This window comes from Bombus affinis, chromosome 18 (assembly GCF_024516045.1).
Source record: "Bombus affinis isolate iyBomAffi1 chromosome 18, iyBomAffi1.2, whole genome shotgun sequence".
Taxonomy (NCBI): Eukaryota; Metazoa; Arthropoda; class Insecta; order Hymenoptera; family Apidae; genus Bombus; species Bombus affinis.
In genome coordinates this window covers 99,435-243,613 of record NC_066361.1, presented here as the reverse complement: position 1 = coordinate 243,613, position 144,179 = coordinate 99,435, and the positions used below count along the sequence as shown (strand labels likewise).

The following is a 144,179-nucleotide window of genomic DNA, read 5'->3' as shown; positions in this document are numbered from 1 at the left end:
TTATCTTTCCTATTTACTAACCAAAAATTAGGAATGAAAAAAAACAAATCTCAGTTCTCAGATTCTGTTGCAAGTTATTACAATTAGATATGGACACGATTTAAATAATGTACCGAGTCTGATATCTACAAAATCGTCTAAAACATTCAATTTTTCTATGTTAATTCACCGGATATCTTAACTTGAATTTGTCGTGTGAAAACCAGGTAAGGACGCGAAACGGTACTCTTGTGTTTACGTTGTCATTGTTTTTCGTTTGTTACAACATAAATACAATACCACTTCGTGTCCTATGCTTATCTTTCATACGACAAATTAAACGTAAGATATAATCTAAACAAACAGTTTTTCGACATAAATAGGTTAATAGCATTTTATATGATATGAAATGTTAGGATATCGGTTACATCACTGTTGTTTACAAAGCACGAGTTTCGGCTGATTAGTTGGTTACAAAAAGGAACAATAACAACAAAGAACCGATTCGGAAGGACGAACCTTTCGTTTATATCCGAATCTCTCATCAAACAGGTCATATTATAGGATGTCGGCATACTTTCCGCGGTGAACGTATGTATATGTTGTTAATATATATTGTTTTGATATAGTTATTAACTATGTTTATTGTTATGTATATTTATATTGTAGTATAAGAATATAGCCGAAAAATCCGCCTGTTTAAAAGCCCCTGTTTTCATGTATATAATTCGCTTTTATAGATATGAACGCACAAAAGATATATGGATGCTGACATTATTTCGTTTAACGGAATCATCGAGCAACACAAACAATTCTTTTTCACGTTATTATTATTTCACATTATAAAATATGTTAATTATTTTTCGATATAATTACCGTTTGCATCAATCCATATTTGGTAACGCGTGACAAGTTCCTTCATTCCGTCAGCGAAGAATTCTGCTGGATACTTCTAGTAAACCTGTGATAAACAACTTCACTGCTCTCTTAACTTCATTTTCACACTTGAAATGAGTTGCCCATCTCGTCATTTTCCATTTATAATTTGTATAAAATGAAACTAAATCGTCACAGCGATCTCTGTATTATCGTCTGCTTATACTCTAACTCGCACCTCTTGCAGCCACATCTGCACGCTGCTTGAACGGAAAAAAAATAAAGCGCTACTGAAACCTCTCCAAACGAATTTCTTTGTGTATGCTGTTACTTTTCTATTGTATTTCAAATTTCTATTTGTATTTCAAATTCCGATTGCCGCTCATGGGTTGGATCACTTAATAACAGGAGTACAAGCCCCCTTGATACCATTCAATTTCTATATGAAACTTTCTTCCCTATTTTTTATATGTATAGAAATAATAGCGCGTATACCCTTAAAATGGACATACTATATACTTCATGAGTTATGGCTTGTGACTGTTTAGTGTAATCATAACGGTATCTACGTGTAGTCTCTATCTTAGAAAACAATGACATTTCAAAAAGGATATGAAATTGAAGTTATATTTCGATTGCGACGAACCAAGAATCTAATCCTTCTGACCATATGTTTCACCGAGGGTCAAAAGGTAATGTGAAATAATGTTTAATAGTAATTCGATGTCACTAAAAATGTCGCATAGTCACTAAAGACGGTGATGCGTATGATTTCGATATCCAATTTTGCAGAGATTTCTCGTAGTAAATCTGTTGACCAACTGAACCCGTCTAACCTTTCTTACTATCCACTTCACACCTTAGAAGTTGGGGAAAAAGTACTATTACCGAATAAGAGGAAATCGAGACGTTCGTAAGACTTTCGTTTAAAGGATTTCTGCTTCGCGTTGGACCCAAGTTCTCCACAGTCTAACTCGAGCGTACTATCCTTTAATAAATATAAATGAAAATACGTTGCGCGAACATAACATCTCCTCTTTTTGATGGGTATCGTTTGTTGGTATGTTTTCACACTCGTAGATCGGACGCGTGGCAAGAAAATATTGATGTGAACTGTTGCCCAGTAGTATGCGCGTTTCTATGTGAATATATAGAATTTATCTATTATATTTATTATATTTATTTATTTACGCGCTTCTTTCGACTTCCTGGTTCTCTTGAGTGTGACATTTGGCATCAGTCACTGATGTTTTCATCGGTAGAATTTGCGCGCAGCAGGCTATTCTCCCATTTGCACGATGGCTCCCTCTTGGTTGAATTGCCTTTTGTGTTCTCGATCTTGAACTAAGATTCAGCACCTTTTGTCCTGAGAACATGTGTTTGGCTGCCCCTTTTGCTGTTTATGCCTGAATCACGTACGAATTTCCACGTTGACCGTTTTACCAGTTCGCCTCGGCAATCGGTCACCTGTATCTCATACATATTGCCTTTTCTTTTTTTTTCGCGAGGAGGAAAATGCTATTACGCATATCCAGTGACCCGTGTAACTGGGCTGTGGAGGATGATTTGGTGGTGTGTTTTAAATGACGAGATATCTTGGTATTGAAAACCGACAAATATATTTTAAAATATTAGATACAGAGAATGTTCGCTAAGACGCTCGGTACTAACTGATTCGCTAAGACTATGTATTGATCGCTATTAAAATCGCCCCAGACTGAGACTGAAAAACTGGTGACTTCGCGATCGCGTTCGTTTATTTATACTGGTCGGAAGTATACCGGAAAATTTAAATTCGCCTTTGTTTGACGGTTGCACTTAACGGCGATATTCTTTTGCTCAGAGGTTATTTATTATTATATTATATATGTCCTATTATATTTATATTATATTATATATGTCCTAACGAAGTTGATACTCCGCGGAAAAACAACAACGTGATTCAAATTGTTCTCTAGCTCACGCGCTAGATACAATTGCGTATACGAACTTGAAAATTTGTGGAAATATAACTTTTCTTAATTTCGAAATGTATGCGAAAATCAAGCCTCAAACGTTTATCTGTTCTCGTAAAAGTTATGTAGTTGTATTTCTACAATTTTCACATCTTGCACAGCAACTGATACCAACTCAGTTCTATTTGTTCTATTGGTTCTCTACACAAGAGTTGCATTATTACTTGTAAGTCCAATAGATTTTCGATTTCAAACTATTAAAAAATAGCTCCATAAGCTAATAATAGAGTAGGAACATCCGCTATATTACTACCTCTGAAGTGTCGCGTGGATCACACTGAAGTTTGTATTCTTCAACGAATTTCACGCTTCTATATCTTTATCTTTTTATGAAATCCGGAATGAAGCTACATCGTATCACTAAATCAAGGCTCCATGAATTAAGAAATCATTTTTTGTGAACTATTCTGAACACTCATAAATAGATGCACGAAGACGAAAAGAAAATGAACTTCCACACTATTGGCCATTACAGAAGTCTTCAGACGCGTAAGATACCGTCTGGTGTCACCCAAACATCGAGCCTGCTTCCCATAAATATCGTAAGTAGATACGGCATAAAAGATACCGTAGTTTAGGAACAGTGGAGCATCCATCACGGAGACTTTCAAATCTCCTCTGCTGTCCGTCTGTATCTAAACTATACTTCTTTTTCTCGAAGCTGCTTTTTTTTGCTTTGAATGGAACATTTGACTGAAATTATTCAAACTAAGGGTCGGTGGTCGGTATTGAGTGCTTTCTCTTGGGAGGTAAAATTGTTAACAACGGAGCATATGCCGAAGATATGCTGGCTTAGCTCCTGAATAGCTGCGGCATGGTTTGAAATGCGAGTAGTAAATACCTTACGAGGATACCGCATAGAAGGTACCAGAGTTTAGGATCAGTAGAGCATCCATCATGGAGATATTCAAATCTCCACTGCTGTTCGTCTGTATCTGCAGTGGCTTTCTTTTTCGCGCAGCTGCGTTTGTTTTGCCTTGAGTGGAAACTGTGACTGAAATCATTCAAACTAAGGGTCGGTGGTCGGTATTGAGTGCTTTCTCTTGGGAGGTAAAATTGATAACAACGCAGCATATGACGAAGGTATGCTGGCTTAGTTCCTGAATAGCTGCGGCATGGTTTAAACTGCGAATAGTAAATGCCGTACGAAGATACCGCATAAAAGATACCGTAGTTTAGGAACAGTGTAGCATCCTTTATGGAGATTTTCAAATCTCCTCTGATGTCCGTCTGTATCTAAACTATCCTTCTTTTTCTCGAAGCTATTTTTTTTTTTTTTGCTTTGAGTGGAACATTTGACTGAAATTATTCAAACTAAGGGTCGGTGGTCGGTCATGGTTCACGTCTCTCTTGCGTGAGAAGGTTGTTAAAAACGGGGCATATGCCGCAGATATGCTTGCTCCATTCCTGATTAGTTTCGTCTTCGGCTATCAGTCATCAGATGTAGTTAATGATATCTAAATTAATAAATAATAGTCAATAAATTAATAGCAATAATAATTTAATATTGAAAAGAAATAATTATATATATATTAGTAATATTTTGCTCATACATCTAAAATTACAGCGATCACCTCTATAGAGCTACTTAAAGAATTCATAACAATTGTTTTCATTTTCCTTTTCGTGGTATTATGTTCCATTAAAATTTCAATGGTTTTTGGTGCAATAGCCCCTCTACTACCCAAGACCGCGGGAAAAATCTCTTTATTGTCCACACTGTATTTTGCTATTAGGTGGTTCAGGCACGGAATGTACTTGTCGACCTTCTCCTTCTCCGCTTTAAGGTGAGGTGGTGGTAGGCGATAGTGGATTCAGAAACACTTGAGTATATTTAACGATATTATTTTTGAACATATACCTTAAGTGTGCACTAGTCGTATAACACAACTTGCTGGATTGATTCGAGATTACGATGACGTATGACTCCATGACAAAAGGTTGCCTCGATTCCCTATTCGCTATATTTATAACCGCCGGGGTTAACAAAAGGCGTCGAGGTCTTCCTTTCGAAGGTGTTCTCGAATGATCCCAACGGTCGCTGAGCTCTCGACCTTTTTTACCATTTTGATTTTCCTGTAGCCGAAGCGAAGGCATATGATCACGACAAAAACGATGGATTTTAATTGACCTATGATAACCGCCGAAGGTTGTCGGATCTATGATAAACGTATCTATAGATAAACACGGTTTTTGTGTAGCGGGATCACTGGACGGAAACCGTAAAGAATTTTACCGTCGAGTGCCGCTACAAAGGAAGTAATCTCTGTTCTCGTAGCGGTCGGTGACGTCGACAACGAGAATCGGTTTGTCGTTTTTCACTCCTTTCACGAACTTCTGCTTATACTGATTATCTAACGCCGTTATACACTATGTCCGTTATTACATAACGCTAGAACATGTTCTAGGCTTTCCGGTTGGACATGGCATCTTCTGCACGTCACATCTATAGTCTTATTTGCCCATGATAATGTTCGACCCCTTGGCTCTGAATTCCTTATTCGCCCCATTCCTTGACTCTCGCTTTAATCTTTTGCTGGTCTTCTCGGTGTCCTCCAAAGTGGCCGGCTAATTAATCCTCAGTTGTTCGATATGTTTTTATGCTTCAGCTTTTTATTTTTAATGCACTCCTCAGGGTACCGAGCTTCACTATGTGTTCGAATCTCGGCAACCCTAATCTCGGTAACCCTGAGCTGGTCCATCTGGTTCGCTATGACATTGAACCAAATCGGACAGGCATAAGTCGGGATAGAATTATTGCCAGCAATTTTTACAACGGAAGACTACACTTCACCCAGAGATACTTTAAGAAGAACGAACCATTATTCGCTATAAAGACTTTTCTGATTTATTTTACGTTTTCCTTTCAATATGCTATGTAATCTGTAATTTGCAATACAAATATATACCGAGATATTTGACCATTTTATTATGCGGAACGGATAGGTGCAATTGCCGGCGACAAGACATCAGCGAGAACGTCGAGTGACATCACGGTTGAAATTAAAATGTCTGGACATGCACATGCCGAAAGGGATAGACTCGCTATTTCTAATATTTATACGGAACTTTCAATTACCACAGTAAACCCTAATTCGATCGAAAACATTTGTACTTCGAAGTAATTTTTGACAAATACATTGCCGCCGCGTAGATCAGGAAATCATCAGCAAATACCAACGCACATGTGTTAAGATCGCCATTGAGATGGAGGAGGCTCAAAGCATTACTAAAATACAAATTTAACAGGATGGAAGTGCCTAACGTACCCTGATGCAGTCTGTTATCCACCCCGAAGACGACATTATAGCTTACGATTTCCAATAAGACAGCTTCCGAAGGTTATGGACCAAATCACCTGAACTAAATGTTTAGGGAATCCGTATCGTAGCAGCTTTTACACCAAACCGCATGATCGACACATGCCAAAAGGCCGTTCTAGGTCTATGAGGAGAGCTTTTCTAGCAGCAGACATCAGACACAAATTTTGTTGTTGCGTGGACCCCTTACTGTATTTGACCCGGAAGCAAAAATGTTAAACGGAAAGAATGGGAAGCAGTGTGAGTCCCTGTATCACCCTGTCAGAGACCTTATTAATGCATACTCTGCAAACAGCAAACCTATTGACCTGTGCCTCCTGATTTGAATTGTTCTTATACTTTCCCAGCAAGGAAACCACTTTCCTCATCTTCCATACTTAGGAAAACATGCAGGTTCAAGAGATCATTGAATATCAAGGAGAAGAAGAATGTGTATCTTTGCGGGAACTATATTGGTGCTGCGTTGGAAATACCGAGGCCTGATATCCTTTCCCATTCAGAAACATAAATTGAATCGTTAATGAAACTACCGATATGAAATAATTCCCTGAGACAGCGGAGACGGAGCGGTTGCTAGCCGTTTCCACGTGTGAAGGTACAGGCTTTGTTCCAGCGATCCGAATTCAACGAAGATTTGAATTTTCAAGGTTATGAAATTTGGGGATCTGAGAAGATAATCACACACATTTCGACACACACTTTCAAAATTTGTCCCCAGTCGTCTTGTGAGATTCACGAAGCTTATCGCGCGGCAGAAAACAGACCCGGCAAAGTATGCTTCGCCTCATACAAATAACAAGTGCTTTTGTAACGAGTGATAAAAGTTTAACAAATTTAAAGTGATGAAATAGCACGCGAGCACAATAGTAATTAAGGACCTATTCAAAGAACAGTTTATAATTTGAAAGGATGTCACGGCACACAATCGTGAATAACAGAAGCACGTGTTGCGTACACGTTTATTCCTGGCGTCTCATCGCGTTACTAGTAAATTCTGGGGAACCGGCGTCAGCAGAGACGTCATGATCTCTACTTATTTGTCGGTTTATAATTTGGGAGTGCGGCGATGAAGGAGCGGAAGACGAACTATCTGACGGTCTACCGGAACGGCTGCCGTGAAGAAATGGAGTAATAAAGTTATTCAAGGAACTCGTTCCATCATGTTGTTGACGACCGGACAGTTAATGGATATGCATTTGTTTACGGATTGGACCATCGAATAGATTTCAAATCATTGTACAAAATTCGATAATTTTGAAGATGATGCCTCGGACGTAGCGCCTCTCGGTCCCGGTGGCGCTGTGGCGGATTTATCCGCTTTGGAGGGGACCACTGATGACGTCCAGGCTATGTCCCCGGTTATGAGCTTTGAAGTTATGGTGCCGCTCGTCGGCAATCAGGTTGCCTGTCCGGTTTGCGAGAAAAGGGAAATTCACCTTTTCTTCATGACTCTGTCGGACCTGGACAAGCACCTCGTTCAACATCACATGTAAGCCCCCATTGAATGAAAATGCTTAAGTTGTCGGAAAAGTTTCCCGGAGCCTGATGGGACTGGGTGCCACATACCAAAGTGTAGTGGTGTAACGATGCAGCTTTTGCTCTGTTACACTAGGCGAGGAGGACGTTCAACTGTGGAAGACGGTAAGAATCTGAAGAAAAGTGTGTTGAATCATAGTTGTCTGTATGCAACGTGTCCATGATGCGATAAAATAATATGACCGTCCCTTACTAAGGACATCGACAACAAGTTTACATTTCATTTTAACGAAAGAATCTGACCGTATGTGTTTTTTTGGTAATTTTTATATATTTCATCATTTTTAAATAAATCATTCCGAATACTCTTGAATAGATGTAAAAAATTGAGAAGAAAATAAACTTTCTGACTATACGTTATAAAAGAAGGTTTTTGAATAGAAAAAATTAGATAGTAATATTTTAGCTATCTTTTAGATTTTTAAGATATGCGGTCTACAGATACCCTGATTATAATTATATTAATCGTTGACTTACTTATAATGCCTATCGTTGCATTATGGCTGATACTTCAGTTCATATGTCATAAGTTCAGTCTTTCTTTCTTAATTCATTAAAAAATTGTGCGACTATTAATACATATTTATAATATATGTAAATAATATGATGTCCAAAATATTATTCATGACTGAAACATTTACATGTTATTGTTTTGTCGACCATTGCCGGAGAGACGCGATCTCAAGGAAGTGCGTCAACGGGAGTCGTAAATTCCCGTTACGATAATATAGTCAACGCCACGAAATTGATCGATTCCCTATTTCGTTTAAGATAATAGAGGTAATTGAATGGATCATAACGCCGAGGTAACAGGTTATAATGTACTTTTTATTCCAACAACAATTGTAGACAAGATGTTTACGCTCGTTGCATATATATATATATTTGTCGGGTTCACATTAAGAATAGGGTTAGGGGCGTTTAACGAACTCTCACTAGGATTAGCCATTGTTATTATACAATAGAGGTAATGTTTATTAGCACAATCGTAAGTATTATAAAGTTATCAAGTAACCGTGGTGATTAGACACTAATGACGGTGGCCTCAGGTTCGATAACGAATTCGCGGTCAACGGGATGGCGAATTTATTTTTCGTCAGAGTCTAAATTCGACTCTATGTTAAAACGTGGAGTAATCATTGCTCGTAAAAACATTACTTAAATCGTTGATGATATCGTACGAAAGAGTGTGTCTCCGTCACGATGACGCTGTAGAGGAAAACTATGACGGGGTGTGTCTAAGGGCACGAAATCATCGGATTTATGGAGAAAAGCCTTCGTTCGGAAAGTGAGGGAAATGGACGTTCCTGTTAATTGGTTAATTTCTATGTTGGTGGTTGGAAAAGGATGCTAGCCGCCCTTGAGGGAAAGTTGCTAGCGGGAAGCGTCGTTCGTTAAAAAATAGATTTCCGCTATCTTCTCGTAGTTGGGACAAATACATTTTGTCTGTTTGAAGGACTTTAGTTAACTAAATCTAATTTAAGATTTATAACGGGCCCTCAGGCTAGCTGAACTTGTACCGTGGAGATGCATCGACATCTGGTAATACTCTTGCCCGAAGAATAGGGTCTCTGTGTGGCGAACCACGGGACAAAAAATGTTTACTGTCGCGTGCCGCTACAACTATTTCTTTTAAGCAGAGCTATAAAATTACTTCATCCCTATATTAGGTAAAACGTTGTCACCTCGAGCCCAAGCTCACTATCGCAAATGTCGGTCAATTATAATCGAGTTAAATTATAGAGACTAAAACATTGGGTGTTTTCCGAAGAATTCCAAAAGGAAGGCCCTGGTGTCCTTTCATCTCCGACATATGTATATGTTAATTAGATGAGTTATCAAAAGTAGATATAGTTAATGAATATATGTTGACTGAGCTAAAATAGCGCAGAGATCTCCGACATATGTATATGTTAATTAGATGAGTTATCAAAAGTAGATATAGTTAATAAATATATGTTGACTGAGTTATAATAGCGCAGAGATGTAGACTGATCTGTAGATCCAGTCACTCTATCTCACGACGATGCAGCGGAGGAAAACTCTTGCTGTCTGTAGTTCGCCCCACCCTGTAAATACCGGGAAAAAATGGGAAAATCCACGCTTCCCTACTTTTTACCTGAGCAATAACCATAAGGAACATAATATGAGAATAGGAATATAACTAATAGGAATAAAATATGAGCTCTTGATTCGAAGATTTCATACCATTGAACGGTCTTAACGGCCTTGACGGTAAATCGTCATACCTATTTTTACGACGGTTCCTTCTGATTATTACGGTTCAACTAATTATATTGACGTAGCGAATGGCCACCTCGTCCTAGTTATGATTCTGATGGATGTGAAAAGTCACCGGACGGAACAGCTATTATTTTTTATTGCAGAAGAAGAAATCACAGTACAATTTCCAGGTTTACGGGGGTTTCTGATACGAAAAACAATTTTTATGTTACGTAACATTCGTTAGACGTTCGTTAAGTACAAGAAAATAACAATATCATAATTAATATGTAATATGTAAAACTTCCTAACCAGCATAATCACGCACAACGTACTAACGTAACGTCAGAACATAAAAAATTGTTAAAGTTGAAAACTAGTCGTTATATTCAGTAAAAGGGGTTAAACTTAAAAATCTTAGCCTAAATATTATTTTACCAATTATATTTAAGTGTATTACATTTTACATCTGCTGAAGTTATTCGGTATATAAAGAGAGAAAAACGCGTGGATAAAGTGTAAGGTACAAAATATATATTTGATTTAATAGTGAAATACAGGAATACAATTTGAACTGATCCAGATTCGCACGCTAGCAGTGTTACCTTATAACTGAAAACCCCGAAGCCAACGTCGCCTGTCTACTGTTTATGGTCTGCCTTCCTGCTGTTCTTTTGTCTATATGCTGTCGATGGCTTCAGCGCTTGAGAAAGCTAAAAGACCAGATGTGGAGTTTTCCCAGAAGTGGTGACCACTTCAACAGTTCTTCATGACAGTGTTAATTATTTTGAAAGCTTGAAATAATAAAAGACTGATTTCTATTAAATGCACAATTTTAACGATAGTATTCATTTCAAGAGTGAAGAGTTTACGTTTCACAAATTTTCAGTCAGATTTTTTTTTCTTTTATTACTACTAATGGTAATTACCGTAAAATGCAAAGAATAGGATTAAATGGATAGGATACTAAATATGTAGTTACTTACTTTCTTGGCTTTTAAAGCGTCGTCCCCCTTCTCCTTTAGAGATTTTAGAAATCATCCATAATATAGCTTTCACGCTGTACGGTTCGTGTATTTCGCGGGGAGACAATAGGGGTGATTCAGTTAGTATAATACTGTGATTCACAGAATTATGAATTATATATTTCCAACACTTAACTTACACTGTTGAGTAGGTATAAATAGATAACAACTTGTCGCACGAAGATAAGATACATATGCACACTAGAGCAAGGCTATTATAATTGAATTTAGTATCTTAGTGGACGTAGCATTGTAGGAGACTTAATAGAGGAGGTGAATGTTCGACAATGCCGAGAACCGACTTGGATAGTTGACTGGAATTACGTTCCTCTGGCGTTGTGCTTAGACTTAGACGTTAGGCGTTAGATTTTGCGCTGTGCTGGTCACTCGTATGTTCATACGGAAGAAAGTTCGGTGTGGGTGTGCCCCTTTGCATGAAGAACGCGGATTCGTTGTTCACACGTTTCGTTAGGAAAAGTGAGGGTAACGATCCGTGATGTCGATTGGTTACGATCTACGCTGATGCTTGAAGGGATGAGTAGGAAGCCTCCTACCATCGTGGTTGGTAGGTGACCTTGTTCATAGGAAAAACCAGCTTGTTTTGTTACATAGCTATTCGGTTTTTCCTAATAGGTGCGCGCCCGCTTTCTCCGTGTTTTTAAGTGCATCTAATAAACCCAAGGGCCTCTCTAAAAACCAGACGTGTTTCGAAAATATTTTTAGGCTTAAGAAATTCTTCAGGATAAACGGATTGACTGAAGACACATGTTGATACAATACAGTGAAAGTGAAAGACTATGGTGGGACTATGGTGGTTTTTTGAGGGTCGGAATGACGTTACACAGGCCGTTGGCTGTCCGGTCGCGAAGGCTGGAATGCAGATGTTTTATGCGACGTAACAGTTATTTACAAAAAACCAAGAATTATGCAATCATTGACTTATCTTCCGACGATGGAAATTGTTCTTTCTACATTTTTGACCTTACAAGCATGAGAATTTTTTGCCAAAACAAATGAGGTATATAGTATCGTTCAATACTGATTACATTGATATAAACTATCTTACACTTTTATTGACGATATTTTATACATAAAGATATTTCTCGCATCGTATCGTACAATTTTAAATTACTCTCAGTGTTATAAATAATTCTGTACGATAGCTATGTAATTATTTCATTCTAAACGGTTATAATTAATTGAAAATGACTCTCATATATAAAAGCACTGATACGACAGATGATGTATAGAGGTTGTGTTGCTTTAAACAAGAGGCATCCCACTTTTTTACATTGTTTACTTGTATTTTCCTTTCTTTCCAGTAATATTATCATTCGTTATAGTGCAATCTAACACTACATTTGATACAGACAACATCATGATGCATGTTAAAGACTCCAAGGGGAAATGTTAACATGCTCTACAAGGGGAAATGTTTACATGCTCTACAAGGGGAAATGTTACATACATTTTATAAATTATATGTATTATGCTAAACGTACTGGGAAAATTGCTGTCATATGTTGTAGAATATAATATGATTAATATTATATGAAATTTATGGTGGGAAGCCTAATAGAATCTTGCTATATCTCTTATTAATTGCTACTGACGTGTTTTGATGGCAGAGTAATAAAGTACAAGTCTACTCAATATTTTATTGTTTTATTCCTTAATGAATTTTGGAAATAAGTTTTCCTTCATTTGTTAGTAAAAATGGAAAGATAACAGTATAATTGCTTAGAAATTTTACAAAATATAACACAAGCAAGAGCAGAGAGCAATCGCATTGCCAAAAATTTAGTTGCTAAAATAATAGACCTTGCGATAAACCGTTCAACGTATTTTGCAGCGATATAAACATCTGCGACACTGCAAGATAGATGTTAAATATCACTCACGTGTCAACGTAAAAAATAATGTATAGAATTCATAAAGATACGTGCATAGTGTACAATGCAGGAAACATTAAAAACAATTATACTTAGCGATGAAAAAGCAATCCGTTTAGATGGACGGAATTGCAGAATATACAAGAAGTTTCTAGCCAACAATGTACTATATACTATGTTGTAATTTGTCGTATATCAACATATGTTGGAAAATCTATAACAAATCTAAAGATATCGGTATTGGTCGAGAATTTTATGCAGATTGGCCAATGACACAGCAACGTTTTGAACTTGTAATACCTACGTATACGATGAGGAATTTGAATAGTTTGAAGAACTCGTACTCAGAGTAATCAGGCAATAAAAATAAATGGTCCGGTACAAAAGGATCATTAGTAAAAAAAAATGAAGAAAACATAAAAGAGAAAGGATAGAAACGATAAACTTGCGTTTTGAAGTTTGAGACGGAAACGGGAAGAAGATGCATGTGATATTATGTGTGAAATCGGATGACCACGTGAACAGTTTCTGAAGGAAATGGATCCAATTATTGCTGTCAAATATGCAGTGCAGTACGCATCAATTTTCTAATCATGAGAAGGATATTTTCATTATTTCACAAACGAATACATTTGTATACTTCGAATGTAGAATCACGCTTTATCTGTAAAGAAACTATATCCAGAGTTTTAACATGTTTCTCTTGATACAATAATTGTGCAATGTAATATAGCAACAATAATATGAAATAATATCAAGCTTCAATTTGGATAAACGAACAAATGAAACATTTGCTTGTGTAATACTTACAAATAAAGCTGTACGCAGTCAGTTCGGAATCAATGCAAAAGTTTGTAAGATGCAAAAGCTTCTGGAATAAAGATGATGAACATCTGAAAAACAATCGAATATTGGATATCTTAAACACGTCCGCACATTTATCGAGAAGTAGGTTGTTCATGACACATTTATCATAGGCATAGTTGCATTTTGTTCCATAGAAAAATGCAATTTGCATAATTTGATCTCCAGTTGCTGAACACGAGTACAAAATTTCACCGCTGTGGTTACAAACAACACACTCACAACACACAAAAGATCATTTAAGTGAAAAAATATATAGCGTTTTCATTCAAGGATGAAATCCTTATATAAAAACGACAACTCTGTTTATAAGTGCAATTTCAGCTTGGATTTAAGGATCCTGTAAAATATCCTTTCTAACATCTGAGTCTATTGAAACAATCGCCTCATAAAAACTTCCTTATAATAAATGGAGCCTATTATTTTGAATATCGAAAAGCTTTTTGTGAAGTGTTCTACCAGTTTGTTAAACTCAACTCACTTTGTGAAACTACTTAAGCAAATGTTGCATTGCATTACGCTAGTAAATTTAGATGCCCAAAATTTTATCTATATGAACGTTTGCCGAACTCGATGTATTTATTCCCATTATGAAATATTTGCACGCTGTAATAGGAATACTCTTGAGATGACGATGCTTAAAGGAAAATGTACCAGAATTTCTTAAATCTCTTCAATAACCGAGTGGCGAATACGTATTGAAGTCGTGTACAAGTTTTTTCAAAAGTGACGACACGTTCGGACAAGATTGCTCGATGGGAATCAATGTAAAAAAATGAGGTTCTAAGTAGATGGAAAAAGAGGAGGGAATAGATAGAACACAAATGTCACAGTCATCTGTGTTGGTTGACGATTAACTATACCGTCCTTGAAGAATATAGTAACAGATTCTATTGTATTTGACCAAAGGTATTGGATTTGAGTCATGACCTCTCCATTGTTAGATTAAACGTTGTTTAATCTAAACGAAATTTATATTTGAAAACGGGGCAAGTAATAGAAAGATGAAACAAAACGCAATTCTCAGAAAAAAATGTTAATTTAAGCAGTGAATAGAATTAGTAATGATATAGTGCTATAAACAGTCATAAATATGTCAGTTTAATATATGGAAAATAAGAAAACATGTTAGTCGCATTGAACGGAGAGATTCTTTCAACGTGATAATGTTCGATACAGTTAAATTTACTGAAACTATTATCTTTCTGCAAATATTCAAACCCTGAATTGTTTCGCACATTTATCAGATCTGAGTATTACGGAAAGTGTTCGGATTGATTTAGTCAGGAGTGTTTTTACAAAAGGAAGTCAATCATTTCAAGCAGTAAGATTAAATTCAATTATGAAGTTCTGGGAAAATAATATAATTTACCAGCAAAATATTCGGAAACTGAATATATAATCGAAATATAATAAATATCTTACAGGGGAAATAAACATGAAATATTATAAATAACGAATAATATATTCGTTGTACAACATATATTGAATAATGTTTTATATAATTTTGTTACCTCCGGCTTACATTCTATTTACATCTTCCACTATAATTTTCACAATGTATTTATGAATTAAATATATTATTATTATCATCTATGTTCTACTGGCGATTTTCTATATGTTCAATGAGACGTGCAATATAGAAGATGTATAGAAAATATATATGTTTTAGTTAGCTATAGCTACAAACTGGAATATCGAGCATGTTATCTCTTTCCTACGGATTGCGACGTGATAAATTGTAATTCATTCACCAGTCTAGCACTTGTTTAAGATTTGTCAACCTTCGAACGAGCAAATGGAGACGAACTGTTACGGTAGCGAACACGCGATAATGGAATGTCCGAGCGAGAAATACCCGAGTTTTATGTTTAGTTTTATTCTGAATCCAATCGTCATCGGTTCTATTTATAAAGATTACCTGGAACATAGTGTAACGTCCATACAGGTTATTGTGTCTGTTATTGATAACGTTGGTCCCCAAAGGCTGGACATGTGTTCGAAAGTACTATGTGCAAACGTGTTCTTGAGCATTTCGGCAAACTTTTATAACCGTTGCTCGCGAATACTGGTATTTCAGTATCACGAATTTTATCGTACGAATCTAAATAATCCGACTAAAGTCATGTCATAATGATATAATAAGAAATATGAAAAAAATGATACTCTTTTAACTTGGTAATTCACTATCAGTTGAACTATGTCAAATAGTGATCATTCGGGCTTTTTATTTATTACGGAACGCCATTAAGGGATGGGAAAGAAGAGAGGCATGTATGAAAATTATAACTAAACGGCCACCATTATGTGTTTTATCTTCGGAAGAATCAGTTTTTATTACTTTAGAAATCAACGTCTTATTTTTTAATATATACATAAAATGTTTTTTGAATACATATATCCAATTTATTTGATTTAACTTATATCTTGGGAAATGACGTAAAAAGAATTCGGCTTCGTCAAAAATGTACTCCGCCTGCACCATTCAATTCTTCGTATCCATCACACAATAAATTTTATAAATTAAAGTTGAATATCTCTTAAACCCCTTTTATATAGGAATTTTTATGCATTAACTAGCGCATAAAAATTATTATATTAATATATTATATGTTATATATTACTATATAATGTGTAATATTTAATATATATCTTAATGTATACATACTTTTAGTTTTGTTACTGTTACTGAAGTTACAGTTATTGAAGTGTGCTGTTCGTCAAATATGTTCAGGTAAAGTTCGGTCATCCAGCTCACGCTGCTGAGCAGTTTACAAACAATCATTGGATATATGGAAGGAATTATGGTTTATGACCTGCAGTACCAAATTCTTATATCCTCTGTTTGGAACAAACTATATTCTATTCGCGAACAAAGATTCATAATGAAAGTATCCGTCAGAGAGATCGTTCTCTGCAACTTTATATTCTGAACAGTCCTTGAAGCTGTTTGCGAAGTACTAGCATGCAAAAGAGTTCTATTCGGAAACCAATTGGGGGACAGTTTACGAATTCCAGTGCCCGGCCAGTAATCAACACTCTCAACTCTCTTTTAACAACTCTAACAACACTATCTCAACAACGCAATCCGTACTCTCTGACTTCTCAACTTATACTGTTGTTAATTCGTTTATCGTGAGGTGTATGGTAGCGATTTATGTTAAAAAACACAAGAGTATATCTAACTATGTAGTTTATTAAAATATACCCTACGTGTACACTAGTCGTATAACACAACTGCTGCCTTGATTCGCGATTACGAATAGATCGGCGCAAAGAAGTATCGACTTAGCTGCTACTGCTCGTTTCATTCGATAACAAAGAATGCCTCGCTACCCTGTTCGCTATATTTATATGCGTCGGAGTTGACAAAAGGCGTTGGGATTTGAATTTTGAAGATGTTCTCGAAACATCCCAACTCTTTGTAGACCTGGATCCACTCCTTGTCTTGTCCTACTTTGACGAGGATGGCTTCGGGCCTGTTACGTACCCTCTTCGGTCCCTCCGGCCTCTTTGGCTTGTCCAATGCCGCCCTTCCTGCGTTCGCCTTCCTGTCCATCGTCGGGATGTCCGTTCTTTTTCCTCTTCTTCCGCGGACAGGGATCCAGTCTTCCTTTACATCGCTGTCCGTGCAGTCCGTAGTCGCTGTTGCCGAGCTGTTGCCGGCACAGGCTCCTGCGTAGGAGGCCTCCACGGTCGTTGGTCTCTTTCTCTTGGTGTCTCCTTTCCCTTCGATGGGCGATATCTCCTTCCTTTTTCCTTCCTTCTCCTTGCTCCTCCCCGGAGGGGTGGTCATCCTGGTGGCCGTGACTATCCTAGCGTTCTTCTTGAGCCTTATCTCGTCCAGCATCGAGTGGAGCTTGATCGCTTTTTTACTGATGGCGTCCCTCCTTTTCTTGATGTCGGCATCCTTTTTGCTCGTGAGGTAAAGTCTGTTACCTATTCCTTGGATTTCGCCGAAATCTTCTGTGATGATTTCCGTCATCGCCTTCCATTCGCTCATTTTGATGACGATACCGTCTTCGTCATTGCTTTTGTTCTCGGCCGTTGCTCTGTTCGCCATGGCCTTCCTCCTGAGACATTCCCTTGTTGCTGCCGCTTCGCTGACGCTGTCCGACATTTCCGCCGGTGTGTCTAGGTCCGAGGTGCTGGCTGCCTCGTCCCTCGTTGCCATCGGCTGGCTCCTGGCCAGGCTTCTCGTTGTCCTGCACGCGCTTTCCTCCACTGGTGACTTTCTCATATATCTGGTGATCTTGTCACCTTTCAAGAATTTTTCCTTGGCGATTCGGGTGGCCTTTTCGCTGGGTGGTGTCTTTTCCTTACTTGCCTGCATCGGCATCTCGACTTTCTCGATGATTCCCGCGATATCTTCGTCAAATTCAAGGTATCTTCTTGGGGTTTTTTTGCACATATTTTCCTCCGTGACAACTGCGGATGTTTCTTGGTCCCCGGTCGTGTTTACCGAACGAGGGGAGGCCCTGGGATCGACCATCCCCTCGCCGTTCGTCCAGTCGCTGGGTGACCGTCGGGTCGAGCCTGGGACGCTACTCGAATCACCGACGGAGCCTGGAAGCTCCGAAACCCCCTGAGCCGTAAGTTTATTTACCTTATAAAACTTGTCCATATTGTTTTATATATATATATATATATATATATATATATATATATATATATGTATGTATGAAAGGGAATGTCCGTTGACGTAGCCGGTCGTCGTATAATCATACTGTATCCTTCCGAGTGTATGCAATTCGTATCCTAATAAACATGCCAATGTCGTCGTAAAATCGCCAATCGTATGACTGATATCCGGATATTTCTAAAAATTCACCGTGGCCTGTGCTCTCCTTCTTTGCCTCGGTTAGTGAAAATCCAACGAATCCTGCCCGCTGACCGATGCTCAGTCCGCGGAGGGTAAACATCACCTCGTAAAGTCACTATCACTATTCGACGAGGGGAGTCTTAACTGGCACTCCACGAAGGCGCTCTCCACCATTCCTTGGTTACCCAGGTAGCCCGCACGCTGGCGCTTCGGTCGCGCGACCCAAGATGATCTCCGCTCTGTCCCTAACCTCACTTTTCACACACAGCAATTTCTATCACTTCTCTCGCTTTTATTCCAGCGAGCTCCACTATTCCTTATATTCTCACTCATTCCAGAGCACTAGAACTTCACTTTCATGCACTTTTCCGCCCGAATTCTTTAATTAACCCAGATATTTCGGTTATGCCTACGGAGCGACGTACACGTGTCCGTTCTGTTTGCCGCCATCTTGATTATTGATAGCCTGAATCTTGAAAAAGTCAGAAATATTTTGAAGAAAAAGTTTCCTTTTTGGCATGTTTTTTTGGCATTTCAGAATTATTCAAAAATAGGAAAATTAAGAATTTTCATCCCAGCTAGGTTCAGGCGATAGAGGATGTATAGGGAACATTCACACCAAACTTCAAATAAATCGGTTTATTGGAACTCGAGATATTGTGCACGCCAACTCGAAAGAAGTAGTTTAGTAACGCGTTTAAAGTTTGGAGACTGTGGAGGCTTGGCCAAGGGTAGATAGTGGGAAATAATGAGAACGAGAAGTAATCCGAAACAGATACTCGATATAATTTATCACGGAGATACCCGTTAGCCCTATAGATCTCTGTCAATACTCGCTTGATATGTACTATATTCTCTCTCGCCCTCAATCGCTTCAGTTTATTTGTACTGGTCAGGGGAGTGTCGGAATGTTCAAATTCGTCTTCATTCGACGAGTTCCATGTAGCGGCGACATTGTTTTGCCCGGAGATTATTTGTTCTTACATTACTTGTATTCGAACGGTCTTGATACTCCACGGCAAAACAACAACATGATTTGATTTGTCCTCTAAATCATGAGCCGCTACATTACCCCCTACCAGTGATAACGTTTCTATTAAGTTAAACTGAGTATTTCCCTGTCGTTGTTACTTTTAGAAATTGTCGATACATCCTGTGTCTGACAATTTACGGCTTCTTTTTTATCCGATACCTACCTGATACCAGTCAGGAAAACAGACTCTTCGTCCGGATCTCGTAACGTACCTGTTCCTGATGTTTTCTTCCGCGGTTTGATCGTTGTTGTTTGTGCCGATTTCATCGCAGGCGTTCGTTTGACCTACGGGAATCAGTATGTTACTAGATTCGGTGCTTTTTTCATCTAAATCGTCCGGTATAACAAACGCAGGTTTTAGTCGGTCGATGGAGACCGTTACGTCGCGATTGTTTATTTTGATGGTGTAATTTTTGTTATCCCTTTTTATGACTTTAAAGGGTCCGCCGAACTGAGGCTGTAAACGGTCACCTATCGTGCCATTGCGCAAGAAAACGCAAGGCGAGGATTCTAATTCTTTAAAAATGAATATTTTCTTTTCACCATGACGCGTGTCCGGTTGTGGCCTGACGTTCTTTATCCCTTCTTTAAGCCGGTACCGCATTGGCCTGCAGCTCTGTTGGCAAGAAGAATTCCGCCGATAGTCGTATGCTTGTTTCGTAAACCATTTCAGCCGCAGTTGCGCTAAGATCTTCCATTATCGCGGTTCGCTTTCCTAATAAAACGATTGGGAGAATTTCGATCCAGTTGCTCGTGTCGTGACACTTAATCGCTGCCTTTAGTTGTCTGTGTAGGCGCTCTACCAACCCATTAGACGCGAGATGATAGGCCGTTGTGCGTATATGCTTGTCGCCGAGCAACGGCATAATTCCTTGAACAGTTGCGATTTGAATTGGCGTCCTTGGTCGGTCGTTATTGTTAGAGGTGCGCCGAAACGAGCTATCCATGTATTTCAGAGGGCCGCGGCGACGGTTGCCGCTTCCATATCGGCTATGGGAATGGCTTCAGGCCAACGCGAAAAACGGTCCAAGCACGTTAGACAGTATCGGAAGCCTTGTGAATATTGCATCACGATGATGTCCACGTGTATGTGTTAGAATCAACCTGTTGATACGTGCCTGGTGTCTTTGCATCGTTGGCATGGGATACATTACCGTGTCCATGGTCTTTCCGGTAATCCTTGTTTATGGACGGCCAGACGAAACGCGTTGTCACCAGTTTTTGGGTGGCGTGTATCCCAGAATGGGAAAGTCCATGGATTAAATGTGTCACGCCGCAAGGATTTCGCTACGTACGGTCGTACAATGTTTCCTGATACATCGCAATATATTTCTACGCTGTGATCAAGGAAACGTATTTTCGTTAATCGTAAAGCGCATGTGCCGGTGTTAACGATGTCGCGTAATTCGTCGTCGCTTTCTTGCGCGCCGGTGAGAGTGTGGTGATACACGCAATTTCCTATCGCTTCGATGCGTGACAGATCGTTGGCCACGTTATTGTCGAGCCCCTTTACGTACCGGATGTCGGTGGTGATTTGTCCGATATAATCCAAGTGTCGGAATTGTCGCTGCAAGCACTTGTCGGGGTTTTGGTTGAACGCATATGTAAGAGGGTTATGATCTGTAAAGATGGTGAAATTTCTCCTCTCTATGGCGTGTCGAAATCGTTTGAACGCGGTTGATATAGCGAATAGCTCGCGGTCGTACGCGCTATACTTTTGCTGTGCGGAGTTCAAGGGTTTTGTAAGGAGACCCAACGGCTGCCAAGTTTCGATAACGCATTGCTGCGGGACCGCTGCTTGTGCGTAGACGGATGCGTCCATCGCGAGGCCAATGGGCGCGCCAGGTATCGGGGGCGCTAACATCGTGGTGATAGCGAGGGCGCGTTTCGACTCGCGAAAACTAGATTCGGATTGCTCCGACCACTCAATGGGCGCTTTGCCCTTTTTTGTACCTCTCAATTGGTCATTGAGAGGTTGAAAGATTTTGTAGAATCAAATTTATTTTTCACAGCATTTGAAAAAACTATAAATGAATTGAAGAGTGCTGGTGCAAACGTAAGTGAACGTGAAGAACTCGACCACATGCTGAACAAAACTACCAGACTCATTGAGCTGTATTGGTGATTTAATCGACTCATTGAAAGGAAGGGATCGAACTTGTGAATATTAAAAAATAAAATTACAATGTGGGAAACGCGTAGCCAGAGTGAAAGTGATAGGAAAAGGTTGAATGTTTTGAAAACCGAAAAAAGGGGCATAAAGTGCCATGGCTGTGGAAAGTACGGTCACGTGGTAAAAAAAATTATGAATCACGTACCCCAAATAAAGTACCGACGTCCTCAAGAAGGAACACTTCGCGAAATTGAACGGAAATCCGGCTTTCACAAGGGTATCTAATACATTGTTCAGTCTTTCTAAAGCTTGGTCTACAGAGTCGGCAATAATTAGGACGTCGTCTAGATAAACAACGACGTATGAATGAGCGAGGTCGCCTAAGGCATTGAGAATGGCCCTCTGAGAAACGGACGGCGCATTTTTCAATCCGAGCGGCATCGTTACATACTCATATTGTCCGTCGGGTGTAACGAACGCGGTATACTCCGTTGAATTGGGATATATGGGAATCTGATGAAACCCGCTGGCCATATCCAGGCTAATGAAGTATTTCGCGTTCTGCAATCTCGCGATTTGATCTGCGATAAGGGGTAGAGGATAGAGGAAATCCACGCACAGTCTATCTGAGCCGTCTTTTTTCTTCACGAGCAACATCGGGCTCGCAAATGGCGAATTACTAGGTCTTATGATGTTAGCTTTAATTAGTTCACCGATTCTTTCTCGTACCGTCCTACGCTCTTCCTCGCTAAGTCTGTATGGGCTTCTTTGGACGGTGACGTTGGGGTCGCTTAGCCTTATTTCTAACTGGCCTGTGTTTACGCGTGTACGCGGAAAACCCGTGATGAATGAGTTTTTAAACTTTTCTAGAATAGAAATCAATCGGCCTTTATCACTACCAATTACCTCAGTGTCTACTTCATTGAGATCGATCTCTTTTTCGACGGTCCTATCACAGATATTGACTACCTTCGTTTTGCAAATATCGAGACTAGTGCGCGTGATATGCACATCGAAGCCCTGACTTAAAATTTCGCGACCGATCATGATATCGTATTTCAAGTATTTATCAGCGAGAACGTGAAAAGCTATCTCCAACGTAAAACCGTTGATACACACAGTGGACAAAATCTGAGACGTACTCTTAACACACGTATTTCCTTTCCCTCGCATCACTACTACATCGGTGGTTCTTTTGCCAGAAAATTTCGAGGCAGTGGATTCCTTAATTAATGAGCACTCGGCTCCAGAATCGAACCAAAATGGGAACGACTCACCCAGGTGAGTTAATTTTCCGGTTGAAGCCTCCACCACGCAGGAATCGACTCGCCGTTCCTTGTTGTGACCGCTTTTCTTCTCCTCCCGTAACGGACAATTGGGTGCGATATGGCCGTCCGCACGGCACCTTAAGCAAAACACCTTGGATGATGTGGCTGGTCGGCTCCCTTCCCGACGCCTTGACTCCTTCTGCTTTTCGGTCTGCATCTTCTTGCGGCACTCCATCGCCTTATGCCCGGGGGTTCCACAGTGATAACACCTAGTCTGGGAGTTTGATGGCCTGCTCCGTTTAGCTTCAGGTTCTGTCGGTGGATCATTTGCCAAGGGTAACGGCCTCTTCCTCGAACGAGGGAGAGCTCTCAGTTCCCGAAGAAATTGGTCCTGTGTCCGGACGTCTTGCGTGAGTGCTATCCGTTCGACACGCTGATCATATGACGTCAGTCGGAGGAGGACGACAGCGTTAATTAATTCGGCGTTGGATATACCACTCCATCTCGCAGCCAGGAGGGAGCGAAGTCGACTGCCGAAATTTACCGTGGGTTCGTCCTCCTCTGGTGGTTCCTCGAACATCTTTATCAGCGTTGAGGTTGCCGTCTCCTTGCCGTCATAGTGCGAAAGGTAATATAACCGGAACTTGCCTAAGCCACTGCGATGCAGAACCCCCCATCGCACGATTTAGGACGAAAAATAACTCGCGGTCTTGTAGGGGCTCGTTGCCCATAAGCTTACTGACTGTCTCGCACCACCCCATTGGGTCGGCGCCCGCCAGTTCAGGGTTAAAAAGCGGTAGCGAAAATGTTTCGAGTTCCACCCCATCTTTCTTTGTTAGCGTATGAAATACGTCACGCATGAAATCCATTTGCTGTTTCATTGCTGTTAACAAGTCCTTGGATCCCACTTCTGATGTCGGGGCGCCACTAGGATTTGAGGTGTGGGCAGGTAACGAATCCTCACCAGTAGTAGCCATTGTCAAGGTATGATCCAGAGTTTATTGACACAAGTATGGAGATGTGAGGTTTAACAAATAAACTGCGGCGGTTAGGTACTCGCGATGCGAATAACAATAGTCTTAGGTCCGATAACGAATCCGCGGTCAACGGGACTCTTTTACTCTTTACTCGTCGGCAACGCCTAGGTGGTACTCTCAGCTAGCACGCGAAGTAAGCACTCTATCGAAATGATACCTTAGTCGATGAAATCGTACTCGAAGCTCTCACGGTGACGCTGTTTAGGAAAACTGCCCCACTCTCCAGCGGCACCAGGTCTTTTATATTCGCGGAGACAAGTCTTCGTTCGGAGAGTGAGGGAAATTGCCGTTGTTGTTAATTGGTCAGTCTTTGGAAGTGTCCTTCACGGAAAAGACTGTTTGCCTATTTTCGTTAATTAAGGTTTAAGGTTTATGACGAGTCATTAGGCTGGCTGAACATATTTTGCGAATATGTCTCGACAACCGGCAATCAACCTACCAAAAGAATAGGGTCTGCGTATGCCGGGCCACGAGACAGAAACCGTTAGTATGTTTACTGTCGAGTGCCGTTACAACTATTTCTTCCTTATGGAGGGCTATAGACTTTTTCCATAACTTTGTTCGATAAAACGTTCGTCCCTTGACCGCGGCTACGTTCGGTGACTGGTTGTCACCTCGAACCCAAACTCGTTCTCAAAGATTGCAGGCAATTACAATCGGGCTGAAGGATGGTGATTGTTTAACTACGGCTATGGTGGAATCCAAACTGCAATATTAGGGGCTTTTCCCCGGTTTCGACGGAAGGCTCCGGTGTCTCTCCATCTCCGACATATATATACGTTATTAAACCACTAAAACACAAAGAAATAAATGTATAGATTTCTACGAACCTAGAGAATTATATATGAAATCCACATTATGGAATTTTCAACCAATTAACGATATGAGAAACAATGAGAATAACCGTTATTAGTTGGCTCAGTTCGTTTCAGTCCCGATAATCAAATAATTGTTATTAGTTGGCTCAGTTCGTTTCAATTAGAATTACAATTATTCATTATTAGTTGGCTCAGTTTGTTTCAGTTAGAATTCAAACAGTAGCTGGCTCAGTTTGTTTCCAGTTAGTATTCAAAAGGGTCAGTTGACTCAGTTTGTTTCAGTTAATATTCAAAAGTTTATTTGTTTCAAGCTTCTAGCTAGTTTTTCAGTCTCAATTTTTCAAGTCTTAGTTAATTCTTGCGGAGATTCATTCATTCAGTTAACGAGATTTATTCTTTCGATTCGTTTGGTTAATTTTGTTGTTACGTGGAGTAGTTTGAGAAGATCAACAATTGTGTTCATCGTTACCTCGCGTGAAAAATCTCCGAATAATAATAATTGTATTCATCGGCGACCTGCGGGTCGAATTACGGATTGTTAAACGTGTTTGCATCGACACACTGTTACTTGCGCTTTTCAAGTTAAATAAAGATTTAAAACTCAGAAAATTATAGCAGTGTGAATCATTGTGAAAACCGGAATCACTCCAGCGTCCTGCCCGCTCATCAGACATCAATCACGGTGAAAATTGAAATCCTGACGGTATCTTGCCCGTTCATCAGCGAAGGCCAACATCAGGTTAGTCAAATTTTGATTAATATTAATAATTCGTTACCATTCTGCCAATCGGAGCGTTTATGTAATAATTCTGTCGGTTAGTCTCTCGAATAAAAATCATAAAATATCTATACCAACATTATCCAGCTGGACGAAATAAATACGCTTGCCAATAATAATTGTTTATTCCAAACAATCATCTCCGGTGCTAGTATTCCTACACACAGCAGGTTAGCCGAAACGTGGAGACTATTGGCCAGTCGCCTTGAATTCTAATTAACGCCACCCACGAGTATTTGGTTTAACGATGAAATATCTAATTGAAACAGCCTTTAGACTGTTTCTGGTGGCAGCAACTACCGTATCGGTTGAAATTTTCTATTATAGATCTCAAAAGGTATCGTTCAAGTAAAACAAATAGTTTTCAATTTCAAATTTAAATAGTGAAACGTAACAATGGATCACAATATTTTTTAACATTTATAGATGACTACAGTAAGTGCGCAATGATTTATACTTTGAAATCAAAAGGTGAAGTTCATAATTGTATCTTGATTATATGAACAAAGTTGAAAATCTTACTGGTAAGAAGATAAAGAGGCTAAGATGCAAAAATGAAAAGAATATAATAACAAAGATATGTGCAATCTAATGAGGGAAGAGGAAATTTTCGTAGAATCATGCCCACATTATGTTCACGAGTTAAATGAAACAGCTGAGCTTTACAATAGAACAATCATGAATTCCGCTGGATGTTTATGTGGCGGCACTAATCAGCAAATACCACCGGACGACAGTAACTAGTGTTGGACGACGGCTGTGTAACGTCAATTTACATCAGAGACCAGGCCACACACCGCGGGCAGGATGGCACCCAGATGTCTACACATTCTTCGCGCGTACCCTAATAGTCTTAGGGACCCATCATAAATTTTGGCATTTTCATAATTAAGATCCCTTAGGCTAATCAAGCATCTTTTATTTCAAGTGTCCTTTGCAATTATTGTTTACGACGGGAAGATACGGGAAAGTTGGTTTTCCTCACGTCTGGTATATTCCGTTAGCAATTTTCTCACGAGGGCAGCTAAAACCCTTCCTGGTCCACCAACCGTCTTATTATCCAATCGGAGACGGCGTCTACTGCCCTCTCCTCCTTAACCAAAATTATCATCAACAAATCTGATAGTCCCGTGTCCTTAGACACACCCACCACTAGCTTTCTTCAGGCACAATATCGTCAGTAAAACTTCACTTATTCTGTATCCTTAGAATAGTCAATATATCTTGACCGGTCTCTACCCTTCTAACAGTCACGTACTTAAGGTATCATTGTAACTAAGTTTTACATAACGTGGCTGGAGTGAATTGTGATGTATGTTAATTCAGTGTGTATTCCGTTGTGATTGCTGAATTCGTAATAAAGTTTAACTAAAACAAAATTAATAGTTGTGTTACGATTCATCTATTTTATTTCATTATCCAATCCTCAAGTTTACATGACAGCAGCGCAGTCATACCAGGCGTAGATCCTAACAGCGCGTTAACCTATCCAGTCATACAGTGATTAAAAAAAAGTGGAAAAGAAGTGATGAAAAGTGAAAAATAGCGCACGTGTTTTCTTCATTATAAATAAAGGAAAAATAAAAATAACGAATAAAAAAATAGCAGACAACGATAATGAAACCGATAGCGATGAGGCGGAACCCGCCATATTATTAAACGAAAAATAATAACACAAAAGACAACCAAAGTCACTAACAGCATCATAAGACTTTCCGCGCAAAAGACGCAGAAACTCAACCCGCAACCAAATCTGGTGACCAGGGCTAAAGGGTTAGAGAACAAATAGGAAAGCACAGACGAAGAAAAGCACTACACCCAGGAAGAAATGCTGAAAGAAAAGAAACCATGAAGCCTACAAAAACCGCCCCATTCACATCTATCCAATCAAAAATAGATTTGACATTCTATAATACCAAGAGACCAGCAGGTCACAGCTACAACCTGGACCAACAAAAGAGGCTACAACGCAAAATGCAATTGTGGAATTAATAAAAAAAAGAGAATGAGGTACTACGAGGCAAAACGAGAGGACACACTCAACTCGCCATCGAAGCAATCAACGCCGCAAACGCGGCCAACTCTATCGAACAACTCAAAAGGCCCACCCTAACCGGCAACGCCACAAGGAGGCCAGACACTGAACGGGAACCCTACCAGACATACCACGGAGGAGCACACGGACGCCGCAGCCAACATAAGGGGAACCAGGCCACCCCCAATCAACATAACTCTACAGGACCTAAAGGATACGGTAACGCTCATAGAAAAAACCCTAAATATCAAACACTTCCACATTAAAAGAATTCACACAGGTAAACACGTACTATATCTCCAACACCCACCCGATTACAACAAAGCCAAAGAAATATTATTCGCCGCCAACACTGCCTTTTACACATACGCACCCAAATCAGAGAAACACCATACATATTTGCTAAAAGGTTTAGGCGATAGTTATACTGAGGCAGAAATACTCGCAGACCTACAAGCTTTACAAATAGATGACGTAATTATCTCCTCCCCCTCCTCCAAAGCAACACAAATAATCTATTAAAAATCAATCGTTTTAACTACCTCAGGATAAAATGGGAAAAAGTAATTAAAAAAAAAACAACATAGCACAATGCCACAAGTGCCAGATGATAAGACACACGGCTCAAAATTGCAACGTCGACTACCGCTGCGTCAAATACATTGAGTCGCACGGACCAGGCGAGTGTAAGATAGAAAAAGAAGACGCAGTAAGCAAAGACAAAATCTATCTCGTAAATTGCAAAAAATTCGAGCATCCTGCGTTGTACAAAGGATGCCCAAAACTCGTGGAGCTACGCAAAAAGCTCAACGAAAAGATAAACAAGGCGAAAAATCCAAAAATCGAACGGATCGCCCAAATAAGCCGTAAATACGCCCCTGAACTAAAGTTCGCGGACGTAGTAAAACAAGGAACAAGCCTAAACCTGGCCATCGAGAACCCTTCGCAATTAACAAAAATATCTCCGCGCTTAAATAAAAAACCCAACAGTAAACATACCCCAACTAAACATAATAAACGTCATTGAAGATGTGGAGGATTGGTCCAAGGTAGATAGTGGGAAATAGCTAGAGGGGGATATTGCTGTCGCAACCCGTCAAATATATTTCGAATAAACCAATAAATTAATGTACAGCCGAATACGTGAGTCGTTAATACAAATTATAAATCGCGGAAAAAATACTCGTTAATGTTTGTCGCGTAACTCGATAAATACTCGGAGATACTCTGTAGATACTGTATGATACTCTACGATACTGTTCGATACTAAATCGCTCGCGATCGTTTCCGTTTATTTATACTTGCCGGGAAAGAGTCGGAAAATTCAAATTCGTCGTCATTCGACGGTTGCATGTAGCGGCGACATTGTTTTGCCCGGAGTTTATTTACCGTTATATTTCATGCGTCAAGGCTAAGTCAATGTCCCGAGGCAAAGCAACAGCACGGGTCGCTCTCGACTCGCTTCGTCTTTTGACTCCTGTGCCGTTACGAAGACTTCAAAAATATGTGAAAACGAAAGAAAAATTGATGAAATTAAAAACAAATTGTCAAACAAATTTGTGATGAAAGACTTAGATGAAGTAAAGACTTAGGGAAAAACATTGAATACGATCATAAGAAATGTGAAATGAAATTAGACCAAAGTAGTTATATAGTGTCATTAGCCAGACAATGTAACATAGAAAATAGTAAGCTATATTTTATACCAATGAAACAAAACTTAAGTTTAGAACTCGCACAATCAGCCTTAGACGTTATAAAATATAGAAATCTTATAGGAGCTTTACTATATATTAGTACTGGAACAAGATTAGACGTTAGCTATAGTGTAAACTATTTAAGTCGATTTCAAAACAGTTACGACCGGGGTCATACATATTCATTGAGAATTCTAAAATTCTTGTATTTAACTAGAGAATTAAAATTTACTTGCAAAAGAAATTTGAATACTGAAGTTAATGATTGTTTTATTGACGCCGATTCGGCTGCAGATAAAGTAGATGGAAAATCCACTACGGGATTTGTAATAAGATTTTTCGGAAACGCAATTATTTGGAAATCGAAGAAGCGAAGCAGTGTAACAAAAAGTCATCAACAGTTGCCGAGTATGTAGCTTTGTCAGAAGCAGTGAACGAATTTAAATTTGTAAGAAAAGCCGTAAGGGGAGTCGGTTGGATGGAGTGTCCCTGAAATCTCGCTCCCGAAAACTCACTAATGAATCGCCAATGAGGAAATGGCCGGGAGTGAGGACCAGAAGATCATTTGGGTCAATGAATATTGGAGCTAGCGGTCTTGAATTAAGGATGCATTCAATTTCGATGATGAGGGTGTTAAATTGTTCAAACGCAACTCGTTGCCGATGACGCGTCTGAGGTGGCGTTTGAATGACTTCATCGCGGCTTCCCACAGCCCACTGAAATGCGGGGAATGAAGGGGAATGAAGCACCACTTAATTTGCTTATCGAAGAGGAATGCGTGTACTTTTCCTTTGTGATCGTGCGATTACAGAAGATCATGAAGTTCTCGTAATTCGTTATTTGCACTAATGCAGTTTGTGCCGTTGTCGGAGTGAATGGTTGAGCAAAACCCTCGCCGAGCGATGAAGGTTTCGCTCGTGAAATGGCCAACGAGCTCAATATGCACAGCCTTAACTGCTAGGCATACAAAGATGGCTACATATACTTTGATCTGCCGGTGGTTGCGATCTCTTTTCTCCTTGATATGGAAAGGCCCACAATAATCATCGCCGACGTTTGAGAATGGACGGGATTCTGTTACTTGCGCCTCTGGCAAATTATCCATCACGTACTCCACCGGCGGTAGATGAGCGCGGCAGCAACGGACGCAGCTTTTGACCGTACGCTAAACTTGACTTCGGTTGTCGACGGGCCAGTACCATTGTCTAACTTCGTATAACGTATCCTGTGTGCATATTCCGTGTGCATGCACTTCCGGAGTGTATTTGGACCTTATGTTCGTATTCGATTATGCATGTTCTTGTCACGGAAGAATTCGACTATCTATGCGATAAGACAGCAAATTCCAAGCTCCTTGTCATGAGTGACTACCAAGGTAGTGTCTCTCTGCCCGTTCCCTCGGACATATGACAAGTGCAACCAAGGTCTTGTCCCACTCCCACGAATAAGAGAATATAAATACTACCCCCAAAGTCGTCCAAGTCAGTCTGAATCAGTCCCAGCCAGCACGACTTACTGTACAAATCGAATAAAAATAAAAGAACGTGACATTTTAATCACTTGTTCAATATTTTTTACGTGACATTTTGGAGATTCTGCCAGGATTCATTCGCTTCAGTGTAAACGAAATCACGATTTCGGCGTAGGCGCATCATTGAAGATGGAAGAATCTGCGGATCACTGCGAATCTTTGCTACTATGAAGCCATGCAGCAACTTTCAACGTTCCACTACGGTGAAACTAGACGAGACGACTACGGTCAGCGCAGAGCAAACCTACGAATAAGATTCGGAATCTAGAATCAAACAGAGGAAACACCCCAGAGACTCCTCAACGGCCATAGCTACTACGGTAAGCTGAAAACCTGGAATCCTTTGTACATTACTGCGCGAGAAAACCAAGTTTCTTAAGCGTTTCAAGCTCAAATAGCAACAATAGTTCAGACTCGATAAGCTCGATCAGAAAGATGTCCACATCACGAAAAGACAAAATCGAAACTATCAATACCGCTTCTACAACCGGAGTTATAGATAATTCGACTCGTGCCATACTCGACGCGATGCAAAAACAAAACGAGAATTTTAATAAGCAAATCGAACTTCTTATGCGACGTATAGAAGAGACACAACGGATAGCCGACAGTGAAAACAAGAGACGTGCAGCAAAAATAGAACACGACGTTGCTACACAATTAGGCTCCTTTATTACCATGGACGAATCTGTTCTCGCCAGAGACATCCGCCCCGCTTCGACCAGAGGCAGACAACCATCACTCTTATGAAGACCGTTTACCGCACTTCGCTTCTCCGAGCTTACGAGCCAAAGACGCGATAGCATGTATCCCACAGTTAAACGGCGAAGACGAAATGCGAGTCATGCGTGGCGAACAACCGCTCTTACTTAAAATGATCAAGATCGGGAAAATTACGAGTAAACCCGCAATGGACATCCGCAATATACCAATCAGCGAATATACCAATCAGCCACCCAAGCCTCCGTTAGGCAACAACAAGACCAGCTACGCGAAACAATTCAACGTAACGACGAAAATGTTCAAAGCTATATCATCAGGTTCCACAGTGGATTCAATAAGCTACAATATAGTGTAACAAACGAATACTCTGATCATATTACTAGACGAGCAATAAACGATAGAATTTTAGGAGACTCCGTAACTGGTTTCATTCGAAGCCCAAAAACCGAAATAGGTCAAGTATTACTCGCAAATCCACCATACAATATCGTCGAAGCTAAAAAGAAAGCCGCCGACATCGAGCGATACTTCGGGAAAGATCGATGTCGACGACCAAAACCAATGGAACGACCAAGACCAATGAACGATCACGATTCCCCGAACAGCAACGACCTACTACCAATAATCCTATCCCAACCATTAGAAAACCAATTCCAACACCTAATCCAAAAGAAATTATTTGTATTTTCGAATCACTTTTATATCTTTACATGTATTATAACCAAAAACAGTAAAAGAACAAAAATTCTCGATGGGACACTCGAAATTTAAGACTAACGAACACACCATTATAAAATTATTCGATAAAATTTTAGAATTCCTTGTAGTAGATGATAACTTTCCAATTATAGAGGACGGCATACTCGGTTTGCCACCCCTATCTAAATTCAAATTTAAACTCTCGAATCAACAACTGAAACTTGACAATAATATTCTTTTATTGCAACAGGAAAACGACGTAACCACAAAACAGGCAGTGTCAAAGTCTACCTGGAAGGAAAATCGACAACGATATGCTTTATCAATGGTGGTGAGTACTCAGCCAAAATTACCAACCTTATCGAAAATTCAAATACATACGATTAAGTCTCCACATTTAAAGATTTAGTCAAGTAAAACCCTCCGTGAACTAATCGAAGAGACACAGACATCAAATGTTTCTTAGGACTAGCAGGTTATTACCGTAAATTCATTGGAAACTTTTCTAAAATCGCGAAACCATTGACTGAATTTACAAAGAAAGAGACACTATCTCATTGGATAGATAAAACCCAGGAAGCATTCCAGACGTTAAAAGACAAACTCTGTTCATCACCCGTACTAAAATTCCCAGACTTTACAAACCAATTCACATTAAAGACAGACGCCAGTGACGAAGTCATAGGTGCTATCCTATCACAGGACGGACATCCATGTTCTTATATCTCACGAACTCTGAATCCATCGGAACGAAATTATTCCGCAACTGAAAAAGATCCTTTACCAATCATATGGGCCCTCCACAATATCCAAGAATCCGACAATATCTGTTAGGCCGCAAATTCAAAATTCCAATAGATCATCAAGCTCTTAAATGGCTACATAACTGCAAAGACCCCTCTAGCCGATTGATTCGATGGAGACTAAAATTAGAGGGGTACGAATATGACATAGATTACGTAAAAGGGAAGGAAAACGCGGCCGCTGACGCCCTATCCGGAGTGCACGCGTTAACACAAACTGAAGTTTTATTAAAACAATTCAAAGACTGGGAAAAATAAGAAGAAGTACAAAAATTATTAAAACTAACATCTAACAAAGACAACCGTTTCCAATTAACAAAAGCATAACTAGGCCCATATGACGAAACCGTATGGTTACAGAAAATATCAAACATACTTAAAACAAATAGAAGGATAGGAATAGGAGACAACAACTTAAACGCACAAGACAAAGCACACATAAAAAGATTTCTTTTATTTTTCAATGATCAACGCGACGACATAGAATTTGCTTACGAACCAATGCAAAGTTTATGTGAAGAAGAGATAGAACAAATACTAAAAGAAAATCATGACTTGATAGGACCCTGGTGTACAAAAGACATACGACTGCATTCGTGAACGCCACAGAGTACTAGATTTAATGAAACGCATACAACAACACGTAGAATTATGTCACATCTGCCAAACATCTAAAACTACATGCATCAGGCCGCGCGAAGAACCCTCTATCACTGACATGCACCTCGAACCAAACGATAAAATTGCTATGGACTTATTAGGCCCATTGAAAAAGACAAAGAAAGGCAATCAGTACATTTTATCCATACATGACGAACTCACAAAATACTTGATACTCGTGCCACTAAAGACTCAGCAAACGAAAATAATTTGGAACGCATTCTTGAATCATTACATTTATATCTTTTCCGCTCCAAAAAAGATACTAACCGACCGCGGACAGAATTTTATATCTAGTTTGATGCAACAGTACGAAGACGCGTTTAAAATTAAACATATCAAAACGACATCCTTCGACCCACAGAGTAACGGATCTCAAGAACGAACACACGCAGTAGTAACCGACACGTTAAAATCGATACAGCGAAATTCAGATGAAGCATGGGACGATCAACTTAACTTTGTGTGTCTTGCATATAACACGATGATACACGACTCCACTGGTTACACGCCATTTGGACACCAAGCCAATCTTCCCTCCACAATATCCAAGAATCCCCAACGCACATACGCAGACGAGGTGACGTTCCGCAAAAGACAATGGGACTCTAAACTCCAACACGCTCGCGAAACCTTGATCAAAAGCAAACAGCGATATCAGCGCGACCAAAACCGTAGAATTATAAAACCTCAATCAGTCTTCAAAGAAGGAGACTCCGTTTTAGTACATAACGATCATAATAAACATAAATTAGATGTGAAATGGTTATTCCCATACACAATTGATAAAGTATGTACTCCATACTATCTAATCCAAGACAAAAAGATACACGGAAATCGTTAAAAACCTTACATTCCTGGTCGACACTCCTCTTTGTCGGAACAGTATCTGCGCAGATAAGTATTACACCATTAGAAGGAAACTCTGAATTCGTAGAAAACGAAAGAAAAAGATATTTGTATAGCAATACTGCCAATATTATTGTAGCATTAGACACTAGCGACATATACGAGCAAATAAGCACGATAGTACTATATAAATCAACACTAGACTCACGCGCAACCAGCAAAGCATACGCTGAAGAGCTAGACGGATTATAAAATCGTATCAATAACCTGAAATACTCGCAAATCACTTGTAATCATTAACACACACCCGAGACAAACGAGGTTTATTCAATATCATAGGTTCTGTATCGAAAAGTCTGTTTGGAACTCTAGACAATGACGATCTTACACTCATAAACGAGAATATGGACAAATTATTCGATGACAATAATAATATCAAGATCATAATAGCATATCAAACAGCACTTATTAGGAAAATTGTAAACTCACAAAACCTAAACCATCTAGAGAAGTCATATATCGATGTATTAAAGAGACAAAAGCAGGCAGATGTCGATAAATTTCGAAATCGCGATGCAAACTTTACACTTTCAGTTAGACGAGATACTTAACGCCGTAATATTAGGCTAACAGGAAATAATTAGCCACAACTACTCGACCCCGATGAATTTATAAATAACTACGCCAAAGCAATAGACAATCAGATGTACAACACCGCGATCTCTGCCAAAAGGGAACATTTCCAAGGGACCAAGTTCAATCTAAGAAGGGGGGTTTGTCATGGGAGAATTCGACTACCTATGCGATAAGACAGCAAATTCCAAGCGCCTTGTCATGAGTGACCACCGAGGTAGTGTCCGGTCTTTCTGCCTGTTCCCATGGACATATGACCAGTGCAACCAAGGTATTTTCCCACTCCCACGAATAAAATAATATAAATACTACCCCCAAAGTCGTCCAAGTCAGTTTTAATCAGTCCGAGCCAGCACGAATTACTGTACAAATTGAGTAAACATAAAAGAACGTGACATTTTAATCCCTTGTTCAATATTTTGAGGTGACACCGCAACGGATGACCTGGACGGATGACGCGTAACGTATTTATATGTCGTATTTTTATTATTTGTGTTTTCTTGTCTTTCGCTTTGTTCGGCTTGAACCTAGCGTTCAATTATCATTACGTCACGATCTTCGATACTCTACTGCTTAATATTGCCATCGAATAAAAACGCAGGTTTCAGTCGATCAATTAAACTACTACATTTTTAGCTAAGCTACTACATTTCTTCTTATTTATTCTGATGGTATAATTCTTTTCTCCACGCTGTATTACCTGGTACGACTCGTCCTAGCGTGGTTGTAAAGGGCCTCCGATGGCGTCAAGGCGTAAAAACACGTAGGGCGATGTTTCTAGATCGCGGTAAACGAAGATTTTCTTCGCGCAGTGTCGCGTAAGCGGGTGTGGCCTGATTTTTCCTATACGCTCTTTCAACCGGTTCTCCTATTCCTAGTTGGCCTGTTGATTCACTGGTGTAGAGGTTTATTTGTAGATAATATAATACATAGGATTCTCTGACTTTGTTTAAAAGGTAAAAAATATGTAGAACTTCGAATGTTTCAACCAGTGGCCAAAAATAACAAATATTCCCAAAATTCTAACCAGAGAAGTTATTTAAAAAAAAAGTTACCTCTCCTTGACAATAGAAAAACCTACTAAATTGTAACAGATGTTTTGAAAAAATTATGTGATTAAAAAATATTAATTTTCGAGTGTTCCGATTACAAATAATCATTATCAATGGACATTTCTACGGTTATCGATAACTATTATCCACGATAAATATTGTTTTTGGTTATCCATAACCATAACTGTATTGAACTATTTTTAGTTATTGATAATCATTATCGGTGACGGAATTTTTAACCAAAGAAGTTTGTGTAATTATAATGATTATTTCTGATCAAAACAATTTAAAATAATTATAAGACGTTAACGTTTACACTATAAAATAGTAAATTTGGGTAACAAATGTCATAGTCCCTGATGTCAACATATTTTTAAAAAATGAAAACATGCTATACAGAACATTTTAATTAATTGTAAGAAGGACGCTAAAGGAAATTTGGTCTTAAAGTTCGTTTTTCTTTCTTTTTTAGAGAGAATTCAAGACTGGGCTGTGTGGAAATACCTGGAGCCCTTTCCAACGCACCCCGAATCGCGTTAGCCACGGCCAATATAAGGAAGCAACAGGGTGGCAGTTAGGGCCGCAGAAAAATCGGAAACCACTGAAATTACTACGGAAATAGATGAAGTTAAAAAGATAAGAAAATCGGAAATTGTTCCAAGGATAAACCTGTTAGTTTCTAATTGAGAGTAATTTCCCAACTGGTTCGCAAAAGGCAATGTTGGTAGTAACTGCTAGTAATAAAAGGATGTTCGTGAGATTACAGAAATTAGATAATAATGGTTGTAAGCTGAGTTTATAATATTTACTGACTTTTTTGAAGCGTTTACGAAACATTTTAGAGCACTGGATAGTAAAATTTAATCATAATACAGATCGAGAGAAAATCATGTTAAATTTCTGAAAAATGGTATCTAAATATGTAGATCTGATGAAAATTGCGATGAATTTCTGAATAATACCTAGTATAAATTTATTGCACAGAATATCGTGTAATTAATAATGCAATTGGTAAACGGATGTAATTATAATAGATGATGTTGATTGTAAAGATTTTGTAAGTTCCACTGAATATTTTGCAGGAGAGAGCATGAATGATAAGAAACATGATCTATGCGTAGGTAATGCTATTTGTACTTGTGCTGACATGGAAAAGAGAATAGACAATATAAGATAATATTTTTTCGTTTAAGACTTCATTTTCCAAGATAATTAGATTTGAACTGTATACTTTATGTAAAGTATAATATATTTTGCCTGACTAATTAGTTTTTCTTTTTTATTTACATAATATTAAAAATGATTATCTCTTTTTCCAGTGGGTTAAGTTTAAGTTGGACTGTATAAAAATGCGGCTGTCTGCTCCAAAACGAATTATAATCGTAACATAAATTGTGTTAAAGCTTTTTGCAAATATCTTGGTAACTAAAGCGAAGTAGCTATAATATGTATGTCGGAGATGGAAAGACACCGGAGCCTTGCCGTTGAAACCGGGGGAAAAACCCCTAATACTGTAATTTGGATTCTACCATAGCCGTAGTTAAGCAATTATCGTCCTTCAGCCCGATTATAATTGTCTGAAATCTATGAGAATGAGTTTGGGTTCGAGGTAACAACCAGTCACCGAACGTAGCCGCGGTCAAGGGACGAACGTTTTATCCAACAAAGTTATGGAAAAAGTCTATAGCCCTCCATAAAAAAGAAATAGTTGTAACGGCACTCGACAGCAAACATACTAACGGTTTCTGTCTCGTGGCCCGGCATACGCAGACCCTATTCTTTGGGTAGGTTGATTGCCGGTTGTCGAGACATATTCGCAAAATATGTTCAGCCAGCCTGATGACCCGTCATAAACCTTAAGCCTTAATTAACGAAAATAGGCAAACAGTCTTTTCCGCGAACGACACTTCCGGAGACTGACCAATTAACAATAACGACAATTTCCAATAACGACAGTTCTCCGAACGAAGACTTTACTCCACGAATATAAAAGACCTGGTGCCGCGAGAGAGGAGTTCAGTTTTTCCTAGACAGCGTCACCGTGACGGAGAGAGGGTTTTCGAGTACGATCTCATCGACTGAGATATCTTTTCGACAGAGTGCTTACTCCACATGCTAACTGAGAGTACAACCTAGACGTTGCCGACAAGTAAAGAGTAAAGAGTTCCGTTGACCGCGGATTCGTTATCGGACCAAAGACTATTGTCATTAGCATCGCGAGTGCCTAACCGCCGCAGTTATTTGTCAAATCTATCGTCTCCATACTTGTGCCAATAAACTCTGGATCGTACCATAACAATGGCTAATACTGGTGAAGATTCATTACACGCCCACACCTCCAATCCTACCGACAACCCGATATATATAAAAGAAGTTGTCCAGAATGATGATCTTGATACATCTCAAAATCATAAATATCGGTGAAATGTGTCCTTTTGTATATAATTTCTTAAATAAGGTTTATATTTACATAATGAAAAGTAATACGATATATATCTCATTCTTTATTATTTACTTATTAATAGTATTAAGGAGAATACTATTATTGTTGACAAAACAAAACGTATGATTCGTATTATTCATTTCCATAATGTATTATTCAAGGCTCGTACAATTTCTCTAAATAGTATAACATGAATATATATTAGCAGATGATATAATGTAGCTTTGTAAATTTGGACAGTAATACGACTGAAAATTGAGCTGATGAAGCTAAAACTTATGGTTGTTTGAAACTAGCAACGTATCTAGATATGCATGCGTTCAATTGCATGCACTCGACAAAATTTCATCAGATTAATTCCGAAACAAAACGTAAGATTGGAATTATAACTTGGAGCAATGTTTACAAGAACTAAAACAATCTAAAACAACCTTTAAATGCTCGATTTTCAAAAAAATGGACCTAGTAAAAAATCACTTTTTTCGTGATAAATTATTATTTGTTTGGAACAATCTTGGGCTAATGTAGAACAACTTGGAATAACAACAAAAAATCTGCTTCCTCAGAATACCTGATACGTAAAATAATGCAAATAAGTTTTTGTTACTATAATTATAGAATTATAATCGAGATAGCATCAAAGTGGAATTAGTTTAATGATAGCAATTCTGAGCATTGGATAATTCATAGGAATAAATAAATATTAGAATTTTATTTAGAAATATAAAATCTTTATATCTGGCGTTGTTTGTGAAAACATTCGTTAAGGATACGTTCCTTCGCCGATTAACATTAGAACTACCGATAGTTAACACGTAGCTATTTCTGCCAAAACCTGGAAAAATGACTGGTCTTTAAAATATACGTAATAATAGAATATTTTCATATTTATTGATTTCTTACTTTCTTACATAAGCAATTCCATGTTATGTAATACATTTTTGGTATATTAATCCATCTGGGACTCCTAAGCGAGGATTGACACATTTATGAAATTTTAGAACCAGTCATTTTCACTGGTATTTGTATATATAGCCTTGATATAAAATTATTTTCAGTTTGAATACATATAAAACAAAATAATATTAATTATATTATTCTTTTAGTTATCGCTGCGAAAGTCATTATATTATTGCAGAAAAAAAGATATAACATGAATAGGGAATTAAAAATAAAATTGTAAAACCAGTCAATTTCACTGGTGTGGTAGTTCTAGTGTTAAATATAATCATTCATTGATCGATAATTAAAAGTATACAACAAAAATCCTTTTAGCTAACTTATTTAATCAGATTACAAATTCCTTAAATTAAGGACATTTCTATTCGCTTTGACAATAATACCGTATAATAAAAGAATCCTCTTTTCTTACTACTTCTTTACCTACAATACTAGAACAACCCAGAGCAAAAATATGAAAACTGGACACGCATATAAAGCTGCTTTTGCTCTTGCATCGATGTCATTTGTCGGGCCGTGTTCCAGTCATCAAATTTTTGTTCTGAGTTGTTCTGGTGATGTAAGTATGTGTTGCAAAGAAGAACTTTTTACTGTAATACTATTCTATATAAAATCAAAATATTCACTATAAAGACATTCGCTTTTTTGGAATTATTTCTGAAACCTTCTGAGATAAATCATTATTTGTTTGGAACAATGTAGAATAAACGTAGAACAATTTGGGACAACTTTGAAAAATACGTCATTTAAAAAATTAGATGCTAACTTCATACAGGCGGAAAACTTGCAGTTTATTTTTACGATCATTTTTACGTAAACTTAAAAGTTCAAGACATTGTATATTATATCACGTGTTTATTCTGCGCCCCATTAGATCTTTAGGAAGCTGAACGAATAGTTTTTGTGAAACGGTCTCATATCAACGAGATAGTTACGAATAAAGACTGTAAACAAATACGTTTATTCGTCAGATTGAACATTTAGACAAATTTCCTGTTGTTTCAAATGACCTAATTTTATAAGTAAATTTCATTAATTTAATAAATATAGGTAAATTTTACTTTATGTACAAAAGGCAAGTCACTTTCAATCTAAATAGATAATTATTTAATTATTACTATAGAAATCAGAATTATAGTCATCTTTGTTTATATAGATTTATTTATTTATTTATTTATTTATTTATTTATTATTATATAGATTTATTTATTGCGATTGAAATAGAGAATTATAACTATTTAATTAGAACTTAATGTAGTAATATGATACTAAATTGATAGTTCACAGCTCAATTTACAACTTACAACAGCCCACAACTTGTGAGCGACTACTCGCAACTGCCACTAGTCACAACTGAGTTCTAACTCTAACTACAACTATTGACTACTGATCATTGACCCTTCTCTCCATCAACATTTCCGTTTTATACCAGAGTTTTCGGTATTACTACACGTACACGTGTCTTACAACTGTTGACTCAAGACGGTCACGGACACCTTTCTTAACACGCCGAATGCAACGCCAGTTTTACAAGCTTTGGCCGTGGCGCCACGATGAAGTTTTTATTGAAATGTTACCTACAAGAGATATGTTTTCGATGGATAATTATCAAAGTCACTCGATTCACTTATTTTTACGATTATCAATTATCTCATATTGTTTGTTCGCGTTGTTAAAGAATTGTTCTATGTTATTACGTCTGGGGTCCTGCCGTAAACCATAATTCATCCCTTGATCATACTTATTCGGACCCGCAATAATCCTAAAGAACAGTAACAATATTTTCAGTCGCAGCATTTTTTACTTTACTGTCAAGGCCCTTAATTGCCATCAAATATCCTTCAAAACGAAACGTTCCTTGGGGTTATTGTTCATTAAAGTAAAACACGGAAAAGGCGGGGTTTCCCACGTTCAAGAGCCACTGGCGGGAGGTGAGGGCGCACGTAATAGATGTATATTTCATGTATAAATAAAACTATTTGTAAATGTTTTATATTGCATTGATTTCATCACGCTATTGTAATAACGATAGTAATAATAAAAAATTGATAACTATTTACATTTGTTCAAAATATGTGTTTCTACTAATCTTGGTGCGCCGGTCACCGATGACCCACGAGGCATTCAACGTGTTAATAGCTCAATGACCTAAAGGGTCAAGGGTATATGGCTCATTGGAATTTCCTCAAGAGCTTTCCACGATACGACATTACTTTAATAATTAGTTTGGATCATTTATCAATTTTATCTTACTCATATCTTACATATTGTTTTTAAAGTAGCAATGTCGAAAGAAACTACAGCCGAAGTTTTCGAGAAACTTTTTAAGGAAACAGCAGAGCACCAAGTCCATGAACGTAAAAATGACAGAAATTAAAAAATGCTTTGCCTCAATTGATCAAATGCGAAATTTAAATAATAAAATAAATGATTAGTGTAATATGAAGTTGCAAATATCGATCAACTTTTCATTTCCTATTTGATTGAAAATTTAATTAAAGATCATATTCATTAAGAATGTTTTCTACAAGCAAAAGATTTAGCTATAAATAATATCTTTTTTGTTTCAATGTAGATAAATTTATTATAAAAAGAAGAAAGTGGAGGAAAATGTATAAGTCCCCTTACTACTTTGATTGAAAGAATGCTCACAAGAAACCAAGAAACGATTTGAAAAGAAAAGATATAGCAAATTTTTTAAAGACTATATCTAATCTTTTCTCCAAGCATAAGGGAAAAATCAATAAAGATAAACATATTAATTTATGCTATAAAGACAGTGCACACATACACATAGTAAATAGAATACAATAAAACTTCAAATAAATGGAATTAACTATTTTGTTTATCGCATTTTGTATATTAGCGATTAATAATTTATAGTTAATTATAATTATAATATATAATGTATAATAACGTATAATATATCAAGAGGCTAATTAGAATACTTCCTATGATAGACATTGCCACATTAAGTATCAAATACTTTCCAATCAGCTAGAACCTCGGTGGTGTAGCCAGCTACGCGCGTTAAAGCCAGTTGACCGTGATCCTGCGAGCAGGTTGGTCCACTCGGCCCAAACAGACGAATGTAAACAGTTCAGTCGGTTAACAGTCGATAAAAGGTCGAGTATGGAAGAAAGTGCTGCGACGCGTGCAAGTGTGTATCGATGAATATTCTAGAAATCGTTTATAAAATAAATATGTGTCTGCGTTAATATTAATGCCAAATGTAAATTTAATGTTTCCATAACAATATTTCGACCATCAAGATCTACAATTCTCAACATGGTAGCACAAATCGTGGTTGACGAGATTTAAAGTTATGGGACCACGTGTAATCGGGAGTGGATATATAAAAAAGGTTGATTTTGAAAAAATTGGAAATAAGTTCTGAGGAGATAAAAAAGCTGTTGGCGGAGCAGATAAAAGGAATCTGTATAGTGAGGAGAACTGTTTTTGAAAAAAGGGTAAAGATAAAAAGACGAATCAAGATGCCATTGGACGATGAAATTAAAATTCATGTATTCGATGGACGTGATTACAAAGCGTGGAAGAAAAGAATATTAATGTATTTAAAGAGTAAAAAATGTTACGAACCGGCTACACGAAAGAAAATGGACACGGATGCGAAAGATAACTGGAATGAAAAAAATCAATGGACGATGAACTACATCTATTGTAGTATAACAAATAAGCAATTAGAATTTGTTGGTGATCAAGACACTGCTTACATAATAATGAAAAAATTTGATGAGATGTATATGAAGGAATCAACAGCATTGCAACCTTGTATAAGACGTAGACTCGGCATGATGAGTTTGAAAGACTTTGAGGAATCAAGTACATTTTTCACGGAATTTGAGAAAACGATAAATGAATTAAAGGGTGCTGGTGCAAACGTAAGTGAACGTGAAAAACTCGATTACATGCTGAAAACACTACCAGAATCATTGATCTATGTTGGTGACTTAATCGACTCATTGAAAAAAGGTGATCGAACTTGTGAGTTTTTAAAAAATAAAATTACAATGTGGGAAACGCGTGGCGAGACGAAAAGGTCAAATGTTTTCAAAGTTGAGAAAAGAGACATAAAGTGCCATGACTGTGGAAAGTGCGGCCACATGGTAAGAAATTGCACAAACACGTGCAGAGGCAGAAACAATGACGCAAACAATGGAGGAGCGCAATGGCAAGGAAGTGCGTATCAGCCGCAGCAGAATAGGGGTTGTGGCGGACGAGCTTCTGGCCAAAGAGGACGAGGATATGGTCAGCGTGGATTTGGTCAACAAGGTCGAAGCAGAGGTTGGCAACAACGCTACAACGGGGCAAGTCAACACGACGCAAATTATTCAAACAACGAGGACTACGACGACCAAGGAATTGCCTCCTTCCTAACGCGAGTAGAGCGCGATAATAGTAAGGATACTATCACATTATATACCAGCGATATGCGAAAAATAGATTAGATATTGGATAGTGGATGTTCAGATCACATTATAAATGATGACTCTTATATTTTTTTTTTATTTATTTATTGAAATTCACAATTTGTCCAATTTGGACATTTGATGGAATTTTTTAACAGTTAAATTAGCATGTTGGTGGCTACCCCCAGCGGGGTACCATCCTCGTGTTTGCTAGGTTATGTCCTTTATAAGGTCTGCTGGGTGCTTCCTTTTTAGTCTTCTGTCCATGTTTATGGTTTTGTACGTTTCCGCAGCTAGCCGGTTTGGGTGTGTTGCTATTCTTGATTTGTATTTTTCTGAATATCAGCTAATTTCTTCCTTGACCGTTGGGATTCCCAGGTCCCTCCGTATGTCTTCGTTTCTGACGTACCAAGGTCCGTTTACTATTGTTCTAAGGATTTTAGCCTGTATTACCTCTATTTTGTTTATATGGCTCATTGCTGCCGTCCCCCATAATGGTATTCCGTACGTCCAGATTGGTTTTATGATCGTTTTATATATTTTTAATTTATTTTCTATGCTTAATTTGGATTTTCGGCTTGTTAGCCAATGCATTTGTCTCCCTGTTTTCTGTATTTTTTCTACTATTGATTTGATATGTAGTTTCCATGTGAGTTGTGTATCTAAGTGGAGTCCTAGGTATTTGACATGCTTTGTTTGTGTTATATGCGTGCCGTTCATTAGGATGTTTGGTGGTATCTTTTTTCGTAGCGTGAATGTAATATGGTTGCATTTATTGGGGTTTGCTTTTATTTGTTTTTCTTGTAGCCAATTTTCTATTTTTATGATATGTTCTTGTAGTATTTTGACTGCCGTTTCTGGGTTAGTATGCCTGACTAGTATAGCTGTGTCGTCCGCGAATGTCAATACTGTGCTGTTGGTAGTTGTTGGTATGTTCGCCGTGTATAATGTGTATAGTATTGGACCTAGGACGCTTCCTTGTGGTACCCCGGCCTTGATGTCTTTAACTTGAGAATGTGTGTCCTTGATTTTTATTACGAAGGTTCTGCTGCTTAGGTAGGATTTTATTAATTGGTGTATTTGTTCCGGGAATTGTTTCCTGATTGTTTGTAGTAGACTTTCATGGTTAATTTTATCGAATGCTTTCTCTATGTCTATAAAGAGGGCTGTGCAGTATTCCTTGTTTTCTAGTGCTACTATTATTTCGTTTATAAGCCTGTGCATTTACTCTATCGTGGAGTGTTTGTTTCTGAAACCAAATTGGTGATCCGGTATTAGTTTTTTTGTCTCTATCATTGTTTTTATCCGGAAATATATTATTTTTTCCAGTATTTTGGAAAATACTGGAAGCAGTCATATTGGTCTGTAAGATGCAGTTTGGTGCGGGTCTTTGCCTGGTTTATGTAACATTTTGATCTGTGCTAATTTCCATGGTTTGGGGAAGTATTGAATTCTTAGAATTGCATTGAATATTATTGTCATTAGTCTTATTGCTTTTGGCGGAAGGTTTTTCAAGATTTTACGATTGATTAGGTCGATTCCTGGTGCTTTGTTGTTTTTTGTTTTATCAATTATGTTTCTAATTTCTTGTGCTGATGTTTTAGGTATGGTGTATTCCTTGTCGGTTGTGGTAATAGTGGTTTGCGGATCCTCCTCCTTATGACTTTTGAGGTTGCTGTTGTTGATAATGTGTGGTGCGAATGTGTTGAGGAGGTGGTTGGAGAATTCTTCAGCTTGTTCTTCGTTGCTTCTTGCCCATGTATTATCTGCTTTTCTGATTGCTGGGACGGGTATTATTGGCTTCCTTATTTTTTTCGTGGCTTTCCATAGTGAGTAGTTGGTGTTCCCGTATGTGGAGAGTGTCCCTATGAACTTTGCGAATTCGTTATTGTTGTGCTCCTTTATTTTGTTTTTTATTTCCTTTCCAAGTTTGTTTAAGTGTTTTTTGTTTTCTCGAGTTCTGTATTTTTTCCATTTTACTTTTGCTTTTCTTTTTTCTCTAATTTTGTCGAGTATTTCTTGCGGGATTGTTATTGTTTGTCTGCTCGTTGATTTGGGTGTAGTGGCTGTCCTTGCTGCTTCTTGAATAGTTGCTGTCAATGTTGCTACTGCCTCTTCTATGTGTTCAGGAGTTTTCAACGGGATGTTGCAGTTTATTTTGCTTTCTATTATTTCTTTGAAAGTTTGCCATTTGGTAGTTTTATTGCATAGTGTTTCTGGTTTGCTATAGTGTATTGGTTTGTTTCTGTATTCAATTATTATGGGTGTATGATCGGAGTTGAGCTCGAGATTGGGTGTTATTTTTAGTATATTTGTGTTTAATCCCCTTGTAACTGCAAAATCCAGAAGATCTGGTTTTTTGTTCAGGTCAGTCGGCCAATGTGTCGGTGTTCCTGTAGATAATATATTGAGGTTATTATTTCTAATTTATTTTTCCAGTGTTTTGTCTCGAAGTGTAGTGTTGCTTGACCCCCATAGCGTGTGCTTTGAGTTGTAGTCTCCCGCTGCGATGTACTTGTCCCCTAGGTCCTGGAAGTATTCTTCCCACATTTGTGATGTTATTTTGTGTCGCGGAGGCACATATACTGCTGACAACTGGAAGTAGTTACTGCTAGTTTGAACTGTAACGGTGGTTGCTTGTAAATATTCTTTGTTAACTTGGCTGTGTAGATAATGTTTGATATCGTTTCTGACTATCACTGCTGTCCCTCCGTGAGCTTGCACCCCTCCTGAGGAGTGTTTGGTATCATATATGGTGTAGTATGATATTTTCATGTAACTTTTTTTAGTGAAGTGTGTTTCTGAGAGAAGTAGTATGTCTATATTGTTATTGTATATGAACGTTTTAATTTCGAGGGCCCGTTGTTGTAGGCCGTTTGAGTTCCAGGCTGCTATTTTTAGAGTGTTCGTTTTTATTTTTTGCTTAGCACGTTTGTATGTAGTTGTAGCATGACTGTGATTTGTTGGGTTTGCTGTCTGAGTACTGCGTTTTGTTCGCTTATTGTCCTGGTTAGCATTTCGGTGTTCTTTATGGATTGTTTGAGCAGTTCTTTGATTTCTGCAGTGTCATTGTTACTATTGCTGTGGTATTGGTTGTCTGTGTGCGTCGATTGGCTGGTTACTTGAGCGTAGCTTAGACTACCAATGGTGTTGGTGCTGATGGGTTTGGTGTTTATTGCTTGCTCTGTATTTGGTATTATTTCGGGTTTTGTGCTGTCCTGTTGGGCTTGTGTGTTAGTGATTATTCTGCTTCGTAGGGGCGGGAAGAGTTTACGTTGTAATTGTTTTCTGACTTCACATCCTTTATAGCTGGCTGGGTGGTTTCCGTTACAGTTATAGCATTTAACTTCTTCTATTTTTCTAGAATATGGGCAGTGTATAGTTAAGTGGTTTTTTGCGCACTTGACGCAAGCTGGGCTTCTGTTGCAATAATTTTTAATGTGTCCGTATTGTTGACACCGCATGCATTGAGGTATATCTTTTTTGTGTCGTGGTGGTTTCACTGTTACTATTGTGCTTAGTATTTGTTTGATATCATATATTTCCTTGTTGTTGTTTCTGGTTTCCAGTTCTATTAAGAATAGTGGTAATGGTTGCTTCGTGTCGAATCTTGTTATATTGTTTATTGTTCTTGTTTGATCACCAATTTTTGCTAACTCATCGCTTAGTTTATGTATGTTCGTTTTAGGATGCAATCCTCTTATGACGATTTTATAGCTTCTTTCAGTTTTTAGCTGATACGTGTGGTAAATAGCATTTTCTTCTTTTGATGCTTTTATAACTTTCCTATATGTTTCTAGGGTGTTTGTTTGAATTTTTACTTGTTCCAGTTTTGTTTGCTTTATTGTGTAGTTGTTTTTCTCGTCTAAATTATTTAGTAGATCGATGAGCGGGTCTATTATTTGGGCCTCAACAAAAATTAGTGGTGGTTTTGTAATATGATTTGTTTGAATTGTGGTTTTATTTGTGGGCTCAGCGTCTGTTTCTTCTGTTAGTGAGCTGAAGGAGTTGCTTAATGGTAATTCTTGCAACCATCGCTGCTTTTCTGTAACTGGGTTTCCTACGGCACTTATGTCTGGAATTGTTTTGCGTTTTTTGCTAGCCTTCGCTAGCTTCCAGCTTTCGTCCTGATAGTATCTTTCATAACCTGGATTGCTCTCTTCCTGTCCCCGCTGCTCTTTTGTTTCTTCTGTATCCATGTTAATTTGTTTGTTTTTTATATGTTTCTCCCTTTGTTGCTATGTTTATTGTTGGTATCTGCATTGCTCTTTTATTTCCTCCTCATTATCACTTTGCAGCACTATTACTTTGAAGCACTTTTTCCCTATTCACTTATACCTGGAGAGCACGACCCTCTAAACACGTCCGTCCTCCTCTGCTGCCCGAGCAGGAGTCGGCTTGTTTTATTGAATACGAAAACTTAAAAAACCCGATAAATGTAAGAGTAGGAGACGGTAGAACTTTAAAAGGAACAAAAGTTGGAAAAATTTTAACTTACTTTGAAGTAAACAAAAGAAGGGTTAAAATTATAATGTCCGATGTATTTTACGTGAAAGAAATGGATAATAACTTGGTTAGCTATGCGAGAGTAACGAATAAAAATAAGATAGTCTCAGCAGGAAATACTTCAAAGATCTATAATAAATACAGAAAGTTGATAGGGATCGCATTCAAAGATCATGGTTTATATAAAATAAGTAGTTACATTGAAGGGCAAGAATCTCACGCTAAAAATGTAGAAGAAATGACGAATAAGGAAAAATTTCACAGGATCCTAGGACGTGTAAACTTTAATTATTTAAATACGATGTGTAAGAAAAAATTAGTTGAGGGAATACCAGAAAAATTTTAGCAAGTACAATTAAAATGTGGTACATGTATCCAAAATAAAATGCACAGTGTACCCTTCCAGAATAATCGTAGTAGAGCACGCGAAATTTTAAAATTAGTACATACTGATTTAAATGGACCTCATAAAAATAACGGGTTTGATGGATCTATTAGGTCATCCCATAAGTTCGTGCCGACTTTTGTGTATACATTTCATGTGTCGATTTATAAACATACGGCGATATGGGACCAATGCACTTGAAAAATGGGAAGAAGTTGTACAACGAGAGGGGGATTACATTTTTTCATGAAACTGAAAGGTATATAAACAATCTTAACATATATAACCGCTCGAAAAACGGAACGAACTTATGGGATGACCTAATAAATATTTCTTAACATTTATAGACGATTACAGTAAGTGTGCATTGATTTATACTTTGAAATCGAAAGAGGTTTACTATTGTTTCCTTGATTATATAAACAAAGTTGAAAATCTTACTGGTAAGAAGATAAAGAGACTAAGATGCGATAATGGAAAAGAATATATGAACAAAAACAAGTACAATCTTATTAGGGAAAAGGGAATTCTCCTAGAACCATGCCCGCCTTATGTTCATGAGTTAAATGGAACAGCTGGGCCCTATAATAGAACAATCATGAATTCCGCTAGATGCTTATTACATGATTCAAAACTAAATATCAAATATTGGCCGGAAATAGTTACAACCGCGGCGTACTTAAAAAATAGAACCATTATGAAAACATATGAAAATAAAACACCAATCGAAATATTGTTAAGAAGGAAACCGAATATAAATAATTTAAGATTCTACGGAAGTAGAGTTTTCGTAAGAATACTTGAAATTAAAAGAAATTCGAAATGGGACAATGCTATGAAATACTTTTAGGTTATGAGAATGTTGGATATAGGATCTTAGATAGTAATAAAATTATAATTGCAAGACACGTAGAATTTATAGGTGAAAATGATAATTTAGTAGGATTTCAAGGAAAGGATGAATCAAATAACGAAACGGAAAAGGATTTTGACGAACATTCGGATATAAACGAAATTCATGCAAGTGAAACAAGTGACGAAAAGGTCGAGCAGGTTGTAATAAAAAAGGAGAGAAATTTAAGTTTAAGAAATTTAAGAATCAGAAGAAAAACTTGAGGACATAGAAAATAATTTGAGAAGGTCAGGACGGGAAACAAAGAAATCTCAAAGATATGACTAAACGAGCTCATATTTCATTTATGTGAATGTAGTTAACGGAGATAGTCCTCAAACATATGAAGAAGCTTTAAGTGGAGATGACAGCAGATCATGGAAAGAAGCAATGGATCGAGAAATGAATAGTTTAGTCAAAAATAAAACCTGGCAATTAGTAGAGAAACCAAAAGATAAAAAGGTATTAGATCTAAAATGGGTATATTCGAATAAATCTGACAATCGTAAGAAAGCGCGACTAGTTCGAGGCTTCCAACAAAGGAAGTACTGGAAGATTTATACTCTCCAGTGGCAAAAATGCAAACGCTGAAGTTATTACTATCTTATTGTTGTCAATATGGTTTGATGATTATGCAAATGGATGTAGAAACAGCATTCCTAAACGGAACTATAAAATCGGAAGTATTTGTAAAACAACGTGTGGGTTATGACGATAAAAGCGGGAAGGTATGTAAACTATCAAAGGCGTTATATGGATTGCGTGAAAGTTCAAGAGTTTGGTATGAATGTTTCGACGAGTATATAAAAAAATTAGGTTTTCAAAGAAGTGAGAGTGATTATTGTCTGTATATGAAGTATGAGATGATGTTATATGCTTAATTCTATTAATAGATGACTTATTAATATGTGGAAAAAACAAAAGAAAAATCGATGAAATTAAAAATAAATTGTCAAACAAATTTGCGATGAAGGACTTAGGTGAAGGAAAGACTTACTTAAGAATAAACATTGAATACGATCATAAGAAATGTGAGATAAAATTAGATCAAAATAGTTATATAGAGTCATTAGCGAAACGATATAATATAGAAAATAGTAAACTATATTTTACACCAATGGAACAAAACTTAAATTTAGAACTCGCACAATCAGCTTCAGACGATATAAGATATAGAAACCTCATAGGAGCTTTATGATATATTAATACTGGAACAAGATTAGACGTTAGCTATAGTGTAAACTATTTAAGTCGATTTCAAAACAGTTACGACGGGACCCATTATAAATATGCATTGAGAATTTTGAAATACTTATATTTAACCAGAAAATTAAGATTGACTTATGAAAGAAATTTGAACGCTGAAGTCATTGATTGTTTTGTTGACGCTGATTGGGCTAGAGATAAAATAGATAGAAAATCCACTACGGGATTTATCATAAGATTTTTCGGAAACGCAATTTACTGGAAATCGAGAAAGCAAAACAGCGTGACAAAATCATCAACAGCCGCCGAGTATGTACTTTGTCAGAAGCAGTGAGTGGAATATAATTTGTACAGAAATTATTGAAAAATTTCAAAATAATGATCGAGGGACCAATAAAAAATTACGAAGATAATTCTGGAGCGATTGCGATATCAAAATTTAGAAAGTTGACAAAAGATTCTAAGTACATTGAAGTTCATTTCCATTTTGTAAATGAAAGTTACGAAAATAAAGAGATTGACATTATAAAAGTAGATTCAGAAAACAATGTAGCTAATATTTTAACGAAGGCTCTAGGGAGAAAGAAATTTGAAAATTTTAGATTACTTTTAAAAATGGTTTAATTTTCATAAAAGGAAATGAATATGCAGCACAAAATTTAGGAGGTGTATTGAGATATGCATAATTTTTGTGCTGGACTATGTTAAATGCGTAGTAGAGATATTTGTATTTTGATATCAGTGTGTGGAGATATGTGTGTGTGCGACGACTGAAAAACAGACGAATGTAAACAGTTCAGCCGGTTAACAGTCGATAAAAGGTCGGGTATGGAAGAAAGTGCTGAGACGCGTGCAAGTGTGTATCGATGAATATTCTAGAAATCGTTTATAAAATAAATATGTGTCTACGTTAATATTAATGCCAAGTGTAAATTTAATGTTTCCATAACAATATTTCGGCCATCAAGATCCACAATTCTCAACAGACTGTTATCGTGCATCTTTTAGTTTAATTGTAATATTGTTGTAAATTTTTAATAATATTATTTTCTCTCATATATGTCAAGGCAATTGAGGTTAGTTTTTTCATTCATTTCAGCTCACAATCGTATACTATGTTCTACGGAGTGGATCCATAATTTGTCTCTGCGGAATTTCTGCATGTACACTTCCTTCTACTATGATTAATCGTGCACTAGGTACGCTTCAATTTCACTGCCTTTAATTATTTTATTGAATTAACACGTTTTACATTTAAATAATGGTTAGAACACAAATAGTAATCTACCTTTTGCTTTTTAGGTTTCCACTATCTGCACTATTCGACAAGCAGTGTCACACTCCCTTTGGTTTAACCACAATATTGTTACTAGTAGTGTTAGTAGTATTATATATTGTATCATAGTAGTATTATATTTTGTATCAAGACAATTGAGGTTAATTTATCCATTTGTTTCAGCCGGTTGTCGTATGTTATGTTCTACAAATGTGGACTTATGACCTGTCTTTGCGTATACACTTCCTTTTACAATGATTAATTTTTCACAAGGTACCGTTCACTTTCACTGTTTTTAATCATTTTATTGAATTAACACGTTTTATATTTGAATAATGGTTAGAACACACATAGTAATTTTCCTTTTTCTTTTAGGTTTCCACTATCCGCATTATTCGACAAGCAGCACTACACTATACCTTACTGCACTGCGTTGCCTTTTGAAATCGTTTGGTTTATTGTTTATTCCGGTTATACGCTAGTTTTAACTTGTTTAAGTGCACTGTTCGCGGAATCCCTTTCACTTCAATCATGACGTTTTGATTTTCTAAAATTTCTAACACTTTATGCGGTCCTGAATATTGATCGGAATATTTTCCTCCTCTAGGTTCCTTTAATATATATACTAGGTTTCCTATTTTGAAATTTTGCGGGTTGATTCGTCTATCCTAGTATTCTTTTGATTTTAACTTGAATTTCACCAAATTTTCTCTTGCCATTTGCTGCACAGTGTTGATTTTATCGAACAGATTTCTGAGGTATTCTGAGTATGTTTGTTCCATGTCTTCTTTGATTATTATTTCACTAGTGGGTTCTCTGGCCAAGTGCCCAAAGACTAATTCGTGCGGGGAGAATTACGTTCCTTCGTGTACAGAGGTATTATAAGAAAACATTGCTAATTCCACCCATTCGTCACAATCTTTGGAATTTTCGATATATAACTTGAGATATTCCGTTAACACGTGGTGTAAGCTTTCGATAGAGCCGTTGCTTCGTGGATGATATGCTGTCATGGTGTATCTTTTTATCCGAAATCTCTTTGCTACCTTCTTTATTAAGGAAGATGTAAAGTTCGTTCCCTGATCGGTTAAGATCGCTCTTGGTGAACCGAATCGACAAATGAATTGCTTAATAAAAACGTCTGCTATTTCGGCCGAAGTGATTCCATTGATCGGAATCCCGAGCGAGTACTTCGTTAATAAATCTTGAATCGTTAATATATATTTGTTTTCCCTTTGTGTCTTTGGTAATGGACCGATGATATGCATACTGATTTTGTCGATAGCTTTACCCGTTGTATCAGTGAGTACCATTGATTGCTTCGTTTTTTTTCTAGTTAACTTCTTCACTTGGCATTCTTTACATTGGCATTCTTACGTACTCCTGGATTTCTTTTTTCATGTTTTCCCAATAATAATGTCGTATTCTTTGGTAGGTTTTCGTTACTCCTTAGTTCGCGCTTCCACTAGTGGGGTGGTTACTTCCCCGGTGCAAATGGTAATGTGTATTGTTTTTGCTAGGAATACTTCCTTCAATTTCTTGATTATGTGTCGCCATGGTAGCTCATCTAAATTTCCTTTATTGATACCGAAGGATGTAAATAGCTTTTCGTTTACCACGTCCAGCAAGGACTTTAACGAGTTCAACAAATTTTCCGCTGTTATTGGAACGTTTCTGTTTTCTTTCACGGGTAAAGATATTATTTGTTTTCCCGAGTCTTGATATAATCTTGCTCTTTCAAACTTTATAATGCGGTAGTATAATAAACTCATAATGCGGTAGTTTCCTTGCTTCCTTTATTTCTGAGGCTCCTCTGTCCACCGGATTTCCTTTTGTATCGATAAAAATCATTTTATGGTCGTTTACATTCACTATCGAATCTCTTGTTTCTAAGATCTTCAATTCTGTACGTACTGTGGGCTTGGTCCTTTCTTCCCGTTGTCGTGGCAACTCTTGTGTAGGAAGGTATTCTCGAATGACTGCTCTTCTCTAATTTCCTGGATCATGGGATTAAGGGAGGCGAGGCATAGCTTCAAATATGGGAGAATCCTCGGTTGACGTGTTTAATTTAAATCTTTTTAGGAGTGGACGACGAACCGGTGAATTTTCTTCTCGTTTCCTGATTGGTAAACATACCTCCGGGGGATTTCTAGATAACGCGTCCGCATTAGCGTTTGCTCTGGCTTCTTTATATCGAATGTCAAATTCAAAATCCGACAACTTTAAGTTTCACTTCCAGATACTTGAGGTAGGATCTTTTACAGAATATATCCACACCAAAGGTTTATAATCGGTTATGTTGAGGTTATTCGGTATATTTTCGAGCTATCGCGGGGAGACGCGGTCGTTAGAATACGCGCCAACGGGAGTCGTAAATTCCCGTTACGATCAGAATGATCGACACCACGAATAGTTCGATCCCCGTATTTCGATTAAGATAATAGGGGTGATTCAGGTATGATAACACTGTGGATCACAGAGTTAAAATTTATATTTCCAACAATTAATATACACGAATAAATAGATATAAACACTTAAGAACTTATCACGCTGCAATAATAGAGTAGCACGGTATGAGACTTAATGTTAGATCTTTGACTCAATGTGTAACGTTCGACGCGTCACAAGGAACTGATCGACTTTAGATGATTTCCTTGTTTCATCTTTAAGACGACCCCCACTATACTTAGGTCACGCCACCGTTTGCGCCTATGATCACATATGTCTGTTCTTGCGTGGAAAACGTAACGGACCAAATTCGACGTTTCGAGAACTCGCTGCTTGGCGACAGCTATGCGCTCGTCGATACATTGTATATGATCCGGCGGTCAGATAAGACGATCTGACTGAGACATTGTAGGGCCGCGAGTGACGGTTAGAAAATACAGCCTGTGTTAAGCCTAGTGGCGTAACATCCTCCCCCCGTTGAGAGGGTACCGATCAAAATTCTGTAGAGGTAGAGTTAATTAAATCTTCGATCCGCCTTCTTGTTGATTGTTGCTACCGTGTGGACTGTGGCCGTCCAGAAGATGTCGTGGTCGCCAGGAGGAATTTCATGATACGGCCGAAAGGCCGGTGCGCTGAGGGTATTCGTCTGTCCTGGATTCTGGTTCGACGTCGCGCGGAGGGCGCGATGAAATTCACGATCCAGGACGCGTCGTGAAACAGCTTGGCCCATGAAGTATTGTGGAACACCTCGGCCCACGAGGTGTCATTGAATGAAACTCCGATGATGCATGGTACAGATTCAAACACGTCGCAGAGTTTTGTGTTTGATTGGGGACCTGAGCTCCCCCCGATGTTCTGGCCCAATTGAGTTGTCTTGTCCCACGTATCGTAGGTTGTTTCATGGTAAGACCTTGAGCAGGTTTCGCCTTTCTTATATGGTATTTCTGCAACATCAGACCCGTGAAAGTATTGCATATCATTTGGACATCCTCGTTCTTGTTTCGGCTGTGGAAACGTGGAGGAGGTCATGGTTGATTGAGGGATGAGGCTCCCCCCGTTGACCCCATCGGATTGCGCCTTCTCGCTGATGGCTGGTAGTTGTACCGGCGTAGTCCAACAATCCGCAAAAGACCAAATCAGCGATTTGTCCGACGTAGTGATCTGTGGGCTTAGTGGACGAGTGTTGAGATCAGCTGGCGCGTTCTGAAAACTACCGACAATTAAATGATTAGTCATAGTAGTAACAGCGTGGAGATTATCTCGATCTGGGTCACTCGCAGGCGTGGCTCCTCGCGGCCATGGCGATGGAGAATTCTTCACTTTAGGGCCCGGAGAAAGATTCTCTGCTATGATGTCCATGTCAGGTGTAACATGTAAAGTGGTGTTCCCCGTCGGCGGAGTTTGATTCCTGTTGTCCTGGACGGGATTCACTTCCTTCCGGTCCAGTGGATCGTGAGAGGTTGGCTGAATGAAGACACTTCGTGGCGATTTGATAGCAGCGGCGGATTCACTGGTTCTCGGTCTCGATGACGGGGCTTGCCGTGCGACACGTTGGTTACGTCTTAGCCGCTCGTATATATCTTCATATTGCTCTCTGATTTCGAGATCGCGCGATTGTCCATCCGAGTCTAATAATTCTATCTCGAGTTGGACAGCTTCGACTTGATGCGTCGACTCGTGTTGGACTTTTTGCACTTCGGTCAAATGTTCATTGCGGCCCACTGTGGATGAGAACGTGTCATAGGAATAGGTCCAGTTCTCGAAGGCACCGTCGAACTGAGGCAAGCTGACCTCTGGTAAAGTGATTGGTGTCGGCTCAGGGTTCACGCATGAGTCGCGTGTTTTTGTTGTCGAGGGGGTTGTTGCTGGTATTTGGTCAAAGAGATCTATGAGTCGTGTGTTAATCTCCAGATACTCTTGCAACAAAGAGGCTCTACAAGCAATTTCCCCCTGATCTAACACTTCTAGCTCGTCTTGAACCGCGCTTAATCTCCTCCAATACTCGTCGAACGAATTGCGGCAAGATACTAAGTAGCCGTTGTTTACTTGCCCAGACTCTTCGTATTCATCGAGTTGGCGTTTCGTGATTGTAAAGCGGTTGGCGAGGCCGCTTCGTCTCCGCCTCAATGTGCTGATCGAGTCAGGTTGAGCCATATTTGATTTTAATGGTAGGAACGATCTTACCTGGATCAAATGGGCGTTGGTCTGAGAGTCGGTTTTTACTCGCTACAGTGTGGCGTGGGCTCGTGTAGATGCTGAACGAAGGAGGTGTTCCTCTCCGGTGGCGGCTCCTTTGGTCAGTTGACTAAGGTGTTGGAATGTGGATTTCACGTGACACTGTATAGTCACTGGTCAGTGCACTTCTTTGATGGTACGTGATCCGGCTCGAAGGACCATGTATTTTCGAGCTATCGCGGGGAGACGCGGTCGTTAGAATACGCGCCAACGGGAGTCGTAAATTCCCGTTACGATCAGAATGATCGACACCACGAATAGTTCGATCCCCGTATTTCGATTAAGATAATAGGGGTGATTCAGGTATGATAACACTGTGGATCACAGAGTTAAAATTTATATTTCCAACAATTAATATACACGAATAAATAGATATAAACACTTAAGAACTTATCACGCTGCAATAATAGAGTAGCACGGTATGAGACTTAATGTTAGATCTTTGACTCAATGTGTAACGTTCGACGCGTCACAAGGAACTGATCGACTTTAGATGATTTCCTTGTTTCATCTTTAAGACGACCCCCACTATACTTAGGTCACGCCACCGTTTGCGCCTATGATCACATATGTCTGTTCTTGCGTGGAAAACGTAACGGACCAAATTCGACGTTTCGAGAACTCGCTGCTTGGCGACAGCTATGCGCTCGTCGATACATTGTATATGATCCGGCGGTCAGATAAGACGATCTGACTGAGACATTGTAGGGCCGCGAGTGACGGTTAGAAAATACAGCCTGTGTTAAGCCTAGTGGCGTAACACGGTATATAAAGAGAGAAAAACGCGTGGATAAAGTGTAAGATACAAAATATATATTTGATTTAATAGTGAAATACAGGAATACAATTTGAGCTGGTCCAGATCCGCACGCTAGCAGTGTTACCTTATAACTGAAAACCCCGAAGCCAACGTCGCCTGTCTACTGTTTATGGTCTGCCTCCCTGCTATTCTTTTGTCTATATGCTGTCGATGGCTTCAGCGCTTGAGAAAGCTAAAAAGACGAAATGTGGAGATTTCCTAGAAGTGGTGACCACTTCAACAGGTTATAATAGTAAATCTTTTTCCATATAAATACGGTCGGAAGTGTATTGCGCTGTAAACTATTGCTAGACATTCTTTTTCTATCGTGAAGTAGCTTTGTTCTGCGGGGTTTAGCAATCTCGAGGCGTATGCGGTCCTTTCTGATTGGTCCTTGACTTAGTACGCCGCCTATGGCGTATCCGGATGCGTCTGTCGTGAGATTGAACGGTTGAGAAAAGTCTGGATATTGCAGGATGGGTTCTGTTGTAAGTGCCGTTTTCAAAGCGTTGAACGCGTCTTCTTGACTTTCCGTCCACTTAAATGCAACGTCCTTCTTTAGTATTTACCTTTACCTTTGTGTCAATGATTTCGTAACTTAGGAGAAATTAGGTATGAATCTTTGGTAATATCCAGCTAGTCCCGGAAATTGTTTAATATTCTTCGGTTTCTTTGGCCATTGAAAATTTAAAACTCACTCGAGTTTCTTCGGGTCTGGTTTAACTCCATTTTTACTGATCACATGTCCCAAATATTTCACTTCATATCATAGGAATTCACACTTGTCTGGTTGCAATTGCAATTTAGCTTTCCGTAATCTGTCTATAAGTTGGTTGAATTTAATTTCATGTTCACGAAGGGATATGGAATAAATCACTGTATCGTCTAAGTAAACAAACAATTCTATTCCTTGCAATTCTGATAATATGAAATTCATCAACCGTTGGAACGTTGCTGGTGCGTTTTTCAGTCCAAAAGGCATTCGTTTGGCCATACGGCGTCAAGAATGCTGTTTTGTGGACACGGATCTGACGGATCTGATGGAATCCAGATGCTAAGTCGAACGTGGAGAAATACTTTGCACTTCCCAACTGGTCCAATATTTCGGTAATGTTAGACAGCGGATAAACATCGCCTATCGTTTTGTCGTTTAACTTTCTATAATCGATAATCAATCTCCATCGTTTATTACCTTGGGAATCCGGCTTCTTCAGTACGATCCATAACGGAGAGTTGTACGGAGACGTCGATGGTTCCACAACGTCCGTTTCTAGTAATTCTTGAATTTGACGATTTATTTCTTCTCTATGTACGGGCGGGTATCGGTACTGTTTAACGTTAATCAGTATCTCGTCTGTAGTAATAATTTCATGCTGTAAGATATCTGTTCCTTTCAGCGTCTCGCCTGGAAGATGAAATCTGTCTTGATTTTTCTGTATCAGTGCTTCAACGTTCCTCTTTTCTTCTTCGTATCAATGTTTCAGTCGCAACAATTCCACTATTTTGTCGAACCTAGTTTCTTTAGATACTGAAATAACGTTGCACGTAGTATGAGAGAGCGAAGTGGGGATTGTAAATTTTTTAATTACCATTGTAGGTACGGTAAATTCGTAATCCCTTGATGTGGCATTAATTACTTTTAGATAACCCCATCCCTTATCGTAGGTTCCACAACCGCGTTTCCGAAATAGACGCCCTTAATCGGTTTGATTTCGGGGATGAATCCCTCATTTGCCTCCGGATTTGCAATATTTATAGTACAGGGTACCGAACTTCGTTTCGGCACAATTATCTTTTCTCTTGTATCGAACGGAATATAAATATTTCTCCACTTAATATGTTTTTGCCCGTAATCCAAACGAGCTCTGCATCCTGCAAAAAATTCGGATCCTAAGATTCCGTCTTGATCGATCAGTAAGGAATCATCAACTACATGAAAAGTAACTGGATGGCCCGCAACCTGTATTTTTGTCTGCCCTAGAGTGACCAGGCTCGTTACCGTAATTCCTCGAACTTCAATTTTTTCTTGCTCGTTCATGATCGCTGAATCGGGTAAGGCAAGTTTCTTGATGATATTGATTTCTGATCCAGAGTCTAATAGCAAATTTGTCTTAGTTTTTAAATCTGGGGAGACTATTCTCGCGGTAGGAGTACTTGGAGTTTCGTTTATTTTTATTGAAATAATCTGGAGAGATCGTCGTCCGAATCTGAGTCCGACACTTGGTGATTCTTGTTTGCTTCCTCGTGGTTTTCTTTCTTCGTCGGTTCTTGATTCTCCAGATTTCTTGATTGTCCTTGAACGCGATTGGACGATGGCTTTACCGGAGTGTTCGTCGGTTTTGGCGTCGGTTTTGCGGGAGTCGTTTGTTGCGTTCGGTTGCCTGCCGTCAGTGCCGGTCTTCACGTTGTAGTTTGTACCCTTGAGCGATTTATAGCGTTGCTCCTTCGAGGTTCGCCCTCTCCCCTCGAAGGATTCGTTTGGTTTCCCGACTTCCCCAACGCGTAAGACACAGTTATCCCAGCATCTACTCTTACTTTAAATTTATAACAGTGTCTTACTAAATATCCAGGCTTCTTGCAATAGTTACATATTATAGGGTTTTGTCCTTGTTGAGGTTATTCGGTATATAAAGAGAAAAAAACGCATGGATAAAGTGTAAGATACAAAATATATATTTGATTTAATAGTGAAATACAGGAATACAATTTGAGCAGATCTGCACGCTAGCAGTGTTACCTTATAACTGAAAACCCCGAAGCCAACGTCGCCTGTCTACTGTTTATGGTCTGCCTCCCTGCTATTCTTTTGTCTATATGCTGTCGATGGCTTCAGCGCTTGAGAAAGCTAAAAAGACCAGATGTGGAGTTTTCCTAGAAGTGGTGACCACTTCAACAGTCTTGGAACGCTCGGACGATTCTGCGTCGGCGGTGCAAATCTTCTAAAGATTGATATCCGGCTAATTTTACTCGCACAAATACTTCGTTCGGGAGTCCCCTAACGAAGGCTTCTCTCGTATCCCAATCTATAGTATCTTGAACATCCGCTGGTACGGTACCGATTTCACATCTTTCCCCGTCCATTATTGCTATCCTCAGATTTCTAACGCGGTCTACGTAGTCTAATATATCTTCTCCCGGTTTTTGACACACCGCTGCTAATTCTCCTTTATATTCGATAACTGTTTTTCCCGGACCGAACATATTTTTTAACCTATTTCCGAAGTCACTCAAGGTCAACACTACACTGTCTTCTACGGCAAGAATCGCATGTCCGAGAAGTTTATTCATGAATAAGTTCACTAAGTGAGGTTCTTGATCTCTTGGCACCATCTTTCGGGTTCGTTCGCACGCCCTTAAAAATTGAAATGCCGACGGTCGATGGCCATCGAACACTGGCACTGACTGGATCGTATCTTTTAATTTAATTGGTTGGGAAATACTATCAATCAATTGTATTTCTTGCGGAATTATTGGCGTTGATGTTGGAATTTCGGTTTCTCTCGATTCCCTACTTATACGCAGATCTTCTTCCACTCTATTTAGTACGCGAAAATTCTCACCCCACGCTTAGAATTTTTCTGACAACGCCGCGATCGCGTCCTCATTCAGTGGGTCTCGTGCAACAGCCATGTTTTCTTATATATATACATATATATGTCGGGTTGGCGTTAAGATTTGAGTTAGGGTTGAGGGCGTGAAACGAATCCCTATTGGCGCTAGACGTGATCATTATGCAATAGAGGAGATATTTACTAGTGCAAATATGACTATGATGAAATTGGACAAGTAATCGCGATAATTAGATACTCGAGAAGCTAATGACAATGATCCTAGGCTCACTAACGAATACGCGGTCAAGGGGATGACGAACTCTACTTTTCTTCAGCGTCTAAGTTGTACTCAATGTTAATGCACGAGGCAATCACTACGTATCTGAGAGTTACTTGAATCGTCTTTGAGATCGTACCGGAGAGTGGTTCTCCATCACGGTAACGCTGTCGAGGAAAACTATGATGGGTGTGCCCAAGAGCACGAAATCATCGGATTCGTGGAGAAAAGCCTTCATTCGGAAAGTGAGGGAAATTGGCGTTACTGTTAATTGGTCAATTTCCATGTTGGTGGTTAGGGAAGGGTGCTAGCCGCCCTTAAGAGAAACTTCGAGAAGAGGAAGCGTCGTTGGTGAGAAAAATAGATTTCTCCTATTTTCTCGTAGTTGGGACGAGGACTGTTTGTCGGTTTGAAGGACTTTAGTTAAACAGACCTTAAGATTTATAGCAGGTCCTCGGGCTAGCTGAACATGTACTGTGGAGACGCGTCGACATCTGGTAATCATCTTACTCAAAGAATAGAGTCTGCGTGTGGCGAGCCACGGGACAGAAATCGTTGAAATGCTTACCGTCGTGCCCCGTCCTAAGTATTTCTTTTAAGGAGAGCTATAGAGTTACTTCATGCCTTTGTTAGACAAAACGTTCATCCCTTGACCGCGACTACGTTCGGCGACTGGTTGTCGCCTCGAGCCCGAGCTCACTATCATAAATCTCAAATAAGTACAGTCGAATCGAATGACAACAGTTTCTTAATTCGGCTATGGTGAAATCTAAATTACGATACTAGGGGTCTTCCCAAAGTTCCGAAGGGAAGGTTCCAGTATTCTTTCATCTCCGACATATATATATTTTCTGTCAATAATTGTAAAAACTTTAATCCTATGTGGAGCGTATCGCACTGCTTGTATCAACTTTAGTCCTCCGTGGAACGAATCCCACCGCTGCCATCGAAGATTTTATTCTTCTATATTCTGTTACGTTTTCGTCAATTAGATCGAAAATTTGAAAAAATATTAGAAATATAATCTCGACGAATTTAGCGCTTTTTTAAATTTATTTATTTATTTGAACAATACTATTTGAATATTTGAAATCTATATTTGAAAATTCCGATCGATATTCCGAACGAATTCCGATGACGTTCTCTAGTATTCCGTTATTATGTATAACGTTAATATTACGCAATAACGAATAACGATATATAGCATTACAGTATAAGGTATAACGTTATATAGTATTGTGCTACAATGTATGACGTTTTGTAGTATTACGTAATAACGTATAACGTTATATAGTGTTACGTTTTCGTCATTTAAATCGAAAATTTGAAAAACTATTCGAAATCAAGTCTCAACGAATTTACCGCTTTTTTAAATTTATTTATTTATTTGAACGATACTATTTGAATATTTGAAATCTATATTTGAAAATTCCGATCGATATGGTAGTTGCTGCCATCAAAAGCAGTCTAAGAACTGTTGCAATTAGATATTTTATTATTACTTACCTTTTCGGAGATCTCGAACAGTCGTATTTTCTTAATAGTTCTATCGATAAATTAAATACATGTGGGTAGCGTTAACTAGCGTTTAATGCAACTGGCAAGTAATTTCCTCGTTTTGGCAAACCTGCTATGTGCAGGAATACTAGCGCGGGAGAGGATTAGAATTGGTGAGAATAAATATTCGATTTTGATATACAAGATTTATAGTAATTTTATTCAAGTATACTGGATTATAATGGTTGTTATATGTTTATATATGTATACTCATTTCGTAAGTTTTTATTCGCTTTGATCTTATTATATTTCTAGATAAGTATTTTCTACCTCAAAGGTTTATTTTAATTCGAATGGCTTCTGACGGGATTTATCTTTCGAAATTTTGAATATTCAGAGTCACAATAATTTGTAATAGGTTATTCTAATTTGATTGGTTAATGACAGAATTTATTTCTAAAATTTCATATTTTCAAGTCGCAATAGTTTGTAATGGTTGCCGTCGCACGATATACATATATATAGACATATATATATATATATATATATATATGTCGGAGATGAAAGAACACCGGAACTCCTCCTTGGATTCGCGGGAATACCGCAACTCTGTAACTTAGATTAAACAAATGCCGCACCGATTATTCGAGATTTATGATCATGAGCTTGGGCTCGAGGCGACAATCAGTCGCCGAACGTAGCCGCGGTCAAAGGGATGAACGTTTTATCTAACAAAGGCACAGAGTAACTCTATACCTCTCCTTAAAAGAAATAGTCGTAGCGATACGTGGCAGTAAATACTTCAATAGTTTCTATCCCGCGGCCCGCCACACGCAGATTTTGTCCTCCGGGTAAGATGATCGCCGGGTGTCGGCATGCCTTTGTGGCGTATGTTTAGCTAACGTGAGGACCCGCTATAGATCTTAAGATTTAGTCAAGCGAAGTCCGTCAAATAGACTTTGTTGCAACTACGGGAAGATAGGAGAAACCTATCTTCCACGAGCGTTGCCCCCCGTCAACAACCTCCCCTCAAGGGCGGCCAGCATCTCTTTCAAAACGCCGATTTGGAGATCGACCAATTAGCAACAGCGCTAATTTCCCTCTCCTTTGGAACGAAAGCTTTCTTTGACGAATCTGAGGATCTCATATCCTTAGACCCACCCAATATAGTTTTCCTCGACGACATCGTCGAGACGGAGAGTCATTCTTTCGTACGATCTCATCGACGAATGACAGTGCCACCTTACAACCAGTGAATACCTCACATCTAGTTAACAAAGAGTTAGACTTGAACTGTGCAAGAACATACGTTTACCATCCCGTGACCGCGGATTCGTTTCGAACCTAAGGTCATTATCACTAGTGCTACGAGTGCTAAATCTTGTTAATGAGCCCGTGCTAATAAACTCTCCGTTGTATCACGACAATGGCTAATTTTAATGAAAATTCATTAAACGCCCATCTCCATAATCCTGACTTCATATATATATATATATATATATATATATATATATATATATATATATATATATATATATATATGTCGGAGATGAAAGAACACCGGAACCTTCCCTTTGGAACTTTGGGAAGATGCCCTAGTACTGTAATCTAGATTCCACCATAGCCGCATTAAGAAATTGTTGTCATTCGATCTGACTGTATTTATTTGAGGTTTATGATAGTGAGCTCGGGCTCGAAGCGACAACAAGTCTCCGAACGTAGCCGCGATCAAGGGATGAACGTTTTGTCTAACAAGGGCATGAAGTAACTCTATAGCTGTTCTTAAAAGAAATACTTGGGACGGGGCACGACGGTAATCATTTCAATGATTTCTGTCCCGTGACTCGCCACACGCAGACTCTATTCTTCGAGTAAGACGATTACCAGACGTCGACTCGTCTCCACAGTACATGTTCAGCTAGCCCGAGAACCCGCTATAAATCTTATGATTTATTTAACTAAAGTCCTTCAAACCGACAAACAGTCCTCGTTCCAACTACGGAAAAATAGGAGAAATCTATTTTTCTTACGAACGGCGCCTCCCGCTAGCAACATTCTCTTAAGGGCGGCTAGTACCCTTCCCTAACCACCAACATGGAAATTGACAAATTAACAGTAACGTCAATTTCCCTCACTTTCCGAACGAAGACTTTTCTTCATGAATCCGATGATCTCGTGCCCTTAGACACACCCATCATAGTTTTCCTCGACAGCGTCACCGTTATGGAGAGCCACTCTTCCGTACGACCTTAACGACGATCCAAGTAATTCTCACATACGTAGTGCTTGCGGTAACCCAGAGTATAACTTAGACACTCACGAAGTATAAAAGTTCGGCATCCCGTTGACCGCGGATTCGTTATCGGACTTGAGAACATTGTCATAGTGCCGCGAGTATCTAAACATTGTGATTAACTACCGTCGCTGTAATACCTCTAACTTGTGTCAATAAACTCTATCATTGTTACACCGCACCAATGGCTAACCCCAACGAAGATGCATCGAACACCTCTACCCCTAATCCTAAGGTTCACCCGAAATATATATATGTCGGAGATGAAAGAACACCGGAACCTTCCCTTCGGAACTTTGGGAAGATCCCTTAATACTGTAATCTAGATTCCACCATAGCCGTATTAAGAAATTGTTTTCATTCGATCTGACTGTATTTATTTGAGATTTATGATAGTGAGCTAGGGCTCGAGGCGACAACTGGTCGCCGAACGTAACTGACGTCAAGGGATGAACGTTTTGTCTAACAAAGGCAGGAAGTAACTGTATAGCTCTCCTTAAAAGAAATAGTTGGGACGGTGCATGACACCTGACATTTCAACGGTTTCTGTCCTGTGGCTCGCCACACGCAGACTTTGTCCTTCGGGTAAGATGATTGCCAGATGTCAACGCATCTTCACAGTATATGTTTATCCGACCGAGGACCCGTTATAAATCTTATGTTTCAGTTATACAAAGTTCTTCAAATAGACAAATAGTCTTTGTCCTAACTACGGGAAGATAAGAGAAATCTATCCTTCCACGAATGACGCTTCCCGCTAGCAACTTGCCCCCAGGAGCGGCTAGCATCTCTTTCAAACCACCAATATGGAAATTGATCAATTAACGGTAACGTCAATTTCCCTCACCCTTCGAACGAAGACTTCTCTCTGCGAATCCGATAATCTCGTGCCCTTAGACACACCCATCATAGTTCTCCTCGACAGCGTCACCGTGACGCAGACTCACTCTCTTGTACGATCTCATCAACGATTGAAGTGTCATTCTTATATGTTGCGATTGCTCCATGCATTAACATTGAGTACAACTTAGACACTCACGAAGACTAAAGTTCGGCATTCCAATGACCGCGGCTTCGTTATTGACCCTTTGACCGGGGCAGGGTGCGAAAGAGTGTGTGGCACCAGGACGGATATCTACGTTGACAACCCGGAGATTAAAAAAGAAGAAACTACTATGGATTTACAAATGGACAGGAAACACGTTTACAGAGTAGAGGAGGGAGACTCCAATACCGACGCAGTTGCGTGTACTCAAGTGAGCCCCACTGCGTCGTCATTTTACGACCACGGCCGTTCGGGGGTAGACTGCCAGGCCCCCGGATGTGTTTATGCGCCTGGCGAGGATGTAACACAAATCATGGAGGTAGCGGAGGAGGTTAGAGAGCCTCCAAGGAAAGCTACGAGGAGTGCCCGCAAAACTTTGGAAAGGTCGGAGAGTTTGTTTCTCGCTCCGGCCATGGTAGCTGATGTCACGTCTCCGATCGTCACCGTCGCGCTCGTCAGTGGCTTTGGCGGCTTCCAGGGGAAAGAAGAGGAAGATTACGTCGACTACAGTCCCGGAAGTTTCCGAAGAACTGAAGAGGCAAATAAGGACGAGCTCAGCGGCGGACGTCAGCGCCGAACTAACGAGGCACGTCTCGCAATTAATGTTGGTTGCGATGAAATCGTCCAACCTCAAAGGGACGTATATTAAAGCGTTAAAGGACGCGGAAGTTACATAACTGCCGCGTGGCTGAATGAAACGCTGAAAAAGGCGGGGCCAACACACAGCAACACCGGAGCTGCGAAGCTGGTGGAGGCCAGGCTGTCCATGCTGGAGGAAGAAAACGCGGTCCTTCGCAAAGAGCTAGCGAAAATGACCGCTTGCGCCCACGATTGCCCGCGATGCAGTGGCCTGACCTCCGAGCCTGAACGCACCGCACGAGAAGGTAGGAGCGGCAGTGCGCGACTCGCTGCCCTGGAGAGGAGGGTCGAAGAGATCGGACCCTCCATAATAAGGGCGATCGAGGAGCGCTTCAGGGGCCGGGATCACAGCCCTGAAGCGCGAAGAGGGACGAGCCACTCAGCTACCCGGCGTATCACCCACACGACATCGCTCCCGAGGGAGCAAAAGAATGGGGAAAGGAAGGAGGTGGAGTCCAGAAGCTTCCGGAGAAAGAAAAACAAGAGGAGGACAATCGCCGGAGAAGCGACTAAGAAAGGGGCCACTGCGACTCCACCGGCGAGAGGCCAGCAATCCCTAACGAGGATGACAGGCGCGCCTAAATCGAACATCGTCGTACCGAAGAAAGGACCAGCGCAGACGCCTCGTACACCGCGAACATCTGCGGTGACTGTAACTCTGAACGAGGGGTCAAGGATGTCCACCGCCGATGTAATAAACACGGCTAGGTAGAGCATCCCCTTTGTCGAGATCGGCGTCGAGTCGCTGAACATGAGGAAGGCGATGACAGGTGCTATCGTAATAACGGTGGCATGTCCCCCCCCCCCCCACCCACGAAAACCACGAGGAAACGACCCGCCCGCGAGCCGGCAGCGGCGGCAAAAACGCAAGGCAGCACCACCGAAGCAGCTGTAGATGACCGGGAGGAGGCCATGGAGTTAGCCCAATGAATTCAAGAGGCTCCTCCAGAGTAACCTGGGAAGGTCGAGACGGGCGCAAGACCCGCTCTTCCAGACTATCCGGGAGAGCGAGGTCTCCCTCGCGGTGGTGGCTGAGCTGTATCGCGTCCCTGACGCGCTCAACTGGGTCGGGGATCTGGATGGATTGGCAGCCATAACCTGGACAACAGCGTTGAGCGCCTCCGGCGTTTTGCTCGACCGTGGCAACGGCTATGTCGCGGACGAGTGGGATGGAATAGCGGTGGTGGGCGTTTACGTTTCTCGCAACAGCGGCTTGACCGCGTTGGAGGACTTCCTGGACGGGGTTGGCGAATGCGTCAGAAGATGCCTTCCCGTCAAATGCTCGTCCTCGGGAGATTTCAACGCCCACTCCTCGTAGTGGGGAAATGCCAGATCGGACGCTCGTGGGAGAAGTTTATCCGATTGGGCTGCAGGACTCGGGCTCCTACTGGTGAACAGGGGCTCGGAAAGCACATGCGTGACGTGGAGAGGATCCTCCGTGATCGACGTCACATGGGCTACCTCCGAGGCCTACAGGAGAATTTCCAATTGGAGAGAGGCCGAAGGGGTCGAGACTCTGTCCGACCACCTCTATATACTGATGGAGGTGGCCGACGACGAGACAACGTCTGCCGCTACACAGGCCAGCAGTCCCCGAGGAGCGAACGGTTTCCGCCCACCACCAAGGTGGCGTCTCAAGGAGTGGGACAGGGAGATGCTCCAGGCGGCAGTCTCCGTCTCCGCCTGGAGCTGGGACGCACGAAGAACGTCGGGAAGCGTCGACGAGGAAGCAGAAAGTCTCCGAAGGGACATGAGCGCGGCGTGTGATTCCTCGATGCCACGCTCCGTTCCCGGCTATAGACGCGACCAATGCGTATACTGGTGGACTCCCAAGATCGCGGAAACCCGAGCGAGGTGCGTTCGGGCTCGCAGAAGGCTCCAGAGGGCGAGTCGTCGTAGGCGGACACGCTACGAAGAAGAGGTCTCCCGGTTCTACGAGGCGTACAGAGAAATTAGGCGCACCCTGCAGCGGGAGATCAAGATCGCGAAAGCCCGGTCCTGGACGGAGCTGATAGAGTCGGTCGAATCCGATCCATGGTGGTGGCCTTGCCGTCTGGTGATGAAGAAGCTACGACCTCGAGCTCCCCCACTGACCGCGAGCATGGATCCCGCGTTGCTCGCCAAAGTCATCGGGACTCTGTTCCCACGGCGAGACAACGACGCTAGGCAGACAGGGCTATCCTCCTCCTCCGGCGGGACGACGGAATGGAGCGAGAAGCTGCGAGTGACGCAGGAAGAGCTCCTCGATGCGACAAGAGGATGGCATCCGGCGACGTGGCACCGGGTCCGGATGGAATTCCAGGCTGGGTTTGGGCGGAGTCAATGACCACCTTAGCTCCCTGCCTGCGACACCTGTTCACCAGATGCCTGAGGGAGGGTGTTTACCCCCGGATATGGCGAATGGCGAGACTGGTCATGCTGAAGAAAGAGGGACGCCCGTTGGACTCGCCGTCCGCTACAGACCGGTGTGCCATCTGGACGAGATAGGCAAGCTGTTCGGGAGGATAATAGCCACCCGCCTGGAGGCCCACATGTCAGAGCGAGTGCCTGGATGGCACGACAGTCAGTGTGGCTTTCGCCGAGGTCAATCGATGGTGGACGCGGTTAGGCGAGTGAGGTCCATGGCGGAAGACATGGTTTCCCGAGGCGGGGTGGCGTTGGCAGTTTCTCTGGATGTCGCGAACGCCTTCAATGCCATCCCCTGGGACAGGATAGTGGAGGTCCTGGAACACCTGGAGGTGCCGCCGTATCTCGTTCGGGCCATTCGAGCGTATTTAAGCGACAGGAGGTTCGCGTAACCGGCAGGAACGGAGAAGAGAAGTAGCCGGTCGAGCGTGGCGTTTCACAGGGCTCAGTACTGGGACCCATCCTGTGGATCACCGTCTACGAATCGGTCCTTCGATGCCCGATGCCCCCGGGGACGGGCATGGTATGTTACGCCGACGACACCTTGGTCTTGGCCGGGGGTACGTCTTGCTGGTACGAGACTTTGAACATCACCAAAACAGCCGTGGCATGCGCGTCGCGTGCCATCCAGAGGCACGGTTTGAGCGTGTCGCCGGCCAGGTCCGAGGCCATGTGGTTCGGCCACCGCCGTAGAGGATCCCCTCCTCCTGGACTGTCCGTGAACATCAACGGGGAAGGAGTCCCGGTGAGACGCCAGATGAATTACCTGGGTTTCATCATCGACAGCCGATGGACCTTCAAGCCGCATTTCGAGATCCTGGTTCCAAGGGTGACAGCCGCAGCCAACGCCATATGCGGTTTGCTGCCAAACATCGGGGGAGCAGGAGTCGTAATACGCCGGCTCTACGAGGGAGTGGTCCGGTCCAGAATCCTCTACGGAGCTTCCGTATGGGCCGAAGACCTGATGGCGCGCCGTATCTTGCTATCTCTGCTAGAGATTGGCCTCCGAGGCAGTCGTAGGGGCGATGCTGATGGGCCACCAGGAGTTCATCGCCGTTCGTTCCTACTGCGAGCAAGTTATGCGCGTGAAGGAGCGAGCGGAGCGGGATAGGGAGAAGAGACAGGACCCTGTCAAGCTGCCATACCCAAAGGACATTGGACGCCGCAGGGTTGCGGAACCACCACCACTGCCGCCCTAGGTGCGTTTAAGGAGCCGTCACGTCGAGGAGGGTCTGGACTCTCCCCGGACTTGCACGACGGTACGGGGTAGAGGCGTTAGGGGGTTTGTGGTTTCCCCCCTAGCGGCCCAAGTCAAGACAAGGACACCTTCCCTTAACAACAAATATGGAGAAGACGAAGAAGTGCTCCGGCAGGGTTTCGCAACAGAACCTGGGCCGCTTCTGCGAGACGTCAGGAAGACCACCGTGGGGTTTGAGTCGGTTTAAATCCGACGCTACCCTGTCGCCACCCAGAAGGGGGCAGGGTGTCCGAGAGGATTTCTCCACGTAAAAAGAAAGCCACGGAAAAGTTACCTAAAAAATAGTTGGTGACCGTGCGCATCCGTTGATGTGCTGAAAACATATAAACCTGTGATTAATTAAAATCCTATGGAAATTATCATTTTATCATTATTATAAAATTTAGTCAAAGAATTCGCTGAAATTGTTCAATATACATATCTGTAAAACATGAGCATCAAGTGAATAGTTGAGATATACTTTCATATGAGTGACATGTCGTCACATCATTTCGTACAGACATACTCAACACGGATTTTGTCTAACAGTCTTTTAGTAATTTTCTTACGTACACATATTTTGATTTGACTGTTTTTAGAGGATGTCATTCTTTGTACGATCTTCATCTGATTGTCTGTCATGTGTCTGACTCATGTTACTAGATTTCTTCGAATGATTAAAACAATATAAATATCATAGGATAACAGATTTTCAATGATATGAATGATTCGGATAACATTGTCAGAAAAAGATGCGTAAATATAATATTTTGTAAAAAATATAAAAATGACGTATATGTTTCAAACACTACTTGATTACAAAGAGGTTTTGATAATGTAAGGCAGAAAATAACTCTCACTCAGAATTCAGATGAGGTATTTTCATATAAGTAATTAGAGTAATTAAGAGGTATTTCATCATTAAAGAATTTTCAAAATATTTGGTTATGTTCGTTGGAGCCGAGCTTTTATACAAGAAGGAAGAACAACACTTTTGCCAGTTCTATTTCGCGCAAGTGTTACTATTTTGCGGGCCGCCTTACGTCTGCCGGATTAAGAGAACTAACTCAAACCCAAACTCATTACATTGATGCTGTTCACTCTCAATTCTAAGTTACAACAGACATTTTTTGCAACGTCGCATATGCTCATTGCATATGCGTGTACACGGGGCCTTCAAGCTCGGCCGAAATTTATGAACAAAAGATAAGCGTCCGGCGATCGGCACACAACACTGTCGCATTCTCTGCTGTCAAACGCTCAAAAACAATAACAGCATAATTTTTTGCGAATATCACGGAAACTGAAACCGAGCGATGGTTACATGCAAAGGTATATGTTGTTGAAAATGTTGATTTTTCCAGCATATTAGAAGATTATTGAAGTCGGCGAGAATGGTACGATTCCGAACAATTACGAAAATTTTTAGCTGAGACATATTTAAGCCGAATAAATTATTGTACCATATACTCTTGAACACTTAGGTACGGTTGAATTTCATGTGGAGTTGTTTCTCTGACAGAGTTTGACGCGAATTGCGAGTAAACGGTAGAGAACCGCAATGTGTGACGGATAATGCTGTTCTCTATACAAGCACATTGGAATGAAGTTTTGATAATGTGGCGGCACACGAGCACGGAACTTTCCAACGGCTTCGCGACACAAAGCGCTATATCTTCAAAGCGTAAGGCCGACGTGCCTAATGTGCCATCAATATCCCTATGGTTCTTCCGCCGAATGTTTGGAAGAATGCACGCGCGGCAACCGCCGCGGTACATCTAATAAACGCGTGTGTAGTAGGGATATCGAAGGGCAACTAAGAAAAGAATCCGTTTGGTTTCGAACAAAAGAGTCATTCTGCCTCAAGCCGCGAAGTGCGAAAGGTTCAGCATCATAGCGAAGCAAACACAAGCCGAGATACGCGATTGTAAACTCTCGATGGTTAATGATAAGTGTGAATCGTATAAATTGTTGATTTGTTGATTGTCAATAGTAATAAACTTTTTGTTGAACATCTGAGTATTCCTTCCACACCTATCACGACATACCACCTCAATAATTAAATTATAATTTTTCTTAAAGATATAATGCATATACGTTATCTTTAATAATTTAGTTTAATAATTAATAATATAATTGAGTGTAATATATTTTAAAGCACGGGACGACATATAGACCACGTCACAATTTTCACACTCATAGCGCGATGGTGTTTTCCAAATTGCTCTTCGATTTCTATTTTGAAGCGACATTTTGAAGTTGAAGATTCTAAAAAATTATAAGGATATGGGTCAGCATGTTGAAAAGAACATCTAATAATGGTATATTTGTTTTAACGGAAAGCAACAATTGATATCTGACACCGGCGGATCAAAAAGAAAGACTATATATTCTGCCTGTTAAAACTGTTATAAAACATTGCAAAGACAAAAATAGTGTGAAGCAAGACAAATAAGAAAGATCATTTAGTTCAAACGGTGAGCGAATGAGTCAATACAATGAGCCACTATAGTGGTGCGTCGTAATATAAGGTAACATTCGCGAAAGCCACTACAGTGACGCATCGTACCTAAGAAGTTGAGGTGATGTGCGTGATAGGTGTAGAAAAATCACTCGATGTTGTTCAACAATAATTATTTATTTGTTTGTGTTCGTGGTATACACTCGTGCGCCGACAGCGCGATACAATTATCGGTTCGCGGTTACAAGTTCAAGCTCGGCGCGATACTTTTCGCGGTGCGATTCAAGTCGAGACGATTGCACCAGATGTCGAGAAATTCGGATTCGCTATTACGGACAATTGTCGACGATCAATTCAGATAGACGTCTTCCAACTCGTCTCGCGGCCCACCACTGACTGAATTTTTGTCGCGATGATGCTCCTTAGGAAAACTATGATTGAGTGTGTCTAAGGATACGGAATCATCGGATTCGTTAAGGAAAGTGTTATTTCAGAAAGTGAGTGAAATGGACGTCACTGTTAATTGGCTAAATTTTGAGTTGGTGGTTGGAAAGGGATGTTAACCGCCCTTGAGAGAAAGTTGCTAGCGAGGAGCGTCGTACGTGAGGAAAAGCAGATTTCCTGTGTTTTCCCGTAGTGGGTGGTATGTGTAGGGACTGTTGAGATAAAGACTATTTGTCCCTTTAGAGAACCTTAACTACATGAATCCTAAGATTTATGGCGGGTCCTTAGGCTAGCTGAAAATATTCGGTGAAAATGTATCGACATCTGGCAATCATCTTGTTCGAAGGGTAGAGTCTTTGTGTAGCGAGCCACGGGACAGAAACCGTTGGGAAGTTTGCTGTTGAGTGCCGCTACAAAGTTAAATGAGTATTCCCGTATATTCTACGTTCTACTTTAGGGCAGATAATCTTGAGGTGGGAATATGTTGTCCGCGATAGTTGTTGTTGCTGGGCCTCGTCCGGAGTAATTGTTGCTAGGGGCTGCAGATAGCGGCGCTGTCGGGATATTGCTGATTTTCCTTCTAATTTAGTTGCGTAGAAGAAAAATCGGATTCCGGTCACCGGGATTCGAGAACCCGTGTTCCGAGCGATCGTAACCTAAGGCACTAACTACTGCGCTGCCATCGTCCGACATTAGTTAGTGTCGAGTGGTGGTATTTGGCTTGTCGAGTACCGCTACAATCTCATAATACATAGAATACATAGAAACATACATCCATACATAGAGGCATCCTTGACTCACTAAAACTGTACGTAAAAACGATACGTCACATTGCGTTTATAGCATTGGAAACACGACACTTTTAAGAAAGTAGAGTTCTAGAATACTCGGAATGATTTCCTTTCTCATCAAGTGCCAGTACGATATGGATATCTAACGCGAACTACATATACAGGTTGTCCAATTTTAACTTATAAATGCGAATTACTAGTAAACTGCTTGCCGTGTAAGAAAATTAGTGAGATTGTTCTTTACGATGTCATTCGTCGAATCTAATACCCAATAACTGGTTTGCGTTATTGATCGGAACATCTTAATTTCTTCAAACATTTCAGCTTCGTCGAAATCTCCTTCCAAATGTAAGTGAAGATCGTGAATAAATATTCATCATCTAAATTTCCAACATTATTCATGTATAGAAAACCAAAAATATTTTGGTGATTTGCATATAATTCGAATCTACTTTTAAAGGATATTAACGCAGTATCTATTATTTTTCAAACGTAATTGTTTCGACCGTTAGCGGAAAGTCGCAGCATTAGCCTCGTCTGTTTTCGGCACGGTCGATCGATGCTTAAAGGGCGTCGTAACCACGGCGGTGCGTTGAGTTTTTGGATCTCGTAAGTGGAAAGTAGCACTCACTTGGCATGGCAGGTCTTTTTATTACGAAAGTCAACGGTGTCGATGTAAAGAGACGTGCACGGGCCTGTCAAGCGATCGCCATTTTGGTATGGGGCTCCATTATTCAGGGCAGGGTTATAGAATCATCATTAGCTTGCTGCCGATGTACGAACTGGTGGTGTCATCTGTACGTACAAGTAACAATACGTAGCCTTAGATGAGTATACTGAACATGTGTCATCTGGGAACTATTACAAGTCATGACTATTAGGTATTCGAGTACCAAGTGACACCTATGGAGCTGGGCGCGTACTACGGTATAGCGAGAGCCATATGGTAAGCTACAGTGTTAAGAATACTGATTTTCTTCACTTTTGCCTAACGCCCTTTTAGTTTAAGATTCGGAGAGTGGGTCCTTTCCAATCATAAGCCGGATTGGGAGGAATTTACTAAGCGAAAGTTCCCAACAAAATGGCGGTTTACGAAGTATTGTTCTCGATACGCCATGTTGTTGTACTGGTCGGTGTGTCTCCAGGCGCGGTGCTCGAGGTCCATTCGCAACCTCGAGAAGAGGTCGCCACATTACGCCACCACTTGTTTGTTGACAAAAATAGAGTCTCCTCTAAGTAGGTTCCACCGCTGTTACTTTGGAGATGTTTTTTGGGGATTTCCGAAATTTTCTCGCGGTTCTAATTTATTTTATATACTACCGTACAATAGCAGCCATCTACTTGCCAAGTCGCGTTACAGGAAAAAACCTGGGATCACGGGAAATTACTTTGAACTCCGGAACAGTTGTCCTGATATAGTCGGCTGCCCGAAAGTTCCATTACAATATTTCAGAATTAACCATAATAGGATTTGGAAATATTGCGCTATAACGGTTTGTGAACAATATAAAGAAATAACTATGATGTGTAGGTTAAGGTGGGTGTAGGTCGTTAAACAAAGGATAGTGTAGATAAATATGACAAAGTGTATTTATAAGCAAGTTATTTATTAAACATTATTTAATATGTATACAGTCCAGTCGTATTATAGCGGCGATAGTTAGAGTCGAATTATTAATTTTAGTTTCTTATCGTAGTTAATATTATGTTGGTTATGGCCATGATAAAGGCGAATCAGGATAGTCCTGGACGACATCGGTGGTCTGGTCCTATAACAAATAATATCTGTTACGTTGCGTGAAGTAGTCCGCGTGACGTCCTTCATTATCTGACCGTCAAGGCCCAAGCACCGTTAGAGAGACCCTCAATATCCGTGTAGCTGTCGTCGTGTGTAAAGAGGACGAAGGTCGTGTGGATTAATAACGAGTCCTTGTTGTTGTAACCGTCAGATGTATTTAAGACCAATAAGTTAAATATAAACGTAAATGTTAATCGTACTACGAAGTATAAATCGTGATATAAAATCAGGGGATGAATACTCGCACACGTTATCACGTAATTTAATACACGCTCGTTAAATATTCAAAGTCGCAAGGGATGCCGCTAAGTACTTGCTATAAACTCGATACGTACTCGATACGAAGGTGTCTCGCTCGCGATCGTGTCGGTCTATTTATACTAGTGGGGGGGGGGGATGAAAGAATTCGTATTTGCCTACCTGACGACAATTGCCGGTAGCGGTGACATTGTTTTTATATTAATAGTAGCCTAGTGGTCTAGGTACTTCGAGGCGACAACGACGTAATTAGCTTTGTTCTATGACTCATGTACCGCTACAAGCCTAAGGCCCCACCATAAACCGAGTCTTATTAGCTTGCAGAAACCTTTAATCCAGCAAGTATTTTTGGTTTATAGTTGCCTAACGGAAAAACTGGCTTTTCCCATAAACAATGTCGCCCATGAGCCACTTTTTCCTCCTATCTTCATTTCTAACGCTGATCATAACCAATTGGTGTCGCGGACCGTTACCCTCACTTTCCTAACTAAAAGGTGTGAGCAACGAATCCACGTTCTTCGTTCAAAGGGCACACCCTTAATCCTCTGTAATCACATAGGAATGAACTTCACTTGTTCTCGGGACTACAGAACAGTCAACTTGTGCTCTAAGTTAGCCTATATCAACAGAACAGTCAAGTAACAGCCTAAATCAACTCGAGTCAGAAGCCAGTGCAAGGAATAGCAAGAATCTACAAGTCTAAAACAGTCATCATCATCGTCAACACGGAAGGAGTCTCGTGTCGTATTCGTTCGTAGGTGTCATATCAAGTACTCAATCTTGTATCACACTGAAGTTGTTTAATAAGTCAAAATATATAGTAACCTGTTAATAACAGAGTTATATTCAATCAACTACACTTATTATCCCACAAGAAATAAGGGATCGAACGATTCGTGACGTCGATTAGTCTAATTGTAACGGGAATTTACGACTCCCATTGGCGCGCTTCTTCGAGATCGCGTCTCCCCGAGAACGTGCGAAGGTTCAATTGTCTTTGTGAGATACCAAACTCTGGATGGCAACTTGTAGCATACCGATACACAGTAGAGCTAAACGAATTTAGGTAAATAGACTGGTCGGAAGGAGATCAGAGTACATGAAAACAGATCGATCTCTCGAGGATCGTTCGAACAAATAACTACTCAAACTATCAGAACTGTGTGTTCTCACAATGTTAAGAATGTTAGGTATGTTCACTTAACTGAAGGTTTCATCACTTCTCTGTACAGAATTCGATTATTGGATTTGAGTCGCGGCATAATCGTATTACAGACGCCAATCAAATGATATCTACGATTGATGTCGATACCACCACGCTTACAAAAACCGACTGTATTTCATTTGAGAAGTGAAAGAAATTTCTTATACACATTTATCATAGTTAAGTAAGCTAATATTCATTCTGGAACACTTCGTGTTATTTAACTCCGATGCGGTCTTTAAATTCTTAATCATTTTCTTATTTCATAAGTTACGACAGTGAGGTGATGTGCATGATAGGTGTAGAAGAATCACTCAATATGTCCAACAATAAATATTTATTAATCTTTGTTTTTTATATGCACTTATGCGTAGGACGCGCGATACACATATCGGTTCGCGGTTACAAATTCGGACTGGGCGCGATACGTTTCGCGGTGCGATTCAAGTCGGGAGATGATTGCATCAGACGTCGAGAGATTCGGATTCGTTATTACGGCCAACTACCAACGATCAATTCGGACAGGCGTCTCACGACTCGTGTCGCGACTCACTGCCGACTCACTTTTCGTCACGATGCTGCTGCTTAGGAAAATTGTGATTGGGTGTGTCTAAGGATACGGAATCATCGGATTCGTCAACATTTGGAAAATGTTGGTTGGAAAAGTGAGGAAAGTGGACGTCGCTGTTAATTGGCTAAATTTTGAGTTGGTGGTTGGAAAGGGATGCTAACCTCCCTTGAGAGAAAGTTGCTAGCGGGATGCGTCGTACGTGAGGAAAAGCAGATTTCCTGTATCTTCCCGTAGAGGATGGTATGTGTAGGGACTATTGAGACAAAAACTATTTGTCCCTTTGGAGGGCCTTAGCTAAGTAAATCCTAATATTTATAGCGGGTCATTAGGCTAGCTAAAAATATTCGGTGAGAATTTATCGACATCTGGCAATCATCTTGTTCGAAGGGTAGAGTCTTTGTGTAGCGAGCCACGGAACAGAAACCGTTGGAATGTTTGCTGTCGAGAGCCGCTACAACAGGAAGTCATGCATATCGTGATAACAGTCACTTCATATTTCCCTCAAATTTAAGAAATTCGTTGACAATCGTTTAAGAAAGCACAGAGAGGAAATCAAACGTTTATAACCCATAAAAAAATTATTTATATGTTGAGTTCACATTATGATTAAGGTTAGGGGCGTGAAGCGAATCTTCATTTGGTATAGATATTGTTGTTATACAATAGAGAAGATATTTACTAGCGCAAATACGATTATTGAAAAATTTGACAAGTAACCGTGGTAATTAGATACTCGAGAAGCTAATGACAATGATCTTAGGTTCCATAATGAATTCGCGGTCAACGGGATAACAAAATGTGCTTTCTTCGAAACCCCAAGTTGTACTCATCTTGCTTATCTACGGTACAAGTATTACTAAACTAACTCTTTGTTAAAACGTGGAATATCCACCGAGCATAAAGACGCTATGTAACTTGCCAAAGCGACCTCACGAGAGAAAGTTGTTAGCGGGAAGCGTCGTTCGTGAGAAAAATAGATTTCCCGTATCTTCCCGTAGTAGGTGTTATATTTAGGGACTGTTAGGATAACGTCTGTTTGTCCATTTGAAGGACTTTAGTTAACTAAATCCTAAGATTCATAGCGGTTTCTCAGGCTAGCTGAATATGTACTTCTTGCTAGAAGAATAGGATCTATGTGTGGCGAGCCACGGGGCAGAAACCGTTGAAATGTATACTGTCACGTGCCGCTACAACTATTTCTTATAAGGAGAGCTATAGAACTACTCCGTGCCTTTGTTAGACATAACGTTCATCCCTTGACCGTGGCTACGTTCGTCGACTGGTTGTCGCCTCGAGCTCAACCTCATTATCGCAAATCTTGAACAATTACAATCGGATTGAATGACGACAGTTGATTATTTACGGCTATGGTAGAATCTAGATTACAGTATTACGGAGTTTTCCGAAAGTTTCAAAGGGATGGCTCCGGTGTCCTTTCATCTCTGACATATAAATACTAATTATAAATGAATTTAGTTGAATTGAAAATTATATTAGATACATTAAGATTGTTCAAATTGAATCGCGCAGTATATCAATAAAATGAACGAGTGAATTTTTCTATCGCTGTTAAGCAATTCGATCAACAAATTAAAAGGAAAAGTGTGTAATTGTTTGTAAACTAGACGATGTCATTAGTCTCTACGTTAAGTTAGATCGATGTTTACAAAAATTATTGGCGAAATCATTCGCAATCGTGAATATCATTAAACGCTATAAAATTGAGATTTAACAACGCAGAGGGATTAATATATCATGGAAATAAATTTATTGTTAATTTTCAAAAGAGCAGCTGCGATATAGCTTTGTTTAAAATCAAAATATGTTAAAGTGGAACTTGTAGTAATCGTATATTCGTGTCTTAAAATTAATATTGCACGTATACGTTTTGCACGCAAGAATGTAGCTCTACGTTATCCGGCAATGTATATTATTATTGTAGTATCGTGGGCAAAAGGCCTGAGATATCGGTCGAACCGTATACAAAGGGGCGAGAGCCGCGGCGCCGTCGAGTACATCAATGTGTCGTCGGTCCTTTCAAGTGGATAGTTTCGTGGAAAGAGCCTGCGTGACCCTGGCCACGGGGTTTTGGGACACGTGTTCGATAGGACAGGAAAAGACAAAGAGACGCTAAGGGCAGTGTTAGTTGAGACGCCGGCGAGAACTAATGCAAAAGGCGTGCAGTGTGAGTTGAGAAGCGAGAGCGTGCGAGTGCAGAAGCCGAAGACTAGAGTTGTAGAGTTGTAGAGTTGCTAGCGTTGTAGAGAGATCGAGTTGTTAGAGTTATAGAGTTGCGAGAGTGATTTGAGTAGAATAAGACTTTTGTGTTTTAGTTCAAGTTAAACATTTATCGTTCTCTGTCCAATTAATCTGTGTTATTTTTATTTATCTTAAATAAATAGTATTAGGAGAATTTTGCAAATCTAAATTATCCTAATCCTATTCTTTTTTTATCCGTTACTACATTATGGTTTTCCGATGTTCTTGGTGCTGTATTGTTTTGATATACATAGTCATACGTTGTTTCGAACCAAGCAGTACTTTGTTATTTTAAAACATGTAGTGCTTTGTTATTAGAAAATGCATTATACTACATCCTAGTGAAATATATACGAATAATATTATATCGTACAAACACACGTGATCGAATGACTTCCATATAAACACGTGTTAGATAAAAAACTCTAAGATTAAAAAGTTAACTCGACGTTTTTATTAATTAAATGTTTGTAGAAACTTAACAAAAACTTTTAATAAATCTATCGAGCGTTATATAGTGCAAAACACACGTGTAGATGTTATGTGTAGAGAATAGTTGGTACGTGAGGTTTAAAGGACGAAATTGCACGTAGTTGAAACCGTCGAGTATATTTAAAATAATAAATTAATGTACAGTATATGTAATGTATACGTAAATCGTTAGTACAAAGTATAAATCGCAAAATGAAATCGCGGATAAATACTCGTTAATGCTCGTCGCATAACTCGATAGATACTCATGATACTCGCAGATAGTTTAGATACTGTTAGATACTGTTTCGCGCGACTAACTGATAATTGATTTGGTTGCTAGCTGATAGATACTCGATATGTACTGTCCTGCTCGCGATTGAATTCGTTTATTTGTACTGGTCGGGGGAGAGTCGGAAAAGACAAATTCGTCTTCATTCGACGGTTGCATGTAACGGCGACATTGTTTTGCCCGGAGTTTATTTGTCACTATGTTTAATGCGTCAAGGCTGTGTCAATGCCCCCAGGCAAACAATAACATGAGTCGCTCTCGATTCGCGTCGTCCTTTGACTCCTGCGCCGCTACACACGTTAGTCATTGTGAATAATTATATCATATTAATGGTTTATTAAAGTTTATTGAAGTTGTGTTTACTACGATGCAGTATTAGTCATCAGCAAAAACTTTCATTAGGTGAACAGGTTGACTCATCGTACGAGCAAAGTGTGTAATAAAGAAGATCAAAGTGTGAAGAAATAATCGTTATAAATCATCGGCGTAAATAATCATTATCGCTATTTTTCCTATGTAACTAAAGATTCTCATACCTTTTTTGGTTTATATTTCATTTTCCCAGCATCTATCTCTGTGATTAAATATTTTAATATTCTTGTTGGCTCTGCTTTAATAGTATAGATGTCGCTATAGTTTTAACCTTGAAAAAGTCAAAAAATATTTTTTCACAAAATTGCGGCCGTCTGAATTTTGTTTCGCAAAAATTTATTTTTCAAACGGCCGTCATTTTGAGAAAAAAATTTATTTTTGATTTTTCCAAAGTTCATGCTATAGCGGCATCTATGCTAATTAAGAATCCTTTCGGCTCTTTTGTTCCAGATGACCGAAAGGGTTGAAATCATGCACGCCAGGACACTCTTTTTTTGGACCTCCCACTTTGCCAGCTCATAATTTTTGTGAATTTTGAGTTTCTTTTTTCGGTTAATTTTTTATGTAATCTTAAAATATCAATAAACAAATGATAAAAATTGGATAGTAAACATATTTTTTATTTCGTTTGTACAGAGCTTCAAAAACCGCCCGAAATTCATGCCTCTAGACTAGAATACCCCCTTAATTAATGCCGCCTTTTTAATTTCACCACCCAGGAACATTAGCAAGAAAGCGCGATACGGATAGGTCAGCAGGGAGAGCTCTGTCTTCTAATCAACCATAGATATCCTTTGCGCCTCCACGACGGAACTACCTAGGTAGCTCACCTGCTTTGGTGAAATCGACAAGGTGTTTAACGACACTTTCTGGGTCGAAGTGTTCAACGACCTCCTGGGTCGACGTGTTCTATGACACTTCGTGGGCAGTGGTGTTACACGACTCTTCCACAGCCGACGTGTTCCATGACACCTCCTAGGACGAGATGTTCAACAATACTTCCTGGATCGAAGTAGTTACCGACATTATCAGAATCGATGCGTTCCATGACACGTCCTGGGTCGTGAACTCCATGAAATTTATTATTAATATATATTGCTTGTTCAGGATTTGGAGTGGCCGTCCGTTTATGACTCGGTCAACACATCTGCCTTTCTTGGGAAAATCTGAATTTCCTACCGCCCCAGAATGCGTTGTAATTGAGCTAACTTTTAACCTTTTTAGCCCTAAGCACCGGATCGACACGACTGAGCGTTGTGTAAAAAGCTAAACGCCGCTGCAGGTAGTGTCCGAAGAAATGCGGTACTCAGTGAGTACATCGCTGAACTGAGTGTCCATGTGTACAAACTATACGCCGACAGTGTAATACACGATGGCGTCACGTGGGCAGACAACACCCGCCACGAAGGCAAGGATGGTTCTGAAACCCTTGAAAACGCAAAAGCCTAAAAAAAGAGCAGAGGAATCAACCTTCAAAAATCCGAGTGTAAGCGCTACACCAGAAAAGCAAACCAGCCCAGAAATCAAGACGCGGGCTGATGCAAATGAGGATGATACGAAAAAAGAAACGCGGCCAATATCCGACATAAGGGAACAAGCTAGCGATATAGATAAGAGGGTACTGGAGTTTTCCACGACCCGAGCAAGAAAGTTAACAAGGAGCAAACCGCAACGATAATGCGTTACTTTAAGGATATGAGAGACCTTGTGGAGGAGCTCCTGCTCCACAACAGTTCTCTAGTCGAAAGGCTAGAACAAACTAGAAGCTAAGAATAAGAAATCCGCGATATTAAGCGCTGTAAGTCGTTGCAAGTCAGCAAGTGGCTTGCAAGGGCGGTTAATAAAACAACGAAGGTCGGGCCAAAATAGCTCTCATACGCGGAAAAAGCGAAGATGAGCCGCCTTATGCGATGCGACGGAGATAGTTGCACTGGTGAATAGGGCCACGATGCAAATTAAAAATATCCATCCCCTTACCACCAAGCAAGAACTGATGGAGGACTTGAGAAGAGAGTAGGAAATGGAGAGTGGAGAAAGTGTCGATGTAAGGGCGTTGGAGATGGCGCCATGGGGAACTCAGGTGGCGGTGGTGGTGTTACCTGCGAGTGCAGTCCCACGGGTAGAGGGGGCGGGAAGGTTCAGGACCGACTTGACTATCGCTTCGGCTAGATTGCTACCGGACGTGCAGCGATGCTACAAATGCCATACGCTAGGGCATACGGCTGCGAGGTGTATGATGTTGTGTCGGGTAGGGAACTGTGCAGGAGATGTGGCAGCAACGAGCAGATAATGAAAGAATGCACGAAGGAGCCTAGGTGTGGGATGTGCTACAAGCACGAAGAAATGAACGCTAGGCACATTACAAGCTCGTTGGCCTGTCCGATGGTCAGAATGGAGAGCAGGAGCAGAAGAAGATAACGGTCCTGCAGATAAACTTGAACAGGTGGCTATCGCAGGACCTGTTAGTGCAGTACGCGTGTGAGAACAGGGTGGACGTAGTGTTCATCTCCGTACAGACAATCGCCGTATTGGTATAACGACGCGGTCGGGTATGCGTCGCTATGCGTCACTCTGTTCAATGGTTGGCATGCGGCGAGCGAGACGCTGGTCTGCAAGGAGTGACTTCAATACGAAATCCACTGTCTGGGGATGCAGGAGCACAGAACCGAGGAGGACGTATCTGCTCGATACACTGACGAGATACGAGCTGATGCTGATTAGGACGACGGGAACGTACTCCTTCGCCAGGAATGGACGTACGAGCTTGTCGGATATTTTGAGCGTTAGTAGACGAATGAGGCAGAGTTGGAAGAAGAGTTCCGTTATGGATTGGTACTTTGCCTCTGATCATTTGTTTTTATTACATGAGTTCTCGAACCGTAGAAGGAAGCCAACGCAGGGTGGTATAAAGTATTCGAGCAAGAACGTTGACGAGGGTAATTTCCTGAGGAGGTTCGACGAGAACCTCTACTTACGGCAAACGACGACGCGACACACGGCGTCTACTTCCATAAAGGTCTGGAACGTACGTGTGCCGACGAATTGAAAAAGATCTTGCCGCCGCGCGGCAGGAGAAGTATCAACCACTGGTGGAACGAAGAGTTGTCCGGGTTGAGAAGGGCAACTCTGAGATCAAGCAAAAGGGCGCAGCGGGCAGTGGCTGCTGGGAGAGACAATGCTGGCTGTATGGTAAACGAATTTAAAGAGGCAAGGCGGAGAAGGGCAATCGAGCTCTGTAAGGGGGAAAAGTGGAAGGAGTTTTGCGCAACTGTGGACCAGGATCCTTGGGGGAGGCCGTATCGTGCCAAAATGGCTCGAAACGTGCCACCGGAGTGTCTCTAAAAGGACATGGTTGCGGGGATTCTTAAAGATCTTTTTGTCATCAATAGAGCGGGACAATCGGAGGAAGATCATAGTTCTCGGTTCCCGCAGACGCGTGGAGAAGAGGAGCAAGATCTGCGCGTAACGGAGGAGGACCTGCTAACGACCATGGCGAAATGCGACCCGAGGAAAGCTGCGGGCGTGGAAGGGGTTCCGGCAGAGATCGTTAGGATTGTAGCGGAACAACGGCCTGGGCGGCTCCTGGACCGGTTCAACAGTATAAATAGGTCTGGACAGATACCGGCGGTGTGGAAAGTGGCGAGGATGGTGCTTTTACCAAAACCGGAAAGGAACTGCCGTTATCATCGTCGTACAGGCCGATAAGTATTTTGCCGGCCCTGAGCAAGATCTAGGAGCATATGTGTAAGATCCTGATAGAAAGGTGCCTGGGGAGGTACCCCTTTCACAGGGAGTAATACGGATTCAGGAGGCGCAGGAGCACATTGGGCACGCTGGGTTGAGTGTGCGGGATTTCGGAGCTATATCGGAGGAAAGGACTGGTATGCGTTCTCGTCGCCCTGGACGTGAAGAACGCGTTCAATATGCTTAGTTGAAGGAGGATTCTTGCAAAGGCCAGAGAAAGGCGTTTACCAGGCCAGTTGCAACGACTGCCGGACGACTATCTGTCAGAAAGAAAAATAGTGGTGCACTGCCGGGATGGCACGGTGAAGAGAAGCGTGTACGTAGGAGTGCCTCAGAAGTCGGTACTAGGTTCGTTGTTGTGGAGCCTGGTCTACAACGGATTCCTAAAGGTATTGGACCGGTCAAGGATGTGGACGCGATCGCGTTCGTAGTCGACTTGACCCTGGTGATCGCTATGCGGAAGTCGCAGGACATCGGGGACAGAGTGCGCAAAACGGTGAAGTTTGTCACGGACTGATGCTAGGATAAGGGTTTTCGTCTGGCGCGGGAGAAAACCAAAGTCATTCTGCTGACCGGGAAGTGTGTGTCGAAGGCTTTAAAGTTCGACGTGGGTGATGGCGAAATCACTACCAGAAATACAGTAAAATATTTGGGGGTGCTGTTGGACAACGCCAGGATGTATTCGTCACATCTGGAACAGGTGTGCGACAAGGCGGAGGGGTTTGTGGGAGACATTAGGAGCCTGCTGCCTAACGCCAATGGACCCACTGATATTGGGAGGAAATTGTACTACTGAATTTGGGAATCGGTGGTCTTGTGCGCTGCGCCGATATGGGCATCTGCACTAGCGATGGAAAAAACAAGATCTTGGCGAGCGCACAACGGACGGCGTTGGTTCGTACGTCAACGGCGTACAGAACAGTGTCGCACGGAGCGCTGTGTGTGGTAACGGGCAGCATGTTCATTTATATCAAGGCGAAGCTTCAGTGGAAGAAGTACGAGGCGAAGAAGAGGAGATTTAGCGAAGATCGGCAGGGCGAGGCGTATGGCTTGGCGGAGGAGATAAAGAGCCTGAAACAAGAAGTCGAGGACAGGCGGAACATCGAATGGACATTCCACAATCCCGGCTATTGGACAAGAAGGTTGATCAAGGATTCCTTGACCTTCGTGAGGAAGAGGAGGATGATCGACCATTATGTGATGCAGTTCCTTACCGGTCGTGGTATCTTCAACCAATATCGGTATAGGATCGGCAAGGAGAATCATTCCAGTTGCTGGGATTGTGGGGACGACCTGGACGACGCCGAGCACTTGCTGTTCAAATGCACCAGTTGAGTGGCGGAGACGACTGCGCTTGAATCCGAGGCAAGGGTCGAGTGGAGGATGGACAATGACATCGTCGCGAGGATGACTGCAGAAGATCGTACGTGGCTGAAATTCACTACATTTTGTAACAGAGTGATGAAATCACTTCAGCACAAAGAGAAGGAAATAGAGAAGCGGGGTGGATTATCCAGAAGAAGAAGAAGGAAAGCGAAGAGATAGCAATGCTCCTGAAAGATCGAAACATGCCAGTTTATGGAAGGTTCCTACGACTGAACCCTTTTATCGACAATGAAGGAATATCGCGCGTCGGGGTCCGACTGAGTCAAGCGCCGATGGCTTTCGCCCAGAAACACTCGATCATATTGTCCAAATCTCCGGTTACATCACGAATAATAGATCACGGACATAAGGTCAGTATGCATTCAGGAACACAGGCTACTTTATACGCAGTGAGACAACGATACTGGCCCATCGATGGCCGAAGTCATGTATGGCGTACAATTAAAAGTTGCGTCCGTGCTGTCGTGCTCATTCGCCACCAGTGGACTACATAATGGGTAATTTGCTAGAGGCTCGAGTACCGGAATCTCGACCATTGACAAACGTCGGTGTCGATTATTGTGGTCCATTCTACATTCAGGAGAAACGAGATCGTAACCGCCGCCATGTCAAAGTATACGTAGCCATTGTCACGTAACTTGAGGGTTGGATAAAATAAGGTAGCTGAGTCGTAACACAACTATTAATTTTAGCTAAACTTTATTGCGAATTCAACAATCATAACGGAATACACACTAAGTTACAATGATATGTACGCGACTGTTATACGAGTAGAGACAGGTAAGGATAAGTTGACTATTCCAAGAGCACAGAATAAGTGTCTCTTACTGACGATACCGTGTCTGAGGAAAGCTAAGGGTGAGGTAAGCTGAGGTAAGCCGAGGGTGGCAGTGTCTAAGGACACGGAACTATCGGATTTGTTGATAGTAATTTCGGTTAAGGAAGTGAGGGCAGTAGACACTGTCTCCGATTGGATAATAAGACGGTTGGTGGACCAGGAAGGGTTTTAGCCGCCCTCGGGAGAAAGTTGCTAACGGAATATATCAGATGTGAGGAAGGCCAACTTTCTGTGTTACGTGTAGTAAGCAATAGTCGTAAAAGTAATTTAAAAGGTAGTCGCTTGGTCTGAAGGACCTTAACCATAAAAGTTCCAAGACCCATGGTGGGTACTTAAGATTATTGAGGGTACGCGCCAAGGATTTGCAGACATCCGGGTGTCAACCTTCCCGCGGTATATGGCCTGGTCTCTGATGTAAATTAACGTTACACCATCTTCATATGCCTAGCAGTCAAGGCGGTGCACATTGAACTCGTTGGCGATCTCACGAGCGAAACCTTCATCGCCGCTGTTCGCAGATTCATTGCTCGGTGAGGGTTTTGCTCGACCATCCACTCCGATAACGGCACAAACTTCATCGGCGTAAATAACGAATTAAAAGAGCTCCACGATCTACTGAAATGGGATGATCATAATGAGAAGGTAAATGCATTCCTATCCGACAGGCAAATCGAATGATGCTTCATACCCCCTCATTCCCCGCATTTCGGTGGGTTATGGGAGGCAGCTGTGAAGTCATTCAAACACCACTTTAAACGCGTCATCGGCAACGAATTACTTACTTTCGAACAATTCAACACCCTCATCATCAAAATAGGATCAGTTCATAACTCCCCACCACTAACTTCCATATCCACGGATCCCAAAGATACTATTTTCTCTTCATTTTATTGCAATATGTAATCATAATACAAATAAGGTGAGTTGGAAAACTAGCAGAACTTTAACAATTTGTTCCTTTAAGATTTCTGATCCTCATGATGATACAATACAATAACAAAATTTGACTTTGAATTTCGAAGCCATGGTAAGTTTTGCGAGTACTATTCTTGCACATTTTCGTTATCCAAGTTTAGTGTTGGTGAAAAGTCGTTTTTAACCATCCGCTTACATACAGCGACAAGCAAAAGTATAAACACACTCCGCTGATTTTATGTAAAAGGCGATGCTACGACTAATTTTTCAAGTGATCGGTAAATATTAGGTAACAGTAACTACAAGCTGCATCTGATTAACGAAACGTACTAGTTCATTATCATTAACATTAATAATGTACAGAATATTTTATAATGATTGTGTTTTGAAGCAATGTTTACAGTTTTGCATGTTTCGTCAGAAACGTTTATGATAGCATGTAAATGTTAGGTAAACGAAATTGTCAATAAGCACTAATTGTCCACTGTTCCTCAGTCAACTGTTCCACACCATTGTTAGATTACTTTTCAGTTTGACTAGTAAGGAACAGCAAGAATCTACAAGTCGAAGACAGTCAATCGACAGAAGATAGATCATCACCGTCGTCAACATGGAAGGAGACTCAGGTCGTACTCATTCGGAGTTGTCATTTCAAATACTCAATCTTGTACCATACTGAAGTTGTTGGATCATTCAAATATATAATAACCTGTTAATAGCAGCGTTATATTCAATCAACCACCCTTATTATCTCACAAGAAATAAGGGATCGAACGATGCGTGGCGTCGATTAGTCAAATCTTAACGGGAATTTACGACTCCCGTTGGCGCGTTTCTTCGAGATTGCGTCTCCCCGCGAAAGTCCGAAGGTTTAATCCGCGAATACTTTAAATACTTCTGTATATTATGTGAATTCTGTGCATTGTAACGGAGAATTTCTAACGAACTTCACGGTAAATTAAAATATTCAAATGCCTATTAATCACACGTATACACATGCTTTTAAATATACGCGAAATAGAAGCCTCCCGCTTCAACTTACTCGCACATACTTGAGTCTATCGCTAATCGTAACTCCGCGCTAACTTAACCTACACACGATCATGGTCCGTGTAAACTTCTACAGAAGCTGTCCGAATTATTATACGTGTACGAGATAATGAAAACTGTGGAAACAGCCAACGGCAATTTTCTTTTGGTGATGTATTCGTGCACTTAAAACTCCGTTGAAAATACATACATACTACGACCAAAGGGAGTAGACAGTTGCATTTCATCCATACCTCCAGTATTGTTTTATCGTTTGACCAATTTCGAACGAGTGAGAGAACAAAATTTCCGCGGTAAAGCATCCACGCGTATCTGACCGCTTTTCGCGCCATAGTTCCGGCCGTTGTTTACCGCGACGGATGTTTCCAGCGATGGATATTCGCTTGGAAGCCGGTGTACAGTGAACGAACGAATACATCCTTGGATCGAGTAAATAATATGACGAAAATTGGAATTAATGGCGTGTCGTTATGAGCACTTTTGATGAATTAAACGGAATGCCGCGCGACCGCGAAACCGCATAAATTATCCGTTCGCTCGTCCGTTTGGGTGACTGCATTTTTTAATTTCTTTATCTTCCGTTATATTAGGTGTCTTTGGTTTGTCCGGCTAACTTTATCAGAATAGTTTTATAAGTTATTTGAAGATTAATTTACCCGTTAACTGAGGAAGGTGAATTAACTCGTCAGTGTGGATTTTAAACTGTGAAAAGAACATAGCTTCGAGCAATTGTGTGGATCACCTTGTACATTCGTAAAATGTCTTGATAATGTTTGGTCGAGAGAACCTGGAATCCCCATATATCGGTTCGCAGCTGATACGGAAACACGCATGAAACATTGAGTCGCGTGGGACGAAGTGCCGGACGGCCCAAAAAACCAAGTTGATCGACCTGGATCGCGTTCGAATGAAAATTTTCTATCTTATGAAAAGCGTACAAAGAGTCCACGATACAAGTGTATTTCTTCTTACGAAATGATCTTGAACGAACGAGGCAAAAGTTTGTTTCCAAACATCTGCAAATCATGGCTACTGCGGAGTTGGAAATAGCGAATGGTTTGAGGTGAGGTGATGTGCGTGATAGGTATAGAAGAATCACTCGGTATTGTTTAACAATAACTGTTTATTTGCTTGTGTTCGTGGTATACACTAACGCGCCGAAAGCACGGTACAATTATCGGTTCAAGATTACAAGTTCAAGCTCGGCGCGATACTTTACGCGGTGGTTCGAGTCGAGACGGTTGCACAGATGTCGAGGAATTCAGATTCGCTATTACGTACGACTGCGGACGAACAATTCAGATAGGCGTCTTCCAACTTGCCTCGCGGCTCGCGATAGAACAGAATGAATTTGTGTCGCGATGATGCTCCTTAGGAAAACTGTGTTTGGGTGTGTCTAAGAATACGGGATCATCGGATTCGTTAAGAAAAGTGTTTGTTCAGAGAGTGAGGAAAATGGACGTCGCTGTTAATTGGCTAAATTTTAAGTTGGTGGTTGGAAAGGGATGACAACTGCCCTTGAGAGAAAGTTGCTAGCGAGGAGCGTCGCACGTGAGAAAAAACGGATTTCCCGTAGTGGGTGGTATGTGTAGGGACTATTGAGACAAATACTATTTGTCCCTTCAGGGAATCTTGGCTGCATGAATCCTAAGATTTATATCGGGTCCTTAGGCTCGCTGTAAAGATTCGGTGAGAGTGTATCGACATCTGGCAATCATCTGTTCGAAGAGTAGAGTCCTTGTGTAGCGAGGCACTGGACAGAAACCGTTGGGAAGTTTGCTGTCGAGTGCCGCTACAGAGGTTTAGATAGAGCAATTCTGAAGATACTTGAAGTTATTTGTTCTTGAGAACGTATTCGTCGATGTGCTCAAAAAGTGATTCAGAAAACGTTTAATGAAGTTCGACGACTAAAATTTCTTGTTCAACCAACCACGGTGAGTTCACAAAATTCTCAGCTAATTACCAGTATTTTTCAAGCCTTTTTTCCGTATCGCCTCGAATGTCGCCTTGCAAGTTACAAACAGTTTTATCGCAATGCTACTTTGCAGATGAAGCCGAGATTTTTCTTCGAAAATAAAACTTTTCTTGTTATCATGATGAATCGAAGGTGAATTAAACGTGCAAGGAGTGGAAAGATATTATTATTAGTTCGATAACGTATCTACGTTATCTACGTTAATTTAATAAAGTTTGTTATATCTAAGAACGTGCTCGTATACCAATTACATTTATCTTATATTTGCCCTATACTTAAGTATATTTTTCAAGTTCCCAAAGTTTCCTTTCACAAAAACTCCCAATTTAAATATACATTTCCTGTAGCCTAGCTATTTCAACAAGTTTTTTCCGCTGAAGGAACAAAGTTCGTCGATTCTGCGCGAAACCAGTCGAACGCTTCCTCCCTTGTCCCTTGTCCCTTGTCCTTACTCCTTGAAGTAGCACCTGCAGGAAGGATGATTGCTCGAAGGTAGCAGCATGCATCGACTTGCATAAATACGACTTGATTTTTGCACAGGCAGTGGACGGATAATAGCGCGCTTGCTTTTGACTTCAATGGAACCTGTTTACTGCACGAATGATTGAACGGTGCTGGGAACTCGATTAGAGCATTGCCGATTATACTGACATCTCTGGTCGTGTTCTTTTAACCGTGTCTCGAGTAGAGATAAAATTAGAAATCCGCGTGCTCGTCTTCGGGGAAGACGCACCAATATCACGTGGCCGACCAAATAGAATGAAAAACGTGGTATTAGGAGTGTTGAATATTCGATGAAGGAAAGATACAATTCTTTTAATTTCAATATTTCCCTTTTGTAAAAATTTCAAGAAAGTTTTAAGGAAGAAAGCAGCATAACGCGCAACGTGAAATATTCGACGAACGAAAAATTAAATTTTATTCAATTGTGAAAATTTACCGATCTCAAAGTATGTACTTCTTTCTCTGAAAATTTAAGAGGTACTTACTGGTCAAAATTTTGTAAAAGAACTTTGATGGAAGATATTAGACTCCCTTCGTTTGTAAAATAATATTTGACGAAACGGAAGAGGCAATGTTCTTAATTTGAAGATTTAAAGAACTGCGGTCCGAGGTATTCAAAACTTCTTTCAAGGCATTTTATTATTGTAATTCTAGTGTTGGTAACGCGACTTGTAAAGTTCAGAAAGAAATAACCGTGCAATATAATACAAACGAATAAAATTTATAACAATACGTATGAAAAACGGAGCTGTTTAGAACACGACGTATCCGCGTTCAATTTGCGAACGATTCATCAGGATTAAAAGAAAGTAAGCGAAGCAACGTATAAACCACATTTATCATCTGAGTAATTATACCTGGAAAACGCGTCGATTCAACGAAGCAATACGATTCTTTTCTAATCAGACTCCGTATATCTGCGTTCGAGATCGGTAATAAAAGCTAGCCGACTGAACGGACCGACCGAGAAGGAAGCATTTCCAGGCAATAACGCAAAGCGATTGTCGTTACGTAGCATCGCATAAATAATACGATTACATTCTGTCAGGATTCCACAATCGAACGCACAAATTGCTATAAGTCATTAATGATCTGGCGTCGGTGTTCGATATGCTATCTATCTTTCTCCTTCTCATCTGTTCATATTATATTATTTTTTAAAAGCAGAGTTCACTAGTAATTCTTGTACGAACCATAAATCCGAGAACTTTATCCACTCTTATACGCGGCAAGTTCGACATCAATTTATTCATATACAATTTTCACAGAAATAACTATCGTCTCTTATAAAAAGCGTCTCGTTAAATGATTCTCGGATTTTCGAACGAACCGTGTCCGATCGTTGAAGAAGAAGAGAAAAGGACAGAAGGAAGGCGGAAAAGAAAAAGAAGAAGATGAAGAAAAAGAAGTTGCTTATTTCATTTCTAGTGTTTATTGAACGCGTCATGAAAAATATTTTCCCCGTTTGCTAATTAAACAACGCAGTCTTCTCTCATGGCAGATTTTATTCTAATTTAGTCCCAGACGGAAAAACGGGGAACTTTTTCCACGATTTATTTTGCCTGGGTTAATTAACGGGGAATTATAAAAGCGATGAGCTACTTGAATCGGTAGAGGACAAATATTAAATCGCAAAAGTTACTGTTACAAGGGACGCGAGATACCGCGTGATTAAAACCCCGCCATTCGGTATCAATGGCCCATGGCGCACGAAAGCGCTCCACTGTGTTCCGGTGTTAGTTACCCAACGAATATCAGAATTTTCAGGATAATTTCCTTCGACAATCAAACAGTTATTTGCAATACCGTTTTGAGATATTCAAAGATAGAATTTCTTTTTGTTTATAGAATCGCGATATTTATGAAAATCCTATACGAACCGATGCTACACAATTAGTGTAAGTAAACTTGGAATTATAATTGTAATTGACGGCAATATTATAAGTTACACTTAATTGTGTGGATGTATGTATGTATTATCAGAAATTGTGATTGTATCGAGACGTAAATTGAATCGATATATGTCTCGATATTTTTAATATTTGAAGTTGTAACGAATGAGAAAAAACGACGCAATTCCACGGCCTAACAACACACACACATACACACACACATACACACACAATGTGGAGAATACGTCGTGCATGATACACTAACACATCGACAGTGGTTGAGAAATTATTATCGCGCCCTATGTCTTTCACTCATTCAGGTAGCACCTGAGCACGTGAATGAGGTCCTGACAATTGGCACGGAAAGGGTTAAGCCTGAAAATCCTGATCTAAAAAGATGATCAGTTTGTGTTATTTTTATTTAACGGACTAACGTTCTTTGATTTTATATTTTACTCCTTTGTTTCTGATTAACTCTACTTTATTAATTTAATAAATCGTAACAAAATTTTAATATTGCAGTGAAGGTAGCGAAAAAGACTGAGACTCAATCAAACGGAACAATTGACTCTAAATATATTACTAAGAAAGGAATAATCTCAGGCGATCTCTTTATCAAAGCATATAATCGAAAATGCAGAAGCAGTGTTCAAAATTATTGCTTTGGTTCAAAAATCTGCCTGTCGCGAAGTGTTTTCTTGCACGTAAAATTTCACGCATTCTTGTACGGAAAAAAATGAATTTTAACTTATATTTTAAATTCTAGCCGAAGTGAAAGAAACGACTTAATATTGTAACGATCAATTCATTGCTTAAGATCAAGTATATTTACGTCATACAGGTATATTCGTGTATATATTACCATTTGCAAATATTCATACGAAATATTAACATGCATATTTATGAATAACACGAATATATTCTCAAGCGTGTATGTTTAACCTAAATATTAAAAAACTAATTATTATAATCGCGCTGTGCAAGAAGACCTATCCTAAACTAAAAAATTTGAAAAAAGAACGTTACTCCTCACAGGTATAAAAGATACCCGCGTTCACTGTGTTCGCAAAAAATTCTACGTAATACAGTCAGTCACCTGTGCCGATTCGGACCTTTCGTCCGACGACACGATTGAGTGACCGGAGGAACAGAAATGCATGCGATTCACCGTTCGAAGCAGAGAAACAGAAGACATTACCGTGGTTGCTGCGCTATCCCAGCGAATATCATCCGGGAGACTGACATCAGACAGGAACCGTTGAAAGGCAAATAGTAGAAATGGAGATTGCGAAAAATCTGTTACAAAACAAAACACGATGAGTAATCGCTGATTATTTGGGAAGTTGGAGATTATGAGAAATGGAAATTTATTACGTTTGTAACTTTAGTAATAATAAAGATTGAAATTCTAATAAACATCCTTAAATGTAAAAGCTGAAACTCTAATATAGAAGTTTAAAATCTAGAAATCAAGAATCTAATGATTTTTTAAATATATTAGTCATTTGTTTCATAATTCGGTATTAAAACTTTAACACTTATTTTATTTTAAGGAAAGAATTACCTCAGAAAATGTTATCCTCCTAAATTGTCAATCAAATCGTATTTCTTAATTGATAGAGATCAAAGAAAAATATACAGAATAGACATAATTGAAGTACGATATGTAAAAATACACATTTGGCTTTTGAGTCACTGTTAGAACACTCTTAAAGAAGATGAAGAAGATGAAGTAGTGATATGTCTATAACAAAACATAAGACATCATTAACACTAGGTTTACGAGACCCGTCAATTTGACGGATTTCGAACTTTGAACTGCAATATCTCAAAAACCATAGCACCAATTTTAACCATTTTGCATCGTAAATTAATCATTTCATCTAAAGAATTTATACACAAAATTATTATTTCCTAGGCTTTCTAGTTTTTGAAATCTGTATGTGGTATACCTATCTCTACGGGACCCGTCAAATTGACGGGTAAACGAAAATACGCATTTTTTTTTAAAAAATCGATTTATTCAAATTAAGTCTGAAAGGAACAATATTAGGCTTCACATTTAAATAAATTATTAATAAATAAAAAGTCTTTTTTTTAAATTATCACTAAAAAAATAACAATAACATTAACAGTACAGGCTAATCATATCTATTGAGCACATTTTTTGCAAGTATATTGAGTGTTCTCTGTGCATTTTCCGCATACGATCTTTTTGCAACACATACAATAATTATTACTTCTATTTTTTTTGCAATAACCCACTTGGCAAGTTTTTCGCACTTCTGACGTTGAAGGTGACAGCAATGGAGCGTCTGATCTTTGGCAAATGTTCTCCTTGTTTTCTCCAGTTAATTCCTCGGCTAAACAAAACATAAATTCCCTTCTGGATATTTTCGATCTGGTGCATTCTTTATATAATATCCACGCGTATATATAATATTATCGCTGCTAAATCCATAATATTGAAAAAGACTTGAAGGGGCCATCGAAAACTCCCTGCTTTTACACTATATTTGCGTGCCATTTGGTCAACGACGTCCACACCAAACTTCGTTTTATTGTAAAAAGCAATAGTTTCTGGAACACGTTTATAATTATCTTCTATTCGTACACCTGTATGTTTGGTGCTTAGAAGAAGGACTTTTACTTTAGGTTTAGGTTTACTTTTATACACAGTAAGTGTGCAGTTTTCTGATTTATATAAATCTGAGGAAAACAAAGTCATCTTGTCCTTTTTTTCCTTCGCTGATTTTGGCAGTTCCCTTTTATTCGATCGAATGGTCCCAACCAAAGTTGTTTTCTGTGCTAGCAATTTTTTAGCTAGCGGGATGCTTGTAAAGAAATTGTCTGTCGTTATATTTCTGTCTCGTTGTAAATATGGTTCGGCTAATTTTAGTGTTTCAAACTCGCTCAACGGTATTGAGCATCGAATTTCATCTTTCCCCATATAAGGGAAACCATTCAAAATATACTTTGTTTGGACGTCAACTGCTAACCAAAATTTAATGCCAAATTTATGAGGCTTATTCGGCATATATTGTGTAAATCTGCACTGGACTTTCGTTGGAAATAATTGCTCATCTATTGAAATATTTTCATATGGCTTATAACAAGCCTGGCTATTGCTTATAAACCTATTCCATATTTCAGATATCAGTGCAAATTTGTCTGTTTGTAATCTTTCGGATCGTTGATTTTTTTTTGTCAAAACGTATGAATCTCAGAATTTCTGTAAATTTATCTCTGTGCATTGTGTTTGCGAAGAAAGTGGGTCCCCATTTTTTCGACCATAGATAAGAAGCTTTCAATGATCTCGATTCATATGCACCCCGAGCATATAGAATTCCTAGAAAACTATGTAACTCAGCAACTGTGACTGTCCAGTCTTTTTTCAAAACTCGGCGTGCTTCGGTTTCAGTGCAATCTTTTATGTGTTTCATTATGTTTTTGTCAATTATTAATTCGAAAGCACTAATTACACAATCCAACATGATATTTCTCTTAGCATAGCCAGTAGGTCCTGCGATATCCTTGAATATCATACGAATGGGCGTCCTACCCCTAGATCCGCCTGCTTTCAATTTTATCCACTGTGTCCCGTCAACTGCAATTTCAACTTCATCCATTACATTTCGAGATGTGCTTGGAATGCTCGTCTTCTCATCCTCGGAGTCAGAACTAGAAAAAATACGCATTCTTTTCTTGTTATGATACAAGAAGCTTTCCTCTGCATTATCCGAAGATTCCTCTATCTCTTCACTTTCAATGCATACAGAACTTTCGCTGTCGTCTTCGCTTTGGCCTAATTCATACTGATCTTCTTCGGAAGTATCCTCAGAACAATCTTCGTTGATGTTGATAATTTTGTTCAATGTCTTATTATATCTCCTGGATTTACTCATGATTGCTAGAAAAGCTGGATTGGTGAAAATAAAAAAATACTGTGCCCAAATTCAATTACCCTATTGTAAATACTGTAGCGGCACTCGACAACAAATACCGCTACACGACACTAACTAAGCAACGGACACGGTAGCGAAGTGGTTAGCGCTCTAGGTTTCGAACGTTCGGGACCCGGGTTCGATTCCCGGCGCCCGTGATCCTATTTGTCTACCACGCATCAAAATAAAGAATAATTAGCAGTGCCCCAGCAGCGACATCTACAGCCGGCAACTATTACTATCATCGACGACAACATAACGCCATACACGCCTCAATACTTACAATAAGCGGAGACTGTCTACAATAATTAAAACTTTTGCACACTATCTTTGAGAAACGTTCTGACACTGACACTGCAGAAATCATACTGAGAAACGTTTCTTGTTTTAGAGATTTCGTCGGCATAGACATAAGCGATTTCGTTGAAGACTAAAATAAACACTCAGGCCATGCAATCCGCTTTAGATTACATTGTTGAGATCGATATCAATCACGATTGAGAGATGCCGAATTGGAGGCATCTTAGTAAAGACTTTTCTTTCATTGTTATATTTATTATTGCAGGAATGACTTTACGAACGAAGCAAACATATAAGGTTTATTTCCGAAATCAGCTAAGCCGTCAATTTAACGGGTCTCGTAGAGATAGATATACTATATACAGATTTCAAAAATTAGAAAGCCTAGGAAAAAATAATTTTGTGCATAAATTCTGTAGATGAAATGATTAATTTACGATGCAAAATGGCTAAAATTAATGCTATGGTTTTTGAGATATTTCATTTCGAAGTTCGAAATCCGTCAAATTGGCGGATCCCGTTAATGTTATTGTAGCGGTACTTGTCGACAAAAGTCATTATGGTTTTTGCCCAGCAAATCCGCTACACAAGAAACCGTGTTTACTCAAACACGAGCTAATTATAGATCTATCGACCTTAGGCGGTTCCGATCATTAGGCCAAATCCGTCGTTTTTGCCGTGACCATAGGCTCGTGAGTCAGCTACCCAAAAAACCAACAATTGTAAACAGGTCGCGAGCTCGGCGCCCGTTGGGACGTTTCGAGAACATCCTCGAAATTCAAATCCCAACGCCTGTCGTCAACTCCGGCGGATATAAATATAGCGGACGGGGTAGCGACGCATCCTTAGTTACCGAGAGACACGAGCAGCGACAATTAACCGATACCTTTTTGCGCCGATCTATTAGCGACCGCGAAACGAGACAGCAAGTATATTGTACGACTAGTGTACGCATCGGGTATATTCTAATAAACTACGTAGTTAGATATATTCCGGTGTTTGTGTGAATTAATCGACACTTTATCACCTCATTATTCTTATATTTTTTAGTGATAATTTAAAAAAAAGACTTTTTATTTATTAATAATTTATTTAAACGTGAAGCCTAATATTGTTCCTTTCAGACTTAATTTGAATAAATCGATTTTTTAAAGAAAAATGCGTATTTTCGTTTATCCGTCAATTTGACGGGTCCTCGTAGAGATAGGTATATACGAAACGTCAGTAAACCTAGTGTTAATATCGATAATACATAATAAGAAACTTGAAACTTTAACAACAATAAATACTAAACTCTAATAAATATGTAAATTGGAACTCTAATATAAAAGTTGGAGAACAAAACAGTCAGTGATTTTTGATCCGCATCAGACAGTTTTATTCTACTTTAATGTTGAAATTTTAAGACTTTATTTCGATTAAGGACATTGACAGTTTTCTAAATTATCAATAATGTTTATTGTATAATTAACAACAGTTCAAACAAAATTTAATAAATAGAACAAATTGAAATATAATATGTAAAACTACTTACATTCTTGAGCTCCTGCAGAAGCTTTGTCCTCTTGAGAGATGCACTGACTCTAATACCGAAAAAGAATATTCAAAAGAACGTAAGACAAGATCACATTACCGCGACCGCTAAAATTATATTCGGCGAACAAGAATTCTAATGTCGCGGACAAAATTGTTTGATAAAATTTTATTAGTTTCACGTGTGATAATTTAATTGGATTAAATTACTGCAGTAATAAAAAACCGACGCCGCCGATACGTTACAATTCGTTACAAACCTGACGCAACGCGAACCATGTTATCGATACGAAATGAGACAACTAAATGACTCCTTGTACCTTAGTTTCGTCGAACAACTTCCCAAGTGGTGGGGGAAGGGGGGACACATAAGCCGATGGCACAAGCAGCTACGCAGTTAACGATTCTACGTAGTTACTGATTAACGATCTAGACAAAGAAATGTATACATCAACAAAAACATTCGCCTTCTACGAAGCACTTCCTTTCGAATTACGCAGCACGAATTGCTCCCTACATCGATATTTACAAACATCGTACAATAATTCGTAGCCCTACTGGCAACATCACAGACACATCTTTCTAACTTATTACTTTACCTACCTTACTTTATTGCCTTAATTTCGTTAAACAAAGCAAGATTTAAACAATGGTATGGAGAAAATGAAAAATTACATAAAGTTGCTGGTTGGCAATGACCCAGTATGCAGATGAAGGATTAAGTGCTTTTTAAGTGAGTATTGGCTTTTAATACTAATATAAAAATAATAAAAGAGAAACGTTATTTATCCCTAAGCGAAAAATGTAGTAAGAGAATAATTTTCTTACGGTTGGAAATTTGAAGTCCATTGATATTTTCTCTATAACATTTTTATTATCACGACATAATATCTGAATTTTTGACCGATACAATAATTTTTATTGTTAGAAATATCTTGAATATGGAGAATTAAAAAATGTGTAATGAAGGATGTAAATAATGGAAATTAATTATGGCGGAGAAATCAATGAAGGAAAGTTACTTTGCTAATTATTATATGAATGAATATGAATGAATATGAATGAATATTCAAAATGTCGCGCAACGACTACTAAACTATTTAATTAACACTAACCTTATCAGGCCTAGCTAAATGACTGGTTTAAAGATCTAATTTAAAATTGTACATTTATTGTTATTCCTTTTCTTCATCTAGCTTTATGTGAATTCTTATATTCTTTGATTAATTGATTTCTCGACTTTTAAAACCAGTTATTTGACCGAGCCTGGTGCGATTAGTGTCAAAAGCCAGCCTGAAATTTTCTTCAATTTCTGACCTTCGGCAGATTTTCAATATTTTGCCTTCGACTTTTCACCAGTAATTAGATTTGAGAAACGAAATGCAATATTAGACCTGCCAACGTTTAGGCTATGTTGCTTCCAACTGCAGCAGACTGTCGCAACCTTAAATTCAATGATAAATTACGATCCAGATGAACGTATTGACCCAGATTCCTGTACCGTAGAAAGCGAGAATAACACAAATCATACTTGTTACGTGTTGTGTAAAAATTTTAGTCATCTTGTTCACATCAAGATCGCTTTCAAGGCTTATTGTTAGTGTTAAAAAGGCGATAGCAAAAGAAAATTTTGGAATATTAACGATGAGCGAAACAAATAAATACGATTCGTTCGTGAAACAAGTGACTCAAAAATTACTTGCAGTCAAATTCCATCGAATAATAAACTGGATAATTGTCCTAGACCCTGTATTTCTTTATTTCATCGCGATATATCTGATGGCTAAATACGAGCCACAACCTTAACCCGGTCCCTGGAGAAACGGCTAAATACTACAATACAAAGCAAAGTCACGAAATCAGTGCGTCGAAGATCACCCAGCGTTGAAACTCTACACATATAGGGGAAAACTTCACGCTTATACCGCAGCAACATAGCTCAACAGTGAACCGACTCCTCTCACTCCACAAAATAAGAAGGCGACAATCTCCTAGACAAGTTCAGTAACTCGGCGGTAAGAACAGAGCATCGTTCGTAGTACATAAGATTTCAAAACATATTCTACTGCCACATATAGCCAATTTAGCTACATTTGTATATCCATTATTAAATTATATCTTGTTCCTTGACAAAGTTTCCAATCAACCAAAAAGTTTAAGAGAAAACAACGTTTGCCCTCCTTATAAATAACATATCACAATGGAACTTTCGGGCAACCAACTATATCAGGCCAACAGACTCAGAATTCAAAGTAATTTCCTGCGCTTCCAAGTTTTTTACTAAAACACGACTTGACTAGTAGATAGCTGCCACTGTAAGGCATTATTTAAAATAGATTTGAACCGCGAGAAAACTCCGAAAATCCCCAAAAAACATCTTCAAAGTAACAGCTCAACAACGGTGGAACTCATTTAGAGCAGCCTCTATTTCTGTCAACAAATAGGCGGTCCGTAATGCAGCGACCTCTACTCGAGGTTCTTAGTGGACGTCGAGCACCGCGTTCGGAGACATGCCGACTCGTACAACAATATGGCGTCTCGAGAACCAAACTTGGAAAACCGTCATTTTTACGGGAACTTTAGCTTAATAAATTACTCCTACTCCAACTTATTCCATGCTATTAACCCTTGTACTTGGAATGGACTCACTATTCCAATTTGAAACTAACAGGGACGAATAACAAAAAGTGAAGAGAATAATACTCTTAACAATGCAGCTTATCATATGGCTCTCAATACACCGTAGTACGAGCCTAGCTTCATAGGTGTCACTCGGTGCTCGAATACCTAACTGTCGTGACTAGCAATAGTCCCCAGATGGCACGAGACGTTCCCTATACTCGTCTAAGGCTACATATCGTAATTTGTACGTACAGGTAGCATCACCAATTCGTACACCAGCACCAGACTAATGATGATTATATAACCTTGCCCTGAGTCATAGGGCCCCCATATCAAGATAGCGATCGCCTAACACACCTGTACGTATCTCTTCACGTCGATATCGTTGGCTTTCGCGATAAGAAGACCTACCGTGCCAAGTGAGTGCTATCCTCCACTTACAAGATCCAAAACCTCAACGCACCACCGAGGTACCGACGTCCTTTAAGCATTGTTCGATCGTGCCGAAACCAGAAGAGGCCAGTGCTGTTGCACATTTTTGAACCATCGTACGTATCAGCAATCTATCCCGTTCAATACACCACCATCATCACCCACCATTCTGGTTTTAAAGCCAAAATCATTAAGCAGAGTGGCGTCCGAAGTTACCGTGAATTACATAACATTAGTCAGTACAGTGACCAAAGTAACGCTAAACAACTAGCATGTGCATAAATAAAAACTCTTAGTTTTGTATGTTACAGCCCATACCAGCACCAGCATATCGTACATTATTTAAAAGGTTTTATCCTATCTTTACAACATCAGATTCAAAAAGTTTAACGGCGGAACTTACTGGGAGTTGAATATATCTCAGCAGGCCACTATGGAGGAAGCCATCACCCCAATATGGCGCCAACTACCTGATATCGTAAACGGCACTTTCGTCTAGCGCAAGCCCAGCGATCTCAGAATCGAACTCCGAGGAGCAGGTCTTTTTCACAACATGGTGCAGAATGCCAGTCCCGATAAACGGCGCCTCTGCTCGTGCCGATCAAGTTCATTACAAGAATACATAAAAAGAATTACATAAAATGGGAGAATCATATTACAAACTTACATACTCGTCAACAGCCTAAAAGTCAGCATTAGTCGTTCGACTTGTTACCTCCAATCAAACCGGTACGTACCATAGGCCCTTGTGCAGTCATTAGTTAAAATCATCCAATACTATTTATTTAATTAGTTGATTTTAATTTCATTTAATTTACTTTACTTTAAGGACAGACCTTGCAGTCCTATTAATAAATATCTAGCTGGTATTAACACCATGGCAAGGTGAGCCAATATTTATATGTCGGCTCGGCGTTAAGATTAAAGTTAGAGTTAAGGGCGTGAAACAAATCCCTATTGACCCCAGACGTGATCATTATGCAATAGAGGAGATATTTACTAGTGCAAATATGATTATGATGGAATTGGACAAATAATCGCGATAATTAGATACTCGAGAAGCTAATGACAATAATCCTAGGCTCAATAACGAATCCACGGCCAACGAGATGACGAACTCGACTCTTCTTTAGCGTCTAAGTTCTACTCAATGTTAATGCATGGGGCAATCACTACGTATCTGAGAGTTACTTGAATCGTCGTCGAGATCGTACGGGAGAGTGATGCTCCTTCACGGTAACGCTGTCGAAGAAAACTATGATGGGTGTGTCTAAGGACATGAGATCCTCGGATTCATCAAAGAAAGCTTTCGTTCCAAATGTGAGGGAAATTAGCGCTGTTGCTAATTGGTCGATCTCCATATCAGCGTTTTGAAAGAGACGCTGACCGCCCTTGAGGGGAGGTTGTTGACGGGGGGCATCGTTCGTGGAAGTTAGGTTTCTCCTATCTTCCCGTAGTTGCAACAAAGTCTATTTGAAGGACGATTTGTGCTTTGAATAGTCAATCAACAGAGTTCAGTCTAGCGTCTGTGTGTTTCTATCCAGTCTCGATCTTCCTCCACTTTAATCAGAATCTCCTCTTTCCTCTTCCGCGCATTCACTGACCCTCTGCTAGCTACTCCCCCCACCTTCATTGACACGTACGACGGAGGATAGCATCCCCTGGGGCCCCTTCCTTTTCCTCCTTCTTCTGACAACAGTACTCCAAGCCTCCGAGTCCTCGCTCCTCTCTCTATCAGACTCTTCGTTTTCCGCCAGCCTACCGCACATCTCCGCGTATATCGGTTCCCCTTCCTGGGCCTCTTAGCAGTTACGATCTTGCTCCCTTCGGCGGAGGACACCATCTTTCTGTTAGAATAGTCGGCCGCTACCCTTTCGCCCATGTCATACCGATTCAAATCGACCCTTCTACTTTCCCATGCTCGGGCCTCATCTTCCTCCTTCCTTTTGTCTGACCAACGCACTAGTTCAACGACAACACTATACCCCTAATCACATTCCCTATTTTCCTAGTTCCCTCGTTCTTTTCCTTGTCGAAGTTCAGCTTCATCACCAGCGCATCTAGCATTTGCACTGCCCCCGACAAGGCTTGTGTGAACCCTTTCATTTCATTCATTTCTGTGGGATAGTATGACTTCAGGGAAGGACGTGACGTGAGGGGAAATTGTTTATTAGCGTTGTCAAGATACGTTAACGTTGTCAAGGAGTGTTGTGAGCGTTACCAAGGGATGTTAAGGGATAAAGTGAGCATGGGAAACGTTGTAACGAGAGTTGAGAGAGTCAGAGTTGAATTTAGCGTTGTCGAGTGCAGATCCTTGTGTTGTTGTGTCGTAGAAGTAGAGAGTAATGAATACGTGAAACGGGATATTATATTCGATTTCGTGTGAGTGCAAACGATGTTGTATTAATCATACTGTTACCTACAAACTAATAATATAACATTTCTGCAGGTATTATATATTATATATTATTTGTTACATTATTTTATTATTTATTATGTGTGTGCACCAATAAATTATCGTTCTTACGATTTATATCACTATAATAACTTAGTACTCTAAAAAACGCATAATACCCACTTATTAACCTTAATATATTCTATTTAATACAAATTTGATTTTCAACCCAACATTCACAAGTCAGTTTGGCTCTGTGTCTTATATATTCACTGGCAGTTTAATTCACCACTACAAGTCTACACTCTCATAAGTCCCTAGTTCATGGTTCTACCAGTACGCCACAGAACAAGACGGCGGCTAACCCAGAACCAAGTTCACGTCATGCATATTCAAAACAAGCCACATACATCGAGGCGTGTATTCACAATTATTCTAAGGTTTTAGTGTTCATTGGCTACATTTGTCCACGATAAGTATCTCCACTCGTTCCATTTGAATTAGGCCAGTCACGTCAGTTCGTCATTGCACTGAATACCCCACACCACTGTACGTATTTCACACATTTAATCATATAACCTCTTAACTATGTACACCCACTCACTTCCTATCATTAAAATCCCTACAATCTATAAATATAAATTCACCATTTCTGTCATAGGTAAGGATATTCCCATAACATTCTGACTCACATACTCAATACTGAAAACGTGTTAAAAGAGCGTATAGTACCTATAATGCACTATACCCACTTACGCAACATCTAGTCCATACCAATTCATGTATCGATTACTATTTTGTGCAATATATCTCTTCCATCATTAATATCCAAACTAATTAGACTCCTATTAACAATTATAAACGGATTTAATATCTCCTACAGAAGCAATTCCTTAACTTAAATTAACCAACATATTTATTTCGGTGGGTACAGACGTGATCTTCACCGAGCAAGCCGTAGCGCAACCCCTCCCACACTTCTCGTCTAGCTTCCCACCGAACATCTCAGACCGTCTGGCCGGGGGGGGGGCGAGTCCCGCCTGAGCCTGCGCCCCTCCGGTTTTCGTCCAGCAAAGTGGAAGGAGACGAGGGTGGTCCTCATTCCCAAATCGGATAGCGACCCAGCAATGACATCACCATTGCGGCCGATCGATATGCTACCAGCACTGAGTAAAGTCTGGAGGAGTTCCGAAGATGCGGCATGCAGAGACGACGCGATAACGTCGCTCCATACTCTGCAACCAAAATTATAGAGAAAACAACGAACGAGGATAAAAGAAGTGAACCAGAGTATTTTTCAAGTATGCGTGTCGAAAGTGCGCAAGGAAACTGGTAAGGAACGGACTGGATGGGATAGAAAGCATGAAAAATTCAGCTCTGTCGACGAAGCAGTAGGGAGGACATATTAGGACGCGTTTCGGCAGCCCCACTACACGGCTACGTCTCGTGGCTGGTGTGAGCTGGCGTAAACATCTTACGACGCGTGATAGCAGAGACGCCGCATGGACTACCTCGAAAACTACCCGAGTACACGTGCGCGCATGGCTCCTCTGTGTTGAAGGCCGCCGGACGGATTTCTGCGTCTAACGAGGATAATTCTACCAGAAGTGTGAATATGGAGAAAGGATTGGAGCCTGCATTGAAGGTAATCAGGAAATCCAAGCGGATTCCAGACAGGATGGACAAACCAGAGGGTTCAGGCATCGACCCGGACATGGCGCCAAGCGCCGAATCGGACACTGGAACCACAACGGCAGGAATCTCGCAGGGAAATGCAAGTTCGGACGTCGAAGAGCCGATGGCCTATAGGGTCTTGTCCTCATCAGCGACGTCCAGGGGGAGAAAAAGAAAGCTGACACCCACAGCTCCAGACGTACCTATGGAGCTGGTTTTGGAGATGAGAACATCCTCCACAGCGGACATAGGAGCCGCATTAATTCGGTGAGTAAAGGAGATAATGAAGGTGTCGACAACATCGTCGAACCTGAAGAACACCTACAAGAACCTAAAGGAGGTGGCAAGAATCACTGCCGCGGACACGATGGAGCTGACATGGAGGACCGGATCCTCCTACGGCACTGGAATAGCCAGGATGGTAGAAATGCGTGTGGAGGTACTGGAGAAGGAGATTGAAGTCCTCCGAAAAGAGCAGACCGGAAAGGGTGGGTACGTTCGTGAGGAGAAAGCACGTTGTCACGCCTGAACTTTAGAGCTGGGGCACCCTAAGAAGGATGATAGGGGGGGGGGGGTAAACTAGCGTCTCTACGTTCTCGAGAGGAAATTTGATGAGATCGGGCTTTTGCTAATGAGGGCTCTATAAGAACGCCTATTGGACTGGCGATATAGTCCAGAAACACAGCACAGAAAGGCAACCGTGGTTGCGGGTAATGCCACCCAAATATCATCGCCTTTGATGGGGGAGGAGGGTGAAGCCGAAGTCGGCATTGAACAAGTGAGAAGCAGGAAAGCGATGACTGAGGACATCATTCTGGAAGTTCCCGGGGATAATGAGAAAGACATGGCATCTGCGCTTGCAGCATGGCAGACACAACCCCTGGACCTGCCCACGGTAGAAGTCACGGCTCCAACAAGAACGGCGGAGTTGAGGGTGACTGGGTATGACATCTCGGTTGGAAAAGAGGAGCTTCGGGACAACCTGACTAGGGTCGGAGTATACGACGCACTTGAAGTTCGAGTAGGAAACATGAGGATCTCAGAGATGACTTTGAATCGGTCTGGTTAAGGTGTCCGACGGCACTAGCGCGGAAACTAATCCGAGCGGGAAGAGTTGTTGCGGGATGGTACATGGCAAGGGTCGAAGCCATCCTGAAGAGGACCCTACAATGCTACAGATGTTTAGACCTGGGACACGTGAGAGGGACAGGTGCGGAGGCGCCGGTCACCAGGTCAAGATCATCTTATTGTCTCTGATTTTCTTTCTAGTATACGTTTTGCTCTCATCATTTCCTTTTTTCCCCTTCTTTATTTTTCATAGTGTCTGGAGTCAGGTAACTACTTTAGTCCGTCAATTCTGCTTTAGAATTGACCTTCATTTCGCTTTTCTGTCCCTATCTTTCTCTTCCAATTGGACTCCTTTTCAGTCTTCGAAGCCTTTCCCGGCTTGAACGGGTCCGTCTCCCTCATAATACCTTTCTTACTAATAGGTATTATAGAGATGTCCTGCAGTTAGTTTTCACTTTCTAGGCCAATCTCCCTGTTAGGAACATGATACATTTACACTGTACATGTGAATGTGTGTGTAAGCGTCAGAAGGCGTCCAGGCCTTAGTTGGGACAAAAGACAATAGTCAGTCGTTAGAAGCATCTGGAAAAGTCGGTTGACAACAAGCGTGCGTGAAGTAGGTTTTCGAGGTCTTCAGAGTATAAGATATATGCGTAACTGTTGTGTGCCAAATAAAAGGAAATTATTTGCATCTCCGAATCCCTCCTATACTTTTACACGCCCTTATCCTAATATTTTCTGACGCGTCCCCCTCTAAGATGGGAGTCATCGGTATTCGTGCCACTTTTTCCATAAATTGATCCCTCGTCCCTTTTACCGATCGGTAGAGTCCCTGGGTCCGACCATCCCCCGTCATTCCTCTCCCTGTTGCATGATAACGATCGGTACGAGTGTAACCCTAATATCTTCTACTCTGACGTCACATTAGGCGACCACCTCTATGTAACCCCAAAATCTTCTACTCTGACGTCACTTTAGGCGACCACGTCTAGATATCCTCCAAACAGTTGACCACATCGCCTCCCTGATAAGGAGCTTCCAAGAATAATATCCCCACCATCATTTCCGTTGTTCTCACTTAGTATATGAACTGCGAATATTGACGACCAAATCAATCTGAATTGTAAGTCGATATTTGAACATTGTGATTGATACTCAAGGGTCTTGGACTCTTGAGAAATAAAGTATTTTTTATATAATCACGAGAGCTTTTTATGTGACACGAGCCTGGGGAGGTATCACTCATAACACCGACGGGGCTTGGGGCTCCGAGACCATTGCGCCGTAAATTTTTTTAACTCTATTAGACTTACCCATTTTGTTAATATTAATTATAATTTTGTCCATATTCAAAGCTCAAGTTTCACATAATTCAGCATTCCATTTTCGATTTCCGTTAACTAGCCCACGTCGTCATAGTATCATTATTTCATTTCCATTTACAAAAGTCCACTCCTACATGAAGTTTGTTGAGAAACGTTAAGTTGGTATGACCGCTAGTTACTATAAGCTAAGTTGGTAAGACTTCTAACGACGCTCTTTTGTCTTAGAAGTCGACCACGTGTTAGTTGCTTAGGCGCATCCGGTGTGATCAGACGTAATTATACAAGAAATACAAATAAAATGTGTGATAATCAATCCGTGTGAATCAGTTTGAATATTAACCCCAACCTACATATAATAACAAAGTTAACTGGACAGCCGTTCATTCCTCAAAACCTTATATCTGCTCCGTCCTTCCATATCCATTTCAATCCATTTTTTATTTATCTTACATAACTCGATGATATCCTAGTATTCAATTCTATGAGTTAATACGCTTCTACGTGTGTTGTTAATTATAATTCCTTCTACACTCTACCTTCTATTGTTCTCCTAAGATGATACTATAATTTATGTTATGCAATTTCTTCTTCCAGTACCATGTGAATGTTACTCGTACCTCCATTTTGGTTGAGCTAATTCTTTACCTCTTATCTTTATTCTCTATTCTATGTTACTCACTGGAAAGGGCACAATAACTATATGACGGCATCCATAATGTAGTATCGAAGACAAAAGGCCTAAGATATCGGTCGAACCATAAACAATGTCGCAAGAGCCGAGGCGTCTTTGGGTCCATCAAGGTGCTGTCAGTCCTTCAAGTAAATAGTTTCGTCGAAAAGGCCTACGTGACCCTGGCCACGGGCCTTCGCAGAACACAGGCGTGGTGGGGCTAAGAAAAGACAAAGGAATGCTAGCCCGGGGGGTATTAGTAAGTTGGGAAATCGTAGAGTGTTAGTTGCGAAGTCAGGGAGAGCGAATGCAAAAGCCGGAGAGTGTGAGTGGAGGAGACTGAGAGTGTGAATCGGGAAGTTGAGAGCCGAGTATGATAATAAGACGTACGAAAATATTGTAATCAGTTCGTTGTTTTGAACATTATTTGTTAAACCAAAACATCATTATTTATCCTTCCTCTAAAGACCCATTTAGTTACTACAATAATATTTCCGAATATCTCATATGGACTAATTACTTCAAATTTACTTATTGATATTACTTATTAGTACTAGGTTACTAATCAGATAATAACAGAAATCGCTTTACTATTCATTGATTGAGCGATTTATTAATATTATTTATTACTACTATAGCAATATATCAGGATTATCCATTAAAACATTTAATCTACCCTATGAGCTCAAAGATGGAAATGAATAAAAGAAATATAAACAAGGCACTCTCGTCAACGGACCCACTTGCTATTATTAAAATCTCTACACTCCATATAAAATACCAAGTTCTAACCATTGATCCTATTGGGATTTAGCTCGATCCATCAATACATAGCCAAAGTTCTCTATTAATAATTAGAACTAGCAATGCTATCAACTTCGAGTCATACCATATAAAAATCATCATACTATATCCTTATGTTTTTCGTCCACATATACAATTAATAAGACCACCAATCAATACCTGATCAATACATAAACATTACTCCATTACTGTAATCCTACAAACACCTGTCGACTTATAATTTTAATTTTTAGGAAGGAAGAACCAGACCAGAACTATTCGGATTCATCCATCCTTAATTTAACCGTCCATATAGATATAATACAATGGGCGATATCACTGGAAATAATGAGAAGCATCTCCAGATGAGACAGCAGACGAGGAGGAGGGAGGCAGTCATGGTTAAGGTGACGCCAGATGGCTCCAGATATACAAGAAGATTGTGCGTGTAAAGGAGATGATTCAGGAGGTGGCGGGAGTGCGCAAGACCAGAGGTGGCCACGTCCTGATCGAGATTAGCGGGCGGCTAGTGAGATGGCTGAGAGATTGAAACCTGCGATTTGGACAGTACAGGAAGTGGACGGGAAGTGGACAGGAAGTGGAGAGTATTCCAGATTCCTCTAAACAGAACCACGATTGAGGTCAAAAACATCGACCCTCTTTCCACTAGGGAGGACCTGGTCGGTGACATCTGTGGGGATCTTGACATACAGGATTCCAAGATGGTGGATAACCTTAACCTATAAAACCTTAAGGAGGGCGCCGTAGCAGACGCAGTCCGCAATTGTCACGGTACCTACTAATAACGTCCCGCGGGGTGATGGCCCAATTAGGATCAAAACCGGCTGGACCATCGGTAGTGGTAGGATTCTTCCGTATATTATCAGATGTTTTAGGTGCCATTACAGCATGTAGCTGCGAGATGCACAGCTGTGGAGCCAGGCAGCGGGAACTGCCGCGGATGTGGTTTGCCGTATCATAAAAGCTATGAATGTAATAATGAGCCGAGATGCCCCCTGTGCGTGAAGTACAACAGAGTTAATGTACCTAATAATTCATAGGTTCTTTGGCGTGCTCTGTCATAAGGATGAATAATAGGGAGAGTAGACCGGGTAAAATACCGACGGTCGTTAAATTTGATGAAAAGAATAGGGGGTAATTCTGACCAAGGATGATAGGATGAGGAAATAGGATTACAAGGAGCAATGAGAATGTGTAAGCATAGTTATAGAGGGAGCTGATACATCGACTGGGGTCTCGCCGGATTAATGCTTATTTAATGGTGCCGGCGAGACTCTCCGCTCTACGAAGGTTTGGGAAAAGGAGGGGAATAGCGCTGCTTTCTGCCGACGCCCATATAACCCGGTGAAGCGGATCACTGGGTATGCGTAATACATTTTCCCCTCCTCGCGCAAAAAGAAAAACAAAGATAATGGTCACAGAACGCAGAGCACGAAGAGAGTGTAGCGGTACATGAGCTAGAGGACAATTCAAATCATGTTGTTTTGCCTCAGAGTATCAATAACGTTATGATACCCGTAATGTAATAATAAATAAACTCCGGGCAAAACAATGTCGCCGCTACGTGCATCCCTCAAGCAAACTCGAATTCAAATTTTCGGATTCTCCCCCGACCAGTATAAATAAACGAACGCGACTGTAAGAGTTTTAATTACTAACGAGTTATTAGCGATTATACACTGTCTTTAGCGAATCTGTTAGTGTGAGCGTCTTAGCGACATTATCTGTATTTATTTATTTATTAATCATTTTAAAACGCACTTGACGGTTTTAACTTCGAATTATCTCATTTAAAACAAAACCACACAACCATCCTCCACAAGAGTATGGGTGCGCGCAGGACCACGCCATGGAAGATCTCGGTGGAGCTGACTTTCGCCTGCAGTTGGAAGACAGCAGGTCGATCCTTCGGGCACATGTCACCTTGCTGATCCGGCGCGACACATTTCGGTAAAGATGGTGGTCCTATTCTTCATGACCACTAATTTCAGCTTCGTGTTGGTGCTCTCTGTCAGCTTGCATCGGCTTCAATCGGAGTAGGTCGCGAAAAATTGAGATGGTTACAAGGATCACACTAACAGACTGGCGAACCAAAAACAAGTAATACAATATTGTAGTATCATGAACGAAGGGCCTGGGCGTTGTTGCGCGGATTGTAAACAAGCGGTTGTTGAGCATGTGCTCAACACCATGGGGCTAGACAAAAGACAAGGGGTTGCTAGGAGATGATAAACGAATTAACAGCAATATGAGTTTAGAAGTCAGAGAGTGCGGATTGCGTTTTCGTGATAGTATTGTTAGCGCTGTTAAAAGAGAGTTGAAATTGCGTTGACGAGAATTGTTAATTAATTATCTAGTTATTTTAATTATTATACCTTTGTTGCAATTAGTTGATGTTTAATAACCATTGTTTTCTGTTTAATTAACATCTGTTTGATCCATTTATCATAAATAAACTAATCATAATTATTTACGATATTACAAGTGGGGGCTCATCCACGTGATTGAACAAGACAGAAAACGAGACGTTTAATAGAATTATTCATGTAGTAATTGTGAAATTGTGTTGAAGTCGAGTTGAATCATTTTCTATAATCGCAAGCGTTGAAGATGAGCAATTGCCAAGAGACAAGGAGTTGACGCTGGAAGAATTAAGAAGTAAGCTTGCACAGATGAATTTACCTATATCTGGTGGAAGGTCAGTGTTGATTAACAGGCTGGAATGAGCATGTAGGGCTGGGCAATAGAATCCTAAGGAATCGACGGGCGGTGAAGAGTCAACTGACCAACAAGACTTAGGAAACGCACAGAAACCTGAACGAAATCAAGATGAAAAGGAAAATCTTGAGAAGCTGAAAACGAAATAGTTGAGAGCGCGTTTCGCTAGGTTGGGACTAGAAACGACTGCGATAAAGCCGCACAACGCGTGCGGTTACTGGCGGCTATGGAGAACAACGATACATCGTCAGAAGAAGAAAGTGACGATGAAGGTGAAACTGTAGATGATAAAAAAGATATGGGAGAATGCAATCAAGTGGCACGCGTTGGTTCAACATTGAGAACGGTTGCTTTGGAGACAGGGGATGATATTAATATCCTTGTTTGACGGGAATACTTAAACGGGCAACTAAACATTTTCATCTGTTTGGTGCTCGTGGAGTTCATTTATATCCGTTGATGACCTTAGTACCTTCGAGGACTGCGATAGTAGAGGAACCTCTGCCGCTTGTTTTCCCAAAGGTGGCGAATGTGGATTTGGGGATGGCGCGTTCATCAGAGTACTTAATTGGTCAGGATTTTCATACGAATTTTATAATCGCGATGATAGAATTTAGATATTCCACTTTATTGGCGGATTCGTTTAATGCGAAGGAATATGATTATTATATATCTTCCATTGGTGAGAATTCTTTGAAAATCAGTTCTGGCGTTGTTTGTCAGTTGGGAGAGCAATCTTTTAATTTGTATGATAATGTTATCAAGAAGTGGTTAGTTATGGAGGATGATCTGAGGAGGTATATGTTTCGTTATGTGAAGGATGGTTATGTTAAATTTGATGAAAAGAACTAAAGTTTTGATACTGAATTTAGATACATTTTGGTTTCACGTAGAACGGAAGTTATGCTGAATCGGCGAATTTCAGATAACATTAGAAATATTGACGTATCCACTGTTCCGTTGCCTAATATTGTTTGGGTTAACGGACCGTTTGGGTGCGGAAAGACAACGCATTTAATATATCAGTTTGTTGTGCCTTTACCCCAGAGCCGATGATATAATTCTAACTATGACGAAGGAAGAGTCGAAGGGGATACGTGACAAGTTGACAAGAGGTACCCGGCGGTGTCAGAAAAAATATGAACTCGTGACGTTTGCGTCAACAGAATGGTTGCGTCGGTGTTGGTAAATGGTGTGAATGAGAAGTATTCACGCCGGGACGATTGGGTTTTTGAATGCTTTAACGTCCACATCGGAAGTGTATATGATTGGTGATGTGAATCAGATTCCGTTTATCGATAGAAATCAAATATGTCCAATTAGATAGATATTCGAAGCCGTCGTCGTTCGCTAGGGTGACGCAGTCTTTGAAATGTTCGCAGTTCGTGTCGCTAGCGAACACGGATTATCCGTGAAGAGGAGTAAGTGTCAATTCTTACAGACAGAGAACAGACAGTACAATATCTGGATCACATTATTGAGGGCGGTAACATTCAGCCATCGCAGTACGAGACCAAGGCTGCCGCGAATTTTCGAAAGCCACGATCCGCTAGAGATGTTCTAAGTTTCCTTGGCCTAACGGGATATTTTAGAAAGTTTGTCTATTATTGCGAGACCGTTGTCAGATTTACTGAAAAAGAATGTTCCAGTTTAAATTCGAGTTGTGTGAGCTAGAAGCGTTTAAAAGGCTAAAAATAGCGTTAAGCGACAAACCAGTGCTGAAATTGTATTGCGCGGGAGCGGAGACTCAGATGCATACGGAAGTGTGTAGCGTTTGATATGGTGCGATTTTTTTACAGCGCGACAGCGAGGACAATGCTTTTCACCCCGTATATTATTCAAGCGGAAAAACATTGCCAGCAGAGGAGAAGTACACCAGCTATGAACTCGAAGTTTTGGCTATCGCGAAAGCGTTAAAGAAATTTCGCGTTTACCTGCTCGGTATTCCGTTTAAGATTGTTACAGACCGTCAGACGTTCGTATTGACGATGCGGAAAAAAGATTTATGCGTGCCTGTTGCGAGGTGAGCGATTCTTTTAGAGGAATTCAATTCCAAGGTATAGCATAGACCAGGGAGGAGAATGGAACGCGTTAAGTCGAAATCCGTTGCCCATGGTCATGCTGCTAGACGAGCACGAACAAGAAAGGACGGCTTGTTGCACGGCTAAGGAAGGAAGACAATCTGCGGTAGATCCGGGACAATATCGAACAGCGTGAGGCTGACGGATACGTTTTAAAGAACGAGGTTTTGTACGAAGAGATAAAGGATATACCGTTGCTGATCGTGCGAAAGTCAATGCAGATTCAAATGATTCGATGAGCTCACGGACGCGGACACTTTGGCATAATTAAAACGGAAGCGTTACTAAAAAGGGACTATTGGTTTGAGGGAATGCGCGAGAAGGCGGAGAAAGTAGTGCTGAGTTGCATCGATTGTAACCTTGCAAAGAAAAAACATGGAAAACGAGAGGGGTTGCTGAACACCATTGATAAGGGGGAATTGCCATTTGACACTTATCAGGTCGATCATCTTGGACCATGGCCCTCTACGAAGAAAAGTTACCGGTATATCATCGCAGTGATTGATGCCTTTATAAAGTTCGTTTGGTTGTATTCCACAAAGTCAACAAGTTTTGCGGAGGTTACTAGCCATTTGAGGAAGCAGTCTGTGAGTTTCTGAAATCCTAGAAGAATTATCTCTGATCGCGGGACGGCATTCACAGCCGTTGCCTTTGAGGAATATTGCAATGAAGAAGGTATACATCACGTCTGGACTACAATTGAAATTTCGAGAGCAAACGGTCAAGTGGAAAGAGTGGACCGTGATGTTCTAGGAGGAGCGAGATCAGCTACACGTAGAGGCAAAGAATCGAGGAAATTCAAGCTAAAAACAGACGAACGTTTAACAAGAGGCGTAAAGAGGCAACAACTTACAAGACAGGAGATTTAGTGGCGATCGAGAGGATGCAAGATGATCTTGGACCGAAGTCGCAGTCGAAGTTCCTTGGGCCATACCGCACGATGAAAGTCTTGCGGAATGACCGCTACGTGGTACAACGAGAGGGTAAACACGAAGGGCCACGAACAACCACCACGGCGGCTGATCACATCAAATGGTGAACGCAGTTGAGATTAGTGATGAGGGTGAAATTAGTGATAATAAGGGTGAAATTACTCATGATGAGAACATCTGAGGGCAAAAGTGGATTGTCAGGTATGGCCGAATGTAACATCATGGATGAGGGGCCTAGGGGGTGTTGTGCGGATTGTATACAAGCGGTTGCTGAGGTGTAAATTATAAACAAGCGGTTGCTGAGGTGTAAATTAGAAACAAGCGGTTGCTGAGATGCGAATTATAAATAAGCTGTTGCTGAGCATGTGCCTACTGGGGCTAAGATAAAAAAGACAAGGGGTTGCTAAGGGACGATAAATGAATTAACAACAGTATGAGTTGAGATAGTGATGTTAGAGTTGTTAAGAGAGAGTTGAGGGTGTTGATTACTGGCCGAACACTGGAGTTCGTAAACTACCCCCAATTGGTTTCAGAATAGAACTCTTTTGCATGCAAGTACTTCGCAAACATCTTCAAAAACTGTTCACAATATAAAGTTGCAAAGGACAACCTCTCTGACGGATACTTCCATTGTGAATCTTTGTTCGCAAATAGAATACAATTGGTTCCAAACAGAGGACATAAAAATTTGGTCGTGCATATCATAAACCATAATTCCTTCCATATATCCAATGATTGTTCGCAAACTGTTCAGCAGCGTGAGCTCGGTGACCGAACTTTCCCTGAACGCATTCGACAAACAGCACACTTCAATAACTGTAACTTCAGTAACAGTAACAAAACTAAAAGTATGTATACATTAAGATATATATTAATTATCACATATTATATATTAATATATAACATACAATATATTAATATAAGAATTTTTATACGTTAGTTAATGCATAAAAATCCGTATATAAAAGGGGTTTAAGAGATATTTCAACTTCAATTTGTCAAATTTATTGTGTGATAGATACGAAGAATTGAATGGTGCAGGCGGAGTACATTTTTGACGAAGCCGAATTCTTTTTACATCATTATATCCCAAGATATAAATTAAATCAAATAAATTGGATACATATATTTAAAAAACATTTTATGTATATATTAAAAAATAAGACATTTTTTTCCAAAGTAATAAGCACTGATACTTCCGAAGACAAAACACATAATGATAGCCGTTCAGTTATAATTTTCATACATGCATCCCTTTTTTCCCATCCCTTAATGACATTCCGTAATTAATAAAAAGCCCGAATGATCACTATGTGACATTATTCAACTGATAGTGAATTACCTAGTTAAAAGAAAATACCGCTTTTTCATATTTCTTATTATATCATTATGACACGACTTTAGTCGGATTATTTAGATTCGTACGATAAAATTCGTGATACTGAACTACCAGTATTCGCGAGCAACGGTTATAAAAGTTTGCCGAAATGCTCAAGAACACGTTCGCACATAGTACTCTTGAACACATGTCCAGCCTTTGCGGACCTACGTTATCAATAACAGACACAATAACTTGTATGGACGTTACACTATGTTTCAGGTAATCTTTATAAATAGGACCGATGACAATTGGATTCAGAATAAAACTAAATATAAAACTCGGGTGTTTCTCGCTCGGACATTCCATTATCGCGTGTTCGCTACCGTAACAGTTCGTCTCCGTTTGCTCGTTCGAAGGTTGACAAATCTTGAGCAAGTGCTAGACTGGTGAATGAATTACAATTTATCATTTTGCAATCCGTAGGAAAGAGATAACATGCTCGATATTCCAGTTTATAGCTGTAGCTAAATAAAACATATATATTTTCTATGCCTCTTTTGTATTGCATATCTCATTGAACATATAGAAAATCGCCAGTAGAACATAGATAATGATAATATATTTAATTCATAAATACATGGTGAAAATTATAGAGGAAAATAATATAAGAGGAAACATTATTCAATATAGTTATAGAACGAATATATTATTCGTTATTAATAATATTTCATGTTTTATTTCCCTTGTAAGATATTTATTATATTTCGATTATATACTCAGTTTCCGAATATTTTGCTGGTAAATTATATTATTTTCCCAGAACTTCATAATTGAATTTAATCTTACTGCTTGAAATGATTGTCTTCCTTTTGTAAAAACACTCAAATCTACCCTAACTAAATCCTGACTAAATCTATCCGAACACTTTCCGTAATACTCAGATCTGATAAATGTGCGAAACAATTCAGGGTTTGAATATTTTCAGAAAGATAATAGTGTAGTATCGCGAAAAAAGGATAGGATTAGGATAATTTAGATTTGTAAAATTCTCCTAATACTATTTATTTAAGATCAATAAAAATAACAGAGATTAATTGGACAGGGAACGATAAATATTCAACTTGAACTAAAACACAAAAGTCTTATTCTACTCAAATCACTCTCGCAACTCTATAACGCAACAACTCGATCTCTCTAAAACGCTAGCAACTCTACAACTCTACAACTCTAGTCTTCGGCTTCTGCACTCGCACGCTCTCGCTTCTCAACTCACACTGTACGCCTTTTGCATTTGTTCTCGCCGGCGTCTCAACTAACACTGTCTTTAGCGTCTCTTTTGTCTTTTCCCGCCCTATCGCTCACGTGTCCCGAAAACGACCGTGGTCAGGGTCACGCAGGCCTTTTCCACGAAACTGTTCACTTGAAAGGACCGACGACACATTGATGTACCCGACGATGCCGCGGCTCTCGCGACATTGTATACGGTTCGGCCAACATCTTAGGCCTTTTGTTCGCGATACTACAATAGTTTCACTAAATTTAACTGTATCGAACATTATCACATTGAAAGAATCTCTCCGTTCAATATGACTAACATGCTTTTCTTATCTTCTATTATATATATTAAACTGATATATTTATGACAGTTTATAGCACTATATCATTACTAATTCTATTCACTGCTTAAATTAACATTTTTTTCTGAAAATTGGGTTTTGTTTCATCCTTCTATTACTTGCCCCGTTTTCAAATATATGAGGTGATAAAGTGTTGATTAATTTTCACAAACACCAGAGTATACCTAACTACGTAGTTTATTAGAATATACCCAATGCGTACACTAGTCGTATAATACACTTGCTGTCTCGGTTCGCGGTCACTAATAGCTCGGCGCAAAGAAGTATTGCTCTTCGTGTCTCTCGATAACTAAGGATGCGTCGCTACCCTGTTCGATATACTTATATCCGTCGGAGTTGACGAAAGGCGTTGGGATTTGAATTGCGAAGATGTTCTCGAAACGTCCCAACGGGCGCTGAGCTCTCGACCTTGTTTACAATTGTTGGCTTTTTGGGTAGCTAACTCGAGGGCCTATGAACACGGCAAAAACGACGGATTTGGACTAACGATCGGAACCGCCTAAGGTCGTCGGATCTATAACTAGCTCGTTTTTGGGTAAACACGGTTTCTTGTGTAGCGGATTTACTGGGTAAAAACCATAATGACCTTTGTCGACGAGTACAGCTACATATAATTTTCGTTTAGATTAAAAAATGTTTAATCTAACAATGGAGAGGTCATGACTCAGGTTCATATATGTTCCCGTTCCGAATTTATATCACAGGATGTTTCTTCTTCCTGAAGTTAAGATCGCTATAAGTATCTGTTCTTCTGTCTGTTCTAATGGAAATAAGTGATCGATGAAATGGTATGCACCGAAATACAATTTGGTTAATACTATTTGGATAGAATACACTAGAATCTGTTACAATATTCTTCAAGGACTCCAACACAGATGACTGTGACATTTTTGTTCTATCTGTTCCCTTTTCTTTTTCCATCTACTTAGAGCCTCATTTTTTTACATTGATTCCCATCGAGCAATCTTGTCCGAACGTGTCGTCACTTTTGCGAAAACTTGTACACGACTTCAATACGTATTCGCCACTCGGTCATTGAAAAGATTTAAGAAATTCTGGTACATTTTCCTTTAAGCATCGTCATCTCAAGAGTATTCCTATTACAGCGTGGAAATATTTCATAACGGTAATAAATACATCGAGTTCAGCAAACGTTCATATAGATAAAATTTTAGGAATCTAAATTTACTAGCGTAATGCAATGCAACATTTGCCTAAGTAGTTTGACAAACTGAGTTGAGTTTAACAAACTGGTAGAAAACTTCACAAAAAGCTTTTCGATATTCAGAATAATAGGCTCCATATATTATAAGGAAGTTTTTATGAGGCGATTGTTTCAATAGACTCAGATGTTAGAAAGGATATCTTACAAAATACTTATATCCAAGCTGAAATTGCACTTATAAGCAGAGTTGTAGTTTTTATAGAAGGATTACATCCTTGAGTGAAAATGCTAAATATGTTTTCACTTAAATGATCAGTTCCGCCTGGGCAGGCGACCTAAACAGACGTACGATACAGTGCTCCAGTGAAAGTGCGACAAGAAGGAAGTGAAAGCGACAAAGTAAACGCCCATTGACAAAACGTGGAATCATGCACATTCCACCAATAAAAATAACCAACGCAGGAGACACATATTTTATAAATAGAGCTACAGACTCTACATATGTAGAGAAAAAAGACGATATCATGGAAACAACACAATCCGACGGAGAGAAAAACGTACCAATACACCAGGAAGAAAGCTAGACGGTGGCAACCTCCAGCAAAAAACGGAAGGTAACCCCGTTCGCAAGCGCGGGGAAAACTGACACACTTGAAAAAAAAACGATGGCTTCAAGATATCAAGCTGCATAATGCATTTCGCGCACTGCCAGAAGAGACAGGAACGGACCCAACGGAAAGTCCGACAAACCGCATTCCTAAACCACCACCGATATACATAGATGCGAAAATAATTGACCCTCTCATCGAACTACTAAACAACACTGCAGGGAAAGATAACTATGTTATCAAACAGATAAAAATAGACCAGGTGAAAGTGCAAACCAACACCCCAGAAATATTCAGAAAAGTGACAAGATCACTAAAGGAAAAAAACGCAGCGTATCACACCTTTCAGGTCAAAACTAACAAACGCTACAAAGCAGTAATCAGGGGATTACACCCAAAAACAAATACCGGAGAAATAAGTGAAGAAGTTGCAAAAATTGGACACCAGGTAAGGACAATTAATAACATTAACAAATACGATACCAAACAACCACTACCGCTATTCCTATTTGAACTAGAACCTAGAAACAACAACAAAGAAATATACGATATACAAAAATTACTAAACACAATAGTAAAAGTGGAGCCACCTAGACATAAAAAAGAAATCCCACAATGCATAAGGTGCCAGTAATACGGCCACACAAAAAACTATTGCAATAGAACCCCGGCATGCGTTAAATGCGCAAAAAATCATCTTACGATACACTGCCCATCCACGGAAAAAATAGAGGAGGTTAAATGCTACAACTGCGACGGAAAACACCCAGCCAGTTATAAAGGTTGCGAAGCTAGGAAACAATTACTACGCAAATTGTTCCCGCCCCTACGAAGCAGGATAATCACTAACATACAAGCCCAACAGGACAGCACAAAACCCGAAATAATACCAAATACAGAGCGAGCAACAAACACCAAATCCATCAGCACCAACACCATTGGTAGTCAAAGCTACGCTCAAGAAACCAGCCAATTGACACACACAGACAACCAATACCACAGCAATAGTAACAATGACACTGCAGAACTGCTCAAAGAACTGCTCAAACAATCCATAAAGAACACCGAAATGCTAACCAGGATGATAAGCGAACAAAACGCAGTACTCAGACAGCAAACCCAACAAATCACAGTCATGCTACAATTACATACAAACGTGCTAAGCAAAAAATAAAAACGGACACTCTAAAAATAGCAGCCTGGAACTCAAACGGCCTACAACAACGGGCCCTCGAAATTAAAACGTTCATATACAATAACAATATAGACATACTACTTCTCTCAGAAACACACTTCACTAAAAAAAGTTACATGAAAATATCATACTACACCATATATAATACCAAACACCCCTCAGGAAAAGCTCACGGAGGGACAGCAGTGATAGTCAGAAACGATATCAAACATTATCTACACAGCCAAGTTAACAAAGAATATTTACAAGCAACCACCGTTACAGTTCAAACTAGCAGCAACTACTTCCAGTTGTCAGCAGTATATGTGCCTCCGCGACACAAAATAACATCACAAATGTGGGAAGAATACTTCCAGGACCTAGGGGACAAGTACATCGCAGCGGGAGACTACAACTCAAAGCACACGCTATGGGGGTCAAGAAACACTACACTTCGAGACAGAACACTGGAAAAATAAATTAGAAATAATAACCTCAATATATTATCTACAGGAACACCGACACATTGGCCGACTGACCTGAACAAAAAACCAGATCTTCTGGATTTTGCAGTTACAAGGGGATTAAACACAAATATACTAAAAATAACACCCAATCTCGAGCTCAACTCCGATCATACACCCATAATAATTGAATACAGAAACAAACCAATACACTATAGCAAACCAGAAACACTATGCAATAAAACCACCAAGTGGCAAACTTTCAAAGAAATAATAGAAAGCAAAATAAACTGCAACATCCCGTTGAAAAATCCTGAACACATAGAACAGGCAGTAGCAACATTGACAGCAACTATTCAAGAAGCAGCAAGGACAACAACTACACCCGAAACAACCAGCAGACAAACAATAACAATCCCGCAAGAAATACTCGACAAAATTAGAGAAAAAAGAAAAGCAAAAGCAAAATGGCAAAAATACAGAACTCGAGAAAACAAAAAACACTTAAACAAACTTGGAAAGGAAATAAAAAACAAAATAAAGGAGCACAAAATAACGAATTCGCAAAGTTCATAGGGACACTGTCCACACACGAGAACACCAACTATTCACTATGGAAAGCCACGAAAAAAATAAGGAAGCCAATAATACCCGTCCCAGCAATCAGAAAAGCAGATAACACATGGGCAAGAAGCAACGAAGAATTTTATAGCAACTAGGGATTTAATCTAGAGGGTAGTGTCTCTTCAGCCTACGAATGTGTTCCGTCGTTTCAAGTAGTCCAGTGATTAGGGGGTTTCGGTGTTTGTTGACTCTTTTGCTATATCTGCAGCTATATTTTGCTATCTCCTCTTTGACTGTGGGTATCTTGAGGTCGCGGTGTATTGTTTCGTTGGTAACATACCAAGGTGCATCAATTAGGGATCTTAGGGTTTTCGATTGGAAGCGTTGGAGTATTTCAAAGTTGGAGTTACTTGTTGTTCCCCATAGTTGGATTCCGTAGGTCCAGACAGGTTTTATTACGGCCTTGTAGAGGGTTATTTCGTTCTGTATGTTTAGTTTGGAGCGTCGGCCCGTGAGCCAATAGAATTTTCTTAGTTTTTCCTTTAGTTGCTTTGTTTTTTCTGAGATATGTTTCTTCCAAGTTAGCCTCCTGTCCAGGGTCATGCCCAGGTATCTTACGGAGTCCTTGCTTGGGATTATTGTGTTGTTAATGGTGACCTGGGGGCAGGTTTGTTTTCGGAGCGTGAAGGTTACATAAGAGGAGACGATTCGTGCATATCCTCTCGCATAGTTTAGACAGGGTAGGTAAAAGACTGATTGGGCGATAGTAGCTGGTTTCATATATTGGTTTACCGGGTTTGGGGATGAGGGTGATCAGTGAAATTTTCCACGCCTTGGGAAAGTGTTCAAGGCGGAGGATGGCGTTAAAGATTGATGCGATGAGTGCAATCCCTTTTATGGGAAGTTCCTTGATTGCTTTATTTCCTATTAGGTCGCGACCTGCTGCTTTCTTGGGGTTTGATTTTGATGATTGCTTCTATGATCTCTGCAGAAGTGAAGGGTTCAATAGGAGGCGACATTTGGAAGGGAGTGTGCAGGTATTCGGTAACGTCCGCAGCAGCTATGGAGGGATGGGGTTTGAATATTTCAGACAAGTGTTTGACAAATAGGTTGACTTTTTCTAGACGGCTACGCGCCCATCCACCTTGTGGGCAGCGGATTGGAGGTATTATTTGTGGGGGGGGGGCTGAGTTTCCTGGAGGCCTTCCATAGTGAGTAGTTTGAGTCGGCTGTGGGGGACAAGCTGGCGAGATATTTGTGAAAACAGTCATTATTGTAGTTTTTTATGGTTTTGGATAGTTTTCTAGTTGCGTTGTTTAGTATGCGTTTGCGAACACCTCCGGTGTTCTATGGGTCTGCCATATCCTTCTTAGTCTACGTTTTTCTGCTATTTTTTTTAAAATATGTACTGGGAGTATTCGTGATTGCTGATGGACGTTTTTGCCGGTGTGGAGAAGCGGGTAGCGTTTATTATGATCGTGTTTAGGTATTCCGTGGCTGCTCCGATTTCTTCATTGGTTTTTAGTGAAGTTGAGGCTGAAGTTGTGTGGCTAAAGACTTCTCTAAAGATGTGCCAGTTGGTGTGTTTGTTATGAATGGAGCCATTAGGTGTATTCTCGATGATAGTTGAACTGACTGTTACTATCACGGGGGAATGATCAGAGGAGAGATCAGCCGAGGAATTGATTTGGACGTGTCTTGACGAGATATTTTTATTTATGAGGAAATCAAGAAGATCGGGTATGTTGTTTCTGTCAGTGGGCCAGTATCTGGGTTCGTATGTGGTAAGGTAGTTGAGGTTGTTGGTTATTATGCTGTTGAGGAGGTTATGCTATTGAGTCTGCTGCCCCATTGGGTATGTTTGGCGTTATAGTCTCCTCCAGCTACGAATCTATTGCCTAGGGCGTCAAAGAGGCTGACGAAGTTCTCTTTAGCAATCAAGTGTCTGGCAGGGCAGTATACAGCTGAAGTGGTGATTGTACCATGGCAGTCATCTATTGCTACGTTTGTTGCTTGGAGGTAGTCTTTCTGGAATGATGGAAGCTCGTAGTGCTTATTGCTGGATTTGATGATGATTTCGGTGCTGCCGTGTGCCTTTCCACTGGGGTGTTGGGTGTGGTAGAAGTTGTAGCCGTGTATTTTGAGGTAGTTTTTGTCGGTGAAGTGGGTTTCAGATATGAGCATGAAGTCGATTTGCTGTTGTTTTGGGAATAGTTCTAGTTCAAATTTGTGCTGAGCTAGACTGTTGGTGTTCCACAGAGCTATACGCATTAGTTTTATGTTGCTTCTGTGCGCATAAATTTGTCCATGAAAAGTGTGAGTAGTGACAGCAAGTTGTTAATTTTCTCAGTTTGCTTCTCAATAAGTTTTTCGAGTCTGGTGAAGTTGTCTGTGTTTTGTGGGGTGGGAACGCTATTTTCTGAGTGTTCACTGTGGGTTTTCGAGTTGTTTATGTTTCCTTGAATTGCCTGGGCATAGGACATTGATGGTGTGGTGAGTTTTTGGGGTCTAGGATCTTGTATGGTTATCTCCTTGGGTCTCAGTTTTGGATACTTAATATTATGTAGTGTTTTATATGCTGAGCATCCTTTGTAGTTCGCAGGATGCTCTCCTTGACAGTGGATGCACTTAGCGGGGGTTTCTGGGGATTTAGTTCATTGGTCTGTGGGGTGACTACCTGCACATTTTACGCACCGGAAGTTATGATTGCAGTATTTCTGCATGTGGCCGTACCTTTTGCACCTTTTGCATTGTACTATTTCTTTCTTTACAAGAGGTGGCTCGAACTTAACTATGGAGTTCATCAGCCGGTTGACGTAGATTTATTTGTTATTTGCTTTTTGTTTTAAATCTACGAAGAATAGCCATAGGGGATTTTTTGTGACTCTATGTCTAATGTTGCTGATGTTGGTTACCTCGTGGCCAAGTGATTGAAGTTCGAACTTTAGTTCGTCTAGATCGACTGAGTGGTGGATATTACGTAGCACCACACGAAAAGGTCTTTCTTGTTTGAGCTGATATGTGTGGAATTTTGCGTTTAAAGTTTTTAGCAACTTAGTTAACTTTCTATAGGCGTCTGGGTGGGTCGGCAGAACTTTCACGTAATTGTTGTTAATTTTTAACTTGTAGTCCTCTTGTAGTAGTTCATGTTCTCTTCTATTCCCTTTGTTGTCAAACCTCCGAACAAAATTTTGTTGTTACACTGGACCCTCAGCTTATTTAGACATTAAGTTAAATTGTAAAAAATGTTAATGTACCGAGACTAACGTTAGAAAAACTCAATATTGTAGTTACACCCGAGGACGTGTTATATTCAGAATGGCCATGTCGGAGATGAAAGAACACCGGAACCCCTCCTTGGATTCGCGGGAATACCGTAACGTTGTAACTTAGATTAAACAAATGCCGCTCCGATTGTTCGAGATTTATGATCATAAGCTTGGACTCGAGGCGACAATCAGTCGCCGAACGTAGCCGTGGTCAAAGGGATGAACGTTTTATCTAACAAAGGCACAGAGTAACTCTATACCTCTCCTTAAAAGAAATAGTCGTAGCGACACGTGGCAGTAATTACTTCAATGGTTTCTGTCCCGCAGCCCGCCACACGCAGATTTTGTCCTCCGGGTAAAATGATCGCCGGGTGTCGGCATGCCTTTGCAGTGTATGTTTAGCTAACGTGAGGACCAGCTATAAATCTTAAGTTTTAGTCAAGCGAAGTCCTTCAAATAGACTTTGTTGCAACTACGGGAAGATAGGAGAAACCTATCTTCCACGAACGATGCCCCCCGTCAACAACCTCCCCTCAAGGGCGGCCAGCATCTCTTTCAAAACGCCGATATGGAGATCGACCAATTAGCAACAGCGCTAATTTCCCTCACCTTTGGAACCAAAGCTTTCTTTGATGAATCCGAGGATCTCATGTCCTTAGACACACCCACCATAGTTTTCTTCGACAGTGATGGAGAACCACTCACCCGTACGATCTCGACGACGATTCAAGTAACTCTCAGATACGTAGTGATTGCCCCATGCATTAACATTGAGTAGAACTTAGACGCTAAAGAAGAGTAGAGTTCGTCATCCCGTTGACCGTGGATTCGTTATTGAGCCTAGGATTATGGTCATTAGCTTCTCGAGTATCTAATTATCGCGATTACTTGTCCAATTCCATCATAGTCATATATGCACTAGTAAATATCTCCTCTATTGCATAATGATCACGTCTAACGCCAATATGGATTCGTTTCACGCACTTAACCCTAACAACTAATCTTCTCTTCGTTACCTGTATCTTAATCAACGGCGTTACTACTTTGTGTGTTTGTATAAAGTGTTGGAAATATATATGTCGGAGATGAAAGAAAATCGGAACCCCTCCTTGGATTCGCGGGAATGCCGTAACGTTGTAACTTAGATTAAACAAATGCTACTCCGATTGTACGAGATGTGTGATCGTGGGCTTAGGCTCGAGGCGACAGTCGGTCGGCGAGCGTAGCCGCGGTCAAAGGGATGAACGTTTTATTTAGCAAAGGCACAGAGTAACTCTATAACTATCCTTAAAAGAAATACTTGGGACAGGGCACGACGGTAAGCGCTTCAACGATTTCCGTCCCGTGGCTCGCCACACGCAGACTCTATTCTTCGAGTAAGACAATTACCAAATGTTGACGCGTCTCCACACCACATGTTCAGCAAGCTCGAGGACCCGCTATAAATCTTAAGATTTATTTATCGAAAGTCCTTCAAACCGACAAATAGTCTTTGTTCCAACTACGGGAATTTGGAGAAATCTATTTTTCTCACGAACGACGCTACCCGATAGCAACTTTCTCTTAAGGGCGGTTGGCACCCTTCCCTAACCACCAACATGGAAATTGACCAATTAACAGTAACGTCAATTTCCCTCACTTTCCGAACGAAGACTTTTCTCCACGAATCCGATGACCTCGTACCCTTAGAGACACCCATTATAGTTTTCCTCGGCGGCATCATCGAGACGGAGAATCATTCTTTCGTGCGATCTCATTGACGAGTGACAGTACTATCTTACAACCAGTGAATACCTCACGTCTAGTCAACAAAGAGTTAGACTTGAACTGTGCGAGAACATACGTTTATCATCCCGCGACCGCGGATTCGTTTCGAACCGAAGGTCATTATCACTAGTGCTACCAGTGCCTAATCTCGTTTATAAGCCTGTGCTAATAATCTCTTCATTGTATCACGGCCATGGCTAGTTCTAATGAGAATTCATTAAACGCCCCTCTCCATAATCCTGACTTCAATCCGACATATATTTTTGTAACTCCGTGAATCCCAGCGTTATACTACAGCAACTACCCCTATTATCCTAACCGATATAAGGGGATCGAACTATTCGTGGTGTCGATTATTATAATCGTAATGGGCATTTACGACTCCTGTTGACGCGTATTCTCGCGACCGCGTCTCCCGCGATAGCTCGTAAATACAGTAATACTATATGACATTATACGTTATAACGTAATACTATATAACGCTATACGCTACATTGTTATACTATATAACGTGTTACGTTATATCGTAATACCACACAGGTTCATACTTTATTACGTATTACTATAGATCGTTATACGTTATAACGTAATACTATACAACGTTATACAACAACTGTGGCGGCATTTGACTGTAAACTTTTCAACGGTTTCTTTCCCGTGGCTCGCCTCCCGAAGACCCTGTCCTTCGGACAAGATTATTGCCAGATGTTGGCACATCCTCACAAAATATTTTTCAGCTGTCCGAAGGACACGCTATAAATCTTACGATTTGTTTAGCTAAGATTACCCAGACGAACAAATAGTCCTTGTCCTTCACATACCACGGAAAATACGGGACGTCTGTTTTCCGCACGTATGATGCTTCCCGTTAGTAACTCCCTCTCGCTCTCTCTCTCTCTCTCTCTCTCTCTCTCTCTCTCTCTCAAGGGCTGTCAGCACCCTTCTCCAACCTCCAAACAGAAATTAACCACTTAGCAGCAAATGCCATTTCCCTCTCTTTCCGAACCAAGGCACTTCTTGAATAATCCGATGATCTGGTATCCTGGACACACCCCCGGAGAGGTTTCCTCTGCAGGATCATCGTGACGAAGAGTCAGTAAATATTCGGCTACATCTCCGCGACGCATCGTGCAGGATCATCGTCCGAACCGATACCGTACTTCCACCGGAGTCGAACTATTAACCGCAAATCATCAACCGCTACTTGTAACCACGAGTTGTATACCAATTGCACGCATTGAATAAATATCTCTGTTGTTAAGCACACTCGAGTGCTCCTTCAGTACCTATCACGAACTATACAACACATCCCCATGTGCCAAATCATTGGTTTATGACACATGTTTACGCGTAGCTCGTTCGCTGCGCTTGCTCGAAAAACAATAGCCTAACCTAAAACCAATCCCTCTTGCGTTCGTTCTTCGGTAAGGAGGTGGTTTTCATAAAATTTGCGATCACACGGGAGCGGTTGGGAAGTTAGACTAAATTTTTTCGTGCGAGCGGAGCGAGCGAGCAACGATTACAATTCCCATGCTATACATATACTTAATATTTCCTTACATATATTTCCTCTTTTTTCAACTTCCATGATATATATTTACTTTATATTTCCTTACATATATTCACATTATTTTCAATTTCCATGCCATACATATACATTGTATTTCCTTACACATATTTCCTCCTTTTTCAACTCCTATGCTATATATTTACATTATATTTCATATATTACATATATTCTCATTACTTTTAATTTTCATGCTATACATATACTTAATATTTCCGTACATATATTTCCTCCTTTTTCAACTTCCATGCTATATATAATTTATATACCATGCTATATATACTTTATAATTCCTTACATATATTCCCATTATTTTCAATTTCCATGCTGTACATATACTTTATATTTCCTTAACTATATTCTCATTATTATCAATTTCCATGCTATACATATGCTCAATATTTCCATACATACATTTATTCTTATTTCAACATCCATTCTAAACATATACTTTATATTTGCTTACAAATGTTTTCATTATTTTCAATTTCCATGCTATACATATACTTAGTATTTCCTTACACATAAATCATCTTTTTTCAACTTCCATGCTATATATGTACTTTATATTTCCTTACATATATTCTCATTATTTTCAATTTCCATGCTATACGTTTACTTAATATTTCTGTTACACCGCGCAAGACATCTGCACTCCATCCGGCGCGGCTTTACAGCCAACGGTCTACGTGCCGTCCTTCGAACCCTCCAAAGGCCCAAGGACCCAAGATACATTTTTTTTATTTATTAGAATATTTACAATCAATTCTCGTTGAGAATTTTGAGTAACTTCATTTGGCGTGATACAATAATATGGCTTATATTAGTTTTATATTGTTGGTTCTAGTAGAATCTAAGAATTTAATCTAGAGGGTATTTTCTTTTTAGTCAGCGGATCTGGTCCGTCGTGACTATTACTTGGGTGACTAATGGGTTGTGGTGGTCGTTGACTCTTGTGTTATATCTGCATCTGGACTTGTGTATTTCATCTTTGACTGTAGGTAGCTTGAGGTCGCGGTGGATTGTTTCGTTTGTAACATACCAGGGAGCATTTAATAGGGATCTTAGAGTTTTCGATTGGAAGCGTTGGAGTATTTCAATATTGGAATTACTTGCTGTTCCCCGTAGTTAGATTCCGTAGGTCCAGACAGGTTTTATTACGGTCTTATAGAGCGTAATTTTGTTCCGCGTGCTTAGGATGGAGCGACAGCCAATGAGCCAATAAAATTTTTTGAGTTTGTCTCTGAGTTATTAGATTTGTCTACGATATGTTTTTTCCAGGTTAGTCTCCTGTCCAGAGTCATGCCCAGGTATCTGACTGTGTCCTTGTTAGGGACTGTTATATTGTTAATGGAGACCTGTGGGCAGGTTTGCTTTCGCAGCGTGAAGGTTACATATATGGATTTCTTTTCATTAATTTTGAAGCCCCATTTATGGAACCACTTTTCCATTGAGTCGAGACCTCGCTGGAGAGTGGATGAGGCTGTTATCGGGTTGGCGTGGGACGCTAATAGCGCTGTGTTCTCAGCAAATGTTGCTATGGTTATTTCTGTCGATATTGGTAAATCGGCAGTGTAGATGGAGAACAGAAGGGATCCGAGGACACTGCCTTGGGCTATGTCCGCTTCTATTGGGAAAGTTGTGGTAATGGCGTCTGCGTATTTAACCATGAATTGCCTATTGGTAAGGTAGGACTTTAGGATGGAGTAGTAAGTGCGTGGTAGTACTTTTTTAAGTTTGAAAAGAAGCCCTTCATGACATAGTTTGTCGAATGCCTGTTGAATATCAAGGAATACCGCTGAGCAGTATTGTTTCTTTTCGAGGGTTTGGCTGATATTGTGTGTTATTCTGTGGATTTGCTCCATTGTGGGATGCTGCTTCCGAAAGCCGAATTGATGATCTGGCAGAGTTTTCAGATCCTCTATTAGTGGAAGGAGTCGATTCGTTAGCAACTTTTCGAATAGTTTTGACAAAATGTGTAGAAGACTAATTTTTTTTTTGCGTGGGGAGGGGAAAATGCTATTACGCATGCCCAGTGACCCGCATCACTGGGTTATGTGGGAGTCGGTCGGATGTCGTTGCCATACCCACTAAAAACCCCTCCTCCTTCTTCCTCCGCTTGGGGGGCAGACAACCCCGGTAAAACCTGTCGGCAGTCATCAGGGTTGTCCTTTCGTGCCCCGTAGTATCTACTTCTTCGGGCAGTTACTGCTCATGTCGTCCTCTCAGCCAGTTCAGAATACTGGGCTGGTCTCCTTCTGCGGTTTTTCGTTGTTTCATGTTCTTGCCCTCATTGCTCCTTTCTCTCGTCACCTTCCTGAGCGCTTTGTGCGCCTGCGCTCTCAGTTCCGCGATCATCGGGTTCCACCAGTAGTTCGCGTACTTGCGGGTCGCCGCACAGTTCGACTTCCTTAGCATCCCTTCGCACGTACCTTCGATGCTCTTTTGCAGGGGCTCGGCCCCATCCTCTCCGATAGCCGCGTTGAGGTCCTCCTGCTTCAGTGTGTCGTCGAATCTGCTCAGGAACTCCTCCGGCGACATGTCCTTGGTCACGTACCTGTAGAACTTCGATACGGTTCGGGTCTTCCTCGCCTTAAACCTGTGGAGCACGTACAGATGGTCCGAGGCCGAGTATTTGTCCAAGATCGCGCTTCCGGCGTGTATCTCGCTGACCTTATTGGATACACTTATTATGTCGGGGAAGGTCGTCTTCCCGTTCATGAAGAAGGTGTACTTTTCCTTGAGCCTCAGTGGAAACACCCGGTGGCCGCCTAGTGCCTCCATTAAGACTCTCCCTCTCTTGTCTGTGGTCGATCCTCCCCAACAGGTTGACTTTGCGTTGAAGTCTCCGGCCACGACGACCTTGTCGTGTCTTCTAGCAGCGCTCTTCGTCATAGTCAACAGCGTGTCTATGTATTCGGAGTATGCTAGCATATTTATGTTGGACGAACAGTATCCGCTGAAGCAGAAGACGTCGCCGACGCGGACGCCCACTATCCCGTCGCTCTTGACCTCTGTTGTTTCATCAGGCAGTTTGCCGTTGAGGAGTGTGACCCATATCGAGGCGTCTCCTTTGGTGTCCTTAAACCAGTGCGGTAGCTGCCTGTTCGGCTCGGAAATTATTATTATGTCCGGCCTAAGTTCGATCGCGTATTGGTGCATCATGTCCTGCGCCAGCTTGCATCTGTTGAGGTTTATCTGCAGTATCTTCATTTATTCGCTTTCAACCGCCTTCTATACTCTGGACAAGCCAGGGATCCGGTTACATGGTCAAATTTCACACCTTTCTCCTTGCTGCAGATGGAGCAGCAGGGTGCGTTGGCGCAGGCAGCTATCGTGTGGTCTTTGGCTCCGCACTTCCTGCAAATCTCCTTTCCAGGGCTTATCGCCGTGCATTTGTTCGCGATATGACCGAACATGTGGCATCTGTAGCACTTTACTACATTGGGTAGTGCCTTTATCGAGGCTATCGTCAAGCCGGTTCTGATCTTCCGGCTCGCCCCCTCTTTGGCCAGATAGGCTTTCGGCATCGTCACTATTGCCGATTGGGTGCCCCACGGCGCCATTTTTAGGGTCTTTACTTCGACCTCAGTGATGTCGCTTAAGCCCAGTTGCATTCCTATCACCCTGGCTAGTTCTTCCTTGCCTACGAGCGGGTCTATATCCCTGATCTCTACGGAGGTCTTGTCGCGCATTGGTAGCGCTCTCACCTTGCCTCTTAGCGCCGTGTTCATATCCGCCGCGGTCTTCTTGGCGTTGCTACCTGCTTTCAGCTCGATCAGAATGTCACCTGTTCTGGTCCTCCTAATTCCACAGCTCTCTTTTAGGGTCTCCTTTGCCCCCATCAAGTCTTTGTAGACCTGGATCCACTCCTTGTCTTGCCCTACTTTGACGAGGATGGCTTCGGGTCTGTTACGTATCCTCTTCGGTCCCTCCGGCCTCTTTGGCTTGTCCAATGCCGCCCTTCCTGCGTTCGCCTTATTGACCACCGTCGGGGTCTCAATTCTTTTTCCTCTCCTTCCGCAGACAGGGATCCAGTCATCCTTTACATCGCTGTCCGTGCAGTCCGTAGTCGCTTTTGCCGAGCTGTTGCCGGCACAGGCTCCTGCGTAGGAGGCCTCCACGGTCGTTGGTCTCTTTCTCTTGGTGTCTCCTTTCCCTTCGATGGGCGATATCTCCTTCCTTTTTCCTTCCTTCTCCTCACTCCTCCCCGGAGGGGTGGTCACCCTGGTGGCCGTGACTGTCCTAGCGTTCCTCTTGAGCCTCATCTCGTCCAACATCGAGTGGAGCTTGATCGCTTTTTTACTGATAGCGTCCCTCCTTTCCTTGATGTCGGAATCCTTTTTGCTCATGAGGTAGAGTCTGCTACCTATGTATTGGATTTCGCGGAAGACTTCTGTGATGATTTCCGTCATCGCCTTCCATTCGCTCATTTTGATGACGATACTGTCCTCGTCATTGCTTTTGGTCTCGGCCGTTGCTCTGTTCGCCATGGCCTTCCTCCTGAGACATTCCCTTGGTGCCGCCGCTTCGCTGCCGCTGTCCGACATTTCCGCCGGTGTGTCTAGCTCCGAGGTGCTGGCCGCTTCGTCCTTCGTTGCCATCGGCTGGCTCCTGGCCAGGCTTCTCGTTGTCTTGCACGCGCTCCCCTACACTGGGGACTTTCTCATATATCTGGTGATCTTGTCACCTTTCGGGATTTTTTCCTTGGCGAATCGGGTCGCCTTTTCGGTGGGTGGTGTCTTATCCTTGTGTGCCTGCATTGGCATCTCGACATCCTCGATGATTCCCGCGATGTCTTCATCAAATTCGAGGTATCTTCTTGTGCTTTTTTTGCACATCTTTTCCTCTGTGACAACTGCGGGTGTTTCTTGGTCCCCGGTCGTGTTTACCGAACGAGGGGAGGCCCTGGGATCGACCTTCCCCTCGCTGTTCGTCCAGTCGTTGGGTGACCGTCGGGTCGAGCCTGGGACGCTACTCGAATCCCCGACGGGGCCTGGAAGCTCCGAAACTCCCTGAGCCGTAAGTTTACTTACCTTAGGGTAGAAGACTAATTGGACGATAGGAGCTAATGTCGTGCATTGGTTCCAGGTTTGGGGATGAGCGTAATTTGTGACGTTTTCCAGGTTTTGGGATAGTATTCAAGGCGAAGAAGATTGAAGAAATGAGTCCAATCCCTTTTACAGGTAGTTCCTTAATTGCTTTGTTACTTATTTGATTTTAATGGGGAGAGACATTTGTAAGGGAGAATGCAGGTATTCTGATATTTCCGGAGCGGTATTGGAGGAATGAGGTTTAAAGACGTTGGATAGGTAGTTGGCGAAGAGGTTGGCTTTTTCTATAGGGCTTCGTGCCCATCCGCTTTGCGGACAGCGAATTGTTGGGATTATTTGCGGGGGACGCGTGAGTTTCCTGGAAACCTTCCATAGTGAGTAGATTGGAGTCGGCAGAGGGGGACAAATTGACGAGGTACTTTTGGAAACAGTCATTTTTGTATTTTTTAATGATATTCATTAACTTCCTGGTTGCGTTGTTTAGCTTGCGTTTGTCGTCCGGTGTTGTATGGGTTTGCCATACTCTTCTTAGTCTTCGTTTTTCTGTGATTTTGTTTAATATGTAATGAGGATATTCGTGTTTACTGATAGAAGTCTTAGTAGGTGTTGAGGAGCGAATAGTGTTTATTATGCTCGTGTTTATGTATTCTGTGGCAGTTTCTGTATCTGCCTTTGTTTTTAGCGAGAGGCAGAGGTTGAGCGGTTAAAGACTTCTCTAAAGAGCTGCCAGTTGGTGAGTTGTTGTGAATAAGGCCATTAGGTGGGTTCTCGATTATTGCTGAAACGACTGTTGCTATTACGGGGGAGTGGTCGAAAGGTAGTTCAGTTGAGGAGTTAATTTGGAAATATCTCGGCGAGATATTTTTGGTTATGAAGAAGTCGAGTAAATCGGGGATTTTGTTAGTGTCAGTGGGCCAGTATGTGGGTTCATATGTGGCGAGCTGGTTGGGATTGTTGGTGGTTATGCGCGAACAATGCAGTTAGGATTTCAAATTTATGGTGGGAGTTTTCTGGTGAGTGCCGAAACGTGCAGACGTGTGTCCAGTGCCCTGTGAAGTTCACAAAACTCCACGTGACGCCCACCTGTCGAAAGCGAATCCAACAAACCTAGCTAAGGGTTAACAGCCTCTTGACTAGTTCTTTCATACTGAATTAACCAGCTCGATGATGGCTCTAACATTCCAAACAGGCTCTCCGGAACTAAATTATAACACAATCATAATCAAATCAAACATTAAGCACTACGAACTTCCACCATTCCAGAAAGACTACCTCCAAGCAACAAACGTAGCAATAGAAGACTCTCACGATACAATCAGCACTTCAGCTGTATACTGCCCTCCCAGACACTCCATCGCCAAAGAAGACTTCGATAACTTCCTGGACACCCTGGGCAATAGATTCATAGATGGAGGAGACTATAACGCCAAACATTCCCAATGGGGCAGCAGACTCAATAGCATAACCTCCTCAACAGCATAATAACCAACAACCTCAACTACCTTACCACATACGAACCCACATACTGGCCCACCGACACAAACAAAATACCCGATCTTCTTGATTTCCTCATAACTAAAAATATCTCGTCAAGACACGTCCAAATCAGTTCCTCGGCTGATCTCTCCTCTGATCATTCCCCCGTGATAGTAACAATCAGTTCAACTATCATCGAGAATACACCTAATGGCTCCATTCATAACCAACACACCAACTGGCACATCTTTAGAGAAGTCTTTACCCACACAACTTTAGCCTCAACTTCACTAAAAACCAATGAAGAAATCGGAGCAGCCACGGAATACCTAAACACGATCATAATAAACGCTACCCGCTTCTCCACACCGGCAAAAACGTCCATCAGCAAACACGAATACTCCCAGTACATATTTTAAAAAAATAGCAGAAAAACGTAGACTAAGAAGGACATGGCAGACCCATAGAACACCGGAGGTGTTCGCAAACGCAAACTAAACAACGCAACTAGAAAACTATCCAAAACCATAAAAAACTACAATAATGACTGTTTTCACAAATATCTCGCCAGCTTGTCCCCCACAGCCGACTCCAACTACTCACTATGGAAGGCCTCCAGGAAACTCACGCGCCCCCCACAAATAATACCTCCAATCCGCCGCCCGCAAGGTGGATGGGCGCGTAGCCGTATAGAAAAAGCCAACCTATTTGCCAAACACTTGTCTGAAGTATTCAGACCCCATTCCTCCAAATATCAGCACACTCCCTTCCAAATGTCCCCTCGTATTGAACCCTTCACTTCTGCAGAGATCATAGAAGGAATCAGTCGCCTAAGCCCCAAGAAGTTGCAGGTCACGGCCTAATAGTAATAAGGCAATCAAGGAACATCCCATAAAAGGGATTGCAGTCATCGCATCAATCTTTAACGCTATCCTCCGTCTTGAACACTTTCCCAAAGCTTGGAAAATCTCACTGATCACCCTCATCCCTAAACCCGGTAATCCAATATATGAAACCAGCTCCTATCGCCCAATCAGTCTCTTACCTACCCTGTCTAAACTATGCGAGAGGATGCTCACGAATCGTCTCCTTCCACTCCTAGAAGAATTGAAAACACTCCCAGATCACCAATTCGGCTTCCGAAAACAACACTCAATAGTAGAGCAAATCCACCGCATAACCCACATGATCAGACAAACCCTTGAAAAGAAAAAATACTGCTCAGCAGTATTCCTAGACATCCAACAGGCGTTGGACAAAGTATGGCATGAAGGGCTCCTCTACAAGCTTAAAAAGATCCTACCCCACCCACACTACTCCATCTTAAAATCCTACGTAACCAACAGACAATTCATAGTTAAATGCCTAGACGCCACTTCCGCAACATTCCCAATAGAATCCGGCATACCCCAAGGTAGTGTCCTCGGATCACTACTGTTCTCTATCTACACTGCCGACTTACCTATATTAAACGAGATAACAATAGCAACATTTGCCGACGACACAGCGCTATTAGCTACCCACGCAGACCCGGCAATTGCCTCATCCACTCTCCAGCGAAGTCTCGACTCCATGGAAAAGTGGTTCCAAAAATGGGGCTTCAAAATAAACGAAAAAAATCCTCACATGTAACCTTCAGGCTCCGAAAACAAACCTGCCCCCAGGTCACCATTAACAACACAATAATCCCAAGCAAGGACTCCGTAAGATACCTGGGCATGACACTGTACAGGAGGCTAACTTGGAAGAAACATATCTCAGAAAAAACAAAGCAACTAAAGGAAAAATTAAGACAACTCTATTGGCTCACGGGCCGACGCTCCAAACTAAACATACAGAACAAAATAACCCTCTACAAGGCCGTAATAAAACCTGTCTGGACCTACGGAATCCAACTATGGGGAACAGCAAGTAATTCCAACATTGAAATACTCCAACGCTTCCAATCGAAAACGCTAAGATCACTATTAAATGCACCCTGGTATGTTACCAACGAAACCATCCACCGTGACCTCAAGATACCTACAGTCAAAGATGAAATACACAAGTCCAGATGCAGATATAACACAAGAGTCGACAACCACCACAACCCATTAGTCACCCAACTACTGAACACGACGGACCAGATCCGCAGACTAAAAAGAAAATACCCTCTAGATTAAATCCCTAGCTTCTACTAGAACCAACAATATAAAACTATTATAATCCATGTCATTGTATCACGCCAAATTAAGTTACTGAAAATTCTCAACGAGAATTGATTGTAAATATTCTAATAAATAAAAAAAATTAATATCTGTATAACTAACTTGTTACGCCGCGCAACACATCTGCACTCCATCCCGCGCGGCTTGACAGCCAACGGTCTACGTGCCGTCCTTCGAATCCTCCATAGGCCTAAGGTCTCACCATAAAGTCGAAATCCTAATTGCATTGTTTGCACATATGGTTTGAGTCAATCAGTTTGCCAGAAAAGACTTTCTAATTCCAGAAGTGTTTTCAGCTGGTTTTTTAGAAGGGTCCTTGTGTTTATTACTTGCTCTTAAGAATTGCGGAGAAAGCAGGTAGTGGCCTAACGAAAAAAGCGGAGATCTACCTAACGGAAAATCTGAGTTGCCCTATAAACAATGTCGCCTAGGACCCAAGTTGGTAGGAGGCTTCTTCCTCCTCTCTTCCTTCCTAACATTGGTCATAACCAATCGGCATCGCGGATTATTGCTCTCTCTTTCCTAACTGAAAATGTAAGTAACGAATCCGCGTTCTTCGTTCAAAGGGCACACCCATACCGAGCTTTCCTCCGTACTCACATTAGAATAAACTTTAGAGTTAGATCGTCTCTCACGGTGCCCAGAGTTCCTGCAATCTCTGTAACTCTCACCGTTCCTATATCTCTCAGAGTTTTCTACAACTCTCAAGGTGCCTACACGGCCTAAAGTCTCCTAAGGCTCTCACATTATCCAAAAGTCCGACAGCTCCTACAGCGCTCACGGGCCAAGAGCACACACAGCTCTCCTTCTCTCATCTAAGAATAATCCTCCTCTTCATTATCTGTATCTTACTCAACGGCGTTACTACTTTGTGTGATTGTATAAAGTGTTGGAAATATACATTATTATAACTCTGTGACTCCCAGTGTTATACCGCAACAACTACCCCGATTATCCTAACCGAAATACGGGGACCGAACTATTCGTGGTGTCGATTATTCTAATCGTAACGGGAATTTACGACTCCCGTTGACGCGTATTCTAACGACCGCGTCTCCCCGCGATAGCTCGAAAATACATAATTTATTGTAAAATAAATTACAAATAATAAATAGTATCAAAGAAATCGTATACCTAATATTTCCGCTATACTACAATATACTTGCTATTTCCTTACATATATGTTCTTTATTTTCAAGCTCCATGCTGTACATATACTTTGTATTTCCATATCTATATTCTCATTATTCTCAGTTTCCATGCTGTACATGTACTTAATATTTCATTACATATCTTTCATCTTTTTTCAACTTCCATGCAACATATATACTTTATATTTCCTTACCTATATTCTCATTACTTTCAATTTCAATCTTATACATATTGTAGTATCGTGAGGAAAAAACCTAGTTAGAAACTAAGCAAAACAAGGTAGCCTCTTTTTCGGTTATTAGTTTACATAGAAAAAGCCGGTGTGATCAAAGTCACCTAGTTCTTGCGAAGCGTTAACAGGACGGAATTAGACAAAGGGGAAAATAGCGCCAATGGAGGGGAGCGATTCGAATCCAAGGAACGGTTAATCGAAAAGTTAAAGTAGGTCGAAAGGTCAGAATTAATCGAGGAGTCGAAGAGTGGAGTAGAGTTAGCGTTGTCGAGTTGCGTTGCTAAGAGTAGAGTTGTTAGCGTTGCAGAATTGCGTGCGTAGCCAAGTTACAGTAAGATTGTTACTATTAGTTCCATTGTCACGTCGCGCGCTCCGCACGTGCCGTAACGTAAACATAGATAACCGCAATACACAAACAACGCAAGTGACAACCTCGAAACAAACACACAGTGCAATGAAAATGGAAATTCTTTAATAAAATTTATTAAACATAGTTAATTATTCATATATATATATAGATATAATTTATATACGAGGGTAATGTAGAAAATAAAATAGAAATAGATACTTGAACCAAGTAACGAATATAACAGAGTATAACATAACCTATACTCAAGCATGCTACGAATCAATCCGAGAGAAGAACAATTTTATCCGACGACAGAAAATATACCACAATTAGTTAATGAAAACAGAATACGCAAATGTATCCGTAAATGTATATGTAAAATCTAGAAATTAAAATAACTAAATACCACAAAATAGCGAAAGGGAAATAAATGCAATACATATTTAAATTAATCTACAAGAGAGGAGAAACTATAAAACAACTAATTAACAACTAGATGAACTGCGAACTCACCTGATGAATCCAAAATAAATAAATAACACCGTGTCGAAGAGGAAATAATTTAAGGAAAAGGACGAGAATATATATTATATTTTTATTGACAAATATAAGAAATAAGTGGATAAATAAAATAACTAATAAATCTGTTAAAAAACCAAGCAATAGACAACAGTTAACGTTTTAATAAAAATACTACGTTACAAAAATTATATATATATATATGAGATCGATATTCTACTAATAAACATAAAATTTATTAAATTGTCTGTCCTATTAGAAAATTACAACCTGAAGATATACATATATATGTGTGTAATACATTACTAAATCATATATAGACCAAGCGAAACATAACCAAAACAATGCAAATGTTACACGAGTCACTCAGTATACAGAAACACTTTAATAAAACAATACCAGTTCAGAACATATGTAGGCACATATACACATAAAACACTGTCACTAAACAAACTGAAAATTCATATACGAAGCATCCGGGTACATCTCACTAAACCTGTCTATACACCAAGGGAGTATGGCCGGACAGATACCCCCCTGACATAAGGAATGGCGGCGTAGATAGGCTTCCAACACTCCATCAAGAATCTCCTCCGGAAAACGAGCCTTGGCACAGGCATTTGTATCCACCACTTCGACCACAGGAGAACTTGGCGGTAACTCAAGGGTGTCTTCGTCGGAGAAAGTCAAGTCAATAACCGAAGAATCATCAGGACTCGACGATGGGGTTGTAACCACGCCATTACTACCCTTAATGGAAGTTGAACCTCTCAACCTCTTTAGCACCCGACTACGACCTTTTGCACCGCTACGACGAGCAGGTTTCCTGGAACGTTTCAAAGGAGGTACGAACGGCCTGCGCCTCCCTTTATTTCTTTTCATTTTCTTAAACTAAAATAAAATACACAAGTTCAAGATAAAGGACAACAATATGAAATAAGATGAAATCAACACAAATCAAATTAATACATACCTCTACAGCTCCAGACATGTCAGTATCCATGATTCAACTTGTATTCAAAAAAGAAAATATGAAAATACAACAAACAAAATTAACACTACAGATCATACAAACATCAAGCAATATCAACATCACTTATTGCTACGAACAAACATTTTATAAAAAGGAAAACTAAACTAAAACTCGGCAAGCAAATCAACACCACCCCGAAAGAAACTACCACCCCGCACCGCCACTTATAGAATGACGTATTAAAACTTGTCCTTGAACTCACAATAACTTTGGGGAACGTAAGAAATAGAGCATACAACACGTGCAAAGACTCGGCAAGTACTAAGTCACCACACACCTCGTACGATTCACCGACATCAGCAAGACGATCACCGGATACACAAAATGCAACCTCAGCAAGGGCAAGCAGCCACGCGCCCGGCACACTCCACTGGTATCAGTAACGAAGGCCATGGAAAGATCGCAGACGCAGCATCAGCAAAATACGACCTACTGCAACATCTACATTCTTTCAAGCACCTCGTACATCATTAACACCAAGCAAAACGTGAGATGATCAAGAAGACGAAATTTCAGCAAATTTCTAGTGTCCCAAAAAAGGGGTGAGATAATCAAGAAAACGAGAACTCCAGCGGAAAAAAGTAGTTACGGTATTCATAAATTGTCACGTAGTAATGGTACAATTACAGAGAAATAATCGGTCACGTGACAATTAGGAAGAATATAAATAGAAATTCAGTACTCAATAGAGTGTTGTTGGAGTGCAGTTTTAATTGAAGTCAGAGTCGGTTTTACCGAGTGCAGAATCTAATTGAAAGTAGTGTTGAAAGTAGTTAAAGTTCAGTTTTGATTGAGAGCAGTCAGAGGTCAGTCTTAATTGGAAACAGTGAGTTTAACTTAAAGAGTATTGTAAGAGTATTGCACTTAAGGTTCAGTATTAACTTGAGATTCGGTGATTCATTTATTCTTTTGTTCATTCACAAGTCGATCCGCCTGCGTCAAAGAAACAATCTAGTACATATTGTAATTCCGTTTAATAAAATTGTTAATTAAGTTCGAAGATCCGAAACGTCGAGTAACTAATCGCGAAACAAAATTTAATTGTTAAAACCGATTCATCGCCAAACCATACTCACACCTGATCGACTCCACAAATCAAACAAGGTAGGAGATTCGAAATTGTACACCCTCTTCCTTTCTTTTTTAACTTTTAATTGAACAAAGTTGTCTTTAAACGAAAGTATCCGTCGGCAGCTATAGTTGACAGATAGAAGTATCAAGTAAATAACTCACATAAAATTTCATTCGAACATTTTGAATTCACGACAATTATTCCCTGTATCGACCAGTGATCACGGTGTTTTCAATAATTGGAAACATCTATGGTTTTCGTTTTCCTCTTCCCATCGTTAGCAGATTGCTCGTCCTTGGGCGAGGCCTACGAAGCCACACGGATTGTTTACAGAGAATATAATTACAAAATTGAGATAAACGTTCTTGCTCAACATTTAATAAATTGTTTGGAATATACTCAATCAGCTTTAGATCTATTTTGTTTACAATTGTTCGCTGTATCAACCAGTGATTACGGTGTTTTCGTCACAGAAAACATCTAAGGTTTTCGTTTTCCTCTTCCCACCGTTAGAAGACTGCTCATCCTTGGGTGAGGCCTACGAAGCCACACTGATTGTCTACAGTGAACTCAGTCACCAAATAAAATAATCATTTACACATTTACGACTTTACTTGTTGTCAAGAACGAATTATAATTCCATGACGAAATCGAGAAAGAATAGAAAAGATAAAAGTCACCTCAGCAAAAAGCGAGCCGAACGTTGGTACAAACGATTAATTGCTGCAGAAATAAAAAAGGAAGAGAGGAGGCATCGAGAAGAATTAGAGTCAAATCACGAAGGTTCACCACCTAGTTTTTCGCCCTCAAATTCACCAATTTCCGAACACTGCGAGGCGCATTCCTTTCGATCTCGTTCGCCATCGCCCACATCACACCATAGCGTTTGTTATTAATCTTATTGGTACGAATAAATATTATCCTACCAAACATTTGTAAAATTTATCCAGTTAGAAGCTAGAATATTTATTTATTGTACATCGCTGTATAATATATCTACATTTGCATCCGACGATACTA

The 144,179-nt window shown here is 40.5% G+C and overlaps 3 protein-coding genes and 5 long non-coding RNA genes across 10 annotated transcripts in view; 4 read left to right on the top strand and 4 right to left on the bottom strand.

The window, feature by feature from the left end:
• Positions 1-1,165, top strand: part of LOC126926647 (uncharacterized) — a 2,206-nt gene extending 1,041 nt beyond the window's left edge. Inside the window, exons 3-4 of one of the 2 annotated variants that reach the window (XR_007714717.1) lie at positions 1-570; positions 720-1,165. The exon at positions 1-570 is cut by the window's left edge and continues 209 nt beyond it. This is a non-coding gene — a long non-coding RNA (uncharacterized LOC126926647). The remainder of the gene's footprint in view (positions 571-719) is intronic. The other variant, XR_007714718.1, reaches the window with a different exon arrangement.
• Positions 1,166-15,691: 14,526 nt separating this feature from the next.
• LOC126926576 (uncharacterized) lies at positions 15,692-23,943 on the bottom strand. Its single transcript, XM_050742943.1, has 5 exons — positions 23,720-23,943; positions 21,918-23,622; positions 19,798-20,201; positions 16,399-16,492; positions 15,692-15,847 (listed from the first exon to the last, which is right to left on the bottom strand). Exons 1-5 carry the CDS (start codon positions 23,941-23,943, stop codon positions 15,692-15,694), a joined length of 2,583 nt encoding a protein of 860 aa, XP_050598900.1.
• Positions 23,944-42,736: 18,793 nt separating this feature from the next.
• Positions 42,737-54,397, top strand: LOC126926630 (uncharacterized). Of its 2 annotated transcripts, none has more exons than XM_050743049.1 (5): positions 42,737-44,103; positions 52,203-52,302; positions 52,406-52,480; positions 52,563-52,652; positions 52,755-54,397. In XM_050743049.1, the coding sequence occupies exons 1-2, from the start codon at positions 43,179-43,181 to the stop codon at positions 52,289-52,291; spliced, it is 1,014 nt and encodes a 337-aa protein (XP_050599006.1). In that variant the 5' UTR covers positions 42,737-43,178; the 3' UTR covers positions 52,292-52,302; positions 52,406-52,480; positions 52,563-52,652; positions 52,755-54,397. The 2 variants fall into 2 exon arrangements, 1 of the variants encoding a protein (XP_050599006.1); XR_007714691.1 differs by lacking the exon at positions 42,737-44,103 and adding an exon at positions 50,039-52,118.
• A 6-nt stretch (positions 54,398-54,403) lies between these two features.
• LOC126926714 (uncharacterized) lies at positions 54,404-61,879 on the top strand. Its single transcript, XR_007714805.1, has 2 exons — positions 54,404-54,683; positions 60,477-61,879. It is a non-coding gene; the product is annotated as an uncharacterized LOC126926714 (long non-coding RNA).
• Positions 57,854-60,747, bottom strand: LOC126926699 (uncharacterized). Its single transcript, XR_007714789.1, has 2 exons — positions 60,599-60,747; positions 57,854-57,946 (listed from the first exon to the last, which is right to left on the bottom strand). It is a non-coding gene; the product is annotated as an uncharacterized LOC126926699 (long non-coding RNA).
• A 31,673-nt stretch (positions 61,880-93,552) lies between the features above and the next one.
• On the bottom strand, positions 93,553-100,209 carry LOC126926655 (uncharacterized). The gene is made up of 3 exons (XR_007714729.1): positions 99,810-100,209; positions 95,596-95,775; positions 93,553-95,327 (listed from the first exon to the last, which is right to left on the bottom strand). It is a non-coding gene; the product is annotated as an uncharacterized LOC126926655 (long non-coding RNA).
• Positions 100,210-102,588: 2,379 nt separating this feature from the next.
• Positions 102,589-104,252, top strand: LOC126926679 (uncharacterized). The gene is made up of 3 exons (XR_007714766.1): positions 102,589-102,978; positions 103,174-103,591; positions 103,692-104,252. It is a non-coding gene; the product is annotated as an uncharacterized LOC126926679 (long non-coding RNA).
• Positions 104,253-132,053: 27,801 nt separating this feature from the next.
• On the bottom strand, positions 132,054-133,502 carry LOC126926636 (uncharacterized). Its single transcript, XM_050743071.1, has 2 exons — positions 132,837-133,502; positions 132,054-132,155 (listed from the first exon to the last, which is right to left on the bottom strand). The coding sequence occupies exons 1-2, from the start codon at positions 133,276-133,278 to the stop codon at positions 132,088-132,090; spliced, it is 510 nt and encodes a 169-aa protein (XP_050599028.1). The 5' UTR covers positions 133,279-133,502; the 3' UTR covers positions 132,054-132,087.
• Between the last annotated feature and the right edge of the window lie 10,677 nt (positions 133,503-144,179).

Excerpts from the sequence above, each read along its gene's own strand:
- LOC126926576 (XM_050742943.1), bottom strand. The coding sequence starts at position 23,943 with ATGGCTACTACTGGTGAGGATTCGTTACCTGCCCACACCTCAAATCCT. Across the intron at positions 20,202-21,917 it reads GTTCCTTCTTGAGGACGTCG|AGCTGCAGGCCAATGCGGTA; the intron begins GTACTTTATTTG and ends TCTTGCCAACAG. Across the intron at positions 15,848-16,398 it reads TAACAGTAACAAAACTAAAA|TCGGATTATTTAGATTCGTA; the intron begins GTATGTATACAT and ends ACATGACTTTAG.
- LOC126926630 (XM_050743049.1), top strand. The coding sequence starts at position 43,179 with ATGCCATTGGACGATGAAATTAAAATTCATGTATTCGATGGACGTGAT. Across the intron at positions 44,104-52,202 it reads GCGAGTAGAGCGCGATAATA|CTCACAATCGTATACTATGT; the intron begins GTAAGGATACTA and ends CATTCATTTCAG.
- LOC126926636 (XM_050743071.1), bottom strand. The coding sequence starts at position 133,278 with ATGAAGATACTGCAGATAAACCTCAACAGATGCAAGCTGGCGCAGGAC. Across the intron at positions 132,156-132,836 it reads AGTCTTAATGGAGGCACTAG|TGGGTATGGCAACGACATCC; the intron begins GCGGCCACCGGG and ends AGGGGTTTTTAG.